The 143233-nt window shown below is 51.0% G+C and overlaps 1 protein-coding gene across 1 annotated transcript; it reads right to left on the reverse strand.

Moving 5' to 3' along the window:
* Positions 1-7439: 7439 nt before the first annotated feature.
* On the reverse strand, positions 7440-89673 carry LOC123356577 (corticotropin-releasing factor receptor 1). Its single transcript, XM_044999943.1, has 13 exons — positions 89057-89673; positions 80905-81017; positions 43641-43760; positions 34735-34820; positions 32685-32791; positions 30437-30557; positions 27622-27775; positions 26213-26273; positions 25013-25085; positions 18865-18950; positions 14239-14374; positions 13528-13569; positions 7440-7580 (listed from the first exon to the last, which is right to left on the reverse strand). Exons 1-13 carry the CDS (start codon positions 89671-89673, stop codon positions 7440-7442), a joined length of 1857 nt encoding a protein of 618 aa, XP_044855878.1.
* Positions 89674-143233: the final 53560 nt, after the last annotated feature.

Genomic DNA, 143233 nt, shown 5'->3' on the forward strand with positions numbered 1-143233 from the left:
AGCTACTCCTCAGCCTCCGAGTTAGTCCTGAACCAATCACCCCACTGGATTACACTCACTGGGGGCGCTGTGCCGTAGAGAGTTGTGGAGGGGATTCAGTAGGGGGCGCTCTCCTCTCTGATTAAAATGCCCCAAAGTGGTGGTAGGGGGGATCCTGTGCTGCCGGGAATGGTGTTGGTGGCTCAGTAGGGGGCGCTCTGCCCTCTGAGTCAGCGCTGAGCCCAGTACAATGCTGGGAGGCTCTATGAGTGGGCTGGCGCAGTAGGGGGCGCTCGCCGCTACATGTAGAAATTGACAGCTTGAGCCATGTAATCATTTCTCAAACATATCATAGTAATAATTAGCACTTCCTGTCTGCAAACCACACCGCCGATCCCACCCAACTCCCCTCGCATATCGTGACCCCCGTAACAGATGGGGAACAGAGGTGCAAAGGGGGCGGGCTTTGGGGGCTCACATTAAAGTGACAGGAATAGTAATACCCACAGCGTACTTGTTAGCAGTAGATGCAGCACAGAGTGGGTAAGTAATTTGCCCCAGGTCTTCTCAGCTCTATCCACTAGGCCACACTGCCTTCCAAGTTGCCAGGTTAATTCTACAGATCACCACCCAATTTTAGCTCATTTGGTACCCAAAAAGAAATAGCAGGAGCAGGTTCTGCTTTGTATTTTGTGCCCTGGCTTCAACCCCTGATGCTTTCTGATGACCATCATCGGCTGGAACTTGCAGACCGTGCCCTTGGATCTGAGGGTCTTCAGCCCCCTCCTGGCTCTGGTCTTTTGGAAGCAGTCCCTCTTGAGATGTCCTAAATGTGGGGAGAAAAGGCAGGACTCCGGGGTCCCATTCAAGAGGTGTGAAGAGCCACGACTGAACCAACTCTTCCTTCTCCGGGGCACAAACACACCCGCAACGTCCCGGTGAAATAATTAAAAGCAGTTTTAATCGAACAGAGTTGAGAGTACACCGGGCAACACACAGATTTGTAAAGCAAATTGTGTACATCTGAACAATCGTAGAACAGGAGGATGAAATAAATAGCGACACACACACACAGAGCTGCTTTTTGTTGTCGTTTTTGAAAAAAATAAATCAGAGTGCTTTGTGCCAAAATGACACGCACCGCTTTTAAAACGCCCTTCGACCCAGGACTTTGGGGTGGTTTCTTAAAGTCAATGACATTATCATTTCGTATGTACAGTGAAAACACCCCCAGGGCATATCCCTTCTGTGAAGCAGAAGCTCCACTGATATCTCCCACCAGCACACAATGGATACATCAAACTGACCTTGTGGGCAGCTGATTGGGGGTTCTGGGTCATGATTCAGCTCCCAGTTTGAAATGCTGCCCTTTGCTGAGAGAGGGCGGCAGTGAAATCCGCACACAATGCTGTACCCACGACAGGGTGGCCTTGCTGATTGGGATGTAAGCTGTGTGCTAGTCAAAGCACTCGGAAATCCCGTTCCATTGCCTGGACAAAGTGAGGCCTCTCGGAGAAGCAAAATAAAGCGGCGAGGTTTCGTTTTGTGGCTCCTAGGTGAGATGGTTCCAAATCTTTATGCAGGTGATTGCCCCTGGTGAGGCGCCTCCATGCTGGCCACTGGGAGCAGGATACAGGGAGAGGGCGAAAGGGATTAGTCAGCCAGCTTGAGGTCTCCCAAACTGGCACCGTCCTGCATCCATTCTCCTGGGCACCCAAGGGCAAACTAAGGTCAGTGGCCCTCATGAGGGGATCCCAAGGAGGGAGTGCCCTGGTCCCTTGGGGCCGATGGATTTCCCTGTTAAAGTGTATCCCAATGGGTGGGAATCTCCTGAAGGTGATGGTTTGTTTAGGCAGCAGTTTTTATAGCTTGTGGGATGACAATGTTCGTTTCGGTTATTTGCTGAGGTGTTAGGCTGCAGGGCAAAAATCTGACCGTGAAATCACGGGGCACTGGTGCCATTCCACACGGCACTGGCAGAGACGTCGGGTTGACGGCAAGTTGGACATCCCACATCGGCTTGTCTCCCTGGAATCTGATGAATGCCATTCCTGGATCTGCTTGCGCTCGTTTCATTCTCTTTAGAGTTCACTTTTCATATCAGATCCCTCCGCACCCTGGAGCAGGTGAGCGTTGTTTGACTCTGCCTATTGTAAACGGGTTCATTTGAATCAGGTTCTACGCGGCAGCCCTAGTGCAGGGAATCCCATCCGGCTGGAAAACAAGGAGTTCCTGGGTCCCATTCCTGGCTCTGACACGCCGTCAGCAAAGTACTGAGCCACTGCCTTGTTCCTGGAGCTGGGCGCCACGTTTTTATTGAAATATTGTTTTGCCGATATCAAAATGCTGAGAAAAAGTGTCAATTTGACAATGGTGCATTTGGCAAAACTTCCCCCTACGAAGCAATTTGATATTATCCTCGCTCGACATTTTTGGCATGGACCGCTGTGATTTTTCAGTTTGAAACGATTTTTGACATGCAATGTATTGCGTTTTCTTATATTTTTAAAAAAGGTGAAAGGGTTTCCAAAGGTTGAAATTGAAATGAAATGTTTTGATTTTACCAACGTGAAACCCATGGACCCAAAGTGATTTTTCCTCCCAGAATTTCCTTTCACAGGAAAATTAGATTTTGTTTGTTTGTTACAGGTTTGGAAGGGAACAAATTTAGAAACTGTGAAATTCCTTTTGAAATGGAAAATCCAGGTTCTGCCCAGCTCTACTCATTTCTCCACAATGCTGCAGCACCCCGGAATTATTTTGGGGAAGTCCTGTCTATGGCCTGTATTGTACCGGAGATCAGACTAGATGATCACAAGGGACCCTTCTGGCCTTGGTATCTATGAACTTCTGTCTTCAGGTTGTGTCCTGGCTTGGATGCCATGATGTTGCTGCATCACCATGTGCTGGTGAATCACCCCAATGAGAGAGCAACATCTTCAAGTTAGAACATGGTAACTATGACCCTCAGCATCAATTTAGGGCTTTTTCAATGACCTGTGGGTCATGAAGCAATTTCTGGGTATGTGGTCATGGGTGGACCTAAAAGGTCCAGAGATGGAGCTCAGTTCAGGGAACGTCCTGAAGGTTGGATGGAGGTTTTCATTGTGTGTTTTCTTCTTCTCCTCTCTAGCACCTTTCATTCCAGGATAACAAAGGGGTTTGTGAATATTAATGTGAAGCCTCAAAACTCACTTTTGTGGAAGTAGCATTAGCCCCACTTAATAGTGGAGAAAACTGAGCCACAGAAAGGTGAAGTGACTTGCCCAAGGTCCTACAGTGAGTCAGTGGCAGAGTGGGGATTAGAAGCCAGGGGTTCTCAGGAATGATGCATCTCCTAAAGCAGAAGGAAGCTAGTCTAGTCAGTCCTTTAACCATTACACCATCCTGCCCTTTAAGAAGTGCACTATCCTTGCCCTTATTAGAACTGTTTGTAATGGCAACACTGATGAAATCTTGGCCCCGGTGCAGTTAATAGCAAAACACCCATTGACTTCAGTGGGGGTCAGAATTTCACCCCATGTCGGTAAATTTCGCATTGGGCCCACCTGCCCCTGAGCACTAACTAGCTCATGTTCGGGGAGGATTAAGGCGAAATGGGACCCACAAACCACACCCCTGCTTAGCCCCTTTGCCAGACAGACGATCCTTCCCACACTCCATCCATCCGGGAAATATTCTGTTGTGAGAACTGCTGGCTCATCAGCCACGTGGAACTGTCAGACACAGATGTGACATGCGTGTGTAGGGAACATGGGACAGTTCAAACAAGCACAAGAAATGGCCATCAGGGGAATCGGCCAGGACCCCAGAGAGAACCAAGCCTGGTACAGGCTCACCCTGTCCGGAGTGGTACTTCCTGGAATGAGACATGCTGCCTGGCTAGCATTGGGTCACCAACCCCGGTTGTCCTTCTCTGAATGGCACAGCCTTGTGAAGTCATAGATTTTAAGGCCAGAAGGACTCTGATGATCCTCTAGTCTGACCGCCTGCATACCACAGTCCTGAAAATGTCACCCTGTGATTGTGGCAGTAGCACAGGCCCATTTCCATGTAAAGCCTCCTGGTGATGATGAATTTGCCAGGCCTCTTGCTAATCTGTTCCAAGAATTAATTCCCCTTGGTGCATCTGGTTTCCCTTTTGAACTTTCCTGGCTGCAGCTTCCAGCTGGTGGATTTTGTTCTGCCTCTGCCAGCTACCTAAAAGAGGCCTCTACAACTGATATATTCTCTTGGCATTGGTATGGATGGATAGGGCTTCTGCGTTCAGGTTTTAACTGATAAACACTGATCACACACCCTGGATACAGAACCCCCAAACCAACCAGTGTTTAGCCAGTAACACTGAAAAACACCAGAAATGGTTTCTCAATTTGCGAGGATTTCACCCCTTTCCCAGCCCTGTGTGTTTACAGAGGTGATGTCCCTACTCACTGGCTTGTATCTATAGGCTTGTCTACACGGAGCACCAATGCGGACTACGGGAATGTGACTTCTAAAGCGCACTAGGGTGTTGCGCATGAATTGGTCTGTGTAAACCTTGCTGGTGTGCACCAGTTTCCCTACTGCACATGAACATGGTGCAGTTTGCTACAGTACGAGGTGTATATCCAAAGGGAAAGCCCTGAAAATAACCCAGTTTTTGGAGAGCTACACAGAACTCAAAAATGGCTAAAAATACCCCTCCCCAATGAAATTAATAAACCCTGAAAAATAGGACCCTACTCATAGACCACGAATAAATTGTCCTTTAACCATCTTGGATAAACGAAGCAGATGGAGCTCCATTAGACTCTCACTGGAAGGCAGGTTTTGCAGATCTTGAGTCAACCGGATAGGTTTTTTTCTAAACCCTCGCCAGTTGTTGAACATCCTTTTTGAAGTACGGACACCGGGTCTGGATTAGGGGTCTCCAAGGCCGTAGACAGAGATAGGGCCATGGAGTGAGAGGGGTATTTCAGAGAAGATGCTGGCACTCTTGGTAGAACTTAATAATGCCGAGCAAGGACTTTTGGAGGAAGGTCAGTACAAGGAGATGGGTGTAGGTCTGTCACATAGGGTTGGGTGGGAAACGGATTCCCCGTCCCATGAACCTTTTTCGGATTTTGAACATTTTTCCTGTCCCAAGTTAGGTTCGAGAGTTCCACCTTTCATCCCTTTTATGACCCCCCTCACAACCTCCCTCCCCCAAATTTCACTTTGGGCCAATTGAAACATTTATTTCAATTTCAACCATTTTTTAAAAAATGTCGTTACTCTAATAAGCTTTAGTTTCTGAACAAAAAGTGCTTTTGACTTGGAAAACCATTTAGAAAACATCAAAACGGGTCCTTTCTGGAACTTCGAAACTTTCTTTTCAACAGCTGAGGAATTCGTCGTAACTCAGCTGTTCCTGAGAAATCTTGCAGTTTAGAAAAATGGACATTTTTTGGAAGAAAAACCGGTTCATCGAAGAATTCCTGACTAGCTCCACTGTCACTCCCAGGAGTTTATGGGCTGAGAAAAGCAGGATTTGCATTTCTTTGTTGGTCATCTGCGATTTTTCCGTAGAGAAGGCACAAGCAAACCCTGCCCACAAACGAGCTGGTCCCTGGCTCTCAGCTAAAGCAGTTCAGGGCAGCTGGGAATATTTTCCACACAGCTCTACCCACCAGAGGGTGTAGCCACACAAGGCCGAAGATCCAGAAATCTGGAGGGTTTATGCAAATGAGTCAGTATCCTCATTTGCACACTGAATGAATATGCATAAATATGCGGAAGTAGCTGGATTGTAAAACTGCCGGTTTCAGAACATGCCACCCACGACTCCATGCTTTCTGCAGTTCTCCATCTCAGCTGTACGCCCTTCGGGAACAGAGCCCGGAGGAGCAGCTTGAGACCAGGGGGCAGCTCAGCCCCACGGCCCCTGCTGCCTCCCCACAGCTCTCCTGCGGGAATTGCGGCCTGTAGACAATGCAGCAGAGTTGGACCAAATTTTGCTTATGTTAGGAAAAAAAATACATCAAAGCCGTGTGGTCTGATGAAGCATAAACCCAAGGTGCTTTATGTGTGTGTGAGTTGCATGAGTGTGAGTGTGTAGGTGTGTGTAGGAGAGTGAATGTGTGTGTGAGGGGGTGTGTGTGCATGTGGCTTTGGGAGAAGTTAAAAGATTTTGTGGCGCTTTTGATTCCCTCTTCCCACGGATCTGGGTGTGAACCCAAGTGTCCTCCAAATCCTCGTCTCGCCATGGGCAGAAGCCAACCCGCCCCCAATTCAGTTTTCCCTGGTGTTTCAATGGGAGCTGCCTTCCTAAGGCCAGAGGAGTGAGCGTGAGGGCCGGTCCCTGGGGCGAATGCTGCAGTGAAGACTCAGGCTCAGGTTACTCTCACAAACGCTGAATTCACACAGCTACGTGTGGGCCTGGCTGCAGGTCCTCGCCAGGCACCGTGTGCTGGGGTTGGGGGCAGGGGGGGGAGCAGGGTGACCCCAGTGCTGCAGCAGGCCGCATGGCAGGAGCTGCCGTGTGACCTTGCCAGGTGTCCCGCTTGGTGCGGGGCGACAGGGTGGATGTGGGGGGATGAATAATCGCAGGGTCGTAATAAAACGGAGGCATAAGGCAAAGCACAGAAATGGCCCCAGGCAAACTGCGTTCATGGCCCAAGCAGCTGGTCTGTCCTCTGGGTTAACGCACATCAGGGCATCCCTCCCCATCACCGCCGCTTGCAGAGGTTCTTCAGGGCATCTGCGCTGGCAGCAGGAGCCTGGAAGCAGCGTTTACCAGCCTTAACCCCCAGAACGGGTTAGCAGCGCCATGGGTGGCAGTGGCTTCTGACAGGGCCGTTCCCGAGGTGCCATCGCCATGTGCCACAAACAGGGCTTTCACGACACCTTTGGATGCAGACCTGCCGTGCAGCCGCTGAACCAGAGTGAGGAATTTATACCCACAGTGACATGCATGGGAATGGGGAGAGAGGCAAGAACGCCGACAGGTCACATCCCAGCCACATGACCAGCGCTAGCAGGACCGGGGCTCTCACTGGACGAACACGGGTTTCCGCTACACCTGCTGCTAGGTCAGGATTGGGGCGGATGCTGGACTCTGCCGGATCTCCAACAAACCCGGCATCACTCGGGGAATTGCTCTGCCCTCAGCCGGCCTTGGGATAATGTGAAGCCCTCACTGGATCATTGTCCTCAGTTTCTGTAGGCTTGCCAGGGCCACCAGATACTGCCCAGACCCACAGTCCTGAGCCAGGGAGGTTCTGGCCTCACAAGGGTTTGGGAGAATAAGATCTGGTCTCCCAGGGCAGACACTGGCGAGGGGTTTCTTTGGTGTCGGACAGTCCCCGCCGGGGCTCGTGGGGCTGGGTGGTCCGTCCTGGAAGTACATGGCCCACAGGCCGTGCTCAGTCTGCAGTGCAAGCAGCGGAGACTCTGCTGCAAACCCCGGCCCCCCTCCCACGCGATGGCTTCCTCCCCGCTCAGACACCTGTCGACTGCTTGATGCTGTGGAAGCTGACGCGTGTCGGCGACGTAGGGATGGACATGGCTCTGGCCACGCGGGCGCGGATGGAGTGCTTGTCCTGCCACCGGTGCCATCTCTTCCGCACGGCGGAACGGACCTGCCAACACATTGCAAAGCACACAGGGCATTTACTACTATGCTGCCGGATTTTCCTTAGACCTGAGGCAGAACTGGGGCAAGATTTCCCTCTCCCATTGCACGGCCTTGCAATACAGCTTAGAGCTAAGGGGCTGAAAGCAGGTTACAGACATCAATGAACTAAGCCCTCAAACTCCCCAGGAGGAAGGGACAGTTCATGGCATTATCCCGTTTTTGTCGATGGGGAAACTGAGGCACAGAGCAGCGAGTTGACTTGCCCAAGGTCAGCCTGGAGTTCTGGGGCTTGCCTTATGCTGGAGATCCAACTAGGTGATCAGAGTGGAGCCTTCTGACCCCCAGAGCCTACAAATCTGCGAACAATTCTTATCCCAGTGTGCCGGGGGGAGAGCTGAGGCAGATGCGGGGGGCAGAGCATTTGCAAAAGGTCACCCCACTGGGACGTGGCAATGGGAGATTCGAGCCCAGCAGTTCTGACTCCAAACCCTTTGCTCTGACAAGGCAGCCTCCTTCCCAGAGCCAGGAGTAGGGTCCTGTCTCCCAGGCCCGGCTAGTCACTCTCCATGGCTGGCCACTGACCTCCATAAATCCCATCTTTAAAGGCCTGACAGGAAACGAGAGCAATGAACCCAGCTCCAGGAACACGAAAGAGCGAGCAGGAGATAAATCCGGCCTTCGGCTATAATAAAAAGGGGCCAGCGGCTCAGAAACCTGAGGCTGTCCAGTGTGTGACGGAGGGCAAGCAAGCGATGGGCTCACAGTCTCTTTATTACTTGTCTGGGCCGCATCTGTGTCTGTTCTAACCTAGAGCGGCGCAGATGCCTTGGGTGCCTGGTAAAGATCAGAGAGTCACAGACTCCAAGGCCAGCAGGGCCCATCGTGCTAATCTAGTCTGACTTCCCGGATGCAAAGAGTTACTGCAGGAGGGCGGCTTATTGACAGCAAGGTGCGAATTCCACCAACGGGAACAGAAGCCACTGGGGCGGATGAAACAGCCGCGTGGGGACAGATTTCTTAGTGCCCGTCCTTAGCCTTCCAAATATTTAACACCTGGAGATCTGGGCTGCTAACTAGCTGGCACTGCCCCCTTTCCGTTCCCCTGGCTCCGAGCTACTCGAGTCAGTGCAGGGGACAGTTGTTTCCCACGGAACCGCCCCGGCAGGCAATCCGGTCTCGGCGCTGCAGCAGAACCAGGCCACACGCACCGCGCAGCCCAGCAGCGTGTCCTGTCCGACAGCAGAGCTAGGAATGGGATCGAAGAGCCTGGTTTATGTAATGGCTACTGGGCGTGTCTGCATCTCGGCGCTTCATGACCCTGGTCGAGCACTGAAATTCCTGAGGGCTTTGAAATTCCCAGATCGTCTCCAGTGGGGGTCCCATCCTAAGCTGCCTGTTACTTGCTCACAGGGGCAAATGCCAACTGCTCGCCCAGCTTGCCCTGCTGCAATCCTATGGGAGGCCCCGGCAGCCCAGTGATGAGATGGAGAATCATAGACTATCAGGGTTGGAAGGGACCTCAGGAGGTTCTAGTCCAACCCCCTGCTCAAAGCAGGGCTAATCCCCAGCTAAATCATCCCAGCCAGGGCTTTATCAAGCTGGGCCTTAAAAACCTCTAAAGGAAGGAGATTCCACCACCTCCCTAGGGAACCCATTCCAGTGCTTCACCACCCTCCTAGTGAAATAGTGTTTCCTAATATCCAACCTAAACCTCCCCACTGCAACTTGAGACCATTGCTCCTTGTTCTGTCATCTGCCACCACTGAGAACAGCCGAGCTCCATCCTCTTTGGAACCCCCCTTCAGGCAGTTGAAGGCTGCTATCAAATCCCCCCTCACGCTTCTCTTCTGCAGACTAAATAACCCCAGTTCCCTCGGCCTCTCCTCATAAGTCTTGTGCCCCAGCCTCTCCTCTGCCCTCCGCTGGACTCGTTCCGGTTTGTCCACATCCTTTCTGTAGTGGGGGCCCCAAAACTGGACACAATACTCCAGGTGTGGCCTCACCAGTGCTGAATAGAGGGGAATAATCACGTCCCTCAATCTGCTGGCAATGCTCCTACTAATGCAGCCCAATATGCCTTTAGCCTTCTTGGCAACAAGGGCACACTGCTAACTCATATCCAGCTTCTCATCCACTGTAATCCCCTGTCCTTTTCTGCAGAACTGCTGCTTAGCCAGTCGGTCCCCAGCTTGTAGCAGTGCATGGGATTCTTCCGTCCTAAGTGCAGGACTCTGCACTTAGAGACACAAGGAGGCTGCTGCTCATGGCGTGAGCTGCCGAGGAGAAGGCTCTTTTACCCACGGTGTCTATAGGTTTGGGCAGAGAGGACGCCAATGCTAAAGGAAGGGAGTGGGGAGGGCTGTACAGAGAGAGAAGGTCAAAGGTGGAGTGGAGGGTGGATTTTGAACTGGGTCCAAACCGTGTTGGTGAGTGGGGTGCATGGGGCCATGCTTCTTTAAGGAGGGAGGCAGCATTCTGCACTTGCTAGACTCTGGAGAGCTGTGATTGGGGATGTGGCTGGACAGCAGCTGCTGCAGGGGAATAGACCTGTAGGACCCAAGGAGGAAAGAGACAGACGGGAAGTCGTAGCATATGCGGGATGTTGCAGAAGGAAATGACAGGCAGATTTGTGACACAGGAGATGAGGGAGGAGAAGGGGAGTTCGGGGTCAAAAATCCACATCGGAAAAAATAGCCTCTCTCCACCTGCTACAAATTCAGTAGCTGGCAGCATCTTCCCCTTGTTCTGGGCTTTGAGTTTCTTTATGACTTAGACAGGAAACATGCTTTGGAACACACATCTCAAATAATATCATTGTTATATGTAGCCCTGCCATTGTTATCAGACGGCAGTGCTACATATAGACCGACACATTCTTTTTCTTAGTGTGTGAGCAAGGTTTTAGCCTTGGAAGAAATGCTGTGTTGTTGGTTTTCAGATGCAGTTTCCTTGGGGGGAGCTGTTGCAAGTAGCAGGAGAGTTTGCTCTCTGCCTTAACCTCTGTAAGCAGAGTCTGTTCTGGGGATAGAGTTGGGAGCTGGGCATTGGGATTTTGGCTGTGTGTACTGAAAGAGGGGATTGCCTGTGTGCTCTCTGTGCCCACCTCTGTTCCAGGACTGATGAATATACAGTAAATAAACAAATTACACCAATATCCCCTGCCTTCACATTACCGATTTCTCCTCTAACAGGATGTGGTCTTGCAAGGTCCCGACATCTGCTACCTCTCCACAGAGGGGTGCTGTTATTATTTACCACGTGCTGAATTGCCAAGAGGACTCAGGGCACACAGAGGAGTCAGGGCTGTGCCCCAAGGAGGTTGCAAGCTAGTCTGCAGGGAAGCTGATAACAGAGTCACACATCGGCTCCCTGGTCTCCAACACGCTGCATTAAAACCCTCCATGCGTAACCTGGAAAAACCAGCACTGGCCTTCCTTTGTCCCCATCTTGGCTGCCTCCTTGTAGGCTCAGGAAGGATTCCGAGCTGCTTCCCAACAGTCCCTCTTGGAAGTCCCACTTTCAGTTCCTCCACAGCCCTGGCTAATTTGCAGCAATGCACCCAGTCACCAAGACGTCTGTCCCTTCCCCTCCATGCTGATCTTAGCATGCGTTGCAAAGCCCCCTGGATTCCGAGTTCATCCCATCCCACATCTCCCCTCGGGGTTTCAAGCTCCCCAGGAGCCATTCCAGCACATTTATCTTTTCAGCCCCTTTCTAGCTAATGTTCCTTCCCTGTTGGAAGTGGCTGTTGGGGCAGGAATGCTGTCACGTGATTAGAGGAAGAGACATGGAGTAGGACTCACCGGCTCCTATGCCTGGCTTTGGGAGGAAGTTCTGGTTAGTGGTTAGAGCAGGGAAGTGGGCGTCAGGACTCCAGTTGCACTGCAAACTCTGCCACTGACTCACCGCATGACCCTTGGCCATGTTACTTCTCGAGTTCTCTCTCTGTAAATGGGGGCCAGGCTAATTCTCCACGGGTGTGTTGTGAGGATGAATTGGTAAATAGCTGAGTGCCAGGCATTATGGCGCAAATCCTCAAGTGCTTCCACCAGAGGTTAGGAGCCTAAACACCTTGGAGGAGTTGGGCCTATTTAGAACATAAGAACGGCCAGACTGAGTCAGACCAAAGGTCCATCCAGCCCTGTGTCCTGTCTGCCGACAGTGGCCAGTGCCAGATGTTTCAGAGGGAATGAACAGACCAGGAGATCATCAAGTGATCTGCTCCCCGGGTTGCTCCTTGGTCACTTCTGGCCTGACTGACCACAGCAAACTGCCTGTTATCAAAGCGTAAGCCCTGAAGGGGCTTAGAGCATCAATCAGCCTCAGTGACCGAACAAACGCCCCCGCCTTGGTGACGGGAAGGGCAAAGCCAATCTCATCCTTGAATTATTAACTAGACCATTTTGCTGCTTGGCAGAAGGTGGGAAACAGGTTAAAAAAGAAAGTTTTTGAAAATAATAGTAAAAAAAAATCCATCCACCAAGATCCCAGGACAGAAAGCAGCCACGGTGGGTGAATTCTTTAGCAAACACCAGACTGTTAGCTCACAGAGCTGCTGTCTTGGGAGCTGTCTCTCCCCGAGGGAAGGCTATTGACGGGTACAGCAAAGAGATGCCGTGTTTTCCTTCCGCGTCGGAAAAGGCTTTTTATGCCCCCTGTCCCCCGGGATCTGCTGTATCTGTCTTGTACCCAGCCATCCGTGCTTACAGCTAGCAAAGGTGTGAAAGCAATTGCAGGGAGGCATAGTTCTTAGTCCTGCCATGAGGGCAGGGGACTGGACTAGATGACCTCTCGAGGTCCCTTCCAGTCCTAGGATTCTGTGCGAAACACGGAAACACAACTGATCAGCCCAGAGAGGGGCTTTGGTTTGGCCAGCCACGTTCCTTTTCTCTTGGGTCCCGATGCGCTAGGTTTGGGGAAACGATCCCTGTATTCAAACAGACGGTGCACCCGCCACTGGCGTGCCGCCCCGGCAAACTCTGCTCATCTTAGGAAAGGGTTTACAGGGACCCCACCTAATGGACAAATTGGACTGGGGTCTCGTCGTGACGGTTTTCCCATGCACTGTGTCAAACTAGCCTCATGCTCCTTCGGCCAGCCCAGCGGCGCCGTTTCTCCGGCCATGGGAGCAGAGTCGGCTGAAATGGCCTCGGGGAAAAGGAAGTGAAATGAAAAATGGGGCCAAACTGAACATTTGCCTGGAAAGTTTCGTTCCGGCTGAAATTTCCCAAGACCGAATTGTTTTTCAGTAAAAGCCTTTGGTGAAAATGTTGGGCTTTCAGGAAAATGTTTGGCTTCTGATGTGCAAAATCTGACCCTTTTCACCAACCCCCCCAACCCAACTTCCCCCCCAATTAATGTTTTTAAGACACTGAAAATATTTGTTTCCAGTTCTCCTTTTTTGTTGAAAAACCCCCCAAACCCAAGGCATTTTAATGGGAAATTCTGATGAAAGCGATTCAAGCCTGAGGTTTTCCCATGACGAATACTTGCCATTTTTTGACCTGCTCTCCCCAGAAGTGACGTGTGTGCACGTCTCCTGCTTACACAGTTTCGTACCTTGGAAATTAATCCTAAGGAGGGCGACAGTCCCAGAATCTGTTCAGTACAGACAGGGATTGTAGCAACTGCATACAGCTGTGACTGCCTCTTGGCCTTCCAGACGATGCAGTGCTGAGTTTGTTCCTGAAATGCAGGACTGGGAGCTGGCGTATTTGTGAATAGCGCCGATTACAAGCTCTGGGGGAACAGATCTGGCAGTGCCGGGGGAAGATGGCTCCCATTGATGAATTGACTCCTTTGGGACCACGCCCAGCTCTGCCGATGCACCTCGGTCCCTGGCCTTTACCCCTGGGCTGTTTCATTTGCCAGGCACAGAAGGAACCGCCATGTGGGAGCCGTAAAGCTGAGAGATCCCCTTCCATCCCCCCACCTCACCAGGAAACGCTCACCTCGCTGTTCAGGAAGCAATAGAAGACCGAGACAAAGAAGCCCTAGAAGAAAGAAACACAGTCGTTACGATCTGTGGGGGACCAGGGCCCACGGGCTGCTCTGGGGCTGACAGCCACCTGCATTGCATTGATCAGACATGTCCATTCTTGTCATATGTGCTTTGCTTAAAGCCCGAGCTCCTGGAGTCAAGTGATGGAGTGAGAATCTTGGCTGCAAAACAGGAAGTTTCTAGCCCTGGTGGTTGCAGAGAAAAGCTGGAAATGTGAGCGGGGTGTGACTAGGGTGACCTGATGTCCCGATTTTATAGGGACAGTCCCGATTTTTGGGTCTTTTTCTTATCTAGGCTCCTAGTCCCCCTCACCCCCGTCTCGATTTTTCACACTTGCTGTCTGGTCACCCTAGGTGTGACCATCGACAGGCCCAGAAATCAGAAGGCAAAGAAATAGACTCCCCTCAATTCATGCCTTTAATCTCACGATTTTTAAGCCAATCTCTGGTTTGTTGAGGTGTGGAGCCCGCCTGGCTAAAATCTTGCCATTTCACAGTGTAGAACCCAGCAGTGAGGGTGGCTTCTGGTCTCAATATGGCCAGGATGTGCATCTGATGCAACTTCAGGCACATTTTCCAGCTGGGAGACATGGGCCTGCCGGTGCAGGCAGGGTTCTGGCCAGGAGGGGATGATGCTGGATGCATACCCCTGGGACGCATACCTGGAAAGACTGCAGGAAGGAGTTGAAGTAGATGAAAACCACCCGGGAGATCTCGTCTTCCCCCGGATTCACGAAGAACAGCATGTAGGTGATGCCCAGCAGCGGCAGCAGGACCAGCGTGGCCTTCACTGCTTTCCTGAGGAAGGAACACGGGGTTCGACCACGTCAGCACTGCAGCAGATTCCTCCCCCTGCCGCTACCCTGGGCAGATCCGAGCAGGGAGGCTGGGATCTCTGTCTCTTACTGGAGAAAGGTACAGCAATCAGGTTATTGTGAGCCAGGGGAGTGGGGCAGCCACAGACGCTCGCTGGAACGATGATAATCAATGGGTTGTGGTAATCATAGAATCACAGAATCTCAGGGTTGGAAGGGGCCTCAGGAGGTATCTAGTCCAACCCCCTGCTCAAAGCAGGACCAATCCCCAACTAAATCATCCCAGCCAGGGCTTTGTCAAGCCTGACCTTAAAAACCTCTAAGGAAGGAGATTCCACCACCTCCCTAGGGAACCCATTCCAGTGCTTCACCACCCTCTGAATGAAAAAGTTTTTCCTAATATCCAACTTAAACCTCCCCCACTGAAACTTGAGACCATTACTCATTCTTCTGTCATCTGCTACCACTGAGAACAGTCTAGATCCATCCTCTTTGGAACCCCCTTTCAGGTAGTTGAAAGCAGCTATCAAATCTCCCCTCATTCTTCTCTTCTGCAGATTAAACGATCCCAGTTCCCTCAGCCTCTCCTCATAAGTCATGTGCTCCAGCCCCCTAATCATTTTTGTTGCCCTCCGGGGTACAAACTATCTAGGCATGACAGAGTAGGTCGTGTGGGTGGGGCAGTGGCACTGTATGTGAAAGAAAGCACGGAATCAAATATTGGAAAAATCTTAAATGACTCAAACTGTACCAGAGAATCCCTCTGGATAGACGTTTCATGCTTGATTAACATAAGTATAGCAGCAGGAATATATTACCGACCACCGGATCAGAATGGTGCCTGTGAAATACTCAGGAAGATTAGGGAGGCTACACAAACAGAAACCCCAATAATAATGGGGGATTTCAGCTAGTCCCATAGTGACCGGGTATGTGTCACCTCAGGATGGGATGCAGAGAGAAATTTTCTAGACACCAAACTTTCTAGACTGGTTCTTGGAGCAGCTAGTCCTGGATCCTACAAGGGCAGAGGCAGTTCTTGATTCAGTCCTAAGTGGTGCATAGGGTCAGGTCCAGGAGGTGAATATAGCTGGACCGCTGGTAATGGAGGCCATCCTGTAATTAAATTTAACGTCCTTGTGAGGAGGAAAATATCAAAGACACTCACCATGGTAGCATTTAACTTCAAAAGGGGAACTACATAAAAACGAGGAGGCTAGTTAAACAGAAATTAAAAGAAACAGTCACAAGAGTGACACGCCTGCAAACTGCATGGAAACTTAAAAAAAACCCAAACACATCATAACAGAGGCTCAAATTAAATATATACCCCAAATTAAAAAAAAAAGAGGACCAAAAAATGCCACCATAGTTAAAAAACAAGGTAAAAGAGGCAGTTAGAGGCAAAAACGCATCCTTTAAAAACTGGAAGTCAAATCCTACAGAGGAAAATAGAAAGGTGCATCAATTCTGGCATGTCAAGAAGAAAAGTATAATTAGGCAAAAAAGAATTTGAAGAGAAACTAGCAAAAGACACAAAAACTAACAGCAAAAATAAAATAAAATAAAAATTAAGTCCATCAGAAGCAGGAAGCCTTCCAAACAATCTGTGGGGTCACTGGATGATCGAGGTGCTAAAGGAACACTCAAGGAAGACAAGGTTGTTGCGAGAAGCTAAATGAATGCTTTGCATTGGTCTTCACTGAAGAGTATGCCAGGAAGTTTCCCGCACCTGAGCCATTATTTTCAGGTGACAAACCTCAGGAACTGTCCCAGATTGAGGTGTCAATAGGAGGAGGTTTGGGAACAAATTGATAAATTAAATCTTAAGAAGTCACCAGGACCAGATGGGATTCACCCAAGAGTTCTGAAGGAACTCAGATATAAAATTGAAGAACTACTAATTCTGGTATGTAACCTATCACTTCAGTCAGCCTCTGTACCAGGTGATGGGAGGTTAGCTAATGTAACACCAATTTTAAAAAAAGCTCCAGAGGTGATCCTGGCAATTACATGCCAGTAAGCCTGACTTCAGTACCAGGCAAATTGGTTAAAACTGTAGTAAAGAACAGAATTATCAGACACATAGATAAACACTATATGCAGGGGAAGAGTCAACACAGCTTTTGTAAAGGGAAATCATGCCTCACTAATCTATTAGAATCCTTTGAGGGGCTCAGCAAACACGTGGCCAAGAGTGATCCCATCGATATAGTGTACCTGGACCTGGAACTAAAATGATTAGGAGGTGGAACAGCTTCCATATGGGGAGAGATTAAAAAGCTTGGGACTGTTTAGCTTGGAAAAGAGGGGGGGATAAGAGAGAGGTCTATAAAATCATGACTGGTGTAGAGAAAGTGAATAAGGACGTGTTTTTTACCCCTTCACACAAGAACCGTGGGTCACTCCAGTGAAATGAATAAGCAGCAGGTTTATAACAAACATAAGGAAGTATTTCTTCACACAACGCACAGTCAACCTGTGGAACTCATCGCCTGGGGACGTTGTGAAGGACAAAAGTATAACAGGGTTCAAAAGAGAACTAGCTAAGTTCATGGAGGACAGGTCCATCAATGGCTATTAGCCAGGAGGGGCGGGGACACAATCTTGTGCTCTGGCTGTCCCTAAGCCTCAGAAACTGTCAAGGTAAGTGCAAAGCCATCCTCGTCTCAACCATGTGCTAGGTACATCCTGGGTCCTGTCCTGCAGGGGAAGCTTCCCCCAATAACATCAAGCTCCTGTAAGAAAGACAGTCCCATGGGAATGAGCCCCCTAAATAGTTTTTAAAATCTGGACCAGCGTCCCTGCAAGACCCCTGGAATGGTAGGACTTGGCAATTGTCTCATTTTGGAACATGCTGCCCAGCAGAGGAAGGGTTAAATTTTCTGTGCCACGTGCCGGCAAAAGCTCTGGCAGGCAGGTGTTTGAGCTGCATCGATTAATTCCTCCTACTTTGTCCTTTGCTTTGCTCCCAAGTGGCGATTTAATTCTCACCTCCGTGCCAGGATTGGCAGGGCCAGCTGTGGGGAGCAGAAGGGTAGCTCCCACTGCGGGAGGCTTTTGCAAAGACAGTCATTCAGCTACTAATTGCTGCCTTTTGGGGAGGACCCAGCGGCCCGCAGTCTCTGCCATGGGCTCGCTGGCTGGCGTTTTCAAAAGCCCTGAGTGATCAGGGTGATTATGGTTAAGGGGGGATGTGCTCTGAAGTCACTTTGGTGCTTTTCAGAGGGAGACCCCCGCCTCTGAAAGCCTGGCCCGTCACACCCCCTGACCCGTCGCACTTGGCTGGGAGGGCCTGGCATCATTGTCCTTTTTGCCTGCGTCCCCGTCAGTGTGAAAGTTGCCAGCACCCCTCGGGGCCGCATTGCCCCTGCAGGAACCGGAGGAGATCATTCACTAATGAGGGCTCCAGATGGATTCAGAGACAGTGCTGCTGAAATGCAGCCACCTCTGGGGTGGGGCATGGCAAAGTGCGTGGGAGGAATGGGAAACGTTTGGCCAGGAACAGCAGGGCAAAACCAGAGCGCTCTCAGAGCCAGGAGCAGGGATCTTTACATAGGGTGGCCAACGCTATACTCACACGAAACCGAACGCCCTTGCCCCGCCTCCTGCCCCGCCCCTCCTCCAAGGCCCCGCCTCTTCCCCACCCCTTCTCCAAGGCCCCACCCCCTGCTCACTCCATCCTCCCCTCCCTCTGTCGCTTGCTCTCCCCACCCTCACTCGCTCATTTTCACTGGGCTGGCTCAGGGGGGTTGGGTGTGGGTGGGGTGAGGGCTCTGGGAAGAGGCCAGTGATGAAGGGTTTGGGGTGAAGGAGGGGGCTCTTGGCTGCAGAGTGGAGCCCAGGGGTTTGGAGTATGGGAGGGGGCTCTGGGCTGGGGCAGGAGGTTGGGGTGCAGGGGAGGTGAGAGCTCTAGCTGGAGGTGCGGGCTCTGGTGTGGGGCTGGGGATGAGGGATTTGGGGTGCAGGAGGGAGCTCCGGGTTGGGGCTGAGGGGTTTGGAGTGTGGTAGGGAGCTCCAGCTGGGGGGTGCAGACTCTTGGGTTGGGGCTGGGGATGAGGGGGCTGGGATGTAGGAGAGTGCTCCAGGCTGGGACTGAGGGGCTCAGAGGGCGGGAGGGGGATCAGGGCTGGGGCAGGGGGTTGGGGCGCAGGGGGGACTAAGGGGTGCAGGCCTAGGAGCCGGCGTTACTAGATTATTGAACTCAGGGAGCTGGCGCCCAGGCCCCGGTGCTAGGAGCAGCCAGTGCCGAGGGTAGAGCCGAGAGGCAAGGCCGGGGCATTCCCATGCCGTGACTACTGCCCAGCTTTTGAAAGGCCCATGGAGGCCTAGGGCAGCCGGTGGCCAGCTGGGGCAGCTCTCCCTGGTGCTTTATTCGTACGCCAGGCGAGAAGTGAATGGGGGGCCCCCCTCAGCCAAGCTGTCACTCCGCAGCGCGGGCTGTCACTGGCATTCGGGCGTGCGTGCTGCTACCTGTACTGCATGGTCTCCGAGGTGGTCGAGGCTCGGAGCTTGGTCATGAGGATTCGGACGATGTTGAATAAGAAGATGAAGTTGATCTGCAAGAGACAAAAGGTGGAACGTTGCCAGGGTTTGCACGGCTCCCACACCTCACCCCGCGCGCCGTGGAACAATCCCGAAAGCAGCAAAGAGTCCTGTGGCACCTTATAGACTAACAGACAGACAGACAGACGAACAGTCCCGAAAGGACTCTGGAAAAAATAAAATCTAGTGCCCAGAGACCAGCAGAGCCTCTGCCCATAGCACAAGCCTTCTCTGGACACCTGCACTGGGTCCTGATTTCATGCCCACAGGGAATGAGGTTGGTGTTTCATTCCGTTTCCTAGCAGGTATCCGTCCGTAGCATTAAGTTCCCCTAGAAGCTGGCACAATTGGTCCCTCCTTAAAGGATCGGGAGTGGACTAGCAGGCAGGATTGGGGTTATGGACAGAGCTGCAGGTACGGTGCTCAGGGCTGTAAGGGGAGTGGGTGGGGTGTCGCATCTCCTAAGCACACTGGATTTTGCAGGATGTGCCATGCGTTTGGCTGTCAGGCACAAGCTCCTCACCAAACACCCCACACCCTAGGGGACGGCAGAGCCCAGAGCCAGAAGCCAAGGTGCTTCATTCCCACCGTGACTGGCTGCTGGGTCTGTTTCTGTGCCGCTTCCAACCCTTCTGCTGACCCAGGCCTCTAACGCGGCAGCTCTGCGGCTAATCCACTCAGCCACGAGGCTTTCAAAGCGCACGGGCTCAATACGTGTCACTAACCTCGGCTCCGACCACTAGGCCACACTCCCCGCCCAGAGTCTGGACTCCTGCTCGCCACTGTTCTCCTGCAGCCTAGCAGTAGTTTGCAACCCACTGGCCAAGCGTGCGTCAAATCCTCCTCTAGTGGCTAGGCTGCAGAGCGTGTTATTTATCATGATTATTATGGTCACGCCTAAGGACCAATCAAGAACGGGCCCCTACTGTGCCAGGTGCTGTACAGACGTAGGGCAGTCGCTGGTCCCTGCCCCGAAGAGCTTACAAGTGAAATAGAGCAGCCAGACCCGGAGCAGGGACGGGATAGAAACACAGAGCCGTGAGTTAGGAGGGGATCAGCTGAACAGGAAGCAAAGGGAAGGGCAGGGGATGAGGGGGACAGGGCAGGGGCGAGGGAACGTTCTCTGAATGTCCCAAGGTTCCTGCTTTGGCTGCTTTCTGCTCTGAGCAGCTGGAGTCCCTGGCTGGGTCCTCTCGGCAGCTTTCCCCTCCAGCCATGGCTGCGTCCGTCACTCAAACACCCCCTTCCGGACCATCGGGCCCCGATAATTTGTACTGGCTTCCCGCCCCCGTCGGCCCTGGCCAGGAGAGGTGGATGGCTAATGCTTTAGTCCAACACAAGTCGCTGGGCGCAATCCAGGCATCACTGGGTGAACTTTAAGGGCTGGTGCTATACAGGAGGTCAGACTAGAACAGGGAATCAAATAGCCCCTCTGTAAAGCTTATGTGGCAGAGACCCTCCATTTAGAGATGCAGCCCAGCCCCCGTCTCTTGGGGTCCAGTTACCAGATGAAGCTGAAATCTTAACGCTGTTTCGCTTCAGCTGGTGGGAAAAAGCACAGCACCCCCCCACCCCAGTGATTACCCTGGCATGAGGCGGGCATCAGACCCGGCCGAGCCAGACTCACTCACTGCGCACAGGCATGGCAGGGGGAAACAGGCCCTAGAGGGGAGCAGACCCCCCCCCCGAGAGCCGGGCCACCTGCCCTATGCCCGGTGGGTGCCCCCGGCACCCAGCGACTGATGTATTCATCTCAAGGCAGCAGGTCTGATCTCAAAGGGCTCATACGGTGCCCCGGGAGCCGAGCTGGACTAAGTGCAGCGCGCTGTAGGGAGGGTGGAAAAGCTGGCTGCACCCTGCCCTGGGGCGATGGCGTGGGGCTGGCTACGCTGCCTCTGTAGTGATCCCCCTTGCACTGGGGGGAGCATCCCCCCTCGCTGCTTGGCACCTGGCAGAGCCAGCAGAGCTCTGGGCAAGTGAGCTACAGTCTAGTCCTTCCTGTGCGTCAGCGACAGAACTAGGGTCCAATCAGCCACTCCTGTGAGGTCTTTAAGGCCCGGCTTGACAAAGCCCTGGCTGGGATGGTTTAGTTGGGGTTGGTCCTGCTTTGAGCAGGGGGTTGGACTAGAACCTCCTGGGGTCTCTTCCAACCCTAATCTTCTGTGAGTCTATGAAACTCTCTCATGCCCCTGGGCCTGGCCCAGTGTATCAGACTGGAACGTAGCCAGCAATCTGGTTGACACACTACCGAGGGCCTCAGTTATTCCTTTAGTCCCGGGGATGCTGAAGGAGAAGGAAAAGACCCAGCTTGACTCTCAGCTCCCAATGGGTGTCTGTAGGAAAACGAGCTGTCTGGTCGTAAATGGGGCCCATGTGGTGTGGAATCACCGAGTTGCCCCAATCTTGCCATCTCACAAGGGCGGAATGACGCGCACTTATAAACCCTTTCGCCTCCAGTGTTGGGGCAATTCATGGAGTCATTTCAATATGATAAAATTCTGGGGGGTGAGGGGGGTTATGGTTTTTCCTCAAAAAACCCTCACAAATAACAATGTAAGTTTTATTTTAAAAAAGCCATTTTTGGGGGCTGGAGAAAAAGCGTTGATGAAAAAACCCGTCAATCCCGCTCTAATTCTGACGGAGTCTTTCACGATTTCCGCAGGACCCAGCCTCGTTCAGCGCGCAGGCTGGACGGCCCCTCGGGGAAGGGGGCAGCGTCATTTAGCACCTGCGAAGCATTTTATGAGCAAGACATTCGGGAGGCAACTTCGGTGTCACGTCTGGGCTTCGTTCCAGGGGAGGGGAGAGGTGGTGGGAGATGGAGAGCTGGAGGGGAAGGGTTACCAGACAGAGGGGTGGAGAAAGGGACGAAAGAAAGGAAAAGAAGGAAGAGAAAGAGGAAGGTGAATAAGCGTCTGGGAGTCCCGGAGGCCACCGATCCATTGCCTGGCAGCTGCCCCGATTGCTGCTCCGTTAACGAGGTGATGGGGGGAGCTGCAGACAGGGCCAAGCGAAAACCGACACAGATTAAAAGCGGTCTGGCTACCTAAAGGGCTGGGAAATGAGACGCCCGGGGGAGGCCAGTTGATACCGGTGATTAAAAGCGCTGGGTATTATTACTGATCGGCGAGAAGGGAGGAGTAGCCACAGGGGCCTTTCATGTGGCGTTTCCCCTCCCGCCACCACATCCCAAGTCCCACCTGCCCCAGAGCAAAGCCGTGTCTCACTCCTCCACAGCTCCTGTTCACAAGGGCCGGTCAGCTGAGCAAGGACCAGACACAACGCCACGTGGCTGAGGTGCCCCGGGGTGGCCTCTCCAACACCTTGCGAAGAATCCCGTCCGGCGAGTCCCGGTTCATTTCCTCGCCAAGCGCACTCAGATCCCAACAGGCCTTGAGAAGCCAGGGCTGGTCTGACGCGTGCTGTGTGAGCTGCTGTAGCAAAGACGCGGTGGAACGGATGCTCCCTTTGGGACCATTTTAAAAGGAACTTCCCAGGCACGGGGAATATTTTGGCATCTCTACAGGATCAATCCATTCAAACAGCATCGCCCTGGCTTGTCACTGCAACCCCTCTGGGACGGGGCACCCGCTGCTTGGCACAGACCTATACATCCGGGCAGTGTTTCACTCCACCACCTTCGACGTACGAGTGCAGTCGCAGGATTTTCAGTGCCCCTCCGTTTTACTGCCCCTTCTCCAAAGGTGGGGGGAGCAGAGATGCCTCCTCCCAGAGAACTTCCTTTTGTCAGCCCTACTAGCCTTTCTCTCTCTTCTGCTCCTTCTCCCGACACGGCCTCCCTGTGCTCTTCTCTCCAGCCTCCTCCTTAAGGGGCTCATTCGCTTCCCCACCCCAATCTGATCTGATCTCCTCAATCAGGCCCAGGCTGCTCACCGGTGACCAGAGTGCTGGCTCAGCTGCTGATTCCTTCCACTCAAACACAAACTGCTCGTCTCGTTTCACGGCCTATCCCCGCCTCGGCACTCGTTCGCTACCCAGACGCTGACGCCCTACTCTGCTCGGCCAGAGACGCCGGCCTCCGGCGCCCGTTCGTGACATTTTCTAACACGCATCTTCGTGCCTTCTCCAGCGCGGCCCCTCACGCTCCCCGTAAACATCAGCAAAACCACCTCGTCACCCTCCTCAAAACTCCCCTTCGCCATGAGCCTGAAAAAAACCTAGATGCCGGTTAGGCAGCTGGTGTGCTGATACCGTCTGCTGCCTGTTCTGCCGACCGGGATTGTCTTGTGTTCCCCTGGCTGTCGCAATGACCTGTTGTCTCTCAATGTTAACCTTAGACTGTAACTCTTTGGGGCAGACACTGTCATTGGTCTGGATATAAGTCGACAGTGTGCCCTTGTTGCCAAGAAGGCTAACGGCATTTTGGGCTGTAGAAGTAGGGGCATTGCCAGCAGATTGAGGGACGTGCTCATTCCCCTCTATTCGACATTGGTGAGGCCTCATCTGGAGTACTGTGTCCAGTTTTGGGCCCCACACTACAAGAAGGATGTGGAAAAATTGGAAAGAGTCCAGCGGAGGGCAACAAAAATGATTAGGGGGCTGGAGCACATGACTTATGAGGAGAGGCTGAGGGAACTGGGATTGTTTAGTCTGCAGAAGAGAAGAATGAGGGGGGATTTGATAACTGCTTTAGAAAGAGGGTTCCAAAGTGGATGGATCTAGACTGTTCTCAGTGGTACCTGATGTCAGAACAAGGAGAAATGGTCTCAAGTTGCAGTGGGGGAGGTTTAGGTTGGACATTAGGGAAAACTTTTTCACTAGGAGGGTGGTGAAGCACTGGAATGGGTTACCTAGGGAGGTGGTGGAATCTCCTTCCTTAGAGGTTTTTAAGGTCAGGCTTGACAAAGCCCTGGCTGGGATGATTTAGTTGGGGTTGATCCTGCTTTGAGCAGGGGGTTGGACTAGATGATCTCCTGAGGTCCCGTCCAACCCTGATATTCTATGATTCTATGATTTGGGTCTGTACCGTGCCTAGCCCAATGGGGCCCTGATCTATGCCTTGGGCCTGGAAATGCTGGGAGAATCCAAGGAACAGATAATGTTACTAATCTGGGCAAACCACGTTGCCATGGGATTCAGGATAGTGCCCATCTGGGATGGTTGGTAGACGTCCATTGCGGACAGTGAGCTGCCTACACTGTACAGCTGACCCGATTCAGACCCAAGAAGGCGTTTGGCAGCTGGGAAAAGAGAGGAGCAGTGATAATGCTGCGGGGGGGAAGGTTTGGAATTTGGGGGGGACAGACCCAGGGTTACAAGTGGGAGGGTGGGAGAGGACTCAAGCAGGGAGGGCCTCCTCCCAGGAGGGTGCAAAGGTGGGGTTGGAAGTTGGGGTGTAGGATAGCTTGGGGGTGCAGGAAGGGGATCCATTTTCAGTGTGATTTCCAGTTATTATTTATATGGTGGGAGCACCTGGAGGATCAGGGTGCAAGATGCCGTACAGAGAGAAAACGGCCAACGTGCTTAAAGAGTTTATCAGCTAAGAGCCAAGGGGGTCAGATTTTGCAGGGTGGTGGGGTTAGCAGCTGGGTCGGGATTGTACAGTTTGACGAGGGCCTTGGCTCGTTAGCTGCTCAACTGCACTGTCTGGGACGTCCAGCGCTGACCCGGGCAGCTGCGTCACGTTCTAACCCGTCTTTCCTGCTCAAAGCAGTGCTGGCCGGCTAGTGCACTGCTCTGTCCTTAGCCCTCGCTCTCCCCGCTCATGTCACCCTGTCAGGGGGCTGCCAGCAAATCACAGTACAACGGCTGTCGCGGTACCCGCAGGCTTTCCCCAGGGCACCCCACAGAAGCAGCTGAGTGTCAGACACCCCCCGACCGGCTGGCTCTAGCACATCGCTCGGCGGGGTGAAACACTAAGGGGTTGTGGTTATTTCCAAGGAGACCTCAATCTGCTGAGGCAGATGCTCTCCTAAGAAACGTTCCCCCTTCACCTGTCCCATGGGCAGGGATGCTCCCCCTGGCTGAAGAGGCCTGAGCAGCTTAGGAGAATGTGGCCACCACAATCAGGACAAGATGAAGGCATCATCAAGGAAGCAAGAATATCTGCTCTTACCAGGAGCACCAGGATCATGGGGCCTTGGTAGATGTAATCGGTATAGACTCCTGCTCGCTTCCCGAACCAGCATCTGCAAGTCAAGTGAACAGGGCGGTCAGCAATGAATCTAGGCACAACTTCCTCAGAAGAGACCCTCCTGAGGCCTTGTTTACATGGGACGTTATATCGGTGTAAGGTAGGGTGTGAATTTAAAGCATAATAACTCGTTGGGTATAACTCCCCATGTGGAGACTCTTAATCCGGAATAGAGGCTTGTCTACACCTGGAGTTATTCTGGAATAGCTATGACTGATCAGCTCCATGTGTGGATAGGCTTCTTCTGGAATAAAAGGACCTTGCTCTGGTTTAGTTGAATTTAACTAAAGAGGAATCAGGCACTCTTATTCTGGAAGAAGGGGGTGTACACATGGAGTTAGGAAGAGCAATGGCACTTTAAATTCACACTTCACCCTAATCTGAATTAAATTTCGAGTGTAGGCAAGCTTTAAGAGGGCCTTAGTTATGTTGCGGGTTAGTTTATGTTGCTTCGGAAGTAGTCTAATCTAAACTGAAGAGACCCCGTTCTCCAGGAATTACAGCCTCCACACAGGCAGTTAGAAGGGTATAACCAAAGCGGTGGAAGTATACAAGTCTAACATCCCATGTGGACAAGTCCAGAGAGTGTCTACCCGGGTTTTGCCACCCTTTAAGCGCATCTCAACCGGTGCATCTCCTGTGGGAGCGGGAAAGCTGCGGCTGAAAAACAAGGCAAGTTGTCAGGCGCCGAAATGGGCTAATTTTAACACCACAGTTCACGTGATGAACACATCACGTTCCAGCTAACACATCACGTTCCACGTGTCCTCCCTTAGCAGGTCTCTGTGAAAACAGCACAGGCGGAGGCAGTGTATAACTGCTGGCAGATTAAATCCCAGCTCCATTTAGCAAACACTTTGTAGGATCCCAGGCTCAGGCTAACGTCTCCCCTTCAGTCCTCACTTATCATGTCAAGGGGAAAGCCCAGCGGCCGCCAGGCACTGAGCGGGACTAGGAAGAATCTTGTCTGTCTTTCCCCACCTTCTGCATGTAGCCGTCCGTCCGCAAACGCTTTAGGGTGGGAACAGAGCCACCTCTTTGTTTGTACCGCAGCCATCCTGAGCAGCGCGTCAATATCAATATTTCCCCGATGATAATAGACGTCGTAGAAATCAGGCTTACTTCTCATTGTCATAGTACAGCTTTCCAAGGGCCCAGGCAATAATGATCGGAAAAGGGATACCTGCGAGGAAAGAAACAGATCGGTCTGAGTGGCAGAAGTACGGATGAAGGTCCTGGGAAGAGCTACTCCAGATTCCTGACCAGGACTCTGAGGGCACTCGCGAGACGCTGCCCCCAAAGCGCTGGCTCGGGCGGAGCCGGTTGGAAGATGGTTTCTGATGGAATTTGCAAATTCAAAATCTGGAAATTGGGACAAATGCATGTGATGTTTTCATGAACGTTCCCCCTCCGCCTCCTTGTTTTTTCAAGCCAATATCGGGCTGGCTTGGAAGTGTGAATGACAAAATAAAAACGAGGTGAACGTTTTGAAACAAAGACAACACGACTGGGGCAAAGAGTCCGTTCAGCCAGATTTACTGGTGACTCATGAGGATACATTTTAGTCAGCAGCTTTCTCCTTTTTAAGATTAAAGATTTTGTAGCTTGTGAAAGTTATTTCTTTTTTAAAAGCCGACCTTATGTATGAGGGACACTAATACTGATCTTAATAAAGGAATGTGCTCAACAAACACTCTGTAGGCACACTGACATGATTTTAAAAAGAGAGGCCCAACGGAACGTTGATGGGACTTTTGTGCTTGTCTGCTCTGCATGGATCCCCCGCATGCAGCGCTGATGTCCACCCTGGTATCTGCACAGATCCCCTGCATGCAGCACTGGCGTCCACCCCTGGTGTCTGCACAGATCCCCCGCATGCAGCACTGGCGTCCACCCCTGGTGTCTGCACAGATCCCCCGCATGCAGCACTGGCGTCCACCCCTGGTATCTGCACAGATCCCCCGCATGAAGTGCTGGCGTCCACCCCGGTGTCTTCACAGATCCCCCGCACGCAGCGCTGGCGTCCACCCCTGGTGTCTGCACAGATCCCCCGCATGCAGCGCTGGCATCCACCCCTGGTATCTGCACAGATTCCCCCGCATGCAGCACTGACGTCCACATTGGTGTTTTCACGGATCCCACACATGCAGCACTGGTGCCCACCCCTGGTGTCTGCACAGATCCCCCGCATGCAGCACTGGTGCCCATCCCTGGTGTCTGCACAGATCCCCCGCATGCAGCACTGACGTCCACACTGGTGTTTTCACGGATCCCACACATGCAGCACTGGTGCACACCCCTGGTGTCTGCACAGATCCCCCGCATGCAGCGCTGGCGTCCACCCCTGCTGTCTGCACGGATCCCCTGCACGCAGCGCTGGCGTCCACCCCTGGTGTCTTCATGGATCCCCGCATGCAGCACTGGTGCCCACCCCTGCTGTCTGCACGGATCCCACACATGCAGCGCTGGCATCCAGCCTGGTGTCTGCACGGATCCCCGCATGCAGCGCTGGCGCCCACCCTGGGACTTACACCAGCCGATGCAGATGAACATCCACTTGCGGAGCTTGTCGGTGGAGTAGGTGAGCACAATGGCCGTGTGGAGGTAGCAGCCCTCGCCGAACATCCAGAAGAAGTTGGTGACGTGGAAGTAATTGTAGGCGGCTGTGACTAGGCGGCACCAGGCCTGCCATGGTGGGGAGGGACACAAAGGAAGCAGGAGAGGGTGTGTGTTAGGAGCAGACCAGGAAGCGATTTCAGAGTTTCTTCTCCCCGCTGGGCTGCTTGATTCATCTGGTGCTGAACACCGACAGCACACTTCCTACAGGTGCTCAAAGTAGGAAGCTCCATATTACAGAGGGGAAACTGAGGCACACAGAGACAGTGACTTGCCTAAGGAGACCCAGTGGGTCAGTGGCAGAGAACCCAACTCTCTCGATTCTACTTTAGTTCTTATCTAGTCCCTGTTATTGTAGCATCAAAGCATCTCACAATCGTTCATATATTTATCCTCAAAACACCCCCGGTGAAGCAGGACGCTGCTATTATCCCTCTGCGGCACATGGGAAACTGAGGCACAAACTAACCCAAGCGCTCAGTGGCAGAACACAGATTTGAACAAAGGTCACCTTAGTCCCAGGCCAGTCCCCTAACTGCGCCATCCCTGCGCCTCTCGGCTCGCTCCACGGTCTTCCACATACAGTAAATTAACGCAAGGGGTGACCTGCTTGCAGCGTGATACCCACCCCCAGGGCTGACGGCACATGGTGCATCTCACGTGGGCGATTCCCTGCTGAGAGGCCCCAGGCACAGGCATGTTCCAGGGGTGGCCTGGGCATGGACTTGGCTTCTTCTCCTCTGCTATGGTTCATGCCTCTCCTTTCCCCTCCCCTCCCAGAGACCATGTCACCCCCCATCTCCCACAAATCACCGCCCACAACGCCTGGCTGGAGCCGGGCTGACCTGAAAGCGAGGGCTGCTGGGAGAGGGCTAGAAGGGGCCGGTCCTGCTGGACACATCCCAGCCCCGGGTGCGAACTTCGGCAGGGGGCGGTGGCTCAGGAGCGAGGTGCATCAGCAGAGCGGAGGGCAGGGGAGTTTGCCCAGCACCTACCCACGTGCTCAGCTCTTTGCCAGCTGGGAAGAATCCGGCGCTGCCACGGGAAGCAAAGCCCTGGAGCGCCCCTGTGCCCTAGCGCGAAGGGAGCCACTCTGCAGGCGTTTGCAAGGTGGCTTCTCCCCGGGGGTGCTGGCGGGAGCCGGGGAGATTTACCCCTTGGCCTGCACCCCTGGGGGACCCCGCTGGGAGTCCAGCCAGGGCAGCCTGAAGGGTTTGAACCCAAGGAGCTGCACATCCGCCTGCAGACAACTAGCCAGGTCTGTGGGGGTGGGGGGCAGGGGGGAGGAGCCTGGGGGCTCCGGTGCCTCAGTCAGAAGCAGCAGTGAGAGGCAGATCTATGGGCGGGGGGGGGAGGGCCCCTGTCATCCTCCCCAGGCAAAGGTCAGGGGTGCACGTCTCCTCCCCTCTGCACTAACTTGCCGGGGAGGCCTCGGGGCCGGGACGTCTCCTGGAGGCCGAGCGCCAGGTTAATCGCGTCCCCAGAGGCAGGCTGCTCCGGGGGATGAACTCACACAACAGACACAAGCCAGGGCCCTGAGGGGTGGTGATGGGCTCCCCTGTCCCTGACAGCTGTGCTGAGGCTGCTGCTGCTGCAGGTCCCCGGTGGGACTCAGAGATAACGGGGCTGTGAATCCCCTCAATGGGGCCCCAGCAGACCCAGCGGGGCCCCCAGTGGGTCCTGCTGTGACCCGGGGATCTGCCCTCTACACTGGGGGAGCCTGCATCACTGGGATCCAGCCTGAGCTGCCTGCCTGCTGGAGCCGTGCACAGCACCGGTCCCTGCCACGATGCCCGTGCTGGCAACTCCTGCCTCTTTGGCTAGTGCCGCTCTAGCTGCAGCTGCACCGACTTGTCACCGTGACAGCTCTCGGCTGCAGGGCGCACCGCCCAACCGGGCTGGGCAGCAGCTCGCCCACGGGGCCAGGCAACACGTGCCACGTGGGGGCAGCACCACCCAGTGCTACAACTTAGCACGCTGGGTATCGTATACCACCCTGGGCTGTGCCCGGCACGCTGGGTATCGCATACCACCCTGGGCTGTGCCCGGCACGCTGGGTATCGCATACCACCCTGGGCTGTGCCCGGCACACTGGTGTGCAACAGGCACCCTGGGCTGTGCCCGGCATGCTGGTGTGCAACATGGCACCCTGGGCTGTGCCCGGCACGCTGGGTATCACATACCACCCTGGGCTGTATCCGGCACACTGGGTATCGCATACCACCCTGGGCTGTGCCCGGAATGCTGGTGTGCAACGTGGCACCCTGGGCTGTGCCCGGCATGCTGGTGTGCAATATGGCACCCAAGGCAGTGCCAAGTATCCTGGGTGTGTAACATGGCACCCTAGGCAGTGCCCGGGACGCCAGGCATGGAACATTGCACCCTGACCAGTGCCCGGTATGCTGGGCGTGCGACAGTACTTGGCAGTACTTGCTGCACCAGGTGAGCTCAAGCCCACCCTGGGCAGTGCCTGGCGCCCTCGGGATATGTTTCCACTGCACCTCGGGTGTGTGACTGCAGCCCGGGTGGCCAGACCAGCGCTAGCTTCAATCTAGTGAACACATCTAAAAATAGCAGCAAAGCTGCGGTGGCCGGGGGCTTCAGTGCCCCCAGTGCCCGCCGCTCCCCGGGACCATGTGACCAGCTCGTGCTGCTGCAGAGTCACTGTGATTGTTACTCGAGCTGGGAAATGCCCAGCACGCTGGGCGCGTAGCAGCCCGCTGGACTCACCACGTTGCTTTCATGCACGGCTGGGTTCATGGTGAGCTGCACCACGAACCAGGTGGCATTTCGTAGGATGAAGGCTGTGATCAGGTTCCAGTGAATGATGTTCCGCAGGCACCGGATGCTCCTGAGCACACGAGAGGGGAAGGGAAGCGGCTCTTAGGACACCTTTGCCGTTCGGTGTCAAAGCGGTACCAACCTCTGCCCTATCTAATGGTTCCCCCGCCTCCCTGACGTCCACCTGCGGAGCTGGCCAATCAGTGCCACGCGCGGGGGGGGGGGAGTTTGTGGTGGGGGAGCTGGAATTGGGGGAGCCTAACTCATTGTGACCCTAAGAGCACCCCACAGCCAGACACTGTGACACTCATCTCAGCCTTCTACTAGGTGGGAGCAGCTCTTCGTCCCCGCTGAGCCGGGATGCAGTCAAACTGGTGACCTACAAGGGACTTATGGGGGTCCCAGAGCCCAGGCTCCAGCCCAAACCCGAGTGTCTACACCACAGTTTTACAGTCCCAGCCCTGCGAGCCCAAATCAGCTGACTCGGGCCATCCGCGAGTGTTTAATTGTTGTGTAGAGGGACCCTATGTCCCAGTAGAGAGGGGACGTAGTGGTGCCTCTCCACAGTGCTGTGTGTGTGTGTGTGTGTGTGTGAGAGCCAGGACATGCTGGCCGAATCTCCTGAGCAAATCCCCCTGGCTCTGTGTCTGCGAGGCTCCTGATCGTGTGCCTCTGAGTGAGTGTGTGTGTTTGGGGGAGCCAGGACAACACACCAGCCAAGTCCCCTTAGTAAAGCCTCCTGGCTCTTTGGTCGTGCCGGCGGTTGTTTCTGTGGGACAGAGGCCTGTCTCCTTCCCTCTCCACACCCGGCTCATTTCACACAGGCAGCCACGCCACCATCACTTTCAGTCACGGCCACCCCGGGGCCTTAGTCTCTCTCTGCAGGTGCAAGTAACGCCCATTGGCTTGAATCAGGCTGTGTTTGCTGGCCTGGCTCTAAAGAGGAAATGCTCCTGCACTCAGGTCCCTGGGCCGTCCTGCCCCGTGCAGCACAGAACGTCTCCCAAGCTGAGCACCAGCATTGCAGCCCGGCCCAGGGCCGGTCAGAATCCCAGGAACAATTTGCAATTTTGAAAAGCTTTCCCCATCTTGAATTGGGACAAAAAGTAAAAAATTCCAAATTTTCCACCAACTGAAATTCTAAAATTCTAATTTTTTTAAACAAATAAATGAGGTTAAATTTTGAAATGAAAAGTCATTTTCAACCTCGAACTTTTCATTTAGAAAATCTCATAACGGGACGTTTTGACAAATTTGAATATTTTTTTAGAGGGAACTTTTTCAAATCAGATTCTTTCTCACTAACAGTTTTGGTTTGAATGAATCGGAATTTTCCAACAAAAATTGTTTTGTTGAAAAATTGTTCACCAACCCGACTGAGCGGAAAATGACATGAACAGTTCGCCTTTCAGGCAAAGAGGTAGTGATCCGTTCCCCAAGGTCTCCGATTTATAGGTCTGTGTGGAGTGACTGTTGGGGAATATGGACAAGATAGGAAATGCAACAGGGGCTCAAAACAATGCTTCCTAGAACTGCTTCGAAATTTCCTGTCTAAACTGTTTTTGTGTCAGAAAATCAGATTTTTAACTAAACAATTGTTTTTGTCAAAAATGCCTGCTTTCCTTGGAAATTTTGTTGTTGAAAAACGAAAGGCGCCCGGTCAAAATATTTCAGCCAAAACCTGAAATATTTCAGTTTTGATTTACTGCAGCAATGCCTCATGGGAGCTGTAGTTCAGGTGCCTAATGTCCCCATTGTCCTTCATGGGCCAGGCTCCCCGGCTGCTCTACATCTCCCACGATGCACCTTGGGATGGACTCCCATAATGCACCACCCTTCCTCCCCAAGACTGTGGTTCATCATGGGAGATGTAGTCCAATTAGAGAGCCTGGCCTATAGAAGAGAATGGAAGCATGAAGGGCCAAAACTACAATGCCCATGAGGCATTTCCAAATCAAAATATTGAGGTTTTTGGCCAAAATTTGTTGTTATTCGAATTTCTGCTGAAATACTGAAATGTTCCATGGAAAATGTAGATGGAGACAAAAATGTTTCTGACCAAGTCTAGTTCTTCCATCTCAATCCCAGCGAGCCGCACAAGAGGACCTATCTCTGGCTGCACACTGGCGGGAGAAAGGAGGAGAACAAACCCTGGACGCCATTCGGACACCCGCCATGGGCTTCTTGGGTCTCTTACCTCAAGCGCATGAAGAGGACAAAGGCCAGGAGCAGGGCCCCGAACGAGACGCAGTGTCCCAGGTAGTTTATGATGACGGCAATGTGGTAATGCAGCTTGCTCTTCCTCTGAGGGAGAAAAGACACAACAACGGTGGATCAGCTGGAAGTTGGTGGCCGCCGAGGGCCACTGCTTTGTAAAGTGCTTCGGGACCTACGGACGAAAGAGCTCGCTATTGTTATTGTTGTCTCTGCCCTGAGGAGCTTACCATCTCTGTAGCCAAGACAGACATAGGGCAGGAGGAAGGAATATAGTTAACACGTGAGCAGAGTGATGGTTTGCAAACGCCATGCTAGGTTCCCGCTGGGTTTTTCGTAGCATTTCTAACCACTCTGTCCTACTGCCTCTCTCCATCCGGCTCTGGGGGTTTGGGGCCCCCAAGCCTCTTTTAATCCATGCGGCTGCCCTGCTTTAGATTCCAGTCAGCTGCTTGACATCTTTTCTATAGTGCAGGGCCCAGAGGAGCCCAGGGCGGAGGAGCACAATGAATCCGCAGGGGGCGCTGTTGGCCGCAAAAGCCCTGCAAGGAGATGAGACCGAATGTGCACACGAGCCTGCGCTCGATAACGTCTCAGCCCTGCTGCGGGAGCCTCGTTTAACATTTTTTTTTATTAAATCTTTAAGAAAGTGGCAAAAAGGGAAAATACAAGATCTCGGCACAGACCTCATGGAGCCAATCACCAGGATATCTCAAGACAAAAATTCACGGCCTTGATTTGCATCGACATGAAGGCTCTGACAGTGTGGAAGATGTCCAAGCAAGTGTAGACGGAATTCACTCCCACTTGCAGGCCCGTTTACGGAGCGCGAGCTGTCCTTGACATCAATGAAAATCAGGCCTGACATTTTTAAAATGCTCCTTCCCTGTTTCATGTCTAACACCCTCAAGCATTAAACTGGAAAGGCTGGTCAAGCTTTTCAAAGGTGTCTAGTGATTTGGGGTCCTTCAACGTGGGATGCTTTGAAGGAGACACTTGCCCAGGACCTGATTTCCGGAGTATGGGTGGGTCAGCAAGTTCTGAACATCCAGCCTCTAGCTGGCGTCTCAGCTTGAGAACCCGAAGTCTGGGACACCCCCCCGTATCTCAGGCCACTTTTGAAAATCTGGGCTAGAATCTCAATCTACAGGGGAAGGATGGTCTGAAAAATGTAAGCGCTGCCACGCTGAGTCCATCTGGCCCAGTATCCTGTCTCTGACAGTGGCCAGTATCAGAGCTTCAGGGAGAGTGCATAGAACAGGGCCATTTGGAGTGATCCACCCCGTCTTCCTCTCTTGGCTTCTGGCAGTCAGAGGTTTAGGGGCACCCCGAGCATGGGGTTGCACCCTGACCATCTTCGCTAATAGCCACCGATGGACCTATCCTCCAGGAACTTATCTGGCTCGTTTTTGAATCCAGCGCTTTTATAATTAAGGCCTGGGAGGGTGGGGGGCAGCAGTGATAATTGTGCTGTGAATCATGCCCTGTGCGGCCAATGGATTATTTCATGCCACCGTGGGCTGGGATACACTTTGTTCTATTCTGCTCATGCAGCGTGTCCTTTACTCCCTAGGTGGTCACCCTAAAAGCTCCTGGTGCATCGAGATGGCTGCTTGTGAACACGGATGGCTCAGGACGCACACAGTGTGTAACCCACGCTCACTCACTGCGGCATTCTGTCACCTTGTAGCGGTGCCTGAGTCACGTATAGAGAAGTCAGAGACCCTGCTCTGGGCCTGGCTAACAGCACCCGGTTGTTCAAGTCAGGGAACAAAGGTTTGCGTGTTATGATCCAGCAGCCTTAGGTTTGATTCCCTGCTGATGACTTGTTAACCGTGTCTCCTCATCCTTACATGTGCCACTCTTCTCCCTAAAGACGCCCATCCACCGAAGCTTGTTGCTGTCAAACCCTAAAACTTCTTGAAGACACCCGCTTCCTTTTGCAACTTGATTTCCTCTTCCTCCTTCCGACCACCTCCTTCCAACCCCCCGGAACAAGCACGACCTGGTTCAAACGGTCTATGGACACGTACCTCCTCGTTGAGAATCTCCTGGCACTGGGAATAATTGGCGCGCGCTGCCCAGCTCCCGTTCATGAGGCATTCTCTGTACCCGTTGTCTGGAAGAAAGAGACACAAACACAGTGAATAGCACAGGATGCAGGGCGCTGGGCACAAACCTTTTTAAAAAAGAGATTTGCAAGTTGCTATGGCGAGAGTTGCAGGTTGCCATGGCACCGGGCCAACTGGATCTTTTTTCTGTACTCCTGACTCATTGACTTGATTATTATTATTTCAACATGGGAACCCATTTGCCACGTTTGTTCTTTCAAAAACTTTCTTTGCAAACAAGGATGAAAGCGGGAGCCAAGAAGGAAAGAAAGAAAAGCAAATCTAGAGGAAAGGGCTGGCGGTAATTTTCCCTTCATACCGGCTGTTCGCCCGGTTGATCTTCCCTGTTTGTTTCAACGCTTTCTCGGTCATAATGTGAAGCTGGCACCTTATTTCCTGCAATAGCAACTTCCTTAGCATATTGGCAAATTTCATTTTCACAGGGATGACTCTAGGCACCATGAGCTGAGAAGACAGCTCCCATGGCAAGCCCAGAGCAGTATCCTATTAGCGTTAGCACCAGAGGAATGACAGAGCGAGGGGGACATTGCAGGTCTATTATTAGCAAACAAGCCTTTGTGCCCTATCAGAGAAATCGGATTCACAGATTACAAGGCCGGAAGGGACCTGTCATAGGCCCAGGTCCAGAGCTGTGCCTCAGTTTCCCCTTTGGCGATATAAACCAGTCTGATAACCCCTTGTTCACGGCAGACGTTAGTCGCCGATAACCAACAAACTAGAATAAAGAAATACCCCGAGCTTCAGTTTTCTCCTCACCCAGAGACGCCTTTTTCTTCTTGCCACCTCTCATCAGGACATTGCCAGCAGCTCCCCTTGCCCCCAGACTCAGCTGCTTCATCACCAACCACACTGTGGCCCAGTCTCTTGTTCTGCTTTCCCCCCCGTTGGAGAGCTGCATCGGACAGGCCTGGAGCCTGGGTTTCAGAGCCCAGAATGCTGGACAGGCTGGTACGTCCAGGAGTGGCGCGGCTTGCCCCCACCTGCGTGACCCCGCCCCCGCTGGCATGACCTCGCGAGCATGGTGCAGGTGAGGCCATGCTACATGGAGGACGCCATTTTGAAGAGCGCGCCGTGCCGCCCAGCATGACTTCACACGTGTGTGCGCAAAGTCCAGCCAGTGGAGGCGGAGCGGCGTGCTCTTGCCAATGGCATCCTCCATGTGGGATACCAGACAAAAGCTCACGTCTGGTTTTTGTCTCAGCCCCTTGGTGCCAGTGCTAACCCCAGTGCGGTGCCAGGAGGTGCTGGGCTGCAGGCAGTGGAGCGGGTAGAGCAGTAGGGGGTGATCTCCCCTCGGCGACAGTGCTGGTCCCAATGCCCGAGCGCCGCAGCAGGGGGCACCCTCTCTGGAATGAAACACGAAGCTGATACCTTTCCCACGCCGGGATGTGGTTAGCTTCCTCCTGCCGGCTACCCTCCACCTCCGTAGTGCCGGCTTTGCGGTGGGATGGAGCCACAAGCCCTTTGCCATTTGGTGTGAATGCACACAGAACACCTTGGTACCCTGTGCACCCCCCGCCCCCCAGCAGTGAGGCACTCAGATAGCCCAGTGATGAGCATGGTATCCATGTGCCCATAGCTAAATGGCTTAGACAGGGAAACTTGTCCTTTCATCCCCCTCTGGAGGCCTCTGGCCGCTAGACGTGATCACGCGCCATTTGTTTCTCATGCACACTTCACACACACCATCAATTGGGAGGGCTAGATTAGTGATGAGAGATCTGTGAATGTGAATTAGAGACCACACATTACAGAGCCAGCCGTGGAGAATTCACAGGGACACAGACAGCCCTTAGATTGTTTGTTAAATAAAACAAACAAACAACCTCCCCCTCCCCTAGGGTTATTGATGGTTTAATGATTTCAGAGCATCTTCCTGCACACCCCTCGGATCAATTTATGCCCTCAAATGCCACAGAGTTGCGACAGGCAGCGCTGATCCCAAACCCAAGCCTGAGGATAATTTATCGCACTCACCACTCATGTTGCATCTCCGGTCAATATACGGCCACTAGCAGGGCCGGCTCCAGCTTTTTTGCCGTCCCAAGCGGCCAAAAAAAAAAAAAAAAGATGAAGCCCCAATCGGTGGCACTTCGGCGGCAACTCAGCCGTGCCACTTAATTCTTCAGCGGCAATTCAGCGGCGGGTTCTTCGCTCCGAGAGGGACCGAGAGACCCGCCGCCGAATTGCCGCCGAAACCCCTGGACGTGCCGCCCCTTTTCATTGGCCGCCCCAAGCACCTGCTTCCTTTGCTGGCGCCTGGCGCCGGCCCTGGCCACTAGGGCTGTCAAACGATTCAAAAATATCCTCGCCGTTCACCACGAGATTAGACAGAAAGACCCGTGCTTACGCGCAGATTTCATTGCGCCGCTCAACACTAACAGGATACTCATTGCAACGTATTCTAAGTAATTGCGGATGTTTCTCTACATTTGCAACTACGCTGAAAGTGAAAGTGCAACTGTAGTGGGGCGGATTGCCCCACTCCCTGTGAGAATGGGCTGTAGCAGGCCAGGGCGCCTGCGCAGACAGGGCTTATTGTGAGCCAATTAGGGCCCAGTTTAGGGACAGCCAATCAGGGCCAGGCTCAGACATATATAAAGGCTGCCCAGAGCAGGAGCAGTCAGTCTGTCCCAGGCCTTCCACAGGGGAAGGTCAGTCTCCAAGGGAGGAGACTAGCACCACGGACAGCGCAGTGCTGGCCAGGCTCAGGGAGGCTAGGGAGCTTGAACCCGTAGCCTGCCAGGCTGCAGGCCCTGAAGGGAAGGGCCTAGCGGGTGCAAGGGGCCGTAGGGGAAGCGGCCCAGGGAAACAGACAGTGGAAGGGGAGAGAAGGACAGTGAGGCTGACGCCAGAGGGTCCCGGGGCCGGGACCCAGAGTAGAGGGTGGGCCTGGGTCCCCTCCCTTCACTCCTTGCAGTGCACCCAGCCCTTGGTCATAGGAAGCAGCCATATTGCTATGCTAGATCCCTGACAAGAGGGATTGGACTCGGAGGGCGGTTGGACATAGTGACTTGGGTGTGGGACTGCTGATCACTGCCCCCCGGAAGGGGGCGCAGATGGACTAAGGGGCACCGCCGGAGGGCAGTGGCCTCGAAGAGGATGCCGCCGAGCACGCAGCAATGCGGGTCCAGAGATAACAACAGAGGACAGAACGATGGACGGGACACCACCAGGAGGAGGCGCTCCACTGGAAAGAGCTAATTCCCAGAGTCACCAGCAGGAGGCGCCAGGTGGTGAGTCCCAACCTGTTACAGCAACTTACAAACGTCGAAGCAGGAAGGGGCATACGAATGTTTAGCGCATCTGGCACGGAAATACCTTGCAACGTCGGCGATAAGAGTGCCATGTGAATGCCTGTTCTCGCTTTCAGGTGACACTGCAAATAAGAAGCGGGCAGCAGCATCTCCAGTAAAGGTAAACAAACTTGTTTGTTTTAGCGATTGGCTGAACAAGAAATAGGACAAGTGTAGGCTTGAAAGTTTTATATGGTTTTGTTTTTGAGTGCAGGTATGTAGCCCCCCCAAAAATCTACGTTTGTAAGTTGCACTTTCACGATAAAGAGGTTGCACTACGGTGCTTGTATGAGGTGAACTGAAAAATACTATTTCTTTGGTTTATCTTTTGACAGTGCAAACATTTGCAATCTAAAATAATGACATAAAGCGAGCACTGTACACTTTGAATCCTGGGTTGTAACTGAAATCAATGTCGAAAAGCATCCCAAAGCATTTATAATACATGTAAATTGGGGGCCTATTGTTGTTTAGCAGTGCGATTACGACTGCCACGAACCACAACTGTTTTTTTAAAATCTAGTTAATTTGTTTTGCGTTAATCGCGTGCCTTTAACTGCAATTAATTGACAGCCCCGACTGCACCGTTTCTCCACCAAGGCCGCCAGTGCTAATGAACGAGGGTGGAGCGGGTTTGTTAAACAGAGGAGTTGCAGTCAGTCCAGCAGAGGTCTAGGCAGGGCTGCTCTAGGCACCAGCGCTCCAAGCATGTGCTTGGGGCGGCACTTTCCAAGGGGCAGCGCTCCGGCTCCTTTTATTTTTTTGGCTTGGGGTGCAAAAAACTGGAAGCCACCCTGAGCGGAGGTGAGCTGCGGTGGTGGGGGGCACGGGGAGGGCCGCAGGAAGTAACCCTGGGTTGGGAGGCAGAGGAACCACTCCCCCCCAGCTCATCTCCGCTCCACTGCCGCCTGCTCCCCCAAGCACGCTGCCGCTCCGCTTCTCCCCCCTCCCTCCCAGGCTTGCCTGGGAAATTTTTTTTTTCTTGGGGCGGCAAAAAACTTGGAGCCGGCCCCGGGTCTAGGATTGTGATAACCAGGTACCGTGGATCAGAGCTGTATTGGCAGAATTGCCTGGGGATCCCAGGACTGGAATAGCGGGGAGTACTGCAAGCTAGGGGGGAGGCACTTTCCAGCTGTGTGTGTGTGCACGCGAGGGGTGCTGTACTGGGATGAGTGTCAGAAGCCAGGGCAATGTTACTGTGTGTTTCACAGCCCACTGGGTTAACAGTTAATGCTACATTTTTGCAAGACTGGGACCAGTCTACAGGGTGACCAGATGTGCTGATTTTATAGGGACAGTCCCGATATTTGGGGCTTTTTCCTATATAGGCACCTATTACCTCCCACCCCCGTCCCGATTTTTCACGCTTGCTGTCTGGTTACCCAACCTGTGCTCCACAAGGAATCCAAACTGGATGCAAAATCTGGAGAGAACCCAGGAAACTGGATTGGGCTCAGGGCTCACAGGGCCCCTGAGGGGCCCGGGGCAAATTGCCCCACTTGTCCGCCCCCCGCCGGGCGGCCCTGTGGCCAACACTGAAGCAGATTGGCGCGAGGTACAGAGGACTCTTTCCTATGTGCCTGGCTGGTGTGTCTTGCTCACAAGCTCAGGGTCACACTGATCACCAGAGGGGGGTCGGTAAAGAATTTCCCAGGGGACACAGATTGGCACCAATTCAATTCCCTGCCAATGCAGGGGCCTCAGGCTTGGTCTCTGCCTGCGGCACACAGCTGTTTAGTTTCAGGAGGACTTAAATGCTTGAGTCTAACCAAAGTCATTGCGCTCAATACGGGGTAACCGGTGAAATGTACAGACCTATGCTATGCAGGTCAGACTAGGAGAGGTGAAGGTTTGTGGGATGCTTGGATGATGTCTGCACCATATTGTGAATTCTAAAAGTCCCTCAAAACAGCTAAAAAAGCAAAAAATGGGTCCGGGTGGGTCGGGGGTCTCAAACAACACTGCAAATTTGGAGCCACCTTGAGCTTCCTGGTTGTCACTACACTGTACAAGATGGCTACTCAGAGCTTAGTGGTAGGAGTGGGCTAGGGACTCAGCCTGTCCCGCTTTCAACGCCCAGATCCCCCGACACTGAGCTGTAGGAGAATCTTCATTTGCTAGTAGCAGCGCTGGGCCTAAGACACACAGTTGAGTAGCTCTGATTCTACCCGGTAGATTGCAGTGGTGTGAACGTGCACACACACACACATGCACACACACACATACACATGCGCACACCCTCCCCCTCCCAATTCACAGGCCCTTAAAAGGATTCAAGGCAGAGTGACTTGCCCAAAGTCACACAGCGGGCAGTGGCACTCGGGTCTCCGGATGCCCACTAACCGAACCGGGTCAACAGCGGTGAGTGCAAAGCGCTGGCAGATGGGCACATTAATTCCGAGAGTGCCAGGTGCCAGGATGTGGCGAAGGACAAAGCGGTGGAGGAGCTACTGTGTGGGAAGGCCGCTGAGCGGGGGAGAGCGGAAGCGAGTACGTGAATGTAAGCACCAGCTGTCAGATTCCTTTTCATGCTGACTGCACCAAGTGAGGAGCTGGAAGATGCCTGGGCCACGGGTCCTGCTATCGGCTTCAACAGGGCAAGACAAAGGGCCGCTCCTGCTGGAAGCTCTTTAGGGCAGGAGCTGTCGTTTTGTTCTGTTTGTACAGCGCCTGGCACAATGGGATGGTGGTCCATGATGAGAGCTGCTAGCTGCTATGGCTAATGATAAACATCCAACACACAATGCCCAGGCTAGGGCAGTATTGCTGCAGCGAGAAAGGAACTGGGAGGGAAGCTTCCGTTTGAATAAAACCACAGTGATTCCCTCTGAAGGAAGGATGGGCCAGTGGTTAAGGGAATAGCTTATGACTTGGGAGTCCTGGGCTCCGTCCCGTCCTCTGCCACCGACATCTTGTGTCACCCGGGGCAAGTCATGTAGGATAAATCTACACAGCTCACGGCAGCGAGCCTCCCAGGCTGGGCCTGGTGGGGGCTGTGCCAGTGCTATAAAAATGGCCATGTAGCTGCTGAATCCAGGGTCTGAAGCCCACCCCCTCTCTAAGCTTCAGAGCCCAAGCTCCAGGATAGCTCAGTGGTTTTTAAGCCTTGGCCTGCTAAACCCAGGGTTGTGAATTCAGTACTTCAGGAGGCCATTTAGGGATATGGGGCAAAAATCTGTCTGGGGATTAGCCCTGCTTTGAGCAGGGGGTTGGACTAGATACCTCCTGAGGTCCCTTCCAACCCTGAGATTCTATGTTTACTTGGCTATTTTCAGTGCAAGCCCAAGTCTGTCTATCTGGGCTGGGAGGCTCACTGCTGCAGACTGTGTGGACAAGCCCTTCGCCCCATTGCAAGGCCTAACTGATTTAGGAGCCTAAGTTTAATTTTTCAAAAGGGATTTAGGCGCTCTCTAAGAGCTCACATTTAGAGCTGGTGAAGAAATGGGCTCTTCCCCCCCGCCCTCCATGGAAAATGTGGACTTTTCCTCCAAAAATCAAAGATAAGAAAATGTTCCACGGGCTGAGACACTTCCGTGTTCAGCCAAAAGCGTTTGCGATGAGATTTGGAGATTTTCCGTGGAAAACGCTTCCTTGTGGTGAAAGGGCGCCAGTTAGCCAAACACCCGACTCTCCGTCAAAAACTAGTTTAGCCAGAATATTTCCCACGAGTCCTAGTCACATTCTATGGGCCTGACCTAACAGCCCTGCCCAAGGCAAGGAGTGCCAGCGAGGTCAGATCTGCTCTAGGAATTATTTTGGGGGCAGTTCCCTGGCTTGTGTTATACAGGAGGTCAGACTGGTTGATCGGCCTGGTCCCTTTTTGCCTTAGAATCTGTGTCCGTGGGACCGTATGATCCAGTGTTTGCTGGATCAGGGGCTAACACAGGCTGCCACACAACGTGCTAGCCAGACTCACGGCAGACAGGAGATCACTTTTTGAACACACGCATCTCACTTGGCTGCCTTCTTTTGCAAAGGCATCACAGAAGAGGCGGTGGCGCTGGGAGATCCCGTGGCCTCCTCACCTGAGCAGAAGTTGCACACCTCGTGGAAGATTCCCATCCCCGCTCCGCAGGCCCAAGAGGGTCAGCGTGTGGAAGAAATTTCCCAAAGCCAGGTATGTGGAAGGCTGGGGCACTGGGCAAGGCTCCAGCCCGAGACTTGGGTAGACCCAGGTTCCCATTGTTAACTACGAATCTCAATACCTTTGAGGCCTCTCTTTTCCATCTGTAAAATGGGTATATGAGCACTGCCCGACCTCATAGGGGTGTTGTGAGGATGAAGATTGTATGCGGCTCTGATGCTAAGATAATGGGGACCTCAGCTAAGTAAATAGCTCGGAAATGACCAAGGTTCAGCCTCACCTAGTATAAATTTAGCTCATGAAATTGTAAGGAAATGGGAGCCCAAAGGGCATGAAAGTGATAGGAAAATGTGATCAGCATCCCTTACATCTCTGTCCGTGAGCCCAGCTCCCCTCCTAATAAACTGAAGATGCTGGCTAGCGGTGCCGGGTTGCAAAGCCACCAGCGAGGCACTGTAATATGCGTTGCCAAACAATGAAGACATCAAAGCAGAGCCAGGCAGGAGGAAAATAAACCTGCCCAGTTTCACTGAGCAAAGCTACCTTCCCAACAATGAAGTCGCCCCAGAGATCAAACAAACAAATCCACGCGGCCTTGCAAAGAAGCATTGCCGGAAAGTCCCCATGACAACAAGCTGACATCACAAAGGTGGCCTCATCATTAAGTCATTAAATATAACGCCGTGTGGACAATCATGATAATCAGCAGCTTAAGAACCAGTAACGAAATATAAACCCATTATCCTGTTCCCTGGGAGAGCCGGGGATAATTCATGTTTCTGATGGATATTTTTTTTTGGTTGATAATTATCACCACTTTTGAGGGGGAAAAAAGATACCCTTCTCCGTGCCGTAGCCATTAACCAGACTCGAGGTTTCCCCCGCCCGCTTCTCCCCCAACCTCCGGCTCTCAGCAAAACTTCACCCGCCATTTGCAAGCGATTTTCGTTAAAATGCCGTGAACAAGAATAAGCAGGAAACAATTCCCTTCAGGGCCCTTATATCCGAAGGCGCTTGGAAATTTGCACTTTCCTTTTCTCTGTGGAAGGATGAGCCCATTCCTAAACACAGGGGCACAGACCCGCTTTCTACCCACATATTTACTCCTGAGGCTGATCCGGGCACTTTAGATAATAACCTACTATTCTTTCTCTCAAGCACATTAATATGGACCTAGGGTGCTTATTTCCCGCCCCCATGATCTCTGAACACCACACGCGTGCTGGGCAGGTGCCCATGTCAGCTGCAAAAGAAGCAGAAGCTCTTTGGTAGCCATGAGAGAATAACAAGGTATCAGGGGGTTTCCTGTGCCCCATAGCCCTGTGTGTGTGCAACTGATGCCACACTCATCTCTCGGGGTCAGTGGCACTGGTGCGGCCACCCCCTTCCCATTCCCTCCCCCGCCCCGTCAGACCCACGTGCCTTACTTGTGGTGTTGTATCGGACTCCGTGTAAGTATTCGGGGCAAGGGCGGGCCACCAGCTGCCCCACAGCACTCGGGGGCCAGCATGTACCGATCAGGTCTATGGAGGCGTTGCACTGGAGACCTGGGAGAGACAGGGGAGAGGGTTACCAGAGATCTCAAAGTTACCTGCATGGAGCTCCCCCCGCCCCCCCGCAGCACCCCTTGGCGACAGAGCAAAGGGACTGAACCTTGCAGAGCTGTGGGTATGGTGGGCTAGGGGATTTGTTGCTGGCTTCTCACTGTATCGCATGCTCATCCCCAGCTGCTTGCAGCATCCCATTATTCCCTAACACACTGGAAGTTTTCTTGCTCTGAAGCCATCATGGCTGGCCACTGTCCGAGCCTGTTTCTTCACTAAATAAAAAAGGGGTCTCTCTTACGAGATAGCTAACTTGAAATAGCCACAGCGTTGCAAGCTCCTAGTGGAGATGAGGCACGGGGAAGGGTAACCTTGCTGTAGCTGGCTGTGGTGAAACCCTACACCACTGGCTCCTAAACTGCACCGGTTTATGAACCACCTTCTTAAAAACTTGTTGTGAAGCAATGGATGGAACATCAAGCTCATGTACCATCAGTCGCACATGTACTGCGGTGTGGAAGCACCTGCCTTAAACCCTCCCCCTCCATCCTTTATCTCAACCAGCAACTACCGCTACATCATGGTTTCCACTCGGGTTTTACAGCAAGACAGCTAACGTGCAAGAGCTTATCTCATTGTAGAAACACACCTCTTTCCCTACTGAAGGCAAGCCCAGAAACTGGACTAGCTTGAACATAGGTGTGACTGGGGAAATGCTTGCCCTACCCTGGGTCGGAGTCTGTCTGGGGATATAATAAGCAAGCCTGGGTGGACTTGGAATTGGAGGGAGGCGGCAGAGACTTTCAGTCTCAGTTGGGTGGTTCAGCTCCATCCCTGGTGAGAAGGAACCAAAAGTTGTGACAATAAATGAGAGCTTCCTGCTGTCTTATGTGTAATGAGTTGTTTGGTTATGTTTAGAGCTGGTTGGAAAATGGTGTGTGGGTGTGTGTGTATATACATGAATACCAAAATATTTCTATTAGGAAATTCTGCTGCAATTGCCTCATGGGAGTTGTAGTTCACTTGCCTCATGCTCCCATTCTCCTCTATAAGGCAGACTCCTTGGTCAGACTACATTTCCCATGATGCAACATAGTGTCCCCTCATAATGAGAAGAGGCAGTTGTATCTTGGGAGTCCCTGGATATGGTGCATCATGGGAGATGTAGTCCGACCATGGAAGCTGGCTCATGAAGGAGAATGAAGACATGAGGCAGCTGAACTACAGCTCCCATGAGGCACCACGACATCTTATCTAAATGTTGGGTTTCTGACAAAAAAAATCACAAAATTTTCAAAGAAGGCAGAAACATTTCAAGACAAATTTTGTTTAGCTGAAAAGCCAATTTTCTGTTAAAAAAACAAATTTTAATGAATATTTTTCAACCAGCCCTACTTGCAGCACCTGTTATAAAACCCACTCTGAAAACCCACATCTGCTGGCCAAGGAAGGACTGAATGGGCCAAGGAGCTTGATGTGGGGTCTTTCGAGTAGAGCGCTGAGCCCTGGTGGAAAGACACGCACTCACGGTGGCCTTCAGCCTCCACGTCTATAGAAACAGCAAAAAATTCATGTATACACTGAGAGAATAACAAGGTATCGGGGTTTCCTGTGGCACAGAGAGCCCCCTCTGTTGAGGTGTCACCATGTTTGCAGGGTGAAACCTCCCCTTTCCTTCTCTCCTTCCCCCCCAGGTTGCAATAATACTTTATTCCAGGTAATTTAGAATTCAAGTTTCAGTAGGGCAAGTTGGCAGCTGCATGGTTAACAGGGTACAACACATAGTTTTATTAACTCATTTGATGCCAGTAGTTGTTTCACAACCCAGTCCACCAGCGCAGAGCACGTACTGAGAAAAAGCAACAGCTCTTCCTTCTGTGGCACCTGCCCCCTTCCCCATTACTCCTTTGCAGGCTCCCCTCCCCTCCAGTGGTCCTTCGGTTGGTTCCTATTCAGTTTTCAAGCACTGGGTCCTCTGGAAGAACCCAGAGGGAGTTTGTGCTTCATGCTGCCTTTGGCGCAGCGAAAGAGGCCTGATTTGTCTCACGATGTTTTGGGCACATGTTCATCGACTGGAGTCCATTCGTGGCACCCGGAATTAAGCATGTTGCTTTCGGGGCTGAAAATAATTCTGCACCCGTAGTGCTATGTGCGTAACACTTTCTGCGTGAAAAGATTTTCGGTGCATTGCAGGCGGAATAATCCAACATCAAATTTTAATGGTGGCTTTAACTCTGACCTCCTTTTCTTGGTGTGGGTTTAGCACTCAGTAAACTGTGGTACTGTACAGGAAATCAGCTCTATCCGGGCCATGGCTAATACGGCTAATGAAAGCACAGTGTGTTAATTTAGGCTTTACTGAGGCCAGATTGCAGAGTTATTTATATATATTTTTAACATAGTACAGGATGTTCTGCAGCAAAATATGTCTTTGTTACATCTGAGGATTAGATACAAAACCGATTTCTCTGTGTCATGTCAACATAATTCAATAATTAACATTCTGCAGTTTGAAGAGGGGTGTGCAACAGACCTTGAAAGGTGTTTGTCTGGTTTAGTGCAAAGCACTTATAGTTATTGAAGATACAGCCGCAGTTTCTGGGCTGAAGCGAGTGGTTTCATTCTTTTCTAACTGGCTTTCAGTAACTCCGCATCTCAAATACCATGGGCGTGAATCTGAACTCAGTTACACCAATTCTACATAGGACTTGAATGGAGTTACTCCATACTTTTGTTGATATGAGAGCAGAATAGGCCCAAGTGTATCTTGGTAGCTGCAGTGCATTGTGGAGGAGCTCTGGTTGCAACTGGACATTTTAATGTTCCTGTTCAGGTGTCTACATTTCTCCTACACTGCGTATGAATAAAGCTGGCCAAAAACAATTGGCCAAAAATTGGATTTTGGATAAAATGCAAATGTGTGGGAAAAAAAAATCTGTTTTTTCACTGAAAAACTAAAAATGGACTGTTTGAGTTTTTGATGAAAACGCAGAGTCCTTTAAAAAAATTGCTGAAAAAAATGTTTTCCTCAAAAAATTATTGCAGGAAAAAAATCATTTCCCGATAGTTCTACATCCGAATTGTAAAAGTGTTCAGAGTTTTGGAAACAATTCCATATTTTTCAGTGGTAAGCTGTTTTTAATTGTAACTCTATTTTTACTAACGTTTATGTTGCTGTAGCAACCTTAAATTGCCCATTCCTTGGGGAAAAAAATCATGGTGGTCATTCTGACTTGCTGTGTGATCTTGGGCAGATCCCATTTAATCCCACGTGCCTCAGTTTCCCCATTTGTAAAATGGGGCTGATCACCTGCCTACATCACAGGGGAGCTGGGAGGCGTGAGGTTTGCATAGTGATGCAGTACTGAAAAATGAGAAGTCAGAATATTTATAAAGGGTAAACAAAATGACCTGAATAACTAAAGGTTTACATAGCTTGACACTGACCCCGGGCATAATAATGGAATGGCGGATATGGTGTGCTATCAATACAGAGTGAAAGGAGGATGGAAATATAATTAATACCAGCCAACATAGTTTTCACGGAACTTAGATCTTGTCAGACAGACGTGCTATTGTTCGGTGAGACCGTTCCAAGCGTGGTTGATTAAGGCAGCTGTCTTGATGTAATATACTTACATTTCCAGAAGGTATTTGACATCCTACCTCGTTACTTTCTGATGAAAGAATTAGCATGATACAAAGCGAAGGCGGGCCCAAAAGAAACGAATTAACACTGGACAGATCTCAACGAGCATTATCAACTAGCAGGAGTGCCGGCGGGCTCTGCCAGGCTGGTACACGCGCCCTGGAGGCTGCCGTTTCTACTGGGGAGCGGAGCCTGTGTAAACCTCCCCTCACTTTTCTACCAGGTAACATCTCCCCCTGGGTAATAGCTGAACACCTTTGGCTCTGCATTGTATCTAAGCATCCCCATGCCTCTGTGAGGGAGGGTACAGATGGGGAATCGAGGCAGAGAGACAGTGGGTATGGCTACACTTGCAAATTTGCAGCGCTGCAGCAGGGTGTGAAAAAACACCCTCTGCAGCGCTGCAAATTGCGGCGCTACAAAGCGCCAGTGTAGTCAAAGCCCCAGCGCGGCTCCCAGCGCTGTCCGTTATTCCCCACAGGGAGCTGGAGTACGGACAGCGCTGGGAGAGCTTTCTCCCAGCTCTGGGGCTTTGACTACACTTAGCGCTTCAAAGCGCTGCCGCGGGAGCGCTACCGCGGCAGCGCTTTGAAGCGCTAATGTAGCCATAGCCAAGGGACTTACCCAAGGTCGCATATGCAATCTGTGACACAGCAGAGACTTCACCCAGAGGCTGGTAAGCCCAAGGGGAGTGACCTACCCACTGGCCCATCCTTCCTCTCAGGGTCCTCTAATGCAACCACTGCTATTCAGGATGAAATAGGCCCCTGCTTCGTCTCCCGCCCTGCCCCTGGACCAGCGTTCAATGGGCCTTTGTCTGGTGGTTCAGATCCCAGTTCTGCCATGCAGCCAGCTCCCCCAACCTTGCTCCTGCGACAGAGTGTTCAGCTGGGTCCCGTGTGTCCGCAGACGAAAGATCTATGGCGTCAGGCAATAAAGAAAACCCCATAAGTCAATCCCGCTGACGGAGCTGCCTGCAGCTGGTGCACAGAGGGCTGAGAGCAGCTGCCTTTCCGGGACTGCAAAGGCCGGGCGGGGATGGGACGTCCCAGCAGCTGGCCTGAGGCGGAGCAGGCGTCAATGCTGTGGCCAGTGGCAGATCGGTTAATATCCAAGCTCAGACAGTGGTGGGGACAGACGGGTCAGGGGGGATTTGGAAGGAACTATGGAGCCCTTTGCCTCTAGGTCACCATCCTGAGCAGCCCTGGGGCAGCTCTAAGCTCTGCAACAGCGTCTCAGCAGCTCACCCAGTGGCTGCCTGCTGCATTGCGAGAGAGGGAGAAGAGGCACTGTGGCTGCTCCATTGGCTGCTTCCCAGCCAGGCTGCAGGAGCCCAGTGAAAGCAGGGAAGGAGCACTGAACCTGGGGTGGGGGCTAACACGGGAAGGCCCCTCTGCTCCAAACAGCCCCGCACCCGGCAGCCCAGGAGCAGGGAAAGGGGGAGAAGATGGACCCCAACAGCCGGTTGTGGCCCCTGACTCGCTGTCCGAGCTCTAGGGGTAGTTTTAACTTCCACCGGCTGGCAGCAGTCCCATAGGGACCACGCGCCATCTGGGGATAGCCGGAGTCCAGGGCGCGGCAGCCACTCCCCGTCCCCAGCCCGGACTGTGCCGGGGGCTGCAGGGATGGGGGCGAACCAGCTGTCAGCTGCATGCCCACGGGGCCCTCCTCCAGCAGGGGACTTGCAGCTGATGTCTGCCCCCTTTGTGTTGCCCGAGGGGCTCAAGGGGATCTGCCCAAAGTGGGGATTGTGGCCCCTCGACCCTGCTTCAGTGATGCACTGGTGCCCTGGCCGGAACGGCCGGATATCCCTGCGGCAGGGTGCTTCACCTGCCTGGGCAGTGCCCGCTCTGTGCCCACAGGGACATCAGTCTGGCACCCTTCCCATGCACTGCGCTCAGCGTTGTGTGCGTGTGACATACAAAACGAGCCGCTCAGCACTCTCGGGGGCAGGCAGCCGGGCCGCGGGAAGAAAGAATCCGTCCAGGCCCTAAACATGGGCTGGGCCCTCCCTGTCCTCGGCTCCTGTAAGCGTCACAGGCCTGACCGGGAGGCTGGATCCTGACTGACAGCACCGAGCCCCAGATCCTGGGAGTTAGGGGCTTTGAGAGCTGTCAGCAGCTGGGCCTTGCCCCCTCGTCAGGAGGTGGCCGAGGGCTGAAACTGGTCACCAGGCAACTCCCGCTGAATGCGAACAGGACCCTGAAGCAGGGGATGTGTGGCAGGGGCTGACATCAGAGGACTGGAGGGCCCAGAGCCACTCCCAGTCAGCCGGAGCGGGACGGAATATGAATCTAATTCACAGCCCAGAAGCTGGCCTGGAGGCACACGAGCCACACCAGATTTCAAGGAAATCAGATTAACTGTGCAGATTTTACAGTCTAAACCTTAACTAGAGCAGAGCTGGTGGTCTGCCATAGTAAAAGAAATGGATGTTGCTTGGTGAATTATTTAAGCTCAGTACCAATGTGGACACAAGAACAAATGGATATAAACTGGACACTAGGAAGTTTAGACTTGAAATTAGACAAAGTTAGACAAATTTCTAACCGTTAGAGGAGTGAAATTCTGGAACAGCCTCCCAAGGGGAGCAGTGGGGGCAAAAGACATATCTGGCTTCAAGACTAAGCTTGATACGTTTATGAAGGGGATGGTATGATGGGGTAGCCTAATTTTGGCAATTAATTGATCTTTGATTATTAGCAGGTAAATATGCCCAGTGGTCTGAGATGGGATGTTAGATGGGATGGGATCTGAGTTACTACAGAGAATTCTTTCCTGGGTGCTGGCTGGTGAGTCTTGCCCAGATGCTCAGGGTTTAGCTGATCGCCATATTTGGGGTCAGGAAGGAATTTTCCTCCAGGGCAGATTGGCAGAGGCCCTGGAGGTTTTTCGCCTTCCTCTGCAGCATGGGGCACGGGTCACTTGCTGGAGGATTCTCTGCACCTTGAGGTCTTTAAACCACGATTTGAGGACTTCAATAACTCAGACATAGGTTAGGGGTTTGTTACAGGAGTGAGTGGGTGGGATTCTGTGGCCTGCGTTGTGCAGGAGGTCAGACTAGATGGTCATAATGGTCCCTTCTGACCTTAAAGTCTACGAGTCTATGAGGTTCCGTCCCATTTGTGCCTCATGACTAGCTGCTCATTGGCTGCACCTGGCTGCCAGCGTTTAGAGCACTGCTTAGCGTGGAAATGATATTGATCAGATACTAAATGCATCCATGTTTTCTTTCCCAGCCCATCCATATTTTAGAGGGAATTATTCCGCAAGCTGCTTTCTGCAAACACCTGCTCTGGCCTCGGCAGAATTGTTTATACCAGTGACATTGTTTATGTTCTTCCCAGCATGCCGACAATAAGAGGCCGAGGGGATCTCTGCACACGTGTGCGTGCACTGGCGAGTTACACTGGTGCATACCGGCGGTGCTCGGGTGCAGAATGCCTTCCTCTGCGTTGAGCGTGCGTCGCTTTGAAAGCAGCACAGACTCGATTGGGAAAAAAGCGCTGTTATCACTGAACAAGGGTATCCACACAGGCATAACCACAGCAGGCTAATGAGATTGTCAGAGGTGTGCTGGTAAATCTCCCCATGTTGACAAGCCCTATTCATTAATTGAAACCTGTTCCTAACCGACTTAAGATAAACCAACAAAAAAGTAGGATTTAAACCGAAGTAAGAGCGTCCACACTGCCTTTGGCAGCGCAGTTTACAGCTTAAGCTGGTGCAAGTCCGAGCCCCGAGTTGGAGAGCTTGGTCCTGTCTTCGTGATGGACGAGAGGTCCAAACCCAGATACAATTCGCCCTCAGTCTGAGTTGTGGGCTGGCAAGGAGCTCAGGGAAATGTGGGCTTGCCATCAAGAAATGGCTCCTGATCAACTCCCTGTGGAGGCAGTGGAAACGCCAGCACTGGAGCTATTTCAAACTGGACTGGAGAAAGCCCCCCCAGAATATCTAGCAGTGCAGGGGTTATTTCTCCACATGCTGGTAGGTGAGTTTAAAATCGGTTCCAGCTCTCAGATCCATGTTTGCTGCTCCCTTCTGTATCTCACGTTGCTCACAGAACCGGTACGACACTCTGACACAGGGCTCTGTGATGAGCACGTCCGTGAGCCAGAGATCACATGCACGCGGCTAGCAACACGCCAGGTTTACACCATGTACGTCTCTTTCTTCTTCCTTTTTGCAACCCCGGGGGAGAAATGTGGCTTTGACGTGACTAGCTGGTGTCTATACAATGTAAATATGATACACACGGTTCTGGCATGTCACAGCCTCTCAGTCTCAGCCAGCTAAACACCGACGGTGCCTTGTGAGCCCAAACTCTGAACTGGTCCTCAGTTCTTACCCAGCTAAACTCTCCCTAAAGCGAATGGGAGTTCTGTCTGCAGATGCCATAACCTTGTGTCATAGGGGGAAGGAGATGGAGCTCACTCAGGGGCTGGTCTGAGATAAGGGGACGAGCTCCCCAGGCTAAGGACCATCCCAAACCTCGCCACCTTCTGCTCTGAGTGCCAGGAGCACTTCCTCAACTTACCTTCTCTTGCACAAACACACAGCAGTGTGGGTGTTGAAATCCCCCCCCCACAGCACAAAATCAAAAGAGCCCCCTCCACTGCGCACCCCATTCTGCCCCTGCGGAGAGGATGAGAGAGAGAACCAACCACATGTGCCAGATGTTAGTCACATCGCTTAGTGCAGATGTTCGGGTAGGATGGTGCAGGGGGTAGGACTAGCATAAAACAGAGAGGATTGATGGGTTTCACCCTTGACGCTTGCAGGATGAAACACTCCTCTGTGCAAAGAGCCTGCACAAGGCCACAACTGGCCTTAGTGGGAGTTAAATGCTGCATATAGCCATGCTGGTTCCTCTGCCCAGTGCAGTGGGAATTACAGAGCTCTCTGAGATCCCCAGAGGACAGCTGTTATACAGCCGGGGTCAGCAAAGACCCCTACAGCATATGTACAGCACGGCCACAAGTCCACAAAACCACCCATGCTGTCAGCTCCATGATGGGCTGTCGGCACCTTCTGAGCTCCCACCTTCTCCGGCGGGAGCTCTCCCTGCAGCCTCCGCAGGAGAAAGGTGGAGACAAGGGTACTGCGGAATCTCCCCCAGCTCAGTGGCCTGCAAGGCCTGCTGGCTGGTGACCGTATACTGTAGCTGGCATAACTGATTTGCGGGGTCCTCCACCCCTTGTTGCCAGCAAGTTAAAAACTTGCCAGCAAGTGAAAGAAGTACAGGCTGGATGAATGGACTATAAGGTGGATAGAAAGCTGGTTAGATCGTCTGGCTCAATGGCTAGTGATCGACGGCTCGAGGTCTAGTTGGCAGCCCGTATCAAGTCGAGTGCCCCAGGGGTCTGTCCTGGGGCCGCTTTTGTTCAACATTTTCATTAATGATCTGGATGATGGGATGGATTGCACCCTCAGCAAGTTTGCAGATGACACTAAGCTGGGGGGTGAGGTAGATATGCTGGAGGGTAGGGATAGGGTCCAGAGTGACCAAGACAAATTGGAGGATTGGGCCAAAAGAAATCTGATGAGGTTCAACAAGGACAAGTGCAGAGTCTCACACTTAGGATGGAAGAATCCCATGCACTGCTACATACTAGGGACCGACTGGCTAAGCAGAAAAGGACCTGGGGATTACAGCAGACGAGAAGCTGGATATGAGTCAGCAGTGTGCTCTTGTTGCCAAGAAGGCTAATGGCCTATTGGGCTGCATTAGTAGGAGCATTGCCAGCAGATTGAGGGAAGTGATTATTCCCCTCTATTCGACACTGCTGAGGCCACATCTGGAGTATTGTGTCCAGTTTTGGGCACCCCACTACAGAAAGGATGTGGACAAATTGGAAAGAATCCAGTGGAGGGCAACGAAAATGATTATGGGGCTGGGGCACAAGACTTATGAGGAGAGGCCGAGGGAACTGGGCTTATTTAGTCTGCAGAAGAGAAGAGTGAGGGAGGATTTGATAGCAGCCTTCAACTACCTTTAGAAGGGGCGTTTCAAAGAGGATGGAGCTCGGCTGTTCTCAGTGGTGGCAGATGACAGAACAAGGAGCAATGGTCTCAAGTTGCAGTGGGGGACGTCTTGGTTGGATATTAGGAAAAACTATTTCACTAGGAGGGTGGTGAAGCACTGGAATGGGTTCCCTAGGGAGGTGGTGGAATCTCCTTCCTTAGAGGTTTTTAAGGTCAGGCTTGACAAAGCCCTGGCTGGGATGATTTAGTTGGGGTTGGTCCTGCTTTGAGCAGGGGGTTGGACTAGATGACCTCCTGAGGTCCCTTCCAACCCTGAGATTCTATGATTCTAATCCAGGAACTAGCGCCCTCTCCATTACGTCCCTCAGTGCCCCTCTGTTTGAGTCCATTTATAGAGTCTCATAATTCATGGACTAGCTTAAGATTTAGAAGACCTGGGTTCTAATCCCTGCTCCACCTAACTTCCGTGTAACCTTAGGCATGACACGTAGCCTCTCTGGGCCTCAGTTCCCCATCTGTACAATGGGGAGAACCTCCCTGCCCTGCCTCCAAGGGGGCTTGTAAGGCTAATTCCATTAAAGGTGCTGGAGAGCCTGGAGATCTGCTGCTGAAAAGTGCTATAGAAGAGCTTGGGGGTGGTGGTCTTCTTGCGACAGGGCGAATGGAAGGTGTCTGACCGACCTTCTCCAGCCCAGTCATTATTCTGTGGATCTCCAGTATGTCCTCTCTTAGGTCTGGTGTACACACAGCTTTTCTATACCTCTGTAAGCCACAGGTGTGATGTATAGTTAGAGCAGTGCAGCCCCTAGTGTGGACGCAGTTACACTGGCATAGCATGTTGTTCCCTTTTAGGGAAAAAGCTATACCAGTACAACACTTTATTCCAGTATAACTGTGTCCATCTTAGGGGGTTGTACAGCATTAAATATACCAGTCTAGTTAAAGAGGTCAAATGTTTGTGTCTGGCCAAGTTCTTATTCATCTGCTCTCTGCGCTCAATGGTTCCAATATGTTCGGATAGAATTTTTTCCAGACTTCTGATCATTTTACATCACCCGTCTCTGAAATCCCAATTTAGTTCCTCGGCTTGGTACGTCTATATCTGTGTGAAAGACGTGCGAGACTGAAGGGGAAAGAAATGCTGATGTTGTTAATTTGACCTTTATGGATTGAAACTCCAGCAGCACCCCAAGGGAGTTATGCATTGCTGAGAAAGCGAGGGCACGGAAAGAGATTGCCTCAAGGTAACATTCTCAGGGATCTAAGCTAGGGCTGGGACAGCGTTTTTGATCAAAATGTGGGCTTTTTTTTAATGAAATGCTTTGCAAATCATAGCAAAGTATTCGGAAAAATAACCATATTAGCTCAACTGTGCCAATTGTTTGCCAAAACACAAATTTTGTTTGGATTTAAAACCAACCTTTTGTCGGGTTTTAGTTTTTTTTGATGACACATTTTAAAAACAAGCTCAAAACCTACATAAAAAAGAAAAAAAATCACACGTTTGTTTTTATTTCTATTGGATTCAAATAAAAACAGACTTTTGTTTAGAAAAAATCCATTTGCTGAGTTTCTCTGAAAATCTGGCCCTCCCTGGCATGAAAACTGCAGTGTGCTAAGCATTTCGGGAAATCTAGCCCCAGTCATGAAATTTTTGCGCTGAGCAATTATGAAAATATAGTCCCTGGAACCCAAAGAGCTTTAAACAGTATGTTCTGCTTCAATTGCTTCCACCAGCCCCAGACGGCAAACTACGAATGAATTGTGCATATTGCCAATTAGAAAATGAGTGGGGTTTCCACTGGAACTTTCCATGAAAATGAAAAAAAATCTTTAAAATTTTTTGCTGTGTTTGGGAAAAACATCAGAAACCACAAAATGTTCATCCGAAAACTGTAAACTCCCAAGTCTTTATAATCTTCAGCCAAAATTTGTAGGTTGCGGAGGTTTGATTTTCTGACAAAACACGGGAAGTTTTCAAGGAAAAAGGACACACATTCTGTGACAATTTTTGATAGGTCCGAAATCCAATGTTTGTGACGTTTTTGGATCAGTCCTTGTGGTGTAGCACCCCCAAGCTCCCGCCTAAACCAAGGTCTGCCCAGTTGAGAAGCTAAAACAAGATGCCAAAAGGAGGCGGCTCGCTCTCAGTGCATGGTGCCGATCTCCATGAAATGATTGTCTCTCTGCTTCCTTTTGTGTTTTGATCAGCAATGGAATAGCTACCAAAGTTGCTGAAATTTACATTGTAGCCATTCAGCTTCAGAGTTAACAACCTGATGCTCGGGATGGTTCACACCTCTCTGACCCATTGTTTCAGGCTGTCTGCAGGCTCTGGCAGCACATGTATAGCTGGCTCAGCAGCAGTGGGACCAGAATAATTGAGGGTCTGATCTCCCCGAAGCTTTGGCCAGCAGGACTAGCTGGAGAGGCCACTAACTGCTTATATTCCACCAACCGCTTCAGCTGGTAGAACCAGAGGAGGAAGCAATTAGCAGGCAACTTCCAGGTCCTCTGACAAACTCCAGTATTTGCCCGAGGACAAGGCAAACACTGCCCCTTCTCCTCCCATGATCCCCACCCTAATAATGCCTGGATCACCATCATTTCAAGGTCTACTCTAGTTATGTCATGGATCTGGGGCATAAGTGTGTCTTAGGGTCTGTCCTCACAGTCATCTCAACTTCTTACTCGGACTGTGATAAATGAAGTGAGGGAGGAGGGAGAGGGACGCTCCCTTTTATGGACACCCAGCCAGCCAGTAGCTATAAAATCCCTCTTAGTAGCTGTTCTCTAATTGCTCTACCTGTAAAGGGTTTAAAAAAAAGTCTCATTGCTCTTCACAGGTAAAAGGAAGTGAGTGGCCACCTGGCCAAAAAAGCCAATGGGAAGGCTAGAACTTGTTAAATTTGAAAAACGACTCCCCTTTTGTCTGTCTGTCGTTGTTCTCCTGGGGAGAGGTGGACGGGGCAGAGCTATGCTGTGAAAAACTTGGGCCAGGTATGAAAAAATCATCAGCGTCGTGCCTAGGAACGACTCATTTAAAACCCCAGATATGTAAGTAGATCAGGAAATGTCTAGGGAGAGTTTATCCCTTTTATTTCTTTATGGCTTGTGGCTTCCTCTGCGCCAACCCCCGGGGCTTTTGCCTTTACTTGTAACCTTTAAGCTGGACCTCAAGAGAGCTATGCTTGCTGCTTAATCCTGGTGATGCGCTTCTAAAATCTAGCAACAGCTGACTTCCCGGATGCATTTTCTTTCCTTTTTTAAAAATAAAAATTTACCCTTTTTAAGGACAGAATTGGGGTTTTGTGCCTTGAGAGGTTTGTGCACATGTTGTTTAATTAGCTGGTGGCAATTCTTCCATCCACGTAGCTACAGCCTCTCGGGGAGGCGGATCACCTTTGCCGCTGGGCGACCCCTACTGACGCATTACAGCGGTGCAGCGCCCTGCACGGGGCCGTAGGTCGGCTTAACCATGTCGCTCAGGGATATGGAATTTTCACCCCCCCTGAAAAATGTAGCTGGGTCAATCTAACTTTTCTGTGCGGAGCTGCCCTTAGTCGGAAAAGCCTTGTAAGGTCTCCATGTCCATGCCCCGATGGAAAATATTGCTGACCCGCCTTTTTAAAATGCTTTCAGTTCTACAGAGGTATCATTATTATCCTCCGCAAGGCGGTAGCACCTCAGAGCCCCAGGGCCAGGGCTGTGTTGTGCCGGGTGCTGTTCAAACACAGAACAAAGAGACGGCCCCTCCCCAAAGATCTTACACTTTAAGAAGAGCTAAACATCGTATTGTTACAGCGAGTCCAACATTATGCGCTGAGAAAGTTTCCTGCCAAAGCCAATATTTTTCTGCCATAAACTATACAAATGATATTTTTTTGGCGAGGAGACATACACTGAAGATCGTGAGGCGTTCACATCCTACCACGACTGGAGCCAGGTAAGGACCGTAGATACTCTCCCACCTGCCTATGTTTTGATCCGGAGCCTGGAAGTCCGGTCTCTGTTCCCCCTTGTCTCCCATTTTCGCCTTTCCACTCTCCTATAGCACGGGGGAGCACCCTCTTCGGTGCCTTGTTTGTTCTGCCAACCCTCTTTGCCCCACACCAGCCAGTTGCCCATGTGTTAACGGTGACTGTGGCAGGGGCATCATTTCAGAAAAACCGGGCAGGGGCATAGCTGGGTCAGCATACACGCAGTGGGTCTCAAACTTGTGTACTGGTGACCCCTTTCACACAGCAAGCCGCTGAGTGCGACTCCCCCCGTATAAATTAAAAAACACTTTTTAATATATTTAACACCATTATCAATGCTGGAGGCAAAGCGGGGCTTAGGGTGGAGGCTGAAAGCTCACAACCCCCCCCCTGTAATAACCTCATGACCCCCTGAGGGGTCCCAACCCCCAGTTTGAGACTCTCTGACATAGAGAACAATTATGCCGTGCAATTATATTATAGCCTGTGAAGTCTGGTTGGGGGTCAAAAGGTGGAGCATAGAGACCTATGAAAAGTCTGAAGGGGGGAACAAAGGTTCGGGGCGGCAGCTGCCCCCCTGGGCCCATAAGCAAATGACCCCTCTGCTCTGTGGCTTCTCAGAGGGTAGACCTGCCTTTAGAATCTGTGCAGTGCTGAGGATCAAGGCGTAAGTGGCTTCCTGCACGCAAAGAGGGTAAATTCAAATGAACCCCCTTGGCGCAATTGCCACAACAAGGCATGGAGAGCTCTACACACAATTCCACTGGAGTGGCTGCTGCTGAGCAGTTTGGAAAAGCATCGCCCCCTTCATTGGAAAGAGGCTTTTAAAACGGCAGTGATTTTTCCCCTAACGAAGGGTCAGGGCTGAAGAGGTCCCACTGGCAACATTCAGAGCTGCGGTTTGCGCCAGGAATTAGCACGAAACCAGGCTCCGTTTTGAGCAAAATGCCTGACCCGTCTCACTGCAAATAGCTCTCCCGTAACAGCCGCTGTAAAAAGCCAGCTGCCGGGTGCTTCCCCGGAGAGAATAAATCCTAATAATAAGGCATAACGCCCCACTCCCATCATACTTTCTTTAGACCGGTGTTATTCAAGCCTTCCAGGTTGGCAACCCTTCATGCCAAGCCAGGAATTTTTGCAAGCCTCTGACATTCTGTTTATGCTCACAACGCTAAGCCGGGTGTGTGGTGTAAGAGGCTGGCACAGAACAGTTAACCTGGATGGGGAAGGGTGCCCAGGCAGCAAGTGTTCCTTTGCTTCTGAGCGTAATACAATGTCTAATGCTTTTTTGTCACACCCCCTCCAAACCTCCTAGGGTGGTAACCCACTAGTGAAGAAACACCTGTTTAGACTGTAAAGTCGCTGAGGGCAGAGATCATCTCTCCTCTGTGTTTGTGCAGCACCACACACAATGGGGCCCTGATCCCTATTGGATTTCTTTTAAATTTCATGGACTATCAGGGTTGGAAGGGACCTCAGGAGGTCATCTAATCCAACCCCCTGCTCAAAGGAGGACCAATCCTCAACTAAATCCCCCAATGGCCCCCTCAAGGATTGAACTCACAACTCTGGGTTCAGAAGGCCAATGCTCAAACTACGCAGGTATCCCTCCCCCTTACCTAGCAATTTCCTAGGTTTCTAATGTTCAATATTTGGATAATTATAACATTCTTCTAGAGTATTTTACCCTCAGTGATTGCACTGTTTACATCAGATGCCCAGAGGTCATGGTGACAGGCCATGATGAAACTGCACACACTGACAATGGGACAGCTAACACTTTTTTAAATATCCTTTTGGGGTAATATTCTGCATTTAGGGTCAAATTCACCCCTGTTCAGAGCCGGCACAAGAAAAATCGCACTCAAGATCCAGGAGCATAAGCTTTGTGCTGGCCCTCTGTGCAGGGGTGAAAGATGGGCATGGATAGCGACTTGTCTCACAATCCCCTGGGCCCTGCGATTTTCCACGGGGCTCAGTGCACACTACTTAAAGTGGAACCTCGGCACATGAGGTTGGAATTTTCAAATGAGCCTAGGGGAGTTAGGCACGTACTTCCCACTGGCACTCAAAATCCCAGCCGGAGTGCCTGGCCTGCTGCGATCTTTGCAGAGGATTCTTGTCGCTTCTACAGCTGGTGAGGCCAGAAAACGGGGATTATTTTATTAGCATTTATTGAGCACCTACAGTGCTCCTTGTGCCTGAACTCACAGAGAAGGAGAGGTGGACCAGCTCTGTGGGGCTTACAATCTCTGAGGGGCTGGTCTACACTGTGTGTGTGGGGGAGATCGATCTCAGAAATGCAACTTCAGCTACGCTATTCATGTAGCTGAAGTCGAAGTATCTTAGTTCGACTTACCTGGCCGTCCTCCTGGCGGCAAGTCGACCGCCCCGGCGCCCCCGTCGACGCTGCTTACTCCTCCTGCCGAGGTGGAGTACGGATGTCGATTCGTAGATCGATTTATCACATCTACGTGAGACGCGATAAATCGATCCCCGATAGATCGATTACTACCCGCCGATCCGGCACGTAGTATAGACGTACCCTAAGATACACAAAGCCGTTCAGGTTCAGATAACGCAGAGGATCATATACACCCAGTAGGGCCAATCTCACACACCATGGGGAAATAAGAGCACATTATCTAGGAAGAGTCAACCCTCGGCTTCCTCGTAGACCGGCCGTGCTCACGTAACACGTTATTAAATGGGACTTGTCCTGCCTAGACCAGGTACAAATTTGTCTGTAAGACCACATTATTTAAAGCACATTCATTAATGGATTTTTGGGCACAACTTATTTTCCCAGACTAGACAAATATCCCAGAGAGATCGCCACCGAAGCGTAAGGCTGGTCAAAAATTTTCCATCCAAAAATGGGGTTTTCCATGAAATGAAAATCCTAGCAGAAAATGTCTGCTTTCGTCGAAGATGTTTGATTTTTCACTGGAAACTGAAAAATGTTGACTAAAACCTGATTTTTTTGGTCCAGTTTTTGACCAAAACCGTTTGATTTTGGTCAGAAAACGGGTGTGTACAGGATGCAAATGTTGGGTTTGCAGACACATTTTTGGCTTGTTTTCAGGTTTTCTATGAAAAGTTGAAATTTTGCATGAGGAACCCACCTGCCCATTTTCTGAGCAGCATGACTGAAAAGGCCTCGTGGAAGGAATGTGATATAAAGGAGGGAATCAAATGAGGATGGAGAGGTGGCTGGGGGACCCAGAGATATGGAGCTGAGTGTGTAAGAAACACCATGGAAGAAGGCATGAAAATGAACACAGTGCCATTTTCAAAATTATGGCTGACCCTCTCTGAATGCAGAATCAGCAACTATAGAGGTGGAAATTGGGAGACACATCATAAACCCCAACATTTTGACTTTATAATATAATATAATTAGGGCTGTCAAGTGATTAAAATATTAATCGTGATCGTGTGATTAATCGCGCTGTTAAACAATAATGGAATACCACTGATTTAAATATTTTTGGATGTTTTCTACATTTTCAAATATATTGATTTCAATAACAACACAGAACACAAAGTGTACAGTGCTCACTTTATATTTATTTTTGATTACAAATATTTGCACTGTAAAAACAAAAAGAGAGTATTTTTCAATTTGCCTAATACAAGTGCTGTAGTGGAGAATCATGAAAGCTGCACTTACCAATGTAGAATTAGGTACAAAAAATAACTGCATTCAAAAATAAAACAATGTAAAACTTTAGAGCCTACAAGTTCACTCAGTCCTACTTCTTGGTCAGCCAATTGCTAAGACAAACAAGTTTGTTTACATTTGCAGGAGATAATGCTGCCTGCTTCTTGTTTACAATGTCACCTGAAAGTGAAAACAGGTGTTCTCATGGCACTGTTGCAGCCGGCGTCGCAAGATATTTACGTGCTAGCGGCGTTAAAGATGTCCCTTCATGCTTCAACCACCATTCCAGAAGACATGCGTTCATGCTGATGACGGGTTCTACTCGATAACCATCCAAAGCAGTGGTGACCAACACATGTTCATTTCCATCATCCGAGTCAGATGCCACCAGCAGAAGGTTGATTTTCTTTTTTGCTGATTCGAGTTCTGTAGTTTCCGCATCAGAGTGTTGCTCTTTTAAGACTTTTGAAAGCATGCTCCACACCTCCTCCCTCTCAGATTTTGGAAGGCACTTCAGATTCTTAAACCTTGGGTCGAGTGCTGTAGCTATCTTTAGAAATCTCACATTGGTGCCTTCTTTGCGTTTTGTTAAATCTGCAATGAAAGTGTTCTTAAAACAAACATGTGCTGGGTCATCATCCGAGACTGCTATAACATAAAATAAATGTCAGAATGTAGGAAAAACACAGAGCAGGAGACATATAATTCTCTCCCAAGGAGTTGAGTCACAAATTTAATTAACAGATTATCTTTTTAATGAGTGTCATCAGCATGGAAGTGTGTCCTCTGGAATGGTGGCCAAAGCATGAAGGGGCATATGAATGTTTAGCATATCTGGCACGTAAATACCTTGCAACGTGGGCTACAAAAGTGCCATGTGAACGTCTGTTCTCACTTTCAGGTGACATTGTAAATAAGAAGTGGGCAACATTATCACCCGTAAATGTAAACTAACTTGCTTGTCTTAGCGATTGGCTGAACAAGAAGTAGGACTGAGTGGACTTGTAGGCTCTAAAGTTTTACATTGTTTTGTTTTTGAGAGCAGTTATGTAGCAAAAAAAAATCTACATTTGTAAATTGCACTTTCACAATAAAGAGATTGCACTACGGTACTTGTACAAGGTGAATTGAAAAATACTATTTCTTTTGTTTGTCTTTTTAATAGTGCAAATATTTGTAATGAAAATAATAATATAAAGTGAGCACTGTACACTTTGTATTCTGTGTTGTCATTGAAATCAATATATTTGAAAATGTAGACAAACATTCAAAATATTTAATAAATTTCAATTGGTATTTCTATTCTTTTACAGTGCTATTAAAACAGCGATTAATTTTGAAAATCGTGATTTTTTTGGGTTAATGGCATGAATTAACTGTGATTAATCAACAGCCATAATATAATATAATAAATAAATTAATTAATTGTCTGTGCAACCTTAATTCATCCCCTTGTGCGTATGCCTTTAATTACATGATCACATAATATTTTTCCACATGGCTTTACAAACATTAATAAGCACTCCCAATGAATTCATTAGCATTAATTACAGCACTCCTGTGGAGTGGGTAATGGAACTCTAGGGTCACCGTACCCACGTCCTCTGGATGAGAAGATCGACGGGTGTGGCTCTTAAACAAGACACAGCAATGCTACGTGATGAGGAGGGAGGCCATGTCTCACATGTACCTGGTTTTACCCTGGTGTAACTGCGCTAATGCTAACGGAGCCACTCCCGACCCGCTGCGGGACAGATGAGCGGCGGATCAGGCCTGTAGTGAAGAAGAACCCCAAATCTAACCAGAGCTGGCGGGGGGGAGTTAAGGAAGCACAGGGGAATGCCCGAGTTGGAATTTGGCTGGGACACCAACCTTAACATCCCTCTCTTACGGGCTCTTTAATGGAGGTTTTAGTTCTCATCTGAAAGATGGCACTGCCACGAACACGGACCCCGCTGGCACTAACGCCAAGGGAAGTGTGCCACCTACCGCCTCACCAGCACTGCTCCCTGCTTTCACCTGGTATGCTTCTCTGGAGGGAATGCACCTTCCCACCCAGCATCCTTGTGGAACAAACATTAAAACGCCTCTGAACCTCAGGACTTGCCCGAAGCTTCTGGTCTGGGCCCATCTCTCACGGGCAGCAGCAGCTGCGGCACTAGATCGTTCCGTCATTCTCTCTGAACCACCCCCAGCAAGAGTGAGACGGGGCTGCCTGATAACCCAAGCCAAGCTGACATCTTAGCGCCTGGCTTTCTTGTGCTTATCGCATACGCAAGACGGACCTGGAGCGCCTCACGGCTTAGCTCTTGGGAATGCATCCCCCTGATAAGACGCTCCAGGGCCTGATCCATCAGAGCCACCCAAGAGGCTTAGATGATTGCAGTGCATGCTGGGAAGCCGTGGGGATCGGTGAGGGCTCAGATTTTAACTGCTCTGGAATTGGGAGTCTTATCTCTGTGCCGAGCGGGATCTGGGGATAACCAGAGGTGGCTTGTTTGCGTGTTCATTTTCATCCCCTCCAAGGGAGGAGCGGGAACTGGCACTGCAGGTGCATCTAGGGGCGTTAACAATGTGTGAGGAGGAACAAATGTCCCAAACCCTTCCTAGATGGTTTGCCGCCTTTACAAAACCACCCCCAGGGACCTAACACTGATTAATCCCTCCAGACATACTCAGCCTGCTTTCCCCCATATTCAGTGTTGCCGTCTCACATTGTTTTATTGCAAATCTCGTGCTATATGCGTTTTCACTTAAAGCCCCAGCTCCTAGAGTCATAGGATTAGGTGAAACTCTCAGCTTTCATTAACTCGAGCTATTCCTAGTGGAGGGAAACATGAAAAACGTGAGCCCTAAAGGCTGAAAACCCAGAAGGGAAATAAAACAAACTCCATATTTATGGTTTGAAAAATCTCACGATTTTAAGGCAATCTTGGGATTTTGGAAGCCTGAGCTTTGAACACTTAGGGTTGGCAATACTATGTCTACAAAAGAAAATTCCTCATTGCTACTGCTTTGCTGAAATGCTGCTTTCAGAGGTGGGATGATCCAGTGGTTATGTCATGAGTGTAGGACTTGGGAACATTGTGGGGTCAAGGCCCTGCTCTGCCACAGACTTCTTCTATGACCTTGGCCAAGTCACTTAGCTCCTGTGTGTCTCATCTCTAATGGTACATCTGCACGTTGAGCTGGGGATGTAATCCCAGCTGGAGGAGACATACCCATGCTAGGTCTGATCAATCTAGTGTGCTAAAAACAGTGTAGCCAGGTAGGTAGCCATCTGAGATGTTAGTTATATACTAAATGTTCGCATTGGAAAGGCTGCCACTATCTTTAGCAGACTAGCTAAAAGACCATGGAACAACTCAACGCTGACCATCAAGACCAAAATGCTAGTGTACTAAGCCTGTGTCCTCAGCACTGTCATGTATGGTGGGGAAACATCGACAACTTATGCTCATCAGGAGAAAAGTTTGAACAGTTTCCACCTAGGTTGTTTACGCCACATACTCAACACCAAATGGCAGGATAAAGTCACCAATGCAGAGGTTCTTCAAAGGGCAAATTTACGAAGTGTGATAGCCAGGCTCAAGCAAAGATGACTGCACGGGTTGGGCCATCTGAGTAGGTTGGAAGACGGACACGTACCCAAGGACGTGCTATAGGGGGAGCTATCAAGGGAACAAGAACAACAGGACGTCCCAAGCTTCACTACAAAGACACCATGGAAGCGAGATATGAAGGAATTTGGAAGTGATCCTGACCAATGGGAAGTCTTGGCAAGTGATCATAACAAGTGGCGTCATCGCCTCCATCGGGGCATCAAAGTCCATGACAGGAGCTGGCTCCTACAGCCTGAAGAGAAAAGAGCCCGTAGGAAGCAAGCCGCTCCCAACCAAGATACAGACATTTGCAATAACTGCCAGCGATCATGCAAGTCTCGGATTGGACTATTCAGTCACATGAGACATTACAAACCATCTGCATCATAGGCTGCAATTCCCACCGTCTCTTGCAGATGAAACGATGCCAACACATTACTCCAACCAGCTAGGTATCCAGCTGAGATATTCATTATATACATGGTGCCACTAGCCACTCCCACTGCTGCAGGTACGTACCTAGTGCCTTGGACAGGCACACGCTTGGCTACGCTCTATTTTTAGCGAGATCGGTTATCAGAGCTAGCATGGGTATGTCTCCTCCAGCTGGGAATCACCCCCCAGCTCCAAGTGTCGACATACTTGAAAACATGGAGACTAGCCCTGCCCTGCCTCACCGTGGGGTTGGAAGCAGAAATCCATTAAAGATTGAGAGGGGCTCACGTGCTATCAGAAAGAGGGCCGGATAAGAACCTAAGTGAGATACAACCCATCTCCAAAATATTTTTCGATGCGAAAAGCGATTTCGCTGCAAAATGCCAGGAAGCCCTTCCTCTGTATTCAGCGGACACCGAGCTCAGTAGCATGCGGCTCTTGAGGCTAATCATCCTCCTGTTATGAGCACGTGCCAGTCCCCAAGCGTTGCACAGACATTAGCTAATTACGTATCACAGCCCTACTGTGGCTCTCGTTAGCTTCATTATAAAACTCCTAATTTAAAATTACCCCGAACAAAGGTTTCCTAAATTCCCCTGCAGTTTTGTAAAAATCCCACCTACGGGAGCGCTGCTGGCCCACATGAAGTTGAAACGCACGCCAAGGAAAAGGGCTGCGGATGAAATCTACTTATCTAGAGACGAGAATGGATTAATCCAGTTATCCTGCGCTCATCTGCCCAGAGGCTGGATTCCGCTCCTGGTAACAGCAGCAGAAATCCTGAAATCAAGGGAGTTGGGAATTGCACTACAGGGGAAAAAAGAATAGGAGTACTTGTGGCACCTTAGAGACTAACAAATGTGTTTGGGCGTAAGCTTTCGTGGACTAAAACCCACTTCATCAGATGCATGAAGTGGAAAATACAGTAGGAAAATATATATACACAGAGAACATGATAAAATGGGGGTTGCCATACCAACTCTAACGAGACTAATCAATTAAGGTGGGCTATTATCAGCAGGAGAAAAAACACGTTTGTAGTGATAAGCAGGGTGGCCCATTTCAAACAGTTGACAAGAAGGTGTGAGTAACAGTAGGGGGAAAATCAGCATGGGGAAATAGTTTTTACTTTGTGTAATGACCCAACCACTCCCAGTCTTTATTTAGGCCTAATTTAATAGTGTCCGGTTTGCAAATTAATTCCAGTTCTGCGGTTTCTTGTTGGACTCTGTTTTTGAGGTTTTTTTGTTGAACAATTGTGACTTTTAGGTCGGTAATTTAGGTCTACAGGGGAGTTGATTCTGCTGTGTTTTAGGGCTTGTCTACACAGAGCCGCCTACGGGGGGCATGACCTGTCGAGCGCTCTGCCGTGTTCTGCTCTAACTGCCCCGTGTAGACCCTGCTTCATGCTGATGTCATCCCGTTTAAACAGGGCTCTGTTAATGCACACTCGGTACCATTTAGTTGGTTCCAGCGGGGTCTAGACGGGGCAGTTAGAGAGCACCACATTGGAGTGTTCTGCAGGTCACACTCCGTACTCCGGACTGCAGCGTCGTGTAGACAAGCTCTCAGCCAAGTGTTGACCCCAGCAGGAATTGCACCTGTGGAACGGAGGCCAGAAGAGAGCCCCGGCTGCTTATAATGCACACATGACAGCCGCCGTCCCTCGAGGGACTGCGCGTTTGATTTATAAAAACCCAGTGGGGCTTAAAAGAGCCTTGAATGAAAAAGGCAATAGATTGTTTTTATTACCCTGTAACACATCGGGGACTTTGCTGACGCTACGCTGCCCCCACAGCCACTCAGAACTTCAGGGAGGCCACAGAGAGAGAACTCAAATCCTCCTGCTCCGCAAGCCCAGGCCCCCGCCACTAGAGCTAAAGGAGAATCTCCGTTTGCTGTTAGCAGTATATGGCCCGTGACACACAGTTGAACAGTCCCACTCTTACTCAGCGGAGGGCTTTGATGCTCATACGTCCCAGCCAGTATTTGTTTTCCCAAACTCTCAGTGCCTCGTCAGCCAAAGGATTTGGGGGGACACTGCCGGAGAAAAGTGACGCAAGTAGAACACCTTGGGACGCTTTTCCACAGAGCAGGCGTTAGAGAGGAGCACGTCCTTTGCAGTCGTTCCTGGCGCAGATGTGTGGGGAAATTCCCACTGCCCGGAGAAGGCAGAAGGGGAAATTTGCTGTTTGTGGAAAAGCATCAAACAATTCCTATCCTAAGCTTACACCTTTCCCTACCACGTGGCGGTTTCTGTTGATATCAAACTGTATATCACCTGTAATTCACCCCCTCCCTACTCTCATTGGAGCCTAGGAATGGCTGGACTGCATTAGACCAGGATTGTCTGACGATAGAAGCCAGAACCAGATGCTTCCAAAAAAGGTGCAGAAAGCCTGGTGCTGAGCAACAATGGATTAACCCGAGACAATATCAGGACAAATCAAAGAGATGGAGTGTAACTGGCTCGCTGTGTGCTGTGATTAATAATTAACAACAATGTAATGCTCCCCTAGCAGCTCTCAAGGACTGTGAAGCACAGGAAGGATCCTTCCTCTCACCCCCCTTTAAAGAGGTCACAGAATATCAGGGTTGGAAGGGACCTTAGGAGGTCATCTAGTCCAACCCGCTGCTCAAAGCAGGGCCAATCCTGACAGATTTTTGCCTGCCAAGGCCCTCTCAAGGATTGAGCTCACACCCCTGGTTTAGCAGGCCAATGCTCAAACCACAGAGCTATCCTTCCCCCCTTGTCCCTAGCTACCTATAATCTCCAGCTTGCACTCGGGATGCAAAGCAGGGGGGTCACACAGCTAGCTGGAGGCACAGGCAAGTCTAGCATTGAGGAACTCCCGTTTCCCAGACCTGCGCTCAGGTGGGCTGCCTTCTTCCAAGTGAAACTGGCACTTTGCCCTGATCAGGGCTTTACTAAGGACAGTCCCAGTAAAACTCTACATGACCAAAGTCCAAACCCTGGAGGAGCAGTGTCCACGTCTTCATGGTGGCAACTACTTCATGGTCTCCAGCTACTTCCCAGTAGCCCCCCACGGTCCTGGACATTAGAGTCCCGCTTTTCTCATCAGCTGTGTTCCCTCCACCAGCCCCACCTTCCATTCTGACCCGATTTTAGCAGCGGCTCTCTGGTGAGATGAGAGAGTCCGGGAATGAGGCTTCCTGCTGCCGGAAAGAGTCTGGTTTTAGAGAGCAAAAGGAATCGGTTTCTCACTCCACCTTTGATAGCCCGGCTGCTCAGATGGGAACTGATGGGAAAATGAAGCAAGCGCAGGTCCAGCGTGCCAGATACAGGCAAGCAGAATGGCCCCGCTGTGCTGCTGAGCATACCAGGGCAGGCCGCCGTGCTGAAGGCAGCAGGTATATTAAGGTAGAGTAATGTACCGGCTGTCTTGCTGAATGGGTCAGGGATGCCCTCACATTCCATTTCATTGGGTGGACACAGCGCTGAAAGGGTTACTGGTTTCGCCTCTCCCTGTGACAGCCAGCCACCCCTAGGTCCCTGGCTCTATCCATCAGTCTTTCTTTGCGTGTCTATCAATCTAGGCAGCTACGCAGCAGAAGGCAGACAAATGGCCCCTGATCAGGAGACTATTGGGAATGAAATAGATCAAGAACCCACAAAGCCAGGCATACTGCGGCTCAGGGAAGATGAATAAGAGAAAACCAAATGCCATTTATCACCGCCTAACACTCCCAAGGACAAATGACACCTGCACTAGCAAGGTAATGAAACCCTTCAGGAAGGAAAACAAATGAATTATGTCCCTGACTCCTGCTTGCCCTGCGTCCCAGCCAAGGCTGTGTTGGCATTTCCATTACATGCCTTGTTTTCACCCTGGGCTGCGTAACTTCATCGCGTCGCTTTGCTGGAGTGTGTGTGTGAGGGTGAACCTGGTTCACAAGGAGTCTCCGTGCCAAAGGAGGCCGGGTCTACACTGCAGAATTACTGCGGTGTAACTACGTCGCTCGGGGGTGTGAAAACGTAGATCTACTGACCTAGGACCTGGTGTAGACAGCGTTACGTCGGTGGGAAAGCTGCCGACACAGCTAGTGCCTCTGGCGGAGGCGGATTAACTACGCCAAAAGGAGAGCTGTCTCCTGTCGGCATAGAGCGTCTTCACTACAGCAGCATCAAGGCAGCATTTCAAGTGTAGACGTGCCCTTGGATTGGACACTTTCGGGGGAAGGGATCGCCTTTTGTTCTGACTTTGTACAGTGCCTAGCGTCACAGGGTCTTGGTCCATGACTGGGGCTGCTAGGTCCTACCACAATACAAAGAACAGAATAATAATAATAACAGAGAACTTCCCATGGTGATGCCAACAACTGACCACCCTCTGCCTTCAGCCAGGCTGGCAACCCCCTGCAACTGGAGCTGGGTGAAAAAAACAGCTTTTTGGGGTTCAGTGGCAATTTTAAAAAGTTGGGGGAAATTTCACTTTGGGTTAGACTGAAAAAGCTTGTCAGCGAATTGACAATTTGGAAAAAAAATGTTTTAGGTCAAACAAATTGTTTGGTTTCAGTTTCGACCATTTTAAAACATTTTTGAATATAAATACAAATAAGATTAAAGCAACTTGAAATGAAAAGTTGTTTCAAACTGAAAAAGAAATGTTTTGTTTTGAAAACATCAACAACAGATTTTGGGGGGAATTTTTTAGAAGGTTTTTTTTTCCTAGATGAAAAATTAGGTGAAATCAACATGTATTCGATAAACCTTTTGATGGCCCCGAACCCTCATTTTTTGCCAAAGAAAGCTGTGTGAGAAAAATTTGGCCCCACTCAACCTGGGACTACCAAGAGCCCTCATTTACACCTCACTTTACTCAGACATTGTCTCGTTTCTCCAGCCTCTTTTGTCTGTTTCACCTTGTCATAATCCTGAGCTAGGAGCTTTCTGAGGCAAGGACTGTCTGTTTTCATTAGGAACATAGGACGTGCCAGACTGGGCCAGAACACTGGTTCATCTAACCAGTGTCTTGTCTCTGACTGCGATGCTGGTAGACCAGCTCTTCCCAAGGCTGTAGCTGTCAGCTGAGTACTGATAAACTCATTGCTGGAAGCCAGACCAACCAGCATGTTAGTATTGTTCAAGACAGGTGTTGGACTTGGAACTATGTGTTTCGTATTTAGACGCTATAGCAGGGGTAGGCAACCTATGGCACGCATGCCAAAGGCGGCACGCGAGCTGATTTTCAGTGGCACTCACTGCCCAGGTCCTGGCCACTGGTCCAGGGGGCTCTGCATTTTAATTTAATTTTCAATGACGCTTCTTAAACATTTTAAAACCTTATTTACTTTCCATACATCAATAGTTTAGTTACATATTATAGACTTATAGAAATGAGACCACCTAAAAATGTTAAAATGTATTACCAGCACGTGAAACCTTAAATTAGAGTGAATAAATGAAGACTCGGCACAGCACTTCTGAAAGGTTGCCGACCCCTGCTCTATAGAATGCTTGTCAGTTGCTGCCTGCGTTAATCGGACATGTAATGTCTGTATCCCATGCTAAGGTAATAGGTAAGTCTTGCTCTGTAACTGTACAAATGCCTGCTCTGCGCCTGTGAACTCAGGCAGGCGCAGTGGTTCCCCCGACCATTAGGGAGGATTATCAGAACTCATTGTGGCACATCCCGTTAGCCAGACTTTGCTAATTGGCCCTACACAGGCTACGTGCTGAGGGGCTCGTCCCATCCGTTTGGATTCCGGAAGAGCGAAATGAAAATAGCTGACATGAAAATGTTTCATCTCTTTGCTGTTTGGACTGCCCCGGCCTGAGGTCAAGAAACAAAAGCGAAGATCCCCCAGGTGAACCTGGGTTAGCCCGAGAGGATGTTCAGTGCTGCCAGATTGCTACAGCTCTGTCACTTTTTGGAACCAAAGTCGGTAACTCACTGGTAAGATACGTTGCTTTCTTTAATCGGTAAAAAACTCTCTCGTTTCTTTTTCCAAGTTAATAAAGCCTTCATTAGTTTGTTACAGGATTGGCTTGGCTGTGAGATCTAAGGTACAAATTGACCCAAGGTAAGTGACTGGTCTCCTGGGAACCTGAATATTTCGTGATCTTTGGTATAAGTGACGATCTATCACTAAGTCCGGCTGGCCTGGGTGCAAGCCAGGCCAGAGTGCTCAAGGGAATTGTCTGGGGCTCCATGGTAAGACTGGTTTTGTGCATCAGGAGTTCAGAACTGGTACTGGGTTGGTGAAATCTAATCATAGAACGCACTGCCAGTTTGGGGGGTCTGCCCTGCTTTTGGACAGTCTGATATGAGCTACTCCAGACAGCACGGCATCCTCACCAGCTGTTTCTAAAGAAGACCCAAGAAACTCTGAAGCTGACTGCTCTGGGATAACCTCCCTCCAGGAAAACCTCTTCCAGACCCCCAGCAGCTGGGGTGGTTGGCCGATACCCTCTCGCACTAGAGTTTATTTTTGAATATTGGCTATTATACTGGCTTGTACAGCGCCTGACACAGTATGGTCCCGATCCCTGAGCAAGGCCTCTAGCTGCTAACCTGAGAGTCCTAGCAATGGATACTAATAATACAGACGTCTGCTCCTCGTAACTGTGAAAGGCCTGATTCTGCTCAGTGACTGCAGGGCAGCACAGGGGTCGTGCCGACGCAGGACACCCGGGGTGTGGGGCAGGAGAATCAGAGCCTTAACTCGGGGCTGGAAGAAATAGAGCAACTGAGGCCTGGGGCTTGGAGGGAGCAGGATGCTGACATGGGTCTCAGAGGGAGCAGGAGCTCATGGGAGCTGGGTGTGGGGCTCAGAGGGAGCAGGGGCTCATGGGAGCTGGGTCTGGGTCTGGGGCTCAGAGGGAAAGGGGCTCATGGGAGCTGGGGCTCAGAGGGAGCAGAGGCTCATGGGAGCTGGGTGTGGGGCTCAGAGGGAGCAGAGGCTCATGGGAGCTGGGTGTGGGGCTCAGAGGGAAAGGGGCTCATGGGAGCTGGGTCCTGGTGTGGGGCTCAGAGGGAGCAGAGGCTCATGGGAGCTGGGTCTGGGGCTCAGAGGGAGCAGGGGCTCATGGGAGCTGGGTCCTGGTGTGGGGCTCAGAGGGAGCAGGGGCTCATGGGAGCTGGGGCTCAGAGGGAGCAGAGGCTCATGGGAGCTGGGTGTTGGGCTCAGAGGGAGCAGGGGCCCATGGGAGCTGAGTCCTGGTGAGGGTCTCAGAAGGCGAAGGGGCTCATGGGAGCTGGGTCCTGGTGTGGGTCTCAGAAGGAGAAGGGACTCATGGGAGCTGAGTCCTGGTGTGGGGCTCAGAAGGAGCAGGGTCCCATGGGAGCCGGGACCCTCCAGGGGCGTATAGGGGCAGAACCCTACATGGGAGGGGAGAACCTCAGGGGAGGGAGCTGTGCCTCAGGGGAAGCTGAGGTGGGCAGTGGATCCTCCTGATTTCTCAGGATATTTATGGCTGTCGACACTGCTCCATGCCTTGGCCAAAGAGATTGCTGCAGAGCAATGCAAACCGCTGGCACCTCCTTACCAGGAGCCGCGCATGTGCTAGGGTAGCCGTGGCACAGCGAGTGGCAGGAGGGGCTGGCCACCCTGAGGACATGCCTGGGGTCTCAGACAGGTACCCACCTTGGGTGCCTAGTCCCTCCCGCCGCTTGCACTGCGGTGGCTACACTATTTTTAGTGCACTCTCCTGATCAGGGCTAGCGTGGGTACGTCTCCCGGAGCGGCAAGTGTGGACGTCCCTTCTGCGTTTCTCCCAGCTCCCATCCTGCTCCGGACCTGCACAGCCTGAACTCGGGCTCCCAAAGGACGGGGCGAGCTGCTGCCGCCGTGCCACCGGCCCTTTCCCGACAGCTGTGCTGCGAGCCGCGATCCCAGGGTGCAGCCGTATGGCTCGCTCTCTGCGGCCAGCTCTCTCCCGAGCCTGGCACCGATGCGGGGTTCCCTCCCCGCCGCGCTGTGCGGGGCATGCAGAGTGTTTGCTTTGCTGGCTGGAGGCTCGCTACTCTCCAGCAGCCGCCAGCTAGAGAGGGAGGGAGTCACCCTGCCCCAGTGCCAATATTTAATTTCAGAAAGTAGTGTGCGAGGCGTGCTAACTGGCGCTGTGTGGCAGGGATCATCCATCAGCACGGCTCCTCTGAGTCCATCAGTCACCAAGACCGGGCGCCGATTACAGGAGCTGGGTCAGGCCAGGAGATTTCTCTGAGGCCACTGTTTCTTTCATGCAAATTGGAAAATAAACCTTTCCAGCATTTTCATGCAAGAGACCAGCGAGGCTCTTGCTTTCCTTTGCATCCTTCCCCAGCCCCGCTGGCTACGTGACACAGGGATGCGATTGTCCTCAGGGGGAAATATTGGTGCGTTTTAATTGCTGGTGGGGAAAAGAAAAAGAAAAGACCTTCGTTTTGGATGGGAACCCAGCGTGGCGAGAGGGGCCGGAGAGGCCTGCACTGGATAGGCACGGCATGGAGACTGTGACAAGGCACCCCTGCCCCCTACTTTCCCCACTGAGAAGGGGGATCATTCTCCATTGGACAAATAACCAGGGAGGAGTATAAAAATATTGCTCAGGCATGCAGGAGTGAAATCAGGAAGGCCAAATCACACTTGGAGTTGCAGCTAGCCGGAGATGTTAGGAGTAACAAGAAGGGTTTCTTTAGGTATGTTAGCAACAGGAAGAAAGTCAAGGAAAGTGTGGGCCCCTTGCTGAATGAGGGAGGGAACCTAGTGACAGAGGATGTGGAGAAAGCTAGTGTACTCAATGCTTTTTTTGCCTCTGTCTTCACAGACAAGGTCAGCTCCCAGACAGCTGCACTCTGCAGCACGGTATGGGGAGGAGGTGACCAGCTCTCTGTGGAGAAAGAAGTAGTTCGGGGCTATTTAGGAAAGCTGGACGAGCACAAGTCCATGGGGCCGGATGCGCTGCATCCGAGGGTGCTAAAGGAGTTGGCCGATGAGATTGCAGAGATTGAAAAATCATGGTGATCGGGGGAGGTCCCGGATGACTGGAAAAAGGCTAATGCAGTGCCCATCTTTAAAAAAGGGAAGAAGGAAGATCCAGGGAACTACAGGCCAGTCAGTCTCACCTCAGTCCCTGGAAAAATCATGGAACAGGTCCTCAAGGAATCAATCCTGAACCACTTAAAGGAGGGGAAAGTGATCAGGAACAGCCAGCATGGATTCACCAAGGGCAAGTCATGCCTGACTAACCTAATTGCCTTCTATGATGAGATAACCGGTTCTGTGGATGAGGGGAAAGCAGTGGATGTGCTATTTCTGGACTTTAGCAAAGCTTTTGATACAGTCTCCCACAGTATTCTTGCCAGCATGTTAAAGAAGTATGGGCTGGATGAATGGACAGTAAGGTGGATAGAAAACTGGCTAGGTGGTCGGGCTCAACGGGTAGTGATCAATGGTTCCATGTCTAGTTGGCAGCCGGTATCAAGTGGGGTGCCCCAAGGATCGGCGCTGGGGCCGGTTTTGTTCAATATCTTCATTAACGATCTGGAGGATGGTGTGGACTGCACCCTCAGCAAGTTTGCAGATGACACTAAACTGGGAGGAGTGGTTGATACGCTGGAGGGTAGGGATAGGATACAGAGGGACCTAGACAAATTAGAGGATTGGGCCAAAAGAAATATGATGAGGTTCAACAAGGACAAGTGCAGGGTCCTGCACTTAGGACGGAAGAATCCCATGCACTGCTACAGACTAGGGACCGAATGGCTGGGCAGCAGTTCTGCAGAAAAGGACCTAGGGGTTATGGTGGATGAAAAGCTGAATATGAGTCAACAGTGTGCCCTTGTTGCCAAGAAGGCTAATGGCATTTTGGGTTGTATAAGTAGGGGCATTTCCAGCAGATCGAGGGATGTGATCATTCCCCTCTATTCAGCACTGGTGAGGCCTCATTTGGAGTACTGTGTCCAGTTTTGGGCCCCACACTACAAGAAGGATGTGGATAAATTGGAGCGAGTCCAGCGGAGGGCAACAAAAATGATTAGGGGGCTGGAGCACATGACTTATGAGGAAAGGCTGAGGGAACTGGGATTGTTTAGTCTGCAGAAGAGAAGAATGAGGGGGGATTTGATAGCTGCTTTCAACTACCTGAATGGGGGTTCCAAAGAGAATGGATCTAGACTGTTCTCAGTGGTGGCAGATGACAGAACAAGGAGTAATGGTCTCAAGTTGCAGAGGGGGAGGTTTAGGTTGGACATTAGGAAAAACTTTTTCACTAGGAGGGTGGTGAAGCACTGCAATGGGTTACCTAGGGAGGTGGTGGAATCTCCTTCCTTAGAGGTTTTTAAGGTCAGGCTTGACAAAGCCCTGGCTGGGATGATTTAGTTGGGTTTGGTCCTGCTTTGAGCAGGGGGTGGGACTAGATGACCTCCTGAGGTCCCTTCCAACCCTGAGATTCTATGATTCTATGACCTATTTCACCTCTGGCTTCAAGGTGTAGATTTCCAACAAGGCCAGTTGTGATGGTGGGGCCGGATTGAGACCTGCCAAACTCGTTTCACTCGGGAGACCAAAGGCCCATCAAAGGGCAGTGACTCTCCTGCGCTCGAAAGGGATGCGAACTTGCCACCTTGTTGCAAGGGAACAGCTCAGGAGCCATGGAGCTAACTATGAATCAGCTCACAAATTACAGGCAGTGTTTTAATTCCTACACAAATCTAATGCAGGAGAAACTCTACCAGTAAAGCCCATGCCTGGACTACCTGGGAGTATTTAATTAATAGAAACGAATAACAATTATTAACGGCAGCACTCAGAAGTGGCTGTTGCTTAGCTTATGCCTGTTTTGTTGTGCAGGTATAATGCTAATAAGCAGCCTGTGCTCTCCTGGGGCGGGCGAATGACTGTGTGTCTGTGACCGCCCTCTACTGGCTGACTGTGACCGTCATGGGCTCTCACAGAGAAACCGAGACCAGCATCTAAAGGCTGCTCTGCAATGAAAGGCTACATGGACATAGAGATCTCATGCAGGAGTGCGGAAAATCCACACCCCGAGAGACATCTTTAACTGCCCCCCTCCCCCGAAAAAAACCTAGGAAAAGGCAAAACAGCTCATTTCCTCTTTTTCCAAATGATGTTTCAGTCTGAAATGACTTTGCTTAGAAACGTCCTTTCATTTGGAAGGCCAAAGCACAACTGCAGTTGCAGCTAGCAGGGGAGGTGAAGGGTAACAAAAGAAGGTCGGTCAGGGAAAGTGGGGGACCCTTACTGAATGGGGAAGACAACCTAGTGACAGACGATGAGGAAAAGGTTGAAGTACTCAATGCTTTTTTTGCCTTGGTCTTCACGGACAAGGGCAGCTCCCAGACTGCTGCACTGGACGGCACAGTATGGGGAGGAGGTGAGCAGCCCTCAGTGGTGAAAGAACAGGTTAAGGACTATTTAGAAAAGCTGGACATGCACAAGTCCATGGGGCCGGATGCGCTGCATCCGAGGGTGCTGAGGGAGTTGGCTGATGTGATTGCAGAGCCATTGGCCATTACCCTTGAAAACTCGTGGTGATCGGGAGAGGTGATTGGAAAAAGGGAAATATAGTGCTCATCTTTGAAAAGGGGAAGGAGGAGAGTCTGGGGAACTACAGACCCGTCAGTCTCACCTCAGTCCCTGGAAAAATCATGGAGCAGGTCCTCAAGGAATCAATTTTGAAGCACTTGGAGGAGAGGAAGGTAATTAGGAACAGTCAATGTGGATATGGGGAATGCGGTGGACGTGATATATCTTGACTTTAGCAAAACTTTTGATACAGACTCCCACAATATTCTTGCCAGCAAGTTAAGGAAGTATGGATTGGATGAATGGACTATAAGGTGGATAGAAAGCTGGCTACAGGATGGGATGGATTGCACCCTCAGCAAGTTCGCAGATAACGCTAAGCTGAGGGGCGAGGTAGATATGCAGGAGAATAGGGATAGGGTCCAAAGTGACCTAGACAAATTGGAGGATTGGGCCAAAAGAAATCTGAGGCGGTCAAAAAAGCAAACAGGATGTTAGGAATCATTAAAAAGGGGATAGAGAATAAGACTGAGAATATATTATTGCCCTTATATAAATCCATGGTACGCCCACATCTCGAATACTGTGTACAGATGTGGTCTCCTCACCTCTAAAAAGATATTCTAGCACTAGAAAAGGTTCAGAAAAGGGCAACTAAAATGATTAGGGGTTTAGAGAGGGTCCCATATGAGGAAAGATTAAAGAGGCTAGGACTCTTCAGCTTGGAAAAGAGAAGACTAAGGGGGGACATGATAGAGGTATATAAAATCATGAGTGATGTTGAGAAAGTGGATAAGGAAAAGTTATTTACTTCTTCCCATAATACAAGAACTAGGGGTCACCAAATGAAATCAATAGGCAGCAGGTTTAAAAAAAATAAAAGGAAGTTCTTCTTCACGCAGCGCACAGTCAACTTGTGGAACTCCTTGCCTGAGGAGGTTGTGAAGGCTAGGACTATAACAATGTTTAAAAGGGAACTGGATAAATTCATGGTGGCTAAGTCCATAAATGGCTATTAGCCAGGATGGGTAAGAATTGTGTCCCTAGCCTCTGTTCGTCAGAGGATGGAGATGGATGGCAGGAGAGAGATCACTTGATCGTTGCCTGTTAGGTTCACTCCCTCTGGGGCACCTGGCATTGGCCACTGTCGGTAGACAGATACTGGGCTAGATGGACCTTTGGTCTGACCCGGTATGACCGTTCTTATGTTCTTATGTTCTTATGATGAGATTCAACAAGGACAAGTGCAGAGTTGGACGGAAGAATCCCATGCCCTGCTACAGACTAGGGACTGACTGGCTAAGCAGAGGTTCTGCAGAAAAGGACCTGGGGATTACAGTGGACGAGAAGCTGGATATGAGTCAGCAGTGGGCCCTTGTTGCCAAGAAGGCTAACAGCATATTGGGCTGCATTAGTAGGAGCATTGCCAGCAGATCAAGGGAAGTGATTATTCCCCTCTATTCGGCACTGGTGAGGCCACATCTGGAGTATTGTGTCCAGTGTTGGGCCCCCCACTCAGAAGGGATGTGGACAAATTGGAGAGAGTCCAGCGGAGGGCAACGAAAATGATTAGGGGGCTGGAGCACATGATTTACAAGGAGAGGCTGAGGGAAAAGGGCTTATTTAGTCTGCAGAAGAGAAGAGTGAGGGGGGATTTGTTAGCAGCCTTCAACTACCTGCAGGGGGGTTCCAAAGAGGATGGAGCTCGGCTGTTCCCAGAGGTGGCAAATGACAGAACAAGGAGCAATGGTCTCAAGTTGCAGTGGGGAGGTTTAGGTTGGATATTAGGAAACACTATTTCACTAGGAGGATGGTGAAGCACTGGAATGGGTTCCCTAGGGAGGTGGTGGAATCTCCTTCCTTAGAGGTTTTTAAGGCCTGGCTTGACAAAGCCCTGGCTGGATAATTTAGCTGGTGTTGGTCCTGCTTTGAGCAGGGGGTTGGACTAGATGACCTCGTGAGGTCTCTTTCAACCCTGATATTCTATGATTCTATGACTGTATTTAAAAAAAAAATCAAACAAGTTTAGAATGGTCAGAATCAAGATGAAACGTTTCATTTGACCTGTGTTTTATCTTTTTGATTTGCCAACGCTTGTGAACATTTCATTTTCAGACCAACGACCAAATAATGATTTTTTTTGGATGGCTAGTGAATGGAAAAACTGTGATTTGCCCAGATCTGCTTTCAAAACCAATTGCAGGCTACAGAGAGGAGAATCATTTGGCTATTCAGCAGGCCGAGTTAGCTGGCACTCTCACCTAACCAAAGGTTAGCTGTGTCCCCTGGAGGGGATTTCTCAGTGACTGAAGCGGGCGAGAGAGACAGGAGACCCTTCCCTGGTGTAAATCAGTTTCACTCCATTGACTTCACCCAAGCTATGCTGACTTATGCTGGCTGAGCATCTGGCCCAGACTCAGTGTTGACAGCTCACCCAGTGCGATCACAACTCTCATGACATTTAGTGGGTTTTTTGGTAAAGCCCCAGCTCTTGGAGTCATGGGATTAGGTGATAATCTCGGCTTTCATTTTTTGTAGAAGTACATTTCCAACTTGCGATAGAGCGAGCCCCCACCTGAGGCACCCTCCGGCATCAGGCCATGGCACAAGAAGTGTGCCTGCCTCAGTTTCCCCTTTTCTGTGCCCAAGAAAGGCACATAATCTCTCTGTGTCCATCACAAAGCCTGCCTCGGGGCATAATTTATTCACATACAGTGCAGCAACTCCCCCCCACCCCCAACCTTGTAATAAAAACCATTCTCCAATTCCCACAATCAAGAAAGATACTGCAGGGTTTTTTTCCATTCCCCTCTCCAGAGACATCACCTCCAAGTCACCCACCCGAGGGTCAATAGCGGCACTTTATTCCCAGTTCCTTTTGGCCCTGATTGAGGACCCCATTGTCCAGTACCTTCCCCCAGGCAGCTCCCCCTCCTGCAGTGTCCGGCTCCTCCATGCCTGTACCCCTCTCAGCGGGATCCACCGTCCCACAAGGACCCTCTGGCTTCTGGGCTTGGCTTCCGCTGACCCAGCTGGAGCCTCCCCTTGCTGAGGGGCCACTGCCTGAGGTTCTCCTCCCTGGGGGTCCCTAGCTTTGCTCCGTTCCCACCAACAGCTTTCTTCCAAGCTCCCTGCTCAGTCCCTGCTCTCCCTTCAAACTCAGCTCCCGCCAGCTCTGCCCTGCTGCTTCTGTCTCTGAGTCCTCTCAGGGGCTGACTCTCCGGGTTTCTGCGGGTACGTCGACACTGCACCCCAAGCCCGGGTCGGTGGGGCTCGGTGTTTCCAAGCTCACGCTTGAATGTCCATGCCGCACGGTAAATCTGGGTTTGCAGTGGCCGGATCCGGGTCTCACAGCCGTGCGCATGCGTCCGCGCTGCGCTACGCAGACCTTCTGACTCGGGTCTGTGGCTTCGCCTGCGTCCACACTGCAAAATGACAGGGCTTGGACCCGAGTCCCAGCGGGACTTGGGCTCTGACCCACGCCCCAAGCAGGATCCGAGGAGCCGGGTCCTTAGTGCCAGTCCCAATGACAGGTGTGTGGATGGAAGTGGGGGCTTGGGCTCGAACCAAGCCACAGCCCAGGTTTAGTGTGCAATGTGGACACACCCTGTGTCTCCTGCTCAGAGACAGCTCTCGCCCCCTGCTCACCTCCTCCTTCTGCCTAGAGTTTTCTACTGACGACGAGGCTGATCAATAGTGCAGGGCGAACACCCGAAATAGGAGTGACGTAATGTGGCTCTAATTGGCCAGCAGAGATGTCCCCCCCCCCATTGCAGGGAGCGCTGAGCGGACACAAAGCTCTGGCGCCCCTCTAGTGCAGGGGGCAGGAGGGAGCGAGATGGAACATGTCTGCACTCCACCAGTTCTCAGCTGGCGTGCAGTCCCCTGTCTACAAGGACCAGAGCAGCATAAAGGAGCTTAAAAGCCCCACCACCTCCTGGGGCTGGCTGAGGTACATTGAGGGCCTCTCCGGCCCATGGAGCACCCCAGGCCTAGGAGGGCATAAAGGTGGATTGAAGTCTCTGAGCCCAAGAACGGCAGGCTGGGAGGTCTATGCTGCACCACTTAGAGACCCCGCCCAGAATCTGTCTCGGGGTGTCCTAGTAACTACTGGGGCGAGGGCTGAGCCAGAGCTGGGAGTCAGGTTCTCACACCCAGGACACAAACTCCCTGAAGTTTGCAGTATGGGTGATTTGACCCCAGCGGAACCCCAGAGCCCTTCAGCCCGACTAGCCCTTAGCCCAGTGGAGAACCTGATCGCTAATGTCCATTCGGCAACTCCAGGAACAAAGCTAGACGGGACGGGGAGGTTGGTGGCAGGGAGGGCGGGTAGCGTGCTTACCGGTGGTGTTACTGCTCGGAGGTAAATTCTCACAGTATTGATCCTGGATGGAAGCCGAGATGGGGCTAATCCAGAGGATAAATACCTGCAGACAGAAGAGGAGGAAGCAAGCGCTGTTAGGGCGGTGGGTGGCCGTCACCGTGGGCGATTCTGATCTCACCTACGTAACTCAGGTTTGCTTTGGTCACATTGTCCCAACCTCCTGATGGGGCCTCAGGGACCTTCCCTCGTATCAGCCCTCTCTGGGTGAGGACTGTGCACAAAGACACCTGATCCTGGCCCAATGAGCTGCTCATAGCCAAATCCATCCCTGGTGTAATGCCCCTGGAGCCAGAGGAATTGCTCCTGGGATGACTCTCAGACCCACCACAGCCCCAGGGATCACACTGCAATCTACTCTGACCTGCCACAGCCCCAGGAAACACACTGCAACCTAGTCCGACCCACCACAGCCCCAGGAAACACATTGCAACCTCCTCTGACCCACTGCAGCCCCAGGGATCACACTGCAACCTAGTCCGACCCACCACAGCCCCAGGAAACACATTGCAACCTACTCTGACCCACCACCACCCCAGGAAACACACTGCAACCTAGTCCGACCCACCACAGCCCCAGGAAACACATTGCAACCTACTCTGACCCATCACAGCTCCAGGAAACACACTGCAACCTAGTCCGACCCACCACAGCCCCAGGGATCACACTGCAACCTCCTCTGACCAACCACAGCCCCAGGAAACACACTGCAACCTAGTCCGACCCACCACAGCCCCAGGGATCACACTGCAACCTCCTCTGACCAACCACATCCCCAGGAAACACATTGTAACTTACTCCGACCCACCGCAGCTCCAGGAAACACACTGCAACCTAGTCTGACCCACCACTGCCCCAGGGATCACACTGCAACCTACTCTGACCCTATTTAGCAATGGCACAACAATTATCATCTTCCTGTTCAGCCTTAGCAGTTGCAAGTACCACGGTGTGGTGAGAGAGAAAGCCTGCAAAGCTGTCTTCACATTCAAACCCTGTTCCCTTATGGAAGACAAATAATAAATACTACAGTGCTGCTAATAAAATCACAGACGTTGACTACATTATTACGCTGGAAGATGTTAATGGCGACCATCAAGCGGGTCTTTGAGCTACAGACAGTCACAAACCTGGTTAAAGTTGGTGGATGTCCAAAGCAAAGGCCAAGGGCTTGTCTGATTGGGGAAATCACCCAGAATTGCTACTGTAGAAGGAGCTGCTCTGGCACTGCTACCTGTGTGGACACTCTAATCCAGAGTAAAAGTCACTTTTATTCTGAAATGATTAGTGCGCTTCCAAAATGGAGTAATTAAACTGGAATAAAATCACCCGCCCACAGTCAGAGAGTGTGTACCACAGCGGAAGCTAATCCATGTCTCTCAACACACAGGCTGGCCCCCTCGCCACCAATCCGTCTGTCCTGCCTTATTTATGGGCACCTGGGAAAATTCTGGCCCGTGGTAAAGCAAGATGCCAGGCAAGCACTGTCCTTCGACTGCAGCCGCTGGCGGAGAGAGGCAGCGCCTCTGATTCCTTCGGGTGCAGCGTTACATCCTGACGTATTGCCGTGCGGTTTGTTGAGATGAGCTTTGAGCTCCAGGTGCCCGGAGTAAAACCGCCTCCCTCTGATGAAGATAAATAATTGGGATGCTTGTCAGAAATGGCCCGGGAAGGTCATTTAGCAAGCCCTCCCCTCGCGGCAGGACGTTCAGCGGCGGGCTCCGCTAATTGCAAAGCAGCCTGGGCTCCGTCCTCAGTCACTGGCGACGAAGGGGGTTGTCCGAGTGTTCCATTGGGAGCGTGGGTTTGCCTAGTGTTACAGTGAGGGAGTGGAAGGGTTTAGTGCTTCGAGCAGGGGAGTCAGGACTCCTCGGTTCTGTTCTTAGGTCTAGGATGGGAGAAGGGACTAGTGATTAAAGCAGGGAACCAGAGTCAGAACTCCGGGGTTCTATTCTTAGATTGGGGAGGGGAGTTTAGGGGATAGAGAAGTAGGATGACCAGATGTCCTGATTGTATAGGGACAGTCCTGATATCTGGGACTTTTTCTTATACAGGCTCCTATTAACCCCCAGTCCCTGTCCCGATTTTTCACACTTGCTATCTGGTCACCCTATAGAGAAGGGACTCCTGGGTTTTATTCCTAGTAAGGTCATTGGCTCACTGTGTGACCTTAGGGAAGTCGCTGGGTCATATTCATCCCAGGTGCAGCTGCACTAACCAGGACAGAATTTGCCTCAGTTTACCCACCTATATAAACAGGACGATAATTATTTTTCTCCCTCAGAAGGTTGTTAAGAAGGGGAGGTAATTAGTGCCCATAAATGCTCTAGTGAAACGCTGTGTATGATAAGCACCAGGGATCTGTCTATTTCCTTCTTGCCCCAAATTCTGGTTCAGGGTTGTGATGCTGCCAGAGGTTCCACCCCGCTCTGGTTTGAGGTTCTCAGGGTCCCTTCTGGATGAAAAGTCCCTGCGGCGTGTGTGAAGGTTGCTCTTACTGGCTGTTCTACCAGGCCACCGATGGGAAAGGCTCCAGATTTTTATTACAGTCCTGATGCTCCGGCTGACTCTCCTTTCCACCAAGTCTGTCCTGGGTAATTCTAGGCCTGTCAGCCTGACATCAGTCCCAGGCAAGATCATGCAGCACTTGATTGGGGACTCGGTTAATAAAGAATTAAAGGAGGATAATGCAATTAATGCAAATCAGCATGGGATTATGGGCAAACAGATCCTCTCAAACTAACTTGATGTCTGGTTTTGATGAGATTATAAAATTGATTAATAGAGGCAACAGTATTGGCGTAATACATGCAGACTTCTGTAAGGTGTTTGATTTGGTACCACTCAATATTTTGATTAAAAAACTAGAAGAATATATAATTAACATGGCACTCGTTAAATGGATTAAAAACTGGCCAACTGATATTACTCAGAATGAAACCATCAATGGAGAATCATCATCAAGTGGGTCTGTTTCTAGAGGGTGGGGTCCCACAGAGATTAGTTCCTGGCACTAGGTTATTGAACATTTTGATAAGTGACCTGGAAGGAACCATCAACTCGTCACTGATCAACTTTGCAGATGCCACAAAAATTGGGAGCGTGGTAAATATTGAAGAAGACAGGACACAGAATCAGAGGGCTCTGGATTGCTTGGGAGCAAATCATCAAATGTATGTAGCTAGGAACAAAGAATATAGGCCACACTTTCAGGATGGGGAGGACTCTATTCTGGGAAGAACTGACTGAAAAAGATTTGGGGTTCATGGTGGATAATCAGCCGGATGTGAGCTCCCAGGGTGACTCTGGGGCCGAAAGAGCTAATGTGATCCCGGAAGGCGAAAATGGGGCAATCTTGTATATTTGGCATTGGGGCGACTGATGCTGGAATCCTGTGTCCAGTTCAGGTGCCCCCAGTTCAGGAGGATCTTGATACATTGGAGAGGGTTCAGGGAAGAGCCATATGAATGATTCACAGCGTTAGAAAACGTGTTATAGTGATAGACTCAAAGAACTCAATTAACAAAGAGAAGGCCAAGGGAGGGGTGATCACAGCCCACAACAGGTAATATAGGAGGGAACAAGTATTTAATGATGGGCTATTCCATTTAGCAGAGAAAAGTATCACCCCATCCAACGCTGGAAGCTGAAGCGAGTCTAATTCAGACCGGAAATAAGGCACAATTTGTTAATTAACCATTGGAACAATTAACAAGGGCCATGGGGGGTTCGCCATCACTGACAAGTTTTTAAAGCAAGATGGGCTGTTTCTCTAGCAGCCCTGCTCCAGGAATGATTTCGGGGCAGGTAACGCAGGAGGTCAGACTGGATGGTCACAGTGCACCCTTCTGGCCTTGGAGTGTCTGAATCGCCGAATTGCGCCTGCTGCAGCGGGGCTAGGGAATGCGGGTACTTGGCGCGAGCCTGGTTGCTCACACCATACCTCCAGCACTGGGAGTTATTTCGCCAGCTGGGGAACCACACGGCCGGTCTGTGAGTTGCTGGCAGAGAAGGGCAGCTCTGGGCATCTCAGTCCCTGTCTCCTGCCCCAGCTTTTTTTAAAATTCGTACAGCTTTCGGCACAACTGTAAAAGTCCCTGCTGCCCCAGTGCACGTGACCTCCTCCTCCCAGCACAGCTCAGAACACTCATTGTCGTGTCCCAATGATCCCACTTCTGACACCATCTTCAGTCCTTTCCACTGGACCCCTGCGTCTCTTTGCATCAGACTTAGCTCCTGCGTGGCACACCAGGCCTGCCATAACCTTCACCCTCTGGGATCCCATTTCAAGCCAAACTTTCCCCGCTCAGTCAAATCAAAGCCAGTTCCCGCCATGGGAAGGCCGTGCCATGGTCCGTCCTGAGGGCTTGTTTCCTTCGATTGCAGCGTTCAGCCCTTCACCGCTTTGGCTTTAGAGATGGCGAATAAATGGCAAGAATATTTTTCAGGGGGCAAAGTGTCCTTTCTCTTCTCGTCCTCCAGGGCGGCAGATCAGCTCCATCGCTGGGCGGAGACCGAGGCCCGTGTTATCCAAAGTGGCTTGGGATCCTGGGGACTTCAGATTGGGGGCTCCTTTAAAAGGAGTCTGATTTTCAGGGTGCTAGGTGTTCTGCCCTCTCTTAAAGTCTGGCCCCTTCGAGGGGTCTCCTGTTGGGCCCCTGTACACTGAGGACTTTTCACCCCCTAAAAATAATTAAAAACCTCCTATCAAAATGAGACCCTCCCCTGCACGCACTTTTAGGATAAGAACAAACACAGAGGTCAGGCCCATGGAAGGTGCTCAGATACTGTGGTGATGAGCGTGGGACAAGAATCTGGACAGAACAGAACAGAAGCCCCCAGACTCACTAGTAACTTTGGAAAATGTAGGCCCAGCCACGGGCAATGGCGGACTGGGAGTTAGGAGCAGAGGGTTAGAAGGGAGTTTGCTCTGCAGCCCTTATCGGAGCTAACGGTCAGCAGGGCCCCCTCTGGCCCTGGTCCCAGGCCTGTTTTCCCCAAGCTGGGACTCAGATGTTCCTCCTGCAATGCCGGACAGGTGCTTGGGCTCTCACTGCACAGCCTCTGGCATCACAGCAGGGAATTATAGCGGGATGCTGGGAATAAAATAACGCCTGGGACGTTCCTGACTCTTGGGAATGAAGAACGCTTCAGCCGTCTCTTTGTCCGCAGGCGAGCTGGGGAGGCTGGATGAACGGGCTTTTCTCCACACTAGGCTGCGAAGCATCCGCATGTTCCTCAGCAGCTGTTTTCGAGAGGAAGGCCTAGTGGTTAGGGCCCTAGTGTAGCGGACGAGGGGTCAATTCCCTGCTCTGCTCCAGCTCCCTTGTGTGATGCTGGCCAAGTCACTCGGTCTCCCTGTGCTTACCTTCCCCATCTGCCAAACGGGGGTAACGGCACTGCCTGGCCTCGCCGGCGGTGAGGAGGAAAGACTGGGTTGAGCTTTGAGCTCTGTCTAGGAAAAGTGCTACAGAGGAGCTGGCAATTAGTATCCGAAGGCGCTGCAACTGCATTGTGCAGATAACCGTGGTACTTAAACAAAACCGCAAACCCGAGCTTAACACACTAGATAAGTAGGATATAAATTAGCAAATTCTCACCCTGAGTGATACACAGGCTGGCAGACTCTTAAGGCACGAGTTGCCTTGGCTTTCCCAGGTTTTCACACTCAGGCTAAAAATCCCTCTAGCCTGGGACCATCACTCCCCCCAGTTTAGTCCTTGTTCCTCAGGTGTTTGCAGGTGTGTTGTTGTAGGGAGAGTGAGGTACCATCATGATGTTGTTGTTTCCCTTTTATCTCTTCTCCCCACTTGCTGGAAAGCTTGTTTGCTCTGACCTGGGTCAGGCAGTTCCCACTGAGCAGTGCTATCCCTGAGAGGTTCCTATTGCGCACAGTTCCTGGGGTAATCCTGTTGCTCGTGCGCATTTCCTCAGTAAGCCATTCACATTGTTTGGCCTTTTTACTGTCGTACCTAAAAGGCTGCTTGTGGGTGTTTTCAACCTCACATGTTTCAGCAACACCTACCTAGCCAAACTTCATAACTTCACACACGACGATAGCACACACAATCCAACGCGCTATTAACGTCTAGCAGATCAAGACTTTTAGAGTGACACCTCACAAGACATTCTATGTATAAGGCAGATCCTCATTACAGGACAGTGGTGAATAAGGGGGTGCCAGGGGGTTACAGTCACTTTGGCATTTCTGGCACTTTTCCCCGAAGTCTCAAAAGCAGCATGTAGAGGGATCCGTCTCCCACCACGGAGACGTCACCGCTTACGGAAGTTTGTTTGCCAATTCTGCCCGGCAGCTTCTTTCGCAACACGGTGGGTTCCTCCAGCACGGCCCGAAGTGGCAAGTTCAGTCCCCAGCAAAAAGGGAAAGTGCCCCCCAATAACGGGGTTGCAGACTTTTCTGTAAGGTGGGTCTGGCATTTTGGCCGGAGGCCGGGAGATTTCCCTGTGTGAACTGAGCTGACCTGCCCTAGCAATCGATTTCCTTTTTCTTTCTCTCCCTTTGTCTCCAGGATCCCTTTCCAAGCCAGCGGGTTTGTGGGGAGTGGCGCCTGGGACTCCCATTAAAGCCACGGCTGCTCGACACTCAGGAAGGACATGCCACTACCTCCCTGCTCCCGAAGTGCCGGAATTAATAACCTGAACATTGACTCTGAGAACAGGCGCGATATTAATATTGCCTGTGTAGGCTGGATCCACCTGGATGCTATCTGACGGCTGCTGCCGCTGCCCAGATTTAATCGGAAAAGCTCATTGTCTCCTGTCTAAAAATAAGTGATGGCACCTTGGATGTGGGAGGTGGGAGACGACCCACTCCATTTTTCAAAGGGACAGACCCAGCCTGTCTCGCTGGCTAGCTGGAGGGTCACGAATGGGAGGAATGTAATATCTAGGCTGGGTCAATCCACCAGCTAGATGTGCCATGGTTTCAAAGCTGGGGGACCTATAAATGAACATCTCATCTATTTCACCTCAAGGGATCCTGCTTAAGACAGAGAGGCAGAGCCCTGGGATAAAACATCCACCCCACAAGGGATCTGAAGCCCTGGTCCACAAGGAACTGATCTCAATGTCAAGGGATTTACAGCCCTTTCTTTCTCCTTGAGGCAAGCTGGAATGCAGCCATCTCTGGGGTGGAACGTGCGTGCTGTTTAACAGCACTACAGAACAGAGTAGGACTGGAAGTGAGGAAGAAAAGGGGCAAATCCAATTGAAAGTATCAAGGGAGATTTTAGGGAAGTGCATTGTAGTCAAGACACCGGGGCTAACACCTTGTTTCTTATCAAAAGTGCCAGCGGCTCTTCAATGACTATAACCCGCCAGGACCTCGCTTTTACCTGGGGACTGACGGACGGCACGTCCAGCAGCACAAGAGGAGTCACGCACCAAACCTTCCTGTGTAAAAGGGACCCGAAGCGGGCACGCCATTTCGGGAATGTGCCCCGCACGGCCAGCAGGATAACACGCCAGCCTCTGAGCTTTGTTCTTGACCCCGAGAGCCTCCAGCCAGGACCCTGGGCTCTGCTGGACGAGAGGGGCCTGTGAAAGTGACTTGGGCTTGCAGGGCTTGGGCTACGGAGCTGTTCCACTGCAGTGTAGACAGCTGGGCTCCCACTGGAGCCCGGGACCTAGGGGGAGGATCCCAGAGCTTGGGCTACAGGCCAAGCCGCAACGTCTGCACAGCAATTAAACATCCCCTGAACCCGAGCCCAAGGCAGCTGCCGCGGGCCCGCCGCAGGAGTCGAACGGCAGTGTAGACGTACCCACGCTGACTTCAAAACTAAACGAAACCCTAAACAACCCCACCTGGGGCGCGCTCTCTGGGCTCACGCCACCACCTCCCCGCAGTGTAAAGCCACTGGCTGCAGCGGAGTTACGTACTCCTCTTTTACGCCCTCCGATGCGACATCAGGATCAGGCCCTGCTGCCAGCTAGAAGTCAGGGCTCCCACTGCAGCCCCTGTTCGGTTTTATAAAGTCCCCTGAGCAACACGCTCTCTGGCACCGCCCCCCTTATGGAATTTAAGGCTGGAAGGGAGCACAGATCAGCTGGTCTGATCCCCGGGACATCACAGTCCCACCCTGCACTCACGCACACCAAGCCCAATGTCTTCACTCTGGGCAGACGGTTCCCGGGTGGGACCCTTCCCAGCCCGGTCAGGGCCAGCGTGCATCTCCGGACGCTTCCAGCCCGGTCGAGGCCGGCGTGCATCTCCGGACGCTTCCAGCCCGGTCGAGGCCGGCGTGCATCTCCGGACACTTCCCAGCCCGGTCGAGGCTGGCATGCATCTCCGGACGCTTCCAGCCCGGTCGAGGCCGGCGTGCATCTCCGGACACTTCCCAGCCCGGTCGAGGCCGGCGTGCATCTCCGCACACTTCCAGCCCGGTCGAGGCTGGCATGCATCTCCGGACACTTCCCAGCCCGGTCGAGGCTGGCATGCATCTCCGGACACTTCCCAGCCCGGTCGAGGCTGGCATGCATCTCCGGACGCTTCCAGCCCGGTCGAGGCCGGCGTGCATCTCCGGACACTTCCCAGCCCGGTCGAGGCTGGCATGCATCTCCGGACACTTCCCAGCCCGGTCGAGGCTGGCGTGCATCTCCGGACGCTTCCAGCCCCGTTGAGGCCGGCGTGCATCTCCGGACGCTTCCAGCCCGGTCGAGGCCGGCGTGCATCTCTGGACCCTTCCCAGCCTGGTCAAGGCCGGCGTGCATCTCCGGACCCTTCCCAGCCAGTCGAGGCTGGCGTGCATCTCCAATTTTATGCGTTACTTTTCCAGTTCCTCCCAAGCCTCAGGGAAGAATCTGGCCTTGACCACGTGCTTTGTGGGCCGGTCTCCTCCCTGCTGGAGAGAAAGGTGGTGGCTGAGAGACAAGCTGTCAGCACTTGTTAGCATGAAGCAGCTCAGAGGAGAGCCCAGGTGGTGACTGCTGCTAAGAGGTGTGTGAGCGGTGGACGCGGAGACACGGTGACCACCCCTGAGCCACCAGTGACCTAACAGCGAAATCCTCATTCATCAAGATTGACACTGAGCTTTGCTCCATCTTCAAAGTGCTCCAGAGCCATTAACTAATTAATTAATGTCCAAGTCCAAGCATTTCCCTGCACTGGACAAGACCTGAGCAGGGCGGCTGGAGGGCCTGCAACAGCTTCGGAGCAGAAAGATGGACGGGGAGCTGCCTAATTAGCAATGGGCGATGGAGCTTGGGTTTCCCCCTCTCAGCGGGGCTGAAATTGGAGCGCGAGCCACTAAGCTTTATTAAGCAAACTATTCCGTGCGTTGCAGCACAAAGACATGCCAGGCAGCTGCGTTAGCGTCTGTGTTCTCGGCAGCGCCTCGCGGGGTGTCAGTGACAAGTGCTGGGAGACAGAGGGCAGTTTAATAGAATCACAGAATATCAGGGTTGGAAGACACCTCAGGAGGTTCTAGTCCGACCCCCTGTTCAAAGCAGGACCAACCCCAACTAAATCATCCCAGCCAGGGCTTTGTCAAGCCGGGCCTTAAAAACCTCTAAGGATGGAGATTCCATCACCTCCCTAGGGAACCCATCCCAGTGCTTCACCACCCTCCTAGTGAAATAGTTTTTCGTAATATCCACCCTAGACCTCCCCCACTGCAACTTGAGACCATTGCTCCTTGTTCTGTCATCTGCCACCACTGAGAACAGCCGAGCTCCATCCTCTTTGGAACCCCCCTTCGGGTAGTTGAAAGCAGCTATTAAATCCTCACTCTTCTCTTCTGCAGACTAAATAAGCTCAGTTCCCTCAGCCTCTCCTCATAAGTCATGTGCTCCTGCCCCCTAATCATTTTCATTGCTCTCCGCTGGACTCTCTCCAATTTGTCCACATCCCTTCTGTAGTGAGGGGACCAAAACTGGACGCAATACTCCGGATGAGGCCTTTTCACAGCTGGAAGTTCCCTGCAAAGAGTTTGGTCCCTTCGCTGTCAGACGTGGCTCTGACCACCCCCATGCCTCCCCCCCATCAGCTCACTTTTTGCGTGCACGTGCCCAGGTGGCAATGGCCGAGGCGCGTTTAATCGCCATGTAGCTTTCGGGAGCCAGCGCAATTCATTTTCAGGGGGAAGCAGACGTCACCCATAATGGATTGTTCGTCTAAACAGGGAAAGAAATGATGCATCTGCCTCAGGCATTGGGAGACTGGGGGTCCATTCCCAGCCCTGGCACTGGTTTGGTAGGTGACCTGGAGCAAGACACCGCCTATGCCTGTGCCTCAGTTTCCCCATTTGAGCCGTACTCATGAAAAGTGCTGTAGAACGGCTGGCAGGTATTATCAAGGGACGGGCCCCACAGCTTAGGGTGAGAGGCAAATACTTGCAGCGAATGGCTCACAAACAGCCTGTAGCGTCTGGCTTTGCAGTAATGACCATCAACGGGCTCCTGTATTGAGGCTGGCTGGCCACGGACAGACCCAGGGGTGCTCGCTAGCTCCCAGCTGGGCTGATGCAGCCTGTGGAATTAATCAAATCAATCAAAACCCGTCCCTAAACCAGAGACCGTTCCTGGCTGGAGAACGATGGTCCTTTCCTGCAGTGCGATAGAACCTGGTTAACGCCCCTGGCCCCTGGCACTATCCAGGGTTACATACCTCTGCAATTCCTGATGGCAGGGCCAGAATCGGCCGAGGCGGCAGAGTGGATGCATCCCTCATCCCTTGCTACCAGGGAGGATCCCCCCCCCTCCTGCCTGGTGTCCTCACTTATGCCTCTGCAACAGGCGCGTGAAAAGTTAACCAAGCCAGGGAAGCTGTAAAGGGAAACTGAGGCCCAAGAGCTTTGCCTCTCCGGAGTCCATCTCGACCCAGGCAGCTGCGACGCTGCGGGGGAGGACTCAGACTTTAGCCTGGCAGGCACAGCGCCCTTTAAGGCGCCCGTGGCAAACCTCTCTGATTATACCAGACCCAAACCCAGGGGGAGGATGGACACAGACGTGACAGCACCCTCCCACTCGCTCTCGGTTCCATCCAGATCCCAGGGACCCGCCACGCGGCCTTTGAACAGCAGGGATTTCCACCGGCCGGTCGAAGGCAGGCGGACCTGACAGGCGGTGCATGCCGGGCTGCCAAGCTGAAGGCCGGGGAACTTTCTTCCCCGGCCCCAGAAGCACAACAGCTGCCCTGGGCTTTGCAAGTCAGCAGGGGCCCTGGCTGAGCGAGCCCCCGAGAAGAAGCAGAGCAAAGGGGCTGCGGCTGTGTTAGGTTTCAGTCGGTCAGTCCTTGGCGTATTCAAGGGAGGAAGTGATCTAGCTAGTGAGAGATACAGAGGGTGAAGTGAGCAGAGTGGGGCAGTGGCGCCGCTGCAGCTTGTTGTTTACCCGCTAACTGCCCTAAAAGCCACGTGCATGCTCAGCTTGTCCCGAAAGTTCCCAAGCTCCATCGGGAGCCAGGCTATTCTTGGCAGTACAAATTTGAGGCCATTTGGCCAAGGGGTTCCCAAGATCCAGTGCCCCTAAATGTTTCCAGTCCTTATCGCTTATTTTTGCTCACACCAGGACTCAAGCTTGTTCAGTGATTCCGCCACCCCCGGCTGACCCCAATCTGACATCACCCCATGCGGTTTGATCTCGCCCAGTACCATTTCAGCAAAGCTGGGCCCACAAACTCCAGCAGCCCTAAGCCACCTTCCCATGGTGGCGGCACGGTGTGAGCAGAGGTAAGGTCGTCCGGCTGTGTTAGCTGTGCCTGTCCGAACCGTGGCATGGGTAGGGTTAATGGCCGCCAGGGGCACGGCTAATAGGGTCATAGAATCACTTTCCTCTGAAATGCACCACCCCGGACATGTGTATCAGGGCTGGGCTAAATGAACGGGGCTGACCGGTCCCGCGCCTCCTGGCGCCTAAAGGGGCAGGCTGCCCTGTTACAGATTATACAATGTTATACGTTGTTCCCTCTGCTTGTGTTTTTATCTCTTCCCCTCCCCTACCTGAGGTCGGTCTTGTCTTGTCTCTTTAGATTGTAAACTCTTTGGGGGCACTGGCTGTCTTTTTGTTCTGTTTGTACCGCACCTAGCGCAATGGGAGCCCGACTAGCACTGCTAGGCTCTTTGATGCTCCCAATACAAAGTAATCCAGCTAATTATAATAATAGAGCCCCGGGGACAGTATTTTGTAAGTTTCCTGTGCTGCGGACGTCTTTCTTGGTGTAGTGGGGTGGATTGCCCACTCCCTGTGAGAATGGGCTGTGGCAGGCCAGGGCGCCTGCGCAGACAAGGCTTATTGTGAGCCAATCAGAGAGGGGCTTATTGTGAGCCAATCAGGGCCCAGTTTAGACCCAGCCAATCAGGGCCAGGCTCAGAGGTATATAAGGGCTGCCCACAGCAGAAGCAGTCAGTCTGTCCCAGGCCTTTGACAGGGGAAGGTCAGTCTCCAAGGGAGGAGACTAGCACCACGGACAGCGCAGTGCTGGCCAGGCTCAGGGAGGCTAGGGAGCTTGAACCCATAGCTTGCCAGGCTGCAGGCTCTGAAGGGAAGGGCCTAGCGGGTGCAAGGGGCTGTAGGGGAAGCGGCCCAGGGAAACAGACAGCGGAAGGGGAGAAAAGGACAGCGAGGCTGACGCCAGAGGGTCCCTGGGCCGGGACCCAGAGTAGAGGGTGGGCCTGGGTCCCCCCCTTCACCCTTTGCAGTGCACCCAGCCATTGGCTGTAGGGAGCAGCCATCTTGCTATGCCAGATCCCTGACAGGAGGGATTAGACTCAGAGGGCGATTGCACATAGTGACTGGGGTGTGAGACTGCTGAGCAGTGACCCCCCGGAAGGGGGCGCAGAAGGGCTAAGGGGCACTGCCGGAGGGCAGTGGCCTCGAAGAGGACGCCGCCGAGCACGCAGCAATGCGGGTCCAGAGATAACAGAGGACAGAACGATGGACGGGACACCACCAGGAGGAGGCGCTCCACTGGAATGAGCTAATTCCCAGAGTCACCAGGAGGAGGCGCCGCTGGGGTGAGTCCCAACCCGTTACACTTGGCTAGAGCCAGTCAACGTTTTTTTGACCAAAGCGTTCTCCCAACATAGCGCGGCAAACCATCTTTTTCATGGGCAAATGTCAATTTCAACGATTTTCTCCCATGGGAAAATTCTAAATGGAAACATTTCATTTCATATTGACGTTCTGAAACACCGCTGGTTGGAAAATGTCCAAACCACCGATGTTTTGGAAGTGAAATGTTTTGCTTCGTGTGACGATGTCAAAAATAATATGCTCAGACATTGCAGATCTAGAATTGTTTGGGGACCTTTTGCGCGGCAACACAATGTCAACATATTTTGGTCCCGTTTCAGGACAAAAACAAACGTTGAAATACCAGGCTCCCATGGGATGGGAATTCCATTTTCCGAACAGCTCTGATCGTAACATATCCCCTCCAGGTGAACTTTTCAGCTCAACCCTGCAGCTTTGGTCTCTAACAAGCACGGATGTGCAAATATAATTAGTTAGCTGAGAGTTTGCAACTGGGATCACCGTGGTTCTTGCCGGGGACAAGACCTGAGTTCTGCTATCATCTCACTCGGGGTTGTGGGTTGTTGATAATGATACTCACCCTTCCCTTGAGCTCTACAATGTAAAGGGAGAAGCTTTCTCAGAATATCTGGGTGAGGTTCTCTGGCAGGTGTTTTGCAGGAGCTCAGATGAGATGGGGGAGGGATAGCTCAGTGGTTTGAGCATTGGGTTGTGAGTTCAATCCTTGAGGGGGTCATTTAGGGATCTGGGGCAAACATTTGTCAGGGACAGTACTTGGTCCTACTGTGAAGGCAGGGGCCTGGACTCGATGACCTTTCAAGGTCCTTTCCAGTTCTGTGAGATAGGTATATCTCCATATATAGATCACATTGGTTCCTTCTGCCAGGGAATCGATGAACTTCTCGCCTCATTGAAGTCAACGCGAGTTTTGCGATTGACCTCAATGAAGCCACGATTTCACCCAAAGCATTAGCTATGGACACAAGCAGACTGGGGAAGGACTGTACATGAAAAAGAAAGACAGACCTACCCCCTAGGAGTAGGCACTATATGAAGGGAGCTGTTCTCTGTGTGCGCTCCTGGGACAGACAGGGGACATAATGCAGAGCCCAGATTTAGGGAGAGTGACTAGGAAAAAGACACACGCCAAAAATGAATAGTGCTTCAACCTTATGTGTGTCAGCTACATTTCAGGTGAGTTCCTCAGAACATGACTGACTAGAGAGGAGTCTAATATTGCAGCATAAGAAAAATGGCCCTTCTGAGTGAATTTCTTCATCACTCAGTCTCCTCTCCAGTCGCCGTCACTCCAATGAACCTGTCGATTAACTGAAAACTGCTCTGGTTCTTGCAGCAGCTCCCCTTCCCAGCCTGTTTGTAGCTGAATTTCTGTTATTTTCACCGTCTCTGGTTTTCTCCTAGTCCAAAAATCAATAAGTACAGAAATGAAGGCAGAATTCTGATTCTAAGGGAAAGGAGCCAGCCCCGAATCCAGGGCAACCTTTCACTGCACAGAAATAAGCTTCCAAGGGGGATTCGGTCACGGTTTATCGAAGGGCTTTGCAGCGCGGCCCCCGTCGTTTGCATAATTTCAAAGAGAGAGACTCAACTTGGCCGACATGCTCAGAGCGGATGTGCTCTGTACAAAGCTGACCCCGCAGGGATCGGGAGGGCATGAATTCATAGGTTTTTTTAAGGCCAGAACTGTGCTCACCCAGTCTGACCTTCTGCATCACACGGGCCAGAGAACCGCCCCCAGTGATTCCTACATGCGGTCCGTAACTTCCAGGTGAGCTAGACCATGTGTTTTAGGAGGACCTCCAGCTTTGATGTAAAGGCTTCAAATGATGGAGAATCCACCTTGTCCTGGTCTCAGGGGTTAATTGTTCTCACTGTTAGGAATTTGGGCCTTGCTTTCAGTCTAGATTTGCCTACTGTCATCAGCTTCCAACCACTGGATCTCATTATTCCTTTGTCTGCTAGATTAAATCTTTCCCTAGACGCAGTGAAAAAAAATGCTGGTGATGCATAACTTCACTCAAGACTAACCACTCTAGAGAGGCTTTTGGGACGCAAACCTTCCAATGGATCTGTGTAAACATATGCAGGGACTCTACACAAGATTTCCGATTTTCCCATTGGCTTCTCCGATTGTATTTCTGCACAGCCATCTGATAGCAATGGAACAACTACTTTCAGCACTGATTGCACTATTATCTCATTTGCTGGAGACATGAAATGATCCAGGTGATTAGTTCACACACACACACACACACACACACACACACACACTTACTTACTTACTTACTTACTTCCCTCAGGCTTTTGAGCAGAGGTGTCTCCGTTTTGAATTTCATTATTACTATTATTAGAGACGGGCAAAAGATTGGCAGCAAAAAGGTTTCTTCCCCCCCTCCCTTCCCATCAAGTTTGTGGCTGGTAAAACAATTTGGAAATTGCAGTAATTGTATGAAATGTCAACATTTCCTGACAAAATGTCACATGAACATTTTTGGGTTTTTTAATCACTTGTAGGATAAGGGTGAACTTTTTGCAGCAAATGTTCACATCTCTCTCTGGATTTTTGATTGCCCTCCATCACCATAGTATCTGCGCAAAATTGATAGCAATAACGAAGTCCCTAGTGGATTTCATGGCGTCTCTGGCAGTTCTCTCATTTTGGAGCAAACATTCTGCTTGGAGGAGGGGTTTAATTTTCTATTTTTTTTTTAAAGTTTAAATGACTTTATTTCTTTTTAGGTTGACTTCTTTCAGGCTGGGTTGCATGGTTGTGATTGGCTGCGTAAATCATTTGACGTTGGTTCTGGTTCCCTGATTGGTTGAACTCACTTGGGTGGTCAACAGAATTAGCAGAAGCCATATTGGCTCATTGTCTCCGGGGCCCTGGTTGACTTTTGAGCCACTCAGAACATCTCTGTTCCACTCTGTTGCCATGTAGGAGGGACTCTTAGTTCTCCCAAGCCCTGCAAAGACTGCCCAGGACTTGAGCAACACAGAGGCCATGCCTGGTTTGCCCCTGAAGACACTGGAGAACAGTCCATCTACTCTACATAGACAGGATGGTAAGAAATCACCAGCCTTTCCCCAGAGAGGCCCCGCCTGGGAGGAAGTGATGGGAGGTGCTGGGAGGAAAGTATTGGTGTGGGAAGGGAGCTATGGGGCATGGTGTGATCCATCAGAGGTGAGTACACTGTATGTTAGTTCAGATAACCATCTAAACCAGGACCCTAGTGAGAGAGATTTAGGTCAGATATTAGGAAAAACTTTCTAACTATGGAACGGGCTTCCAAGGGAGGTTTTGAAATCCCGTCTTTGGGGGTTTTAAAGAACAGCTTGGACAAACACTGTCAAGGATGCTCTAGTCTGCAGTGTTGTTGTAGTCATGTTGGTCCCAGGATATGACAGAGACAAGGTGGGAGAGGTTGGACCAACTTCTGTTGGTGGAAGGGACTAGCTTCCAAGCTATGCAGAGCTCTTCTTCAGGTCTGCGGAAGGCAGCAAAGTGTCTGATAGTCTACGGATGGGCAAGGTTTACTTCGTCCTGCCTGAGCGCAGGGGCTGGAAACTGATGACTTCTCGAGGTCCCTTCCAGCCCTATAGTTCCATGACTCTATGAGGTGCGTTGACATGTAAATGTATTATGGTGAGTCTGGTGTATTACTGATTATTTTACACACACATTATATACTAGGACATCTTGAACCCACTGTCGCTAAGGCTGCTCAATTACTTCCGTTCTCATCCCTCTACCTCACTTTGTGAACTGATCATAATTTCTCAAATCGTTCGGGATGGAATTATCCAGAACTGGTCTCTGTCCAAGGGTGAGTTAAGCTTAGAAAGAATGATGGGGGAAAGGTTCAGCTATTTCTGCGATCAAAGACAGTGGAACTATAGAGGACCATTTAAATTCTAACTCGAAACAGGCAATATTTCCCATTATTTTCGTTAAAAAAACCACCACGGAATTTAGCTACAATGCAATAGGATTCAAAAACTCAGGTCATTCAAGACAGAAACTTCCAACAGCTTATTAACACTTATGAACAATTATTAGCAATTGTTGGCACATGTTGGCACTTTTGACTCCGAGTTTTGCTGCTTAAAATGAGCATCTAAATACTTCTTACCGTTCCTGTTGTACAACATATAACTTAACATGCAGGCACACAGCGTGCAAACTGCCACTGTGCTAAAAGGGATGATAGAACTTGAACCTCTGCATTTGCTGACTGTCATTTGAAGGATGCAGCCTTTACTATGCCATTAACGCAGTGTTTTGCATAGAGCTGGTCAAACACATTTCTCTCAATACATTTTTGGTCAAGACAAATCTGGCATTTTTCAACCCACATGTCCGGTTTGGTGAAAAACGTTCAGATGCTCATCGAAAAACAATCCCTCCCCATTTGGCAATGGAAGAACATTCGATTTGTAAGTGTTTGGTTTCTCAATGAAACCCTGAACATTTTCATGGGAGAAAAAGAAATGTCATTTCCTGAGCAGCTGGAATGTTGCATTTTTTGCGCCTCCGAAAAATGAAAGGCTGCTTTTCATGAAAAAATGAAATTGCTTTATTCAGAACAATTTTTTTAAGTATATTCCTTTGAAAAGAATGTTTATTTCGAAACACAGGTGGGGAGGGCATGACATGTATTTGCCATGCCTGCTTCTTCCCAGCCAAGGCAGAGGGGGACTTTCCTCTCCTGCAGTTTAAGGAAACCGGTGAGCAGATGGTTTTACTAGGAAATGAAGCAAGAGAGGTGCGGAGCATCATGCCAGAGGATTTACTTGGAGGAAAGATGGGCTGACACTCTCTCACTGCTGGCTCACTCTCTACGACACCAGAGAATGTCCTTTAAGCCCATTTCCTTGTGGGTGCCCAGCTCGCAATACTGAGATTGGGTTTTCTAATCTGCGTGAAAGCAAAGCCATGCAGAAACTACCTCCATGTAGCTCCTCCGCTTCCTGGCTGGAAGTTCATCTGGTATGTGCACCGATGTCTCTGTTCACGGCACTGTCCCCAAACTACGTGTCACCCAGCAGAATCCCCAGCACAGCGTTTCACTTTGCCCCCTCACTCCACAATCCAGGGATACGACATCCCAAGGGGGCCCTATCTCTGGGGTGGGGGACAGGGCTGACAAACCCAGCAGGAGAACCCGAGAGGCTCTTACCTGAAGGAAGATATGAGGACATGTCCACAGCACCATCCTGGGGCTTTTAATTCCTCCCTGGGCCAGCTGACCCAGGCATGCTCCCTTCTGCTGGTTGGGAGCAAGGCGCTGGGCTGTTTTCAGAGGCTCTTGTCAAGGAGAAGGAGTTGGGAGGAAGCCAAGGTCTCTGGGAGCAGGCGCTGTCCCTCTGCTCCAGCCTGTGTCCTCCTTTTATAATCTCGCTCCGCTCCGGCTCCTGGATCGCCACCTTCCAGCTCCCCTGTTCGGATGGGGCTGGGTTACATCTCTCCTCGCCATCCTCCCACCGGCTTCTCTCCTCCTCCTCCCTCGCCTTCCCACTCCCCCGCCCTTTGCAACAGTTACTTCCAACCTGCCCAGCCAAGGGGGGAGGACCCGATTCTCTGCAGCCGGCTGCCTGGGAGCCCGCCCGGGCCAGCGGCTCCCCAATCCCTCGGCCAGTCCCTGCTCCTGCAGCAGCGGCTCAGCCGGCGGAGGCCAGCAGCGAGGCTGGCGCTGCGGAGGCTGAGCCCGGCGCATCGGCTGCAGGGGGGAGCCCGAGGCCGGGGGAGGAGGCAGATCCTGGGTATTTTTAACTCACTCCTGCGGCGCTGCAGGCGCGGAGCCGGCGGGACGCCCGGCGCGGCCGGACACGGCCATGGACCGAGCGCCCCGGGGAGAGGAGCCCGGCCGGAGCGCGCCAGGCGGGCAGGGGCGCAGGGCGCACGGCGGAGCTGCAGGGAGCGGGACTAAGGCTGGGAGCTGTCCCGGGTGGGGGTGGCTCGCTGCCGCCTGCCCGCAGCCGGCGGGGCTGGGACCCACGCCTGTGCCAGCCGCCGCCTCTGGTGTTCCGGGGGCGGCACTGCGCCCTGGCGCCTTCCCCCGTCCGTCGGCTCTGCTGGGGGAGATGCGGCTGGGCAGGGGATTTTAGGAAAGTCCCAGCAGCCCTGGGCCTTGTCGGACTCTGCCCCCCCAATTCCGCCCCTCTCCTAGGACGATTATCCCCCTCCACAGCCCAGTGCACCCCCCCCCGTCTCCTTCTATGACAGCCCTGCGCTAACTTGCAACCCCAGAGTGAATTCACAGGTCTCTTTGCAGGCACATGGCTCATCTCCCATACCCCAGCCCCTTGTCTGACCTCGGAAACGTGAGAGCTTCAGAGCAAGTCCTGTGAACTCGGACGCCAATGAACTTTGAACCCGAATTGAAATCAGTGTAATTTATCCCCATTTTACAGCAGGGGAAACTGAGGCACGGACCGGGGAAGTGACTTTGCCCAAGGGGACACAGCGAGTCAGGAGTAGAATACAGGAGTCCTGGCTCTTAACCTCCGCTGCTCTAACTGCCACTCCAGGGGAGCCTGGGAAGTGCTGTCCCACCGGGGCACTGAGAGAGAGCCCCCGGGGGTGACAGCTCCCACGGTCACTTTCCCTGGGATCGCTAGGGGATAGAGTCAGGACAACATAGCTGCCGCTTCTTGTTTTGTTTCTTGGCATTCCAGGACCCAGGGTACAATTTTCAATTTGTTTCCAGGACAGAAGGGATAGATCTGGAGGAGGATTTTATTCCTGGCTGCCTAGTGGGCCTGGGCGGAGTCATTCCCAGGGGAAGCCGGTAGAGGAAGGAGTTGCCTTTATAAAAGAAGGTCAAGCAGAGGTTCAAAGCATTGCAATGCAATAACATTGCTGCATTTCTGGGGGCCATAATACTCGGGCTACCTGGACGGATGTAATATTCCCTGACGGTCCTAGCCCCTGTAGCTCACAGAGGCATTACTGAAGTGTTCAGGGATGTTATATTGTAGCATTTTTCCTATGGGTCAAGCTCCATTAATGGGACCTGGGGTTATCCTGCTTTGTGTGAGGTGCACCCCAGCACTCTGCAGTCATGACCCTCCACACCCCTGCTTCCAGAACTGCTCCTGCAGGCTTTGGCGGGGCAATGGCCATAGACTGTGGGGCTGTCTTGTAGAAGGGTGATTGGGGTTAGCCAGCCCCAGGGAAATGAATTGGGAATATACCTGCCTGGAATGAAACTGGTGCCTTTGAGGGAAACAATCAAGGGATTCAAGAGCATTTTATCTGGTGACTATGACCAGTTACCAGAACAGACTTTTTACATGGTTGGTCCTGTTGAAGAAGCTCAGAAGCTGTCTGAAGAACATGCCTCAATGGGACTATTATATTTGCATATGGTCTTTTAAACATCTGATACGTGCGTACATTGCATGTGTGAAACAGCTCCAATCTCGGAGGTCTCTAGTTTTTTTCCACATCTACTGGAGAGATTTAAAGTCCTTTTTCCTAAAAAAAAAATAAATAAATAAAAGACTCAGTAGGAAAAAACCAGCTAGTCACCAAGGTCCTTTTCTGTAAGCGATCACAAGACGTCAAGGTACGTGCACGTGGCATGAGCAAAAAGGAGTTAATGGCAAACTCCCTGCTTGAAGGTTCACCCCAATCCTATCACCCCACACATGGGGACCAGCTTCCCCTTATTCTCTGGACCGGCCAACTACTATCCCTTCAACTGAACTGGAGCAAAGGGAGCAGACCTGGGCTGACATCCAGCCTTTATGCACTAGGAACGGCGTAATAATACCAACACCTGCTTTCTAATGTACTGCTTTTCATAAGTGGGTCACCAAGTGCTCTACAAAGGAAGGCAGCAGTATTATCCCCATTTTACAGGTGTGTAAACTGAGGTACAGAGAAGTGAAGCAACTTGCCCAACATCACCCAGGAGGCCAGAGCAAGGAACAGAATCGAGTGCTTCTGAGTCCCAATCCAGTGCACTGTCCACTAGGCCACACTGCCCGCCCTGCTCCCTCTCCTACTCCCGCTTGGTTCTCTGGGTATATTCCAAAGACAAGGCATTTGCTTCATATTGAAGCCATGGTGGCAGGAGTCAGCCTCCGGCAGAAGCAAGAGAACATAAGAAAGGCCATACTGGGTCAGACCAATGGTCCATATAGCCCAGTGTCCTGTCTTCTGAGAGTGGCCAGTGCCAGGTGCTTCAGAGGGAATGAACAGAACAGCCAGTCATCGAGTTAGCCAGCCCCTGCCATCAGCTCAAATGGCAGGTCCCTGTCAGTTCAAACACTGCTTCTGCCAGTTATTATGACCAAGAGCAACCCTGGGGTTCAGAATATCCTGGACAGATAAAGAGGAGGTCAGTACTGTAAGAAAGCTAGGGTATAAAACAAACCTTAGTTAAGCAACTGCTTAGCTGATTCCTCATACCACCATTCTTAGGGGTCTTTGAATTTCAGTTGCTTAACTAAAGAAAAGGACCCAAGAGTTGAATTTAGTTTTATAGAGTTTTGTAAAATATCCCTAAATGCAGTAATTCATAGTATAGGGTATAAGAAGGCAAAAATGGATCACTCGATGATTAACTGTGAAGCACCTGGCGTTGGCCACTGTTGGAAGACAGGACACTGGGCTAGATGGAGCTTTGGTCTGACCCAGTATGGCCGTTCTTATGTATTGGACTATGACTTGGCTAACATCCACTAGAAAACTGGTCAAGATAACCATTCAGAATCAAATTACACAACCACAGTAGAACATACGCCTTATACTCAGTCACTTTGGAGGGAGGGTGACTTTGTTTACATTTTTGACCGAGACCCTTAGAATAGGACCTCACTTGTGCCAGTTGGTTATCAGCTCTGGGGTTGCTAACACACTATAGGAAAAAATAGTCCAATGCTAGATCACAGACGGTTGGGTCAGTTACTGCCAGTTTACCAAGGTCTCCTTCCCAGTGGATCTATAGTATTCAACCCTTGTTACCTGTTTCCCCATGAATTATATTAGCCTCATTCTCTAACGCTCCTAACTATCTAAACTAAACTCGTACATTTATTACAGACTTAGTGCAGTTCAAAAAGCATGCACAGCGGGTCTCATTTTATGTCTCCACACCCTAGAACGTGAAGGGCAAGGTGAGACCATGAACCATAATAGACACGTGTACAGAGAACTACGTGTACAGAGAACAACTGGTTCCATTCTACAACAATCTTGACTGTAACCTGCTATAAAACAAAGACACCGTAATTCTCTTTAAAATGCATTAAAAAAGCATATACGCATCCTTACTCAGTTTCAGAAAGTGGTCAATTGACTGATTTGGGTCATCACCCAAGAGAAAGTGTCTGTGATGCTTATCACCAGATCTTTGCTCAACCATCAGTTTCAGCTCAGTTATTGTTCACAGCAGGCGTTGACGCTGCAAACTAGGGTGGAGCGAAGGACAGACCCAACTATAATCTTTTCCCAGTGCGTTAGTGGGCAACCTGAATTGCTGGAAAATAGAACGAGACAGTGAAAGGTGCCTAAGTCCTTGATTTTACCAGGATGCCCAGGTGGCTAGACCAGGACCTCAGTCGTCTCTCTTCCAGGTGTCTTTGGCTTTCACGAAGTGATGTGCTGAAGGAGAAAGGCCGTTTTACCCTGTTTCTGCTTTGTGATCCAACTTGGTTCTTCTTCTTGGAGGTGCAGGCATGGACCAATCAGATGGTGACCCATACATCTTCTGAAGATTCAAAATGTTCAACCAAAATGAGAGCCGTCCTCTCTCACCAGTCCAATCTGGGAAGGAGACATCAGCTTTTGAGATCTTGCAACTGGGATTGGAATTTTCCAGTCTGTTTGTGCAACATATTTTATCACACCACCTCGTTTAAGGCCAGGTAGGCCGGAACTGTTGATACAACCATCTTGGAACATACCTGCAACTCCGTCAGCTTTGTGCCGTTCAGCCACTTACCTCCACAAGTCACTTTTTGTGGGCCCTTTTGTGGTACACCCCTTGCCCAAGTTTGCCGTAATGTTTGCTCATGTTGCAGCGGTTCCATCAGCACCCTGCTAACTGCCAAAAGGGCCACTTTAAAGCCCAGATAATTTATACAAATTCTCTCCACGTTCTTTGATGTTCTTTAAACGTCCTGCAAAGTCACTTCGAGAACTGGAGCTCTCCATCTGACTGGAACAAGGTGCACCCATGGAGTCGGCACCTATGCAGCCGTGTACCAGAGTCTGGGTGGGTCTTATGCTAGTCCAGACCTGCACACGTCCATCCCTCAGCCACCTTCCCCAGCGCCACTGGACTTAGTCTTCCAAAATGGCGTTCAAAGACCAGTGACAGCTGATGGGGCAACAGAATCAGAGGATCACAGATATAGACAAAGCCTGATTCTCCTCTCACAGGACATGCATTGACTTTAGTGGATGACTTCCCCTGAGGTACATGAGAATCAGGCCTAGTGTTGTCATAATATAACAAGAAGGCACTTAGATACTAGGAGGTTCAGTGATGGATGTGACATAAAACCAGCAGGGTACCAAACATGAGTGATCCCAAGGCACCTTATTCAAGAAGAAGAAAAATTTAATATCTGATTTCCTGGTCAAATTCCAGCCTCGGTAATTACATTCCTCCCACCTGAATTCTGCCTGCATTTGCAGTTGGAGTCAGAATTCCTCTTCGCTTCCTGAACTAACTCTTGGGTAGCTTTGCTGTGCACTGATAAAACACCTGCTGCGTTCCACACCAGTGGTGGCTGCATTTCAGTGACAAGTGAAGTGATTCCTGTCTATATTTGTAGGCTGTTTTGGGATTGTTGGTATGGAAGGGACTGTAGGAATAGAACAGATTCTTTCAATTCCTGAAGGGCACATGCTCTAGGCACTTTCATTAAAACATATAATATAAACTAAACTCCTCAAATATTATGACGTGTATTTAGCCAAGAAAATAGTTGAAAATCATTAAAAGCCTTAAAAATTCAAGCCATTTATTATTTGTTTCTTATGTCTCATAACATCCCAGAGCACCAACAGGTGGTGAAACAAGACAGCAGTCTTTACGGTCCAATTCTGTTTTACTTCAACAGCTTCCATATCAAGCCTATATAAACATATACACTAAGCCTTGGAACTCATTGTGGCAGGATTTTATTGGAACAAGCAGTTTGATATGATTTTTTAGGCATAAGAAGAGCCTCCACACTGGAATTATACTAACTAGGATAAAAATTACATGGGGTAGCAATCGATCCTCATGCTTCATGGCACGAGTAACTCCCAGCTGAGGTCAGGAAGAAATGCCTCAGATAGTTATATACGATGAGGCCCATTATGTTTTGGTTTTGTCTTCTAAAGCATTTGGTATCAGCTACCTTGGGAGGCAGGAACTTGGGTTATAATGGGAGCAGAGCTGGTCAAAAATTTTCAGAGGAAACCAATTTTTGCCAGAAAATGCTTATTTGTATGAAATTGAAACCTTTCACAGGAACAGATCCATTTTTTGAGCATTTTTGCAGGAAATTTTTGATACGTTTTGTTCTGACTTCATTGCTTTATAATATAATATAATATAATATTCTGATGAAGTCAAAACAAAATATTTGCTGTCTATTTCATTTTGCAACAAATTCTGAGATTTTCCCTTTTGGTCCTAATTTGGGATGAAAGCAAATATTGGAATTTCCTCTGGGATTGAAATGCAGGATTTCAACCATCTCTAAAGAGGAATTGTACCTGAGTAAGGGCTGCAAGACTGAGGGTATGTCTACATTACCCCCCGGATCGGTGGGTAGCGATCAATCCAGCCGGGATCGATTCATCGCGTCTAGTCTAGATAGGATAAATCGCCCCCCCGAGAGCTCTCCCATCGACTCCTGTACTCCAGGTGGAGTTGATGGGGGAGCGGCAGCAGTTGACTCACCCCGGTGAAGACACCTGGAGTACTGTGTCCAGTTTTGGGCCCCCACTACAGAAGGGATGTGCACAAATTGGAGACAGTCCAGCGGAGGGCAACAGAAATGATTAGGTGGCTGGGGCACGTGATTTATGAGGAGAGGATGAGGGAACTGGGCTTGTTTAGTGTGTGGAAGAGAAGAGCAAGGGGGGATTTGATAGCAGCCTTCAACTACCTCCAGGGGGTTCCAAGGAAGATGGAGCTCAGCTGTTCTCAGTGGTGGCAGATGACAGAACAAGGAGCAATGGTCTCAAGTTGCAGTGGAGGAGGTTTAGGTTGGATATCAGGAAACACTATTTCACTAGGAGGGTGGTGAAGCACTGGAATGGGTTCCCTAGGGAGGTGGTGGAATCTCCTTCCTTAGAGGTTTTTAAGGCTTGGTTTGACAAAGCCCTGGCTGGGATGATTTAGTTGGGGATTGGGCCTGCTTTGAGCAGGGGGTGGGACTAGATACCTCCTGAGGTCCCTTCCAACCCTGATATTCTATGATTCTTCTATGATTCTATGATTTATCCCATTCACCTCTCCTCCTCCCGTTGCTGGCCTGGGACCAGCTCAGCACTGACCGGTGGCATGATAGCAGGGCAGGGGGATGCTGTGCAGGGGGCACATGGCAACCTCAGATGTGAGCACACCCCAATTTTAAAATCATCTAGCAGAACCACGATCCGCTTTTGCCCCTTCTCCCGCACTGTAAGGGAGCCCTGTCCTGCAGAGAGGCACAAGCGCTGGATCCACACAGCGTCCGGCTGGGGGCAGAAGCTGGGGCAGGACCCCACAGTCTTCCAGCCACAGGCCTCTTTCCCTGAGCTAAAGCAGGACTAATTTAACAACCCTCAACAGCAGGGTTTAGCCTTCCTCAAGGCCCACCCACAGGAGGGGATTGTCACCCCCGCACTCCTCCACACAAAGCCAATGCAGGATAGCCACTGCCACCTGGAATGAGGATTTTCCAGCACTGCAAACTGTCTGTTCATGCAAAGGACAGACTGCAGCAGAGTGGCTCCCATCTAGGTCTGGGTGTTAACTCTTAGCCGTCCAGCCTGTCCGCGAGTCCCAGGGAAGGAGGACCTCAATGACAGCGCCTCTGAGATGCCAGGAGAAAGGAAGGAGAGGCAGGGGAAGTGAAGCCAGCCGGCACTATTTTTAGTCAAGGAATTGGCTGCCAGGGACATTAAGCTAATTCCAACCCCATACATCAAGGAAATGACTGCAGAGCTGTTTTAAAGGCCTAATTGAAGGGATTTATGGCAAAATGCAACTTGTCAGAGGCGGCAGAGGAAAAATAAACCAGTCCCTGAGAAAAGGGAGACAGTACATTCGTCATGGTTAAGCTCAAATTCCTTTACATGGCGGAGACGCTAAGGCAGGAGCTGGTATTAGGGAAGAGTAAAAGAAGAGAAAAAGCTTTGCTGAAAGATCACACGGGGGGGAAGTTTGAACTAGATTTTTATGCCTTTAAACTCTCCCCCCCCCGGTCTGTAAGTGCTCCTGATGTTTCTGGGTCCCCAGCAGCGTCCTCCCAAAGCCCGTTATTTGGGGCGATTGTTATGAAGCCCCAAAGTCAAAGCTCATGTCGTCGTCTCACTCAGCCAAGCTGCCCCCCGGGTACATCAGAGTCGGATCTGCTGGCTCTGGCGACTAAAAGGACAACTGGCCTTTGCTCCGTCCTGCTGTGCAGCTCGGCTAAGGGCAAGGAAGATGGAGTCTATTTCTGCTTGGATGCTGTCTACAGAATTACGTACTGAAGTACAATCAGTGACACTTGGGCACGCCAGCTGACAGTAACAGGACTGCACTGTGGGCCTGCTTTGCCCTGCAGACCCTTTATTCCTAGTGATGACGCAGTTTGAATTCATTTTAGTCGGCAGCTGAGCACTTTTGTGCTGGGATCACTAAGAGACAGTAAACACGAAGCCCCACAGTGCACTGGGACAGGCACGGAAAATGGCACAGTAAGGTCAGAAGTCAATTCGGTGCCTCAGTTTCCCCATCCGTACATTGGGACCCTTTATAAAGTGCTCTGTGCTGTGTGGACGAAACACCCATGGTGAGCGCTGTTGTGGAGTGCTGGGAATTACTCCACAGAAATGGACCTCAATGAGTCTCTGCCATGAGCCTCTCATTGGCTCTGTCTCTAAAATCCACAGGCAAAGGCACGTTGAACATCGAAACTGATAAATTAGGTCTGAGGCAAAGGTTGAATTTTCCCCTCAGGTCTGAAGTTTACCGAACAAGGTGTTCTCAAAACCTGGCAGCCAAGGAACACAGGCTGCTCCCCAGAGTTCAAACAGGCTAATAGATTTTGCCACTTGGTTGCAAAACAACTTGAGAAGCAGGGAGAGAGAAGGTCGTGTATTGGACTCATCTGGGCGTGATCCAGCGCGGGAGGCCGAAGATTAGGTGATTTAACTTGTAGTTTTAAAGTTAAGATTTCGAGCAGCGAGGTCGGAATGGCTCGGTGGCCTTAACGAACAACGAGCCCTTGAGCTGGTGCAGCCGGCCACCTGGGTCAGTGACACCTAGTCTGCTGGAGTAGCATTTGAAGCCTACTCTTGCACAGCTGCTGTCTGTCTCGGGTGCTGCTTTGACCGTCTATAATGCATTCACCTTCCCAGCTCCCCAGCGAGGCAGGGCAGGGCTGTTATCCTCACTGGGGAACCGAGGCCCAGGGAGGCTCGGTGACTTCCCACGATCACCCAGCGAGTTTGGGGCAGGTCTCTGGGAGCACAGGTTACAGCCCTAACCACTAGACCATCCTTCCTCCTTGTGACACTTCCCGGGGGCACCCAGTTGGGCAGCACCTCGCTATCACCTGCCCTTAGCGCGAGGAGCCTTGTCTGGGCCTGTTATGGGTCAGCTCGCTAGCTCCACCAGGCTCCAGTAGCTCTCTAGGCCGAGGGAGGCTCCCGCTATCTCTCCCAGCTAGCCACAGGCACCCAGAGCTCCGCGGTTGTCTCCCTGGAGCGGCCAGCCCCTGTTGCACCGGCTGCTCGCAGTATTTTCTGGTTTGCTGTTTCCAAAAAGCCAGTGCAGCCCAGGGTCCCCATTCCCCTCTGCGCCCTGCTCCGCCCGACATGCAACACTCCGACGGGCGTCCGGTGAACACACACACATGCGGATTTGACAGAGGTGAGAGATCCCAGGGATAGCGAAAAGGAGGATTGGAGACAAACGGCTCCATCTAGAACCCTGAGACGCATTCTAGAACCTAGACTCACCTAACGGGATCGTTTCATGGCTTATTGAGCAACGCTCAACCAGTATCCTTCCAGCATTTCGCAGCCAGACTCGGCGACCGATCCCGCATGTCTGTTTGCACCCCAAGAGAGATCAGAACAATCCATTGGCCTCGTTCATAACAGGATGCTCCCCCTGAGGGTTGGTTTTTCCTGTATACACCGTTTGGGTAGATTTTATTATCTCTTAATCAGCTCAGTCTGCAAATAGGCCTCCGTGGAAGCAGACAATACACAGAACACATATGACCAGGCAGGGAGAGAAGCATCTATTACCCCGTGCCTGAGAGGGGCCAGTCCGAGGCATGTCACCTCCTGGTGACCTATTTACCTTCAATACCTGAAGAACAATTTTTAGGGTAGATACGTATCTGCTTAAATATGATCCTTACCTGCATTTCACAGTGATTATAGCGACCAGCAGGCTACTGGCTCTTGGTAGAGATCTTACATGCCACCTTTGGTGAACTAATATGCATATATCTGATCCTTGTAAAATCCTACGCACCCCCGTGCCCTCTGCCTGGCGGCATCAGGAAGCTCTCCACATGGGAGCTGAGGGAGGGTGGAAGTCTAGCCGATGGGAAAAGGAGACATTCCCAACCAAAGCTGAAGTTAATCAGACAAGCAGTTTGCAAATGAAGAGGCACTTTAATCACAGTGCCTGGTGTCACATTCAGACCGTTCCCTGGCACCGTTGGCCAGATGCCCACATTGACAGCAGGCAGCAGGAATCAGCTGGGATGAAATTTACTGGATTCACCTATCTGACAGGATGACCGGACACTGCAAGTCTGGGCGCCCTGGTATCCCTCTCCTAAGCAACTCGCTTCCTTCGGAGGCGTATGGAGTCTGTAGAGAGGGTGGGGAAGGAGGTGCAGGGGGAGATGGAGACACCTGCCTGGCTCATTTGGTCCTCGGCTGCTAGTCGGTGGCTGTTGCGATGAGCCTGTAGCTGCTGCCTATTTTCGAAGCAGTTCCAGGACTTTTCCCTGGGCAGCCCGGAAAGAACAGGAACAAGCCCCTGTTCCCGAAGCACGTGGCCAGGCAGACTCAGGAAGGCCAGCGCTGGAAACAGATCAGACCCAACCCAACCCCAGGGAACATCCAGGAGAGAAAGTACATGAAAGTGAAGCCCACTCAGGACAGTGTGCTGCCCCCTTCCAGAGGGGTGGCTGGGCCATCTAGAGACCCAGCATCCTGCTACAGCATTTTCACACAGCATTGGGGCTTTCAGCTGAGGCAGCAGCTGCTAATGGATTAAGATGCAGCGGTCCCACTGTGGATGACCGGCATAGAGGTGTTAGGTTGCATCCCTCTTCCTGTACTCTGCAAGAGGCACTTTGCTGTCTCAGGGAATCCTGACTTGTCTTCTTCATAGATGACCCAGGTCATGGAAGCATGAAAGACCAGGTCTGCTCCTTGTGCATGGGGGAGAAAGCAGCAGGATTCAGGGGCTGGAAAGCTGAGCAGAATCACCAGGGATTCACAGTGTTAAGGGGCTCGGGACTGGAACAGCTGCTTCAAATGTGTTTCCTGCAGCTGCGCACCTGAGCCTTGAACTGTTGCCGAAGGTGGTGCATTGAAAACGGCGTTAACATTACAAGTGACGGCTTTACGTTCTAAGGTGCCCTGGTCCTGCTGGCCGGCGAGGGGGGCTCTGTGGGGAAGCATGTGATCTGGGTCCTTAGCCAGCTAGAGGAAGGTGGGCTGAGTTCACAGCTTGCTTTGTTTCTCTCTGTCTTCGGCGGCTGTATGTCGGATTTCTGGATTCTGAGCCATGAAGTAATGTCACGTCGCAGCCTTTCCGGGAAAGTGTTTCTGTTTTGGGTCTTACTCTCTGTGTGTATGCCGTGAGCGTAATGCCCAGGACTGGGTGCATTGGAAGACCTTTGCCCTACTGGCCAGGGGACAACCCAGCAGTGACCCCAGAGCCCCGGAAACCAGGCGGGTACAGAAAAAGGACAAGGATTTTGTTTTCTTAGAGGATCTATTTCAAACAGCCCAGAAGTTCCAAACCAACCTCCCTGCCACATAATCCCTGCAGGCTCTGGAAAGGAGATTATAACCGATGCTGCTATGAAATCTTCGTCTATTTACGTACCTTTGCATCTCAGGATTCGTCATGATGCATTGCAGGCAGGCTCCATACACTGCAAGTTTGCTTCTTAATAATCCAGATGCTTTGCCCTCTCTTGCAACTAGGCTTAGCAGCATTAATTAACTGAGCCTCATCAGGGCCATTGGAGATAGAGAAATAGTGTTTGCCCCATTGTACGTATGGGAGGGTTGAAACGCAGAGGGGGGAGGTGACTAACCTAAGTGTACTGGCCTAGCTTTGTGTGAATGGCTGTAGGAGCTGAGCGCCTCACGAACATACCCTCACACCTACCCTGCGAGATCATTAAGTGCTACTCCCATTGTACAGATGGGAAAACTGAGGTACAGATGAATTTATTATTATCTATGTTGCAGCAGTGTCAAGGCGCCTCGGTCATGGATCAGGATCCCATTGTGCTAGGCCCTGTATGGAGAATAAAGAGATGGTCCCTGCCCCAGAGAGCTGACAATCTACATTGCTAAAGAGGAATGTGACATCCAGTCAGCCTGGAGCAATGGAGGGTCCCCCGGTGAACAGACAGGTTGGTCACAGTGACACGCAAAGCAGTGTGGAATAGCTGTTGGAAGACAGCCAAACCAAGGCAAATGAATGATGTGTTCACACGAACATTCGTCCACACTAACTCAATCCAGAGTGAACGCACTATGTCGGCCAAGCCTATTGTACTCTACATGCTCAGCGTGGAACTGCGGCGCGTGAAGGGTTTGTCTCTGTGTATGCAGGTCATTTCAATGCACCGGAACCACAGTCAGTGAGTCACAACCCCCCCCGTAGACACCAGGTGGACACAGACAGAGCGAAAGGAAACAATGAACCCATATCGCTGGGCAATGGTCTCCGAGCACCGGCACCCTACTCTCTGGCAAGTTCATGCCCCAAGAAAGGACTCGCTCCAGAGTTGCACAGGGAGACCTGGGAAATTAACCCCAGATCTCCGGCACCTCAGCCAGCGCCTGGACCACAAGACCCATCATGGCTGAGCTGCCCCAGGAAACAAAGGGTGGGCCAAGGTGGTTCCCTCTTGCTCAGGGGACAGAGAGCTGGTGTGGTCAAGGATGGAGAAGGGCTCTGGTCCCCGCTCCTTGGGTGGGCGTAACATACGAGTTCTCCGCTTCAGCCAGGGAGCTGTCATACAACTCCATGTGCTATTTCCACACATTGGCTAACCCCACCCCTCCACCTCCACAAAGGAATGTGACTTTCTGCCCCACGTAATGTGACTCGTGGCATCGTTCCCACCGCTGTGCTGATGGCAGATCTGCCCTGTCCAGTTCATTATCACCGCATGGCCATAGGTGAAATCTGACTTTTTTTTTTGGAGGTGGGGGGGTGGGGGGTGGCAGCTCCAGTCAGGCTAAAGGGGCCGCGTGAGGCTGCGTGTGCAAATTCTGAACCTCCCCGAGGCTTGCAGTTTGGGGGAGCGATGCCCCCCACCCCCATGCGTGTGTCTAACAGGTGCTGGACTGGGGCTGCCAGTAGGGAGGGTGAGACTGTCCCCACTCAGGGCAGAAAATAAGGACTCAGGAGTGTTTGCTCCCAGTCCTCTGCTCCTGCCAGAGAGGGGAGCAGAGCCCAAGGACCCTGGCTCTCAGTCCCCATGCACTTATCCCGGGCCGCGTGCACCCATGGGAGAAAGGTGAGTTAGCTTCCTGCCGGACAGAAACAGCCCCAGGTTGGACTCTGCTGCATCCAAAGCGGGATGGATGCCTGCTTGACACGCTCGGGAGGTGTCGCCCGCCTCGCTGAGCTTAGAACCGTGCTGCCAGGCTCCTCCGCACCCTGTCCATTAACTCTTCGGCCCAGAGGATGGAAAGAATGTGGCATTTAAAGCTCCCTGCCAGCTCCTATTTACACAGCACTGTTGCCATGGACAGGGAATATAGGCTGCACCTGTGCCCCCGGGGAGCTTCCATTCGCACCGGCGGGATGGTGGCTTATAGACACATTTGATAAACTGGCCTATGTGCGATGGTCCCAGGCTTCCCGGAGCAAAGTCAGAGAGAAGGGGCTGGAGGGGGTTAGCAGGTGCATTCGAAAGCTAGGCGTGTCACAGAGGTGCCAGTTCATATACACAGGCAGCTTGTGCCGTGTAAACTACAGTCACAGCTGATCGCTGCTGGCTGGCTCTTTCCTTAACTGCCCCTTCGCTCTCAGGCACTTGGTATGAATTAAATACTCCGCTCTGAGCAGCCAGGCTAGCAAAGTGCTCTTGGCCGGCCGGCCTATCTATCTAGTATCTGACGGTCTTCTACATAAAACCAATGGCAACAGTGAAATCCCTTGTAGATTTCATGAGTCTGGCTTGGCTCCCTTTTTTGGCTAAAAGCTCTGTTTGCAGGAGGGTTTTTGGCTGTAGATTTTATTAATTGAATAGTAATGAATATAAATCAATAGGGTAGCAGGTTTAAAACAAACACAAGGAAGTATTCTTTCATGCTACACACTGTCAACCTGTGGAACTCCTTGCCAGAGGGTGTTGTGAAGGCCAATACTATAATGGGGCTCAAACGGGAGCTAGATAGATTCATGGAAGATAGCCACTGATGGACCTATTAACCAGGATGGACAGGAATGGTGTCCCCAGCCTCTGTTTGCCAAAAGCTGGGATTGGGTGACAGGGGATGGATCACTTGATGATTCCCTGTTCTGTTCATTCCCTCTGGGGCATCTGCCATTGGACACGGTCAGAGGACAGGATACTGGGCTTGATGGACCTTTGGTGTGACCCAGCATGGCTGTTCTTATGTTCTTAATTTCCTCTTTGGATTGGTAGGGGCAGGAGGGGTGTCTGGGTTAGGGTTTATAGCTAGAAGGAGTGTCAAGTTTGTATTGTTCCTATGGTGGGAAAATGTTCCCAAGAGGAAGGTTCTTCAGTGTCACCTCTGGAGTCACCCGGGAGTGGTTCTGTGGCTGGATCTGCTTGGGTGAGAATGTTTTTTTTCCGCCAGCTCTCACCTGCATCACCCTGGCCTCGGATGTGCATCATCCCAAGGATGCCCGCTCTTGCAGTGGTTCATGGATCAAAATGTGGTCTTCGATGGAGCAGGGGCTTGATGCATCCTTTACTTTGAAAATTAGGACCCAGCCCTTAAACTGGCATCAGAAGTGACTGGGAGCCAGTGGAGGGATTGGCGCATGGACCTGACGTGCTCATAGCAGCTAAGTCCTGGAGAAGGCCGGGCAGCCACATCCAGTACCAGCCTGTGCATTGTCTTCACATACAACTTTCTATTCGGGGACTTATAGTGATGCAGGCTGGAGATGACACATGCAAGGATCACAGTGGCCAGCTATTCGTCTGGCAGGAAGGAACGAAGTTTCCTGGCGAGCGGGAGGAGAAAGAAATCCCTTTTAGATATTGATGCTACTCAATCACGCAAGCTCTAAGTGGGGACTCAAGCAGAGGCCGGAGGCGTCCCACCACACTCCTGCACAACGGAAGAGGAAGCTAACCTCCCCGACCGTTCTTCAGAGCATCTCCCCTTTCCCAACAACGTTTTGCCCGGGTTCCGCTCGAGCCAGCTGCTCCTCACGTCCTTGCCATTCCCCTGGCTTTTCATGTGGTGGGGATTAGTAACATCTGACCTGAAAACCGCACCCCGAGACAGCTGGTGCTGGGGAGGAGCGTGGGGACCGGGCGATGACAGGTCCCGGTGGCATATATTGTTACTCTCCTCGGGCTTTATGCGGGGGCTGGAGTTCAAAGGCGAACTAAAAAAGTTTGCAACCGCTCAGGGCAACCAGATAGCTCCAGGCGGTGGTAATGGGATCAGAGCCTTTCTCTGCTAGAGCACTGGACCAAAGCAAGCCCAGGAATGTTCTAAAAGTTGCCTGTATTTGATGGATACCCAGTGACTGATCGGACATGAGTTTGGAGGGTCTCAGTTCAGATCCCAGTGGACAGGTATACGTCCGTCTCTTGAAAAGCACCAGCTCTCTCAGCGCATGTCCAGTTTGAGGCCAAAGTCTTAAGGGATCATGGTAGGGTGACCAGATGTCCTGATTTTATAGGGATGTAGCGGGGTGGTTACCCGCTCCTGCCCTGAGGGGTTCAAAACAGCCCTGCAGAGGGCTGTGGCTGGGGCAAGAAGCCTGGGCTGATTGGGGAAAGCAGGCTCAGCTGGGGCCATGCTCCAATCAGGCCCAGCTGGTCCCTATAAGAGGCTGGGAGCCAGGAGCCCAAACAAACAGTCTCCCTCTGCCTGTAGAGAGAGAAGGGCCTGGCTGCAGGGAGCTGGAGACAGGGTACCTGAGCGGAGCAGGGCTGGGGACAGGCTGAGGAGCTGGGGAGCTCCTGCCTGGAAAGCCCCAGGCTGCGGCCTAGCATAAGGCCAAGAGGTACTGGGGGTTGCAGGGGGCATCCCAAGGGGTAGGCAAAGGCAGCAGGTCCAGACCCCTTTGCCTATGATGAGTGGCTGATACTGCAGGCTGCCCCAGTGTGCAGGGGCTAGATGGAGACTGGGCAGTAGCCCCAAACTGAGGCAAAGTGGGGATAGTGGGTTGGGGGTTCCCCAGGGAGGGGAGACCCAGATTGGTGGGGTACTGCCCGGGGGCAGCACCCCAGGTAAAAGGGCACCGGGTCCAGGGAGGGACACGGGGGCCAGAGGACAGGCGGATCACCAGCCTGCAGAGGGCGCTCCTGGCTGGCAGTGAGCTAATTCCTGGAATACACCAGCAGGAGGCGCCGCAGGGGTGAGTCCGCACGTCTACAAGGGACAGTCCCGATTTTTTTTTCTTATATAGGCTCCTATTACCCCCCCCCCACACCCTGTCCTGATTTTTCACACTTGCTGTCTGGTCACCCTAGATCATGGAGACCAAACTCACCTGTCAGCCTCAGAGTTAATTCCTCCAGGTCAGGGTTGGGTGTTCAGGGCTGGAGGGGCAGGGGATATTGAGATGCTCAGTGACTTGTACAAAGCCACCGTGAAGGGATATGATCGGCGCGTCTCATCAGGGTGGAATCCACGGGCAACCCCAACAAATCAAATCCCGCTTTCAGGGTGTTGTGCCCCTAAACAGGGAAGGGAGTGCAGAACGCCCCCAGTTACGGGCTAAGGGCATTGCCACAGGGTGAGCTGTCCCTATAAGGAGTTTGGGACTCAGGCTCATCCGTGCCACCGGTTGTAATAATTGGGCTTATACATTTACCCTCAGCGGGAGCCGAACTGTGGAAACGCGTTTTATTAATTTTACTTGCGTCGGATGAAAAATGAATCTCCATTTCTCCAAAAAATAATCGACGGATGCCGAGGAGAAATGACGCGCTGACTGGCTAAGCAGAAACAAGCAAAAAGTTTCCCAGCGTAATGGACAATTCTGTACCCTGCCCCTTTCTACTAAACCATAGAGCACCGATATGCAAATGACTGAAGCCCATGGGGTAAAATGTAGATCTCCGTTGGCCTTTCATTTCAGCCGTTATTACTTTACTGAGGGATTAGTCCCAATAATTAGGGAAAGTGCTTTCAAGAGCAAACAAGAACTCAGCTGGATTTTCAAACTTGGTCACAGGCTCCCAAAAAAGAAAGATACGTTTTGAAAATAAATTCAATAGAAATCGTGGAAAGTTCAAGAAGCACAAGAGTGGCCCTGTGTGAAAATGTCTTTGTACTAGTATTTATAACAGTGTTACTCTGTATGGTGCTAACGGCTTGACATAGGGAGGAGGTCTTGGAGGCAAAGCCATTCACAGACCTCATTAAAGCCAATGGGAGCCGAGTGTTCTTTTTCAGGCCCAACAGAAGGAGCAATTAAAGCCCATTTATGTGGTAAAATGTGGGCGACCACCCAAGGCAACAGGCCGAATGGTAGAGCAGAGCTAAGCCAGATAGATTGATGGGGGTTTGCCTGGTTCCAAATGTAAGGGTTAGGCTATCAGGTGCAGGCTGCGTGTGTTGAAGGCAGAAGGCCAGAAGGGATTCTGAGCTTGGCCCTGAGATGAAGCAGAGAGACGGGGCTTCTTGGGCACAGAACTCAAAACTGGAGGGGCAGGGGTGGGGATTTCTGAACAAGGATGCTCCCTGTCGTCGTTTGTTTCTACTGCGTTCTGGGAAACAGGACTTTATGAATAAACAAGATCAGGCCATGAATAGATCTGACTCGTATCGATTTTTCATCCTAATTGAAACAATTTGAATATTGGTTAAAATGCTCAGGCCAAAGGTGCAGCAACAAGTAAAAAGTACTGGGAATACTGCCTGGCACCGGGGCTGGAAAGGGCATAGACCTTTTCCCACGGCATAATTAACCTGTGGAACATACTGCCTCCAGAAACCGAGGGCCAGCTTCTAAGCAGGGTGCTGCCCAGGAAGCACGGGATCCATTGGACAGAGGGCATGCTCAGAAACCAGTCAAAGGCACGAGGTGACCTGTATTAGAAAAGGGAATTTGGCTCGTATAGAAATGTAAAGCGTGACCGTGCGTCTTTACGTTTATGTTCGGTGCAACCTGTGTGTTTTTGCTTTTCTCCACGGGGGTGGGATTTGCACATAAAAGTTTTCTGAAGGACAAACAAATCCGTCTTGGAATCAACCCTAAACTTGCCACTGGAGAGTTTGCAGATCAGCTGTCAAACCCGTTCTTCTGCCCCCCGGGGTAGGTCGGACAGAAAGTCCTTCCCAGAGGCAGGCAGCGTGTTCTCCCAGCCGACGACGCTGTGAGTTAATGGGTCATTAACAAAGCCAAGGCCTCCCCAAGAAGCTGAGCTTCTTCACAGCGTATTTTCCTGGCCATGTCAGCTCACACTCAGCCTCGCGGCTGCCCCTGCACCCCTTGCTCACCTCCGTGAAGGACGCCTCCCACCAGCCACGGCAGAGCGTCAGACGGGGCTCGACCTGCTTTGCAGAGAAGGAACCTGCAGCACGGAGCGGTCAGGTGACTCGCCCAAGGTCCCACAGAAGGGTTGTGGCAGAGCCCAGAGAAGACTTCCAAGCTGGGCCATTATCTGCAGTTCTACCATGCTGGGCTGCAGCCTGGGAAGCTTAAGTTAAGCAGCACGGAGTCTGGTCAGCGTTTGGGTGAGAGAATTGCACCGGGCTTTCAGGAAGTGATGCTGGTGAGTGAGGAAGTGCCGTGGTCTCCGTGTGTCAGTAGGATTGAGGTGGCCATAGGATAATAGGGACACTAAGAGTGGCCTCTTTCAGCTGAGTTGCACAGCAGAGGCCCTGATGGCTGATACTTACACCACATCCTGGGGCCGTCAGGATGCGAACCGCGGACTGGCCTAATTCCAACATGAGGCATGAAGAAACTTTCTTCACAGCTTCAGCTGGACACCTGCAGGTAATGCTGATTTACATCAATGCGAGAGGAAGATCAGGCCTGTGAGTTTCCCTCTTTACTTCCCCAGTGAGCCCTCCGTTCCCAATGTGTCCTCAAGGATGAACTTGTCACATTTGTGCTGCAAAGCGGCGTGTCAGGGTGTGAAATATTGCAACGTCACACAAGCTTTGGTTCTTTAAATGGGGCTGCTGCAGTTTGACCTCCTTGGGAATGGGCATCAGGTCGATATTAGCGAAGCTGCACTGCAGTGCTGGAAAGGGGGTTCTGTGCTCGGAGCCAGCCCCAGGACTGTCGTTCTGACTGACAGCTGGGGAAATTGGAACGACCTGAAGGTAAATATTGAAAGCTGGCACAGAGAGATATTCCCCATCCGAGCCCGGGCATTACGCAGCAGGGTGACTAACCAGCCGGCAATTCAGTCAGGGCTCCCAGGAAATCCCAGTGTCCAGCTCCAAGATCTGTCTGAGTTCCTGTCTCTTAGTCAACGGATGGTGGCTGCTGTCGCCTCATCTTGTGTTTTCTCCCTTTCTCCTTTTTTACCCCTCTCGTTCTCTGTCCCGGATTCTTCTCCCTCTTATCCTGGTGTCAACGGCAATGGATCCCAGAACTGCAGTAAATCAGGCAACTTCCCCTGCTCAGCCACCGCTGGGTTAGCCCCGAGGCGTAACCGTAACGGACATGGAAATGGTCATGCATGGCAGGGGGGTGACGTGTTAAAGGGACCAGAAGCAGCTTGGTTCTGTAGGAATCCTTAGCTCGTTCCTGGACAGATGGCACCTGGGTATAGGCTCATTCCCAGGGGTTACTGTGCCAGGTGGGAGGGCAGGTTTCTTGGTGCGGGGAGGCCCATATCCTGCCCTGCTCTGTCTATAGCTTCCCTTCCGACTCCGCTAGCTTTCTGTGTCACCTGCCCCCCAGGGCTGCCAACTCTCGACCCTCCCCCAGGCAGAGAGCCACCAGGGGTGGGGGTGGGGGCGACAGGCAGCTGGGACATGGGGGCTTTGGTGCCAAGTCCTGGGGCAGAGAGGGGTGAGGTTTCACAGTGCTACGTGGGGGGAGGGATCTTCTCCGTGTGTGTGGGTGGAGGGGTGACTGGCCCAAGCGAGGGAGAGGAGACAGATCCGATTGAACAGGGAGGTGACACAGGTTAAGGGAGAGGGTAAAGGGCCCCCCCGCTAATTTCTCAAGACTTCAGCTCCCATCCCCAGCCCAGCCTTTCTGGTTGGGATGGATTCTCCCAGCCAGCCCCCGTCACGTGGGCTCAGATCCCATGGGATTCTGTCCACCGACTTCAATGGGCTGTGGGTCAGGCAGCTGGTCTCCCTTCCCTACCTGATCTTGAGCTCTCCCTTAGGGTTGAGCCCGTACAATTGTTTTCCCCATAGGTGGGAGGCTGTTCCCCCCTGGACAGGGAATGGGTCTAAGAGGTAATGGCTTCAGAGAGAACTGCCCATAAGAGGAAGGCACCGTATCCCCCGGGGCACTCTAAGCTCTGCGTTTTCTTCCCTAGCCAGGACAGCCGCGAAGCAATGCCAGGATTATTTAGGGCTGCTTCCTTGGGAATCCAATTTACGCGCTGCTGGGAAAGGATCCAGAAATGCTGAAATCCAATAGAGGGGCTGACCCCGCTGGGCTTAGATTTGTGATTGCAGCTGGGGACCAAGCCTCTCCGCTCTGCAGCTCCAGCCCCCAGGGGTCTCACAAAGGCACTGGAGAGCAATGGAAAAAAAGGGCAGGTGCGGTCTAGCAAACGGAGAAGCGGGGCTGGGAGCTGGGCCCATCCCTGGGCTGTGACCTTGGGCTGCCCTTACTCACACTGAGCGGTACCTTACTGCGGGTTAACCCGCTGGGGTCCTTGCAGACTCAGGGTGTCAGACGCCAGCCCTCTGGGGCTCACTCTCTACCCCCATCTGGGAAACGGGGAGGGCACAGATCTGCCCAGTCTGCCCTGGGTATGGGGTGGCGTGTCGCAGCGTCACCCCTGGGGCACCCTGAAAGTCCCAATTCCTCCCCTTGCTCGGGGGCAGCTCCTTCCTCCAGTGCACCAGGGCAGCGAGCCTGGCTGGTGATTGTTTTTGTGGGGTGGGTGGGAGCCAGGATTCTTCCCACTCTCCAGCCCTTCGCTCGCTTGCCACAGGGAGTATCAGACAAGTAGCCCCTGCTGCTCCTCAGTGAGTTATCTGAGCAGGGCCCAGCTGCTTGTCTTGTTCGGGGGCTGCCTTCCCCGGCTCCTGCCTTCCCTGGCTGTGTGGGATGCTGCAGCAAGTCTGACTCAATCCACCCACCTCGCTGCCAGTAAGCGCTTTGTTCTGTTAGGACTCCAGCCAGGTCATTTATAGCCTCTCCCCATGGAGGGCAATACAGAATCTGGCAGACCAGCAGGCCCACGACCCTAGCAAAGGGTTGACCATCCCTGACCAACAGGGCCCTGACCTCTTTGCTCCGAAGCCCTCACTATCCCCTCTGCTCACCGTGGCAGGAAACCCGGGCCCACCTGCGGCTTCCCCAGCCCAAGGACCCTGTATGGAGCAGCTGAAACCAGTTCTTCCCGCTCCCTCGCTGCTTCCCATCTCAGAGAATCATAGAAGATCAGGGTTGGAAGGGACCTCAGGAGGTCATCTCGTCCCACCCCCTGCTCAAAGCAGGACCAATCTCCAGCTAAATCAGGCTTTTCCCAGACCCGTGCTCCGATTCTCCCACTCTTGGGCCGCTTCTTACCAATCCATTGCTGAGGGGATCCCCTCTCAGTGACAGCCACCTCTGGCTGCTGGTGGCCTGCAGCCTGTTACAAGGCCAGCAGTTAGCCTCAGCTGAGATGCCAGCTAGTCTCCCAGTTAACCCCTCAGCAGCCAGCATAGCCTGGGGATAGGAATGCTGGGAAACAGATGAATTTTGTAATTTAAGTAAAATAGAGGAAGGACGTGAAAGAGGGTGGGGTTGAGGGAAGGACTGGGCTTAGAATGTGGCTTAATTGGAAAAAACTGGACCCAAAAGGGAACTGGTAAGCTGGGCGAAAAAGTCCTTGGGAGGGCAGTTATCAGGGATAGTTCCAATAACTTTGAAGAATAAAAAGGATTGTGCTTCTTAAAGCAGTACTGACCGCAAGCCAGGCAAAGCCCGGTTTTCAGCTAAGCTAGTAACAGTCAATCTGACATCGCTTGTTTGGTGACGAGTCTGAACAGGGGAAGTTCTTAAAGGTTCGTTACGAATTCCTGGCACCCGTCAAGGTGCGTTGGAGCATCGCTGGGTCCCGTTTGTGAGTATTCTGATCAAAGCCTCATGAGTGTGTTTCATTGCACGGAGGTAGTGCTGGCTTATTGTTTGAGCTGGTAGACGTGTATGGAGCAACTGTACAAATACCATTCGGCCTTTAGATTCAATAAGGGAATTCATGGTTGAACTGGTGTCGTGCGATACCCTGTATTAATAATAATTCCAACGCACGGGGTCCGTACACCCTATTCCACTGCCCCTGGCATGGGTGAGTAAGGGCTGCGGCAGGCCAGGCCTGGATGACTATGATACCCAGAGGTGGATGATGTGCTGGGAGTGCAGGGAGTGTGTTTGTTACACGTGTGGAATGTTGCTTTGCCGTGGTGGGTTGGTTGTTGTTGTGTTTTTAAAAATAACTCTGCAGGGCGGGAGAGTTTCAGCTGAGGTTGAATAGTAACATCTACCCCTTCCATAGCCCCCTTTCCTCCAGAGAGCTCAAAGCGCTTTACAAAGGGAGGCTAATGTCATTACCTCAGTGTTACAGATGGGGAAACTGAGGCACGTGGGGGTGGAGTGTGTGTGTGTGTGTGACTTGCCCAAACTCATCCAGGGATTCAATGATAAAGTTGGGGACAGAACCCAGTTCATCTGGCTCCAGGTCCAGTGCTGGTCATAGCAGTCAGCTTGACAGCCCTGGATACGGGTGTTCTAGGAACATGGAAATTGTGTGTGTCAGACCCAAGATCAATCTAGCTCAGTGCCCAGATGCTGCAGTTGGATGTGCAAGAACCCTGCAGCAGCAGATGTGGGATAATCTGCCCCCTATGAAGAGCTCATCCTGATCCCTACTAGTTAGAGACCAGCTAAAGCCCTGAAGCATGAGATTTTATCTCCTTTCCAATGTTATTCTTTTATGTTAACTTATGATAACTCTGGATAGTCTTGTTATCCATGTAAACATCCGATCTCTCTTGGCTCTTACTAAATTCTTGGCCTCTGCAGTATCCTGTGGCAGTGAGTCCCACAGTCAAATGACCTGTTGATTGAAAAAGCGTTGCCTTCTATCAGTTTTATCAGTCCTTTCTGCACAGAACGGGGGTAGTGCAAAAGTCCCCATAACTCCACAGCACCAGCTTTGAGCCCAAAGCACCCACTGTGGAGTGAGAGAAGGGTTTAGAGAAGGATTGGACATTTCTGTGGGTAACAAGAACACCCAGAGTTATCGTGCTAACAACAATTCTGGAAGGGATATTAAGCCTTGTGCTTCAGGGCTTAAAATGATCTCTGTGCAACCTAATATGAGAGGCAGATTATCCCACTGCAGGGTTCTTACTCCTTCTTCTGCAGCATCTGGTGCTGGCCATGGTCAGAGACAGGATCCAGATGGATCTCAGGTCTGATCCAATCTGACAATCACTGCACAATTCACTGGCCTCTCTGCTGAGGCCTCAGTAACGGGGCAAGTTACTACCAGCTGTGATGGCTTTAGTGATGAGGAGACCTGGCCTCTGGAATGCAGCGGAGATGGCTTGGCACGAAGGGAGTGGCAGGACCGGGTGGGACACATCCCTCTCCACTGAGGAGGTACAATGAGGCTTGACGGACCCTTCCTTCCTCCTCCCTCCTCTTCCCCCGACTGAAACCGGCTTTATTTTCAGCTGTCCTGCTTGCTCTAAATTCAGCTGCATAAACACGACACGCAATTAAAAGCAGACCTGGAATCCCAACAACGTCTGGTCAATGAAGCTGGAAAAACTCATGGTAATGATCCTGAGTGCCCTGATGACAGATCCAACCGTGGGATAGATGGAACGGAGTCTGTCTGCTGCACTGGTTGGCTGGGAAGGGGCTGTATCACACTTTACTGACCTCACAATGCGTCGTTTGTTTGCAAAATAATAAAGAGGTGAAGCGCACTGCAGGAGGTGGTGAGCCAGGTGGGGATCCAATGATGGTTCAACGGCTTATCCTTGTCACTGCATGTAGCCGGCCCCTGATTTTGCAAGCGCCATGTTGCAATATAATTAGGGCCCTACCAATGTCACCGTCTATTTTGGTCAATTTCTCAGTCATAGAATTGTAAATGTCGTAAATTTCATGATTTCAGCTATTTAAATCTGAAATGTCAGGTGTTGTGTGTGTGTGTGTGTGTATGCGGGGGGGGGTCGGAAGGTTATTGCAGGGGGGGGTTGTGGAACTGCTTTCCTTACTTCTGTGCTGCTGCTGGCCCGAAGCCCAGCTCTGAAAGCAGAGCAACAGTGCAGAAGTAATCATGGCACGGTATGGTATTGCCACCCGTACTTCTGCGCTGCTGCCTGGGGGGGCACTGCCTTCAGAGCGGGGCACCAAGCCAGCAGCCGCCACTCTCCAGCCACCCAGATCTGAAGTCAGCGCAGAATAAGGGTGGCAATACTGCGACCTCCCCTAAAATAACCTTGTGACCCCCCTGCAACTCTCTTTTGGGTCAGGTATTTGAGAAATGCTGGTCTGCCCTGTGAAATCTGCACAGTACAGGGTAAAAGCACACAAAAGACCAGATTTCACAGGGGAGGAGACCAGATTTCATGGTCCGTGACACGTTTTTCCTGGCTGTGAATTTGCTTGGGCCCTAAATATGATAGTGACAAAATATGTCAGCAACTCTCCCTTCCAGTTCCCTGGTGTGGTCTCTGCGCTGATTTACCCCTACCTCTCTCAGGCCTTAATTAGGAGGCTGGCATTTGCCAGGATGCCGGCCAAAAATCAAACACTTAGGAGATCGGCAGGATCCAAAGGGATAGATGTGTAGAGGTTACCACCGGCTGTTATTGCCTAGCAACCGTAGCATCTCGCTAGATGATGACTTTCAGCCTGATTAGAATGGAATTCCTGCAAATGTGTCTGCTGTGGAAGGGTTCATAGGTCAAAGATGCAGGCAGGTGACTGACCCACTCAGAATATCTCCATCTGCTTTTGCAGTAATATGGTTAATTAATGCGCTTGCCCATCATCTCAAGTTCTCCTCCATGATTAGGTCCTGCAGGCCACTCCACCTTACTAGGTTTCCCCATCTGGGTCTGGGTGTATCTAAGAATTTCTGGTGAAGGAGCAATGGCACTGTACCGCTGCTATTGCCTGCAGAGAGAAAGATATTTTGCACCTGTACCAAATGTTCTCTTTGTACCAAACACTTCTTCGTCCAGGCATGCCTAAGCCATGATCCCGCAAGCTACTGCCTTGACGACGGATCATGGAGCGCCCAGGGTTTTCATTGGGGTTCTCCATGGGGCAGTTTGCAGGACTGCATCTTTAGTGATGGGACTGTTTTGGGGCTCCTTTCTCTGCCTTTGAACTGGTCTTCACTGTTCCAGTTGGGAGAATTATGAAAAGGGTTAAACCTTTATTGGAAAAAGAAACATTCTAGGCACTCAGCAAATTTTAGTAATTCAGCAAAATACTTACCAGGCTCTCTCTTATCCATTCTTCTGTGGCTTAATATGAGGATATTATCTACAATACATTCTCCAGGGCTTTCCTCATTCCAGTAGGAAAATTACACAAGTGACATGGTGTCAAGTATCAGAGGGGTCGCCATGTTAGTCTGGATCTGTAAAAGCAGCAAAGAATCCTGTGGCACCTTATAGACTAACAGACGTTTTGCAGCATGAGCTTTCGTGGGTGAATTTCGTGGGTGCCCCTGGAAATTTCCACTACTTGCATCCGACGAAGTGGGTATTCACCCACGAAAGCTCATGCTGCAAAACATCTATTAGTCTATAAGGAGCCACAGGATTCTTTGCTGCTTTTACAAGTGACATGGTAGAGCTGGTGGAAAACTATTTATTTTTTCCACAGAACATGTCAATTTTTCAGCAGAAATTCAAGTAGTGAAATATTTTAGCTGAAAACTGGACCATTTCGGGTTGGAAATACTGCCACGATGCCTCATGGAAGTTGCAGTTTGGGTGTCTCATGCTCCCATTCCCGTCTATGGGTGGGGCTCCCTACTCAGACTACATATCCCATGATGCATCACTTTGAGAGGGGAGGCAGTGCATTATGGGATATTGTGTGCCATGAGAGATGTGGTCCAGCTGGGGGCGCTTAGCCTAGAGATGAGAATGGGGACATGAGGCGACGGAACTGCTAACGCCCATGAGGGGCTGCAGTAAGATTTCCAAATGGAAACATTTTGGTTTTTGGCTGAAATATTTTGGTGTTCAGGAGTTTGTTTGGTTTTTTTTTTGATGAAAAGCCAAAAATTTCTATAGGAACCCACCATGTTTTATGAAAAATACTTAGTCAAGCCTCCCTCCCCTCCATTTTCCATTGAAAAACAGTTTTGATGAAAAATGTATGGCCAGCCCTGGTTGTGTGTATAGCCCGTTGGGTTTCCCATTGGGAATCCACGTGGAGATTACTGGTATTTACCCGGCACCTGGAGCATGCCAGAGGATTTGCAGCCAGATGAATGGCCAGGGCTTGCCCTTACCATCTCAAATGAATCACAGCCCAACAGGGGAGCGAGCGAGGACAGGGGTTGGGGGAAGGAGGAGGTCAGAGTGTAAGGACAGGACAGCGCTTTGTCTGGCGGGGAAGGTCTCTGAAAAAGCCTCTTGTGGTTCTCCTGTGGCATGTGAGTTATCAAGACGATTGACACCGATTCATCCGTCCTGTGAGCCAATCCCAATCCCAGAGCGGGCTGGCTCACTCGGGACGTTTCGCGGGGAGAAGTTGGACGTTCCGGTGGTCAGGACACCAGCCTGCAACCTGGGAGGCCTGGTTCAATTCCCTGCCCTGGCACGGCCTCCCGGTGTCACCTTGGAGGAGTCACTTCTTCCCGCTTTACAAGGGACAATCGCTCTGCCCTGCTCCAGAGGGCTGTTTGAGGATCAATACGGTAAAGATTGTGAGGTGCTCAGATACTAGGGTGACCGGAGTAGTACCTAAGTCTGACAAAGGTAACCTTGAGCTGAGAATGGACAGTCTTAAAAACACCTTATGAAAGCCCCTTCCTGGGAATCTCTGGAAGGAGAGAGGACCTCCCTAGCTTTTCTAGCCCAAGGGGCAGGGATACACTTCTGAGAAGGTGTTCCCTGGGGGGTGGGTGTAATTCAGAGCTGGATGCAAGAATCCCTGGGTACAGTTTGTGGTAAACACAGCTGCTGAAGCAAGTCACCTCTCTGTGCCTCAGTTTCCCCATCTGTACCCTGGCGACGAGGGGCACGGTCAAGACACAAGGTGGACATCATTAGATTGGTTTGCCGCTGATCAGTTACTCAGGGAAGGGTGTCACAGCAGAGGGTGGAAGGGAGAGGCATTAGAGCCGAGTCTCCTGTGTTCTCTGCCACCAACTTACAGCGTGCCCTTGGGCAAGTCACTTCATTGCCGCATGTCTCAGTTTCCCAATCCATAAAAGAAGGCTCATGATCATTATCACAGGAGTAGATGAGGCTTAATTAGCATGCTAATAAAATTTTAATTAACATCATATAATTGATTTGGATAAAGCTCAATTGAAATAATAATGCTGTCGCTGCAAGTTAATAATAATAAAAAATAATTAATTTCCAAAGCCTGCATGGCTCACAAGACCTTTTCACCCCCAGAGGAAAGTGACGCATGCCAATGCTTGAACAGGGGTATCACGCTGCTGTGAGAGCCTGATCCGAAGCTCTCTGAAGCCAATAGAAAAGCATCCGTCGGTTTCAATGGGCTTTGGATCAGACCCCAAGCAGAATCAAGCCCAAGGCATTTGCACACTCAAGTACAACTGGGTAAAATTTTTCATCCAAAGCTTTTGGGGGGAGGGGACCCCCAAAAAAGCACAACATGAAAATATTTTGCAAATTCATGTCAATTTTGCCAAATTGTTTTGATAGGGGGGAAAAAACCAAAAAAAAATCTGAAAAAACGGAACCATTTCATTGTGACATCGACAAAACCAAACGTGTCCATTTCCAAGTCAAAAAAACCAACTTTTCCATTTCAAAATTGACTTTCGTTTTATTTTTTTAAAAATTCAACCCCACTTAAAAAGGCTCAACGTTGAACTGAAGGGTCCTGATTGTCTCCAAACAATTCATTCCGTTCGACCCAAGCCAAAACTTTTGTTGGCTTCTCTATTCACCCACATTTTTTCATGGTTGGTTCCACCTAGAAACGACTTGTCAGAATTGCCCGTGCAACGGAAACTCCATTATTCACCCAGCTCTACTCTTGCCTTCAGGAGCACGTATGACAATGCAGTTTTTAAGAATGAACCTGTCACATTGCACTGGGAAACTGGCCTCCCATGTCCTGCCTGCATCTGGGCCGCAGTAAAGGCTGGAGTCCTGCACTGTACTCATCTGTACTCCTCTGACAGCTCCCCGGAGATCCCATATGCCACCTTTTCTCTCTTTAAGCAGGAAGCCTGCCTTCCCCCACCCTCACATTCCCCTCCAAGGTCACCTTGTGAGGCTATATCCCGCTGGCATGCCTGGCACAGAGAGCTGGAGTGGAAGCATTCTCTGCCTGTCAGAAATCTCCGGCCTCTATGGTCAGGTGGAATTCAGTGTCTAGTTACAGCTGCAGGGAGAAAAGAATTGTCACTTGCTATTGTGGTCCCAGGGAAGAATCTGAACAATATCACTCCAGCAGCGATCAGTTTTCCTTCCGCCCTGCTTGGGAAGAGCTGCATCTCTAGGGCACTGGGTCTGCAGGGCCGAGATGCCTCGTTCGTTACTAGAGACGTGCTTTCCAAGCAGCTAGATGCGTGGTTGTCCTGACGAGCACCCTTTGGGTACTCCATTTGCACAGTGCTGCAGGAAGAAGGGGACGGGGACACCATACTCCGGGGATTGCACGAGCATATAGCTGGCTTTCTTTTTATTTTTAGTAGGGCTTGAAGATGGAACATGCCCTTTCAAGGGAAAGGATCCCCTTTCATTCAATCGAGCGCCTCGGATGATCCGGCTAATTGGCGCATTATATCCAGAGCAAAGGCATGCAATCAGCGTCGGCAGTTTGCCAGCGCTTTGTATCACCTGTGCTGGGTGAACGCACTCTCATATGTCACGGGCATTGTCGTGAGCATGGCATTGCTAGGACACGCATTGGTGTCCCTACTGAGGTGCCACAGGCAGCTGGTTGAGAATTTGTCATGGCCTTTTTTTTTTTTTGTCTTTTTGATGAAAAATGGATCTTCGACCAAACTGAAATTTTTGATAGAAAAAAACAAATGAGTAAAAACTTGGTATTTGGTACAAATTTTCACGTTATGAAAACTGACTTTTTTTAAAAGAAAAAATGATTTTCAAAAACAATTTAAATAAAAATCCATTTATTTACTTGATTTGGGGTTTTTTTTTGTAAAAAGCCTCAAAAATATTTTTGTGGGAAATTTATATTTCCCCCCAGAATTTCCTCTGAAATGGGGAAAACAGGCCCAACAACTAGCTTTGATCTAGCACTTTGCATCAGTAGATCTCAAAGTGCTTTACAAAGGAGGTCAGGATCATTATTCCTGATCATTATTAACATTCTCCACAGGGAGTTCATGTTCAATTGATTATTCACCAGGACCCCCAAGACCTTTTCAGAGTCACTGCTTCCCCTGATCTAGTCCTCCATCCTGTATGTAGGGCCTGCATTCTTTGTTCCTAGATGTATGACTTTACATTTGGCTGCATTAAAATTCCTCTTGCTTGCACCAAGCTTATCAAGTGATCCAGATCATTCGGTGTCAGTGGTATCTCTTCCCTTATCAATTTTCTACCATTTCTAGCTTCTGATTTATATTCATTCCTGTGAACTTTCCCTTGCTTCCACTTGCTTCCAACACACACACAGTTTTTTTCATAGTTTCTCTTCCCTTCTAAATCAGATTGTTGTTGGTTTTTTTAATAGCATGGCCTTCTCTCTTGATTGCATCTGATGAAGTGGGCTGTAGCCCATTGTAGCAGGGTGGACCCCCGCTCCTGCTCTGAAGGGCTTAAAACAGCTGTGGCTGGGGCAAGAAGCCTGGGCTGATTGGAGGAAAGCAGGCTCAGCTGTGGCCATGCTCCAATCAGGCCCAGCTGGCCTTTATAAGAGGCTGTGAGCCAGAAGCCCAAACAGTCTCTCTCTAGCTGTGGAGTGAGAAGGGCCTGGCTGCAGGGAGCTGGAGACAAGGTACCTAGAGTGGAGCAGGGCTGGGGAAAGGCAGAGGAGCTGGGGAGCTCCAGCCTGGAAAGGCCTAGCAGAAGGCCAACAGGTACTGGGGGTTGCAGAGGGCAGCCCAGGGCAGCAGGTCCAAACCCAACCTTGCCAGTGATGAGTGGCTGATACTGCAGCCTGCCCCAGGGCGTGGGGGCTAGACAGTGACTGGCAGTAGCCTTATACTGAGGCTAGGTGGGGATAGTGGGTGGGAGTTTCCTGGGGAGGGGAGACCCTGAGAGAAAGGGGTTACTGCCATGGGGCAGCACCCCATGTAAAAGGGCACCGGGTCCAGGGAGGGACATGGGGGAGGAGTGTGTGTGCAGAGGACAGGCCTGCAAAGGGTGTGCTGGAAATTGAGCTAATTCCCTGAAGTCACCAGCAGGAGGCGCCGCAGGGGTGAGTCCGCTTGTTTGCACCCATGGACGCTTATGCCCAAATAAATTTTTTTGTCTCTAAGGTGTCACAAGGACGCCACGTTGTTTTTTCTCTTGATTGTGACTGTTTGGGCATCTAATAAAATGTTCAACGGTTCCCATCTATTCACATTTGTCTGTTTAAATTCTTTCTCCGAACTGAATTGGCTCACAATTGTTTTCAGATTTGTGAAACTGGCCCTTTTAAAGCACCAAGTATCTATATTACTGATTTGGACTTTACCCTGTTTGCACTTAACTCATGAGATAAAGTCCTGATCGCTTGTGCCTAAGCTACCACTAACTTTTAAAGTTCTGTAACCAGTTCCTCTTTATCTGTTGAGTTGAGATCTACTATAGAATTCAACACTTTTTGAGTGAGGAAATTGTCATCTATACTATTCAGTAATTCTAGGGCTGTTTTAGTACTGGCAGCTTGCCCCCGCTCTCCCCGCCCGCACAAATAAGTGCTTAAGGAGCCAACTTGTTTTCTACTGTGATTTGATTGTCTGTAGCTGACACCTGCTAGTACTAAATTGCTTCAGTTCTGAGTGCACTCATTTAGACAGAAACAGGTTGCCAGGACAGTACAGCATGCTGAGGAAGGAAAAAATGTCTGTCTAAGTTACTTATCTGACTTCTATTGCCACAATCCTCCCAGGAAAGTAATATTGTCTACATTTTAATGGATGGTAAACTGAGGCACGGTACGGCTTCCTGGCTGGACTTGAACCTGCATTTCCTAATTGAAAAGCCTGTGCCCCAGTTTCTGGGCCATTCTCAATTTTAAGACCAAGTAATGACTCTCAAAGGCCCCAATAATTTTACACAACGTTGTCTGTTTGCACAGAGTTCTGTGCTCCTAGCGTTCATAATAGCTTCATTGTAAAAGAACCAAATAAAAGCCAATAATTTAGGAGAAAATCCAAAACAAATTGTGGCAGATCTGAAAGGGAATGCTTAGGAAGGAACTTTTAAAGTGGCTTAAAGCTGGGAAATCACGTTGCATATTTCCTATCCTGGTTTGGATTAAGAATGAAAGATAGTCTAGGTCCAGGTGCCCTGCCTGGATTTTTGATTGGAAAAGAAAAACTGAAACTTCCACCAAAAGAATCTTTTTGGCAGTTTTTGACCAATTTCCCCTCTCCCCCCCTGCCCAGTTTTTGGCAACTTTTAGCCTAAAATGTTTGAGTTTTGCATATGTGCTAAACACATTCCAGTTTTAGAAGGTAATGCAGCCCCTGCTGTTATGTTTCTCTATGCACCAGGTACTAATGGCCTCAATGACCGATATTTGAATTGTAAATAACAAACAAGAAAGAACAAACATAAAGCAAAGAGAGGAAGGATGGTTCAGGGGTTAGGGTCGTTGCCGAGGCCATGGGAGCTCTGGGTTAAAGTCCTGGGTCTGCCACAAAGGTCCTCTGGGAATTGGAACAAGGCACTTAGCTCCTCTGGGCCTCGGGCAGCTGCTCAGATGCTATGGCGATGGGGGGCCAGATTAGCACCTTGGCGAGAAGAAAGGGTCCATGAAAGAGCACGGCGTGTGCGCTCCCTCTTAGACAGTCTGTGCCGACGTGTCTCTGTGCAGAGCGAGGCCCCTAGATGTGTAACAGGGCCGTGCACAGAGACCTAGCCAAATGTATTGTTGCTCCAGTAGCAACCCAAGGCCCCAGCCAGGGCTGGGAGTTCATTGCGCTCGGCGCTGTACCTCCAGAGACAGGCAGCCCCTAGCCTGAAGAGCTTGTGCTCTAAACAGATAAAGGGGGCACAGCAAGGAGCCAAGATCTGCAGAAGAGAAGAGTGAGGGGGGATTTGAGAGCAGCCTTCAACTACCTGCAGGGGATGGAGCTCAGCTGTTCTCAGTGGTGGCAGATGACAGAACAAGGAGCAATGGTCTCAAGTTGCAGAGGGGGAGGTTTAGGTTGGACATCAGGAAAAACTTTTTCACTAGGAGGGTGGTGAAGCACTGGGATGGGTTACCTAGGGAGGTGGTGGAATCTCCTTCCTTAGAGGTTTTTAAGGCCCGGCTTGAGAAAGCCCTGGCTGGGATGATTTAGTCGGGGATTGGTCCTGCTTTGAGCAGGGGGTGGGACTAGAACCTCCTGAGTCCCTTCCAACCCTGATAGTCTATGATTCTATGACTCCCAGCCTAACCATTAGACCAGGGGTGGCCAACCTAAGCCTGAGAAGGAGTCAGAATTTACCAGTGTACATTGCCAAAGTAATATGTCAGCAGCCCCCCATCAGCTTCCCCTCCTCCACTCCCAGAGCCTCCCAGCCCTGCTGATCAGCACCTCCACCTCCGTCCTCACAGCCCCCAATCACCTGTTTCGTGGTGTGCAGGAGGCTCTGGGGGGGAGGGGGAGGAGCGAGGGCATGGCAGGCTCAGGGGAGGGGGCGGGAAGGGGTGGAGTGGGGGCAGGGCCTGTGGCAGAGCCAGGGGCTGAGCAGTGAGCTCCCCCCGGCACATTGGAAAGTTGGCGCCTGTAGCTCCAGCCCCGGAGCTGGTGCCTAGACAAATAGCCACATATTAACTTCTGAAGAGCCACATGTGGCTCTGGAGCCACGGGTTGGCCACCCCTGTGCTAGACCTTGCTACCACCCCAGACACACACACACACACACACGGCACTGACACAATCTCATTCTTTCCAAGCCATTTGAAATGTGCCCTTGTCATAAACAGATAGTTAAGGGTTAAGGTCTCTTTTACCTGTAAAGGATTAACAAGCTCAGTAACCTGATGAACACCTGACCAGAGGACCAATCAAGGGACAAGATAATTTCAGATCTCTGTGGAGGGAAGTCTTTGTCTGTGTTCTTTGTTGGGTTTTTGTTCTCTCTTTGGATCTAAGAGAGGCCAGACATATCTTCAAGCTCTCCCACTTTTCCTGAAGTATTTTCTACTAATCAGTATAGTAAGTATTAGAAAGGCGAATTAGTCTTATAATTAATTTCTGCATTTGCAATTGTGAGTTTGCTGGGGAAATATCTTTATTTCTGGTTGCTGTTACTTTGATTATTCTGAAAAAGGGGGGGGGGAAGCCTCTCCAGGTTTATAAGCTAGACCCTGTATATTTTCCATCCTGGTGTTACAGAGCTAGTGTACTTTCTTTCTTTCTTTTAATAAAATCCTTTGCTTTTTAGAAACTGATTTCTTCCCTTGTTTGGATTTTCAGGGGAAGGGGAGCGGGGAAAAGTGAATCCCTCTTTGTTTTGATTCAAGGAGTTTGAATCAAGGTATCTCTCCCAACGACTAGGGGAGGGGGAGGAAGGTGGGGGAATGGTTTAATTCCCTTTGTGTTGTGATTCAAGGAGTTTCGATCTGTGTTCCCAGGGAAAGTTTTGGGGGAACAAGGAGTGTGCTAGACACTGGAATCTCTAGTTGGTGGCAGCTTTACCAGATCTAAACTAGAATTTTAGTTTAGAGGAGTCCATGCAGGTCCCCATCTTGTGGACGCTAAAGTTCAAAGTGGGGTATAAGCCTATGACAGCCCTGCACAGCGCGTGGGGCTGAGAGAGCTCTGTGGGCTCCCCCCAGGGGGGCGGCAAGTCAAATCTCTACTGTTCAGAGGCATCTCCGTCCCTCTGACCTATGTAGGGAATCTGGCACTGCATTTGGAGCCTACGGCTCCTGCTCCTCGGTGGCGTTGCTAATCCGCTAAGCTGCTGAGCTGCTGGAGAGTTCACACTGGAACTGACAGGAGTCAGGAGCGGAGCCGGCGCACTGGAGCCTGGCAGAAATTAGACTTACAAATGTGTCTCAGCGGGGAGGATCAGTGCTTATCTTGTCAAAGTAAAGACTTTGTTCCTTGGCCTGAATCCATGCGCTTGCACACCCAAATCTGCAGACATGCAAGCGCATACGCCCCTGGAGACACTGCTATGCAACCAAACATAGTCATGGATGGGCACATGCGCACACATGCATCCACTCACGGGCATGCATAGGCCGATGGCCACAGGGCCAGACGCACACTCATGCATCTGCTTTACACATGCTTATGCACACAGAGATCCCCACATGCACACGGATACATGTGCATCTGGTCACACACAGAGACACGTGAACACACACAGTGGAGGTGCCCAGAGCAGCATTACCAGTCTCATATGGTGAAGGGGAAGGGAAGGTGGGGCAGGTCTGGGCAGTGACATGCGAAATGGCAAGGAAGGAAAAGAGGCGGGATATGATAGAGGTCTATAAAATCATGAGTGATGTTGAGAAAGTAAATAAGGAAGAACTAGGGGTCACCTAATGAAATGAATAGGCAGCAGGTTTAAACCAAACAAAAGGAAGTATTTCTTCACACAAGGCACAGTCAACCCGTGGAACTCCTTGCCAGAGGATGTTGTGAAGGCCAAGACTATAACAGGCTTCAAAAAAGAACTAGATATGTTCCTGGAGGGTAGGTCCATTAATGGCTATTAGCCAGGATGGGGAGGGATGGTGTCCCTAGCCTCTGTTTGCCAGAGGCTGGGAATGGGCGACGGGGGATGGATCACTTGATGATTCTCTGTTCTGTTCATTCCCTCTGGGGCACCTGGCATTGGCCACTGTCGGTAGACAGGACACTGGGCTAGATGGACCTTTGGTCTGACCCAGTCTGGCCGTTCTTGTGTTCTTAGGGACTCATCAGGACTAAATAGGAAATATACGCCAGGTGTCTGTAAAGCTGGGCTCGAATTCCATTTTCACTTTCAATTCAGATGCTGCAGAATGACGAACACCGTGGTCTCTCACTCACTAAGAGTCACTTTATATTTGTTCTTTCTTCCTTTGCACTTGTCCTTCATCAGAAATGAAAGGCCTCTCGCTGGAGGAATGTATTTTGCTCTTGGCCGAGGGGAAATTTCACAGCCTTGGTTTCAAGCTCCTGTTATTATTGACTGGCCCTAGTTCTAATCCTTACACGTCCCTCTGTATTATTTGGCTGTCTTTTGGTGGTCTGGGCAGTGATCCGTAAAGTGCCTGCCCTGCAGATAAAACACACAAGTGCCTGATATCAACTCCAGGCCTTGAGCCAAATGAAACTTAGGGTAAGGGAGTGCAGCTCCCCTGAAAGTCTCTGAGCCAAATTCCGAGAAAACTGGTATCAGTGGCATAATTTGCCCCACTCCAGCTTTGTGGGTGTGCAAAATAAGTGAGATTTCAACACTAAAGGAACCTATGAGGATGGCGTCATTTGGCATCAGGATCATAGCCAGGGTCTGTCTGATTCTTTCTGCAGCACATCGCTAACATGTAGCCTTGCGGCTCCATCCTCACAGCTACCCCTCTCCTCCAGGCTCTCGACATCTCACCTCGCCATTACAGCAGGGTTCTCGTCTCTGGCCAAATGCAGCCTTGCCTTGCCATGCAGAGAGCTGTAGCAAAGATCATTTTCCCATGTCACCCCTCTCTTTGCAGCCCTCCACTGGATCACCCTCCTTGAGCACGTCAAACATCAGCTGCTTGTCTTTACTTTCAACATCCTTCCCGGCTTATCCCCGCTCTGATTATTACCTCTCCAGACATTGACATCTGCCTCTGATCGACCTGCCGGAGACCTGGGGCAAGGGTAGGGCAAAGGGCCCAGGGAGCAGAGGAACCATCCAGCAGCATAGCCTGCTGTGGGTCGGGGACCTGGAACGCCCTCCCTCTGGCCCTCTGCTGCCTTCCTGTCTCCTCCCAGGCCAGGTTCGAGCCCTGGCTCTTTGCAGCAGCTCCCCTGCCTGTATCTTGGCTTCTGCATCCCCTCCTGAATCACTCACGGGCTTAGCTTTGATTTAATTCAAAGGCTCCCAGCTGGGCACTAGTCACTCGGCGCCGTTCGCATCAGCTAGCTCAGCCTCCCACCGCCGCGGCACCAAGCAGCCTCGCTCAGCTCCTTCAACCCCCGGCTTCCAGCCGCCCCTGCTCCCACCTCGCCTCCGGATCCCTCGGCTCAGCTCTCACTGTAGCTACTCATAACACCACAGCCTCAGGACTGAGGCGCACACCCAGCGACGCACCCCACATCCCTTCCTTCAGAAGAACATGAGAATGGCCAGAGGGGTCAGACCAAGGGTCCCTCTAGCCCAGTGTCCTGTCTACCGACAGCGGCCAGTGCCAGGTGCTTCAGAGGGAATGAACAGAACAGGTCATCATCAAGTGATCCATCCCCTGTCATCCATTCCCAGTTTCTGGGAAACTAGGGACACCATCCAGGGTCCCCAGCCCCGGAGTCCTGGGCCGCAGGTCGGCCCCCCTAGCCCCAGCCTGGTCATGGAGGAAGAGCACCGGCGGGAAGCAGGAGGAGGAGCAGGACCACGCAGGGCTCTTCGGGGAGGCTGAAAGGTATTTAGGTGCTTAACTCCCACTGAAGTAAATGCCAAAACAGTTTTCAGGATCTAGGCCATAGCCTCTCTTTGCCTCAGTTGCCTATCTGTACAATGGGGCTCATAGCACCGCCCTGCCTAGAGGGCTGTGAGGATAAACACACTAAAGACTAAAGCCCTTGGAGCTCCGCTGATGAAAAGCTCTAGGAGACAGGGATTATTATTTCAGGAATCACTCGGTAATAGGCATTAGGAGCACATCACGCAGCTTCCTTTGCAGAGGACACAGAGGCTGTCAGATTTTGTATCTATGGCTGCTTCATTACTAGTGGGTACAGAGCTTTCAAAAAACCATCCATTAATAGAGAAATAATGTAACGGCTGCGTTATGGAATTTAATGGACTAGAATCAGCAAGGCAATTACTGATTAGCAAAACACCAAATTATCATTCCAAACAACGCACGAGAGAAATCGATCATGGCTCCTGGCCACGAGCCGTCAATAAGTAGGGCTTCATTCATCAATTACTTTTTGTCCAGAGGCAAGGGAAAGGGGCGTGGTCTATTGGTTAGACCAGGGGTCTGGGGAAACTGAGGCACAGTGCTCGGTTTGCTTCCCAGCACTGCCACTGATGTGCTGTGCCTCCTGGGGCTAGTCGCGTCCCCTCACTGTGCCTCAGTGTCCTCTTCTGTAAAGTGGGGCTAATACCCGAGCAACAGGAGTGTTGTGAAGTGGACGTCTGTAAATGCTCTGAAATGGGATAGAAGTCAATGGCCAGTTCCGTATATTTCCAGAGAGCCTCACAGAATTCTCATCCTCAGGGCCATACACCAAGAACTGACTAAAAAGGGACCTTCCCTGTGACATTCCAGATATTTGTGCCTGACTGTGGAATTTCCCCTATTTCGTATGTTAGCTGGTCCTCTCCAGTCCTCAGGACCTCACAGCTCCTTCCAGCGGCGATTGCTGTGAAGTCACAAGCCTCTGGCACCCGCTGGAGATGCCGAGAGTTTCTGCCCAACCATCCCTTGCCCGTCTGGCGGGGCTGGTGATGAGAGAAGATCACGCCTGAGGGAGGGAGCAGAAGGCAGAACAGTGCAGAGGTGCCACCTAGGGGCCAGACACATTCAACTGCCGCCTTCTTTCCCAATAGCGCCTGGTGATAAATGCCTAACATCAGGGATGGGTCTAAAATGAGGGTCCAGATTTGGAATCCACTAAGGGCAGGGATGTTTGGATTCGAGGGGCTGGATCAGACCCATTCCTCCTCATTTTTAGAGCCCTGGAAAACGCCTCCATTTCTCTTTGCAGGGGCTTCCTTCGTCTGGTTTGGGTCCAGGAATTTCACATTCCAGCAAACTGTAAAACCTGGGCCCAGTTTGTCCTGATTAAAATAATCTGAAAGCACCATCAAGATTTCTCACTCAAGTTGCAGACCAGGCTCCAAACCCAGCCTCCCTCATACCAATCGAAAACCAAGTCGCGGGCTCTCTAGAAAACCAGAATCCTGGATGGGGGAACTGGATTGGACCCGCTGAGTCTCAATCCACAAGCCGAGCCTTCCTCCCCTTGCTTCTTAAAGCTGTGAGATGCTGGACAAGTCATTTAGTCTGCATGTGCCTCAGTTTACCTATTATGTAAATGCACATCTGTAGGAGTCCACCAGGCCTGATTCTGCCCTCATCTTTACTCTCTTGTGATCCAGTTGACTCCAGTGGAGTCACTCCTGAGTCACACCCACATGAGTGTGGCAGAGTGAAGCCTACTGACCTCCACTGAGGTGAACGATGGGGATTTCTGCGTGATCCTCGTCCTCCTAGCCCCCGTGGCTGGAGCGCTTGGGTAACGCTGGATCCCTTTCAAGACTGCTCCTGTGCTGGGAGAAGGCAGTGCGTCCTAATGGACAGAGCACTGGCCTAGGGCACAAGAGACTTTGATTCAATTCCTCACTCTGCTGTTGGGGGACTGTGGGCAAGTCACTTCCTTCTCTTTGCCTCTGTTTCCCCATCTGTAAAATGGAGATAATCATGCTGACTTCCTTTGAAAAAAACATTGAAATCTACGCATGAAGAGTATTCTATGGGAGCGAGGTATTATTGCACTGCTGCGTGAGTACAGGGCACTAACCCATCCTAACTCAGGCATGGCTGGCAGGAAACCATCACACTTTCCCCAAGATGCTAATTTAATGCCAAATTCCATGCAAATGAGCGGTAAGACCTAGCTTAATGCCATGCCTGGGGCTTCTGATGGGTCCGAGACCCCTCTCCTCCCGTGCTAACGCTGTGCCGACAGAAGCTTGTGGAGAACCAGCGTAGCAAAACTAATAGTCATGAAATGAGTTTGCATGATTAACCTCATTATTCCAGCCAAAAGATCTGGATCAGCCCACAGTCAGTTTAACGGTTGCTCTGTGACTATTACACAGTCCATAGATCTTCCATTTAATCACTTCAAACACTGGCAGGGCTTAAGGAGCTTGATCCGCGTGTGCTGGCTGGCTTGCAATTTTACAGCGCTGGTAACGAGACGCCTGTGTTTGCTCGGCCTCGCAGCTGGCTGGCGGAGCCGCTTTACATTGGAAACGGTGGTTTTGTGGAAACCGAAGTCAGTTTCGATGGACCTTTTCCGATGGGAAGATGTCAAAATGAATCCGTTTTGACTTTCCCCGTTGCATTTTGCAAATAGGAGATCGAAATGTGGCGACATCAAGGTGAAAACATTTTGTTTCAATGATCGGTGCAAATAATATCATGTCAACTTGAATATTACTGTATATTAAAATCTAAACCGCAATATTCTACAAGCAGATATTATATTTTATATTAGCAGTAATAGCGCTATAGCTTTCCACACTGTGTATATTTTGACCGACATCCACACCCACTACCATTGTATTGTGCCAACGACACCCCCATATTAGACTGTGTGCCCCTCTTTTTATCCTACCCCCTTTTTGTCTAATCAGCGGACTACATGGGTTTGGACGTCCCTCCGACCTTCCCCTCCCTTTCAGGGCCCTCCGGTACCATTTTTGGACATGTGCATTTTTGGCCTGGTTGGTTATTTTGGGGGGAAATTATATTCAAAAAAACTTAATTTGTCCTCCTGGGAAACAATGAAATAAATGAATCAATAGAGATGCCCTCCCCTTTCCTTATTTTAAGGGGGAAACATGCTTTTTATGCCTTTAGTGCAATTGTTAATAAAGTCGTTCAAGAATTGTACAATGTCTTCATAGCAGAGGAATGGAAAAGTGTTTAGACACACCCAAAAAGGCCTTTTCAAATGGCGTGTCTTCTTTTATGCCGTGGTTGTGCAATATTTTTTTAGCCAATAGCATAGGGACAATGCTTCAAAAGTTATTTTGTCTCCTCTAGGTAAGGAAGAACTTCTGTTCGGGACCCAGCCGGATGGCCACAAGGGAAGGAGGTATGTATTATTGTTATATTTTTTACTTCTTGGTGGGTTACAGTCAGACACGCCGAACCCATGAGGAAAAAATGCAGAAATCGGGCTTGTTTTTGGCTTAATTGGCTTGTGAGTTGCTTGTTGGCTAGTTTTTGGCTTGTAGCTTGTTGCTTGGGTGGCTTGTAGCTTGTTGCTTCTGTTTTTTTGATTGGCTCCTGGCAAGCAGGGGCAAGGGATGGAGAGAGTCAGGGGTGCCCAGCGGGCCCACCACAGTCCCACACTGCACCGTGGGGGGATCTTGTCACATAGAGTGTTGGGGTCCTTTGGGATTGGCTTGTTTTGAAATGGGACCAGCTTGATGTTTGGCTTATTGTGAAAGTCGGGGTGCTTATTTACCGCGTGAAAGTTGGCAACTGTGGTTACAGTTTATCAAAACCCAAAGACGTACAGCATGTGTCTCTGACAATGGGCCCATGTAGTTGTGTGTATATGGTGGGTACACGGGAGGTGGGGTGTCTGGGCCACCACAAAGTATCCCTGAACCACCCAGCTCCCTGTTTCTTCCAATCCCACCTTAAATCACACCCTCTTCCACTTCAGCTGTGCCTTTTAATCTCCCCTCAGTGCCCAGGCATTCAGGCTTGATTCGCCGTAACAGCTCCGTTTTCAGCAATTTTTCAGGTCTATCTTTGCCAGTCTTGCTTTATTTACGGTTGTAAAGCATCTCGGGTTACTGCTTGTATAAAAGTTAAATGGAGAGAACCGACAAACGGATTCTTTGGGGCCCCTTCAATGTGCTGAAAAATAAAACAAAGCAACAAAAAGTAACGGTTGCTTTGCAGGGACCTCTGCGAAATATCACCCAGCGTGTAATCCGCCTACTGTTTTTGTTACGGTTACTTATTGACTATTTTTGATAGCCAGAGAAAAAGTGATTAGAGAGACTGGGGAAACAATCGGGAGAAAACATGCCTCCTGAAGTTGGGGAGAACAGCTGTATGACACACCCTTGCCTATGCTAGTGCATGACAACTAACAAAAAACGGATACCAAAAAAGATTTCAGTTGGTCGTGAGGGTCCCCTTAAAATCCAGGCCGTTCTCTTATCCCCTGGCCATATCGTTTTTGTATTCAACTTTTAAAAGTACAGGCTAGCTTATATTTTAAACTTTATTTGATATGATTAAAACAGAAGGTTCAGCAAAATGTAGGCCCCAAGGCACTTTACAAAAATTCTATGACAAACTCTTGGCCAGATTCCACTCTCATCTGCTGTGGTCAACCAAGCGTCTTGCACAGCCGGGGGAGCACAGTGCAAATGGCTGTTTGCATGTGTGACCCTGCCGACCCAGGAGCCAGCTCAAATCAAAGGCACGGGCACAGAACAAAAGAGAACGGTATCACATTATAGGTACATGTCATACGCCCGGTAATTACGATTGCTCTAAATGCGTGGAAGCTAGTGAAATGCTAATGCATTGCCTTCACTCCTTTGAAACGTATTGATTTACAGTGAATTTCGTTAGCCCTAGATCAAAGGGCTGTATTAGCGTTTAGATGTGAGTTCACTTAATATATAAAACTTCCTGAAAACTAATGAAGGATTGTCTGGGTGGCCTTAACTAAATGCTTTATGTATATCTGTCCGCCAAACAAGACTGGAGCCTTGGAACTGTACATGAAGTAGCATGTTAGCTTCAAAGCATTGGTCTTTGCGTTCAGCAATGGAAAATCCACAACGTTGTCTGCATTTAGTCAACAAAGCACGGGCCCACGGTGTTCCGAGAACAGTTGCCAGGCTGTTTTCAGCTATAAGAAGGAGCCCTGGGAGCGATTCTGCATCTCTGGATTGATGAATTCTGACGGGGAATTCTGAGCGATTGGACTGAGGTCCCCAAAACCATTCTGAGAGACTTCTGGAGAACTAGCAGAAACGACGTCTCTGCTATCGTTTGGACTAGAAACATAGACTCACCTGTAAAGTATTTTACATGCTTTAACTTCGCAATAGCTTTCATTTCTTCTTCTTAGCTAATAAATCTTTAGTTAGTTTACTAGAGAAATTGGCTACAGCATCGTCTTTGGCGTGAGCTCCTGAGTATCCCTTGACCTGGGGTAAGTGACTGGCCCTTTGGGGCTGGATATACCCTCATGTGAGGTGATTTTTGGTTTTAATAACCTTTCCTTACTTAGCCCAGCTTGTCCAGGTGGCAAGATGCACTGGAGAGCCTAACTCCATGGTGAGACTAATATGGTCATCCAGGAGTTCCTCAGCTTGTTACTGGCTTGGTGAAATCTAATTAGAGAACTCTTCAGCCGTTTGAGGCGTCTGCCCTGTTTGGGGTGTCTGCCCTGAGACTGGCACTCTCAGTAGTGAGCTGCCCCAGACATCGTTAAGTTGGCCGGTGTGAATGGATCTCAACGGTTCGGGTTCCATGGGCAACATTGTGTCAGCCACGCTGCAGAGCGTGTTGCAGGAATTCTGTGTACGGTATTGCTCCCGTTTATCTGAAACCCTGCTCTCCAACCCTCGCACATTATGCAAATCCTTTCCTTGTCCCCCAGCCTGAGATACAGGAGATGCACACTCTCCGCGGCACACGGGGGGACAAGGAGTGGATTTGGGGGGTGGATAATAATGCAGGGACCCCCTGCCAGGAAGAGGACAAGCTCCTGGCCACGGGGAAGGCCACACCGTTGCTGATTGGCTGAATGGCGCCTGCCCTCTCAATGATCCAAACCCCCAGTTATCTGGAGAAAACCTCCTGCTATTTGGATAAACGGGCGTGTGCTGTACTGGGCCCAGCCCGGCCACCCTCACTCACAGGGTTAGCGCGTCTCCCCAGGAAGCGTCCTATTGACTCCCAGCACCGTCACTGTGCAGAAAGGGAACATATTGCCGGCAGATTTGCAGACCGCTGAGGCCAAGCGAAAAGAGAGTTAAAAACTAATTGTCTCTGGCTGGAGAGTAAGAATTGCATGAAAAATATCCAGTGAAGGATCAGACATGCTGCGTTAAAGCCCCATAAAGCACATCAGAGCCATTTCCTGAGCCTTGTATAACACATGCATGAATTTCCTAAAACCTTCCCCTGAAATGAGAAGTAGTTTAGCTGATGGAGGGGAATTATCTAGAGATGCTCTGCTAATATGTTGTGACAATCTCTGTACTACAACACTTTAATAAGCC

The sequence above is a fragment of the Mauremys mutica genome, chromosome 25, assembly GCF_020497125.1.
Source record: "Mauremys mutica isolate MM-2020 ecotype Southern chromosome 25, ASM2049712v1, whole genome shotgun sequence".
Taxonomy (NCBI): domain Eukaryota; kingdom Metazoa; phylum Chordata; order Testudines; family Geoemydidae; genus Mauremys; species Mauremys mutica.

Bases quoted from the DNA above. Each gene is read 5' to 3' on its own strand.
- LOC123356577 (XM_044999943.1), bottom strand. From the start codon at position 89,673: ATGCACGCCGGCCTTGACCAGGCTGGGAAGGGTCCAGAGATGCACGCC. The intron at 43,761-80,904 runs GTAAGCACGCTA...TGTCTCTCCCAG, and splicing joins TCCGAGCAGTAACACCACCG to GTCTCCAGTGCAACGCCTCC. The intron at 18,951-25,012 runs GTAAGAGCAGAT...TGTCTCTTGCAG, and splicing joins CCATGATCCTGGTGCTCCTG to ATCAACTTCATCTTCTTATT.